General features: G+C 43.3%; 4 protein-coding genes across 11 annotated transcripts in view; 3 read left to right on the top strand and 1 right to left on the bottom strand.

Moving 5' to 3' along the window:
- The first annotated feature begins 40235 nt into the window (after nucleotides 1-40235).
- Nucleotides 40236-104363, top strand: LOC133396599 (RNA-binding Raly-like protein). 6 transcript variants are annotated; one of them, XM_061666616.1, is made up of 10 exons: nucleotides 40238-40323; nucleotides 54728-54837; nucleotides 71409-71682; nucleotides 87460-87532; nucleotides 89136-89183; nucleotides 91661-91851; nucleotides 96526-96642; nucleotides 97938-98104; nucleotides 101017-101050; nucleotides 102218-104362. In XM_061666616.1, the coding sequence occupies exons 3-9, from the start codon at nucleotides 71427-71429 to the stop codon at nucleotides 101047-101049; spliced, it is 885 nt and encodes a 294-aa protein (XP_061522600.1). In that variant the 5' UTR covers nucleotides 40238-40323; nucleotides 54728-54837; nucleotides 71409-71426; the 3' UTR covers nucleotide 101050; nucleotides 102218-104362. The 6 variants fall into 6 exon arrangements, with proteins under 6 accessions (XP_061522603.1, XP_061522604.1, XP_061522599.1 ...); XM_061666619.1 differs by lacking the exon at nucleotides 54728-54837 and having other exon boundaries at nucleotides 40236-40323; nucleotides 103123-104363; XM_061666620.1 differs by lacking the exon at nucleotides 54728-54837 and having other exon boundaries at nucleotides 40236-40323; nucleotides 96529-96642.
- Nucleotides 104364-113268: 8905 nt separating this feature from the next.
- Nucleotides 113269-114940, bottom strand: rbis (ribosomal biogenesis factor). 3 transcript variants are annotated; one of them, XM_061666269.1, is made up of 4 exons: nucleotides 114628-114940; nucleotides 114124-114245; nucleotides 113933-114052; nucleotides 113269-113863 (listed from the first exon to the last, which is right to left on the bottom strand). In XM_061666269.1, the coding sequence occupies exons 2-4, from the start codon at nucleotides 114235-114237 to the stop codon at nucleotides 113795-113797; spliced, it is 303 nt and encodes a 100-aa protein (XP_061522253.1). In that variant the 5' UTR covers nucleotides 114238-114245; nucleotides 114628-114940; the 3' UTR covers nucleotides 113269-113794. The 3 variants fall into 3 exon arrangements, with proteins under 3 accessions (XP_061522253.1, XP_061522252.1, XP_061522251.1); XM_061666268.1 differs by having other exon boundaries at nucleotides 114124-114242; nucleotides 114597-114939; XM_061666267.1 differs by having other exon boundaries at nucleotides 114597-114936.
- Nucleotides 114941-115626: 686 nt separating this feature from the next.
- LOC133396412 (carbonic anhydrase 1-like) lies at nucleotides 115627-121109 on the top strand. Its single transcript, XM_061666265.1, has 7 exons — nucleotides 115627-115776; nucleotides 115871-116068; nucleotides 117123-117241; nucleotides 117676-117768; nucleotides 117837-117899; nucleotides 117997-118152; nucleotides 119726-121109. The coding sequence occupies exons 1-7, from the start codon at nucleotides 115743-115745 to the stop codon at nucleotides 119843-119845; spliced, it is 783 nt and encodes a 260-aa protein (XP_061522249.1). The 5' UTR covers nucleotides 115627-115742; the 3' UTR covers nucleotides 119846-121109.
- Nucleotides 121110-135429: 14320 nt separating this feature from the next.
- Nucleotides 135430-144179, top strand: part of rdh12l (retinol dehydrogenase 12, like) — a 9050-nt gene continuing 300 nt past the window's right edge. The window contains exons 1-6 of the mRNA XM_061666547.1: nucleotides 135430-135605; nucleotides 135855-135970; nucleotides 136762-136917; nucleotides 137019-137123; nucleotides 143269-143478; nucleotides 143944-144136. Coding sequence (XP_061522531.1) covers nucleotides 135592-135605; nucleotides 135855-135970; nucleotides 136762-136917; nucleotides 137019-137123; nucleotides 143269-143478; nucleotides 143944-144136 — 794 coding nt within the window. The 5' untranslated portion in view covers nucleotides 135430-135591. The remainder of the gene's footprint in view (nucleotides 135606-135854; nucleotides 135971-136761; nucleotides 136918-137018; nucleotides 137124-143268; nucleotides 143479-143943; nucleotides 144137-144179) is intronic.

Here is a 144179-nt window from a genome sequence, read left to right as displayed (position 1 = left end):
TAGGCAGAGGCGGTACCCTTCTGATCATTGGTATGTGCCCGCAACTGGCTAGTACAAAAAAGCATTTCTGTTCGATATTAAATTCAATGTAAAAATGTGTTAAACATTTAAACAGCAAAGTCAATCAACTTTAACTTGGCGAAATGTGGCCTTGTTCAATGGTAGTTGCCATTTCTTTTATACCTCCTAATTGTCATTTGCCCTCAATGCCCTTATGCACTTGTTGTATTCCAGTGCAATGTTAACACTAAAAACTACAATACACCCAATAGAGTGTTCCCCCGCATATTTGACTTGTGGATTTTGGGGGGGAAACATCGGTTATTTGCTGAAAAAGCTCTTTGCCATGTTTGTGCTTAGGCCAAACCCCTGTGTAAAGTAAATTTTTAGGGGGGGAATAACCTTTTTTTTTTGTTACTTTTACATTAGGGTTTTGATGTGATCTCATCTTTTCATTTTTTCTATTGCTGACTTATGAAGTTAAGGTTGAAATCACTGCAAGTTGCTGTGATTTGAACATCACTTTAGTAACATTGGCTTCATATTTTCCACAGAAATGCGAGGTGCTAGGTTACCAAACTGTTTGAAAATCCACAAAATTGTCCAATAGTAAAATCTGTCATTTGTGGCTCTTCTTATTCTGTATTTTTCTTGTCTTTCTTTTTAGGAGCGACTTCCAGCAATTTCTGAAACAGCCTATTGTAATTAAAGTAAAAAATGACAGCCATCTAAGTGGTTAGATGATAACAGTTTTAATGATGTCATAAGTTTTTCGAGCCAGTGACGACCAGAAATTGGGCGGAGTTGGCAGGAAAGGGATCACTACCGATTTATTTTTTCCTAGCGTCCTCTCGCCAGACTCCCTTTTTGCTCTGTATCATCAACTGTCGTCGCAAGGCATCCGAGCGCATCGATGTGCACACCAACGCGGTGTCTTGGCTTGGAAATGATAATAGTGCACGCATGGCTGAATCTCATTGTTCATTTGGCGTTGCAGTCACGCCACCAGAGAGGCGCTGGAGGCTCTCACTGACCGGTGATAACTCGAGGGCTACGACGCCGCTCGCACGCCTCAATCGTGCCACACAGCCGGGCGAGAATCTCCCCAAAAATGGGACACTTGGCCCCCGCGGCAATAAGTGCACCAGTTGGTTATTTCGCAGCACAATTTCCACATTTTCCACACCGCCGGTGACTTTTTCTGTCTCCTCCCGAAGGCGCGCAGCAGTCAAACCAGGGGTAGCAAGAAACAGGAAACGCTATCAGAAGCACTGACCTATATTTACAAACTGATATTTGTTCCTTTAAAACAATTCTACTCATTTATTCTTCAGTCATTTGTAGCTTTACTTTTGTCTGCACTGCTTCCTGTGGATATTAAATGTCCAATTTCAGCCTTTGTGTTGCCATTTCAATCTGATCTGCCAGTGTAACTTCAGCTACAATTTAAAAAACCAAAAAAAAACAAAATAAAATTTTTTTTCATTTTCTGCCAATTATTGCTCTAAATAGTAACACTTGTTTGTTATCAGTAGTTTGAATAAAAAAAAATAAAATAAAATAAAATTTGTTTTTACTCAAAAATATCCATCCATCCATTTTCAACACCGCTTATCCTGGTTAGGGTCGCGGGGTGCTGGAGCCTATCCCAGCTGACTTCGGGCGAAAGGCGGACTACACCCTGAACTGGTCGCCAGTCAGTCGCAGGGCACATATAGACACAGACGACCATTCGCACTGACACTGAGTGGGAACTGAACCCACGCTGCCTGCACCAAAGTCAGGCGAGTGGACCACTACACCATCAGTGACACTCAAAAATATGCCTATTGGAAAAATCTAAGACACTATTTGTTCCCCAGAGCTGTATATTAGCAATGGGACTGTTTCTTTAACAGATCAAATTTCAAATTCATTTTCACAGGGCCAGCCTCGATGACATCGCATTTTCTGTCTTCTGACTGGTTGGTCTGAGCAAAACTGTTTCATCCAGGTTCCACAACCGAAACGTGTATAACGAAGTGCTCGTTAATACTTTAAATAATCATATTTCTATGTTATTAGATAAATATTGATTGTGAACAGCTCCCAACTATGTAATTGGCAGAGTTGTGTGCTGTTATATTGCGTTTTTGTATACTATTGATTAATGGTTTCTTTAATTGCAAAGTGCGAGTGGTGGCATTAAGAGGTGGAAAATGTGCTTGCCCGCCTGTGGGTCAAGAAAAGCGACAAGAGCACGGACGACTCTTCCTGTTTGAGCAGCACGTCGCCCACGTCTCGCACTTGACCTTGACGGGCAAATATTGTCAAAATAGATGCGAGTAATGTGTTTGAATGGTCCCGAAAGCAGCCGCTAATGTGTTTTTGCTAATATGAGGGAGCATATGCTAAGAGAGATAAGTCTGTATGGCAGGGTGGTCATTTGGAATCTCTGGTGCAGAGGGCAGAATTAGCCCACTGGGTCGTCCCACAACCATCTGTCTTTAGCGTGCACATGCCCGCACGCACACACACAAGGTTGGCCTGCCTTATTAGGCAGCAAATCTTTCACTGTGAGGCCAAGGAGGAACAAAACTCTTCTTCCTCCTGCTATGATGCACCCAGAGAAGAGATGTCCTGTTTTTAATAGCATAGCTGGTTAGCAGCAGAACTGTGAAAAGTTCTTTGATGGTCATGAAACAAAAACAAAAAACATAACCACCAGAAGGCGTGTGGCATATCAAGCCTTATGAGTGGCGAGCCGTGCATTTTGTAACTCGGCCTTCAGTGCGGATTTACCCTGCAAAATCCACCTCTTAATATCAATCTATCACAATCTATCTCGTCGCAATTACACAGACTATCAATACTATTCAAAAAGGCAATATAACAGCACTCAGCTGTGCCACATATACAGTTGTGCATCATCTGGAGCACTTCACAATCAATATTTGTCTCATTGCATAAAAAAAAAAAAGACCCATTTCAATAAAATACGTCATACTCACCAGAGTTACCGATGATTAAGTGTATTAACGTGTGCAGATTGCCACAGGCGTGTTTTGCTCTGACCAACCAATCAGAGGATGGAAAATGCTGAGTTCGAAACCTGATTGGTTAAAGAAACATTCTCATTGCTAGTATAGTTGAAGTTACATTGGCCGGCTCTACTGATTCTGAAGGCCCTGCATGGGCAGATTAGATTGACATGGCAACAAAATAGGCTGAAATCTGATTGGACAAAAAAAAATCCAACATCCGCATACATGTACTGGAAAGAGTTCAGCCAAGAGACACACTATAAAATGAACACAACAGACTGTTGGAAGTAAAGCAGTTCAGTTTTATTGAACAGCTGCAGTGTTTGAATTTTGGTAGGAGATATAGATCAGATTTAGGCCGGCAGAGAAAATCTTGCCGGGCGTGACCACCCGCCGCTGAGCTTGATCTCCTCCAAAGCATCGTGTTATGTATCTAAAGCGCCATCAAACGCGGTTACAGTGACAGATCGCCCGCGTAATATCATCCGAAGCTAATAATTGTTTTTCGCGGCGGGCCGCCGAGAGAACGGCTTCATTTGCCGAGGGAGGCATGAAAGCGGGATTAGTCGCTCGCCGTCTACGCGGCGGCGACGACAAAACAAATGTGACGCGCCGCTTGGCTTTGGGGATTCTTAAGACGTCCCTCGTGCCGCCTCCATTGTCCACCCACTAAAAGTCATTTGGAAGCCTTATTAGCTCATTTTTGTGACAATTTGGCCGTGGACGTTTTAACCACACAAAGAAGCTTGTGCTTGATTTTGAGTCATCAAAATCTGCTTAACGAAACTTTGTGGCGAGTTTGACAATGAGTTTGAGCATTCGAAGCCCTGAAGACCTTCTTTGCGATCAGAATCATTGACCTACAGTTACACCCTCCCTTTGTTCCATGAAATTTTATTAATTTATTCCCAACGGACTATTCTATTCATTTTGTAGCCTTTGTCTTGACTGCACTGCTTCTGGTACGTGTCTATCTAATTATTTACTTTTTGGTCCAATCAGATGTCAGCCTCTGTGTTGCCATGACAATGTAATCTGCCTAGTGCCTTCATAATCAGGAGTGCTTTTCCATGTCGCTCCAACTATGTTAGCAATGGCACTGTTTCTTTAACTGATCCGATTTTAGATTCCTCCTCACAGGGCCAGAGCACTGGCCCTCGGTGATGTCAGCATTTTTCCATCCTCTGATTGGTTGGACGGAGCAAGGCGTGCTGGAGCCTATCCCAGCTGTCATCAGGCAGGAGGCGGGGTACACCCTGAACTGGTTGCCAGCCAATCGCAGGGCACATACAAACAAACAACCATTCACACTCATATATAATAATATGTATATGTGTGCTAAAGTGCAAAAGTATGAAATTAGTGCAGCATATAAACATAAAACACTACTATGTATAATTAGATCCGATTTGTAAATCTGATGGCCGGGCGAAAGAGAGAACCTTTTAGCCTGCTGGTCGTGGCTCTGAGGCTGCAGTGACACTTGCCGGAAGGTAACAGCTGCCACAGACCATGTTTGGGATGGCCGGGATCCTTATTTATTTGAGATATCCCGTATGCAAGGGAGCTCACAGCCTCTGATCTTAACAACGCTGGATTTTTCTGCGGCTGTGAGCGGTACAGTTCCCATCCCGCGCTGAGATGCACCCTGTTAGGACGCTCTCAGTTGTGCCCCTGTTGAAAGCACGCAGAATACTGGGTCCCATGCCAAACGTCTTCAGTCTTCTCAAGTGGAAGAGACGCTATTGCACCTTCTTCACCACCTGATCAGCATGAGTGTCCCATTTAAGGTCCTCTGTGATGTTGACGCCCAAGAACCTAAACTGACTCAGCCTCTCCACGGCAGCACCACCAATAGTCATGGGGCAAGCGCCGCCCGCTTCACCCTTCTGAAGTCCACTAGCAGCTCTTTGGTTTTGGCCACGTTGAGCAAGAGGTTGTTCTCCTCGTGCCACAGTGCCAGGTTGTCGACCTCCCTCCTGTATGCCGTCTCGTCTCCATCAGTGATCAAGCAATTGTGTCATCAGCGATCTTGACCACTCGACATACAATCGTGGGCGCATAAGGAATATAGTAGTGGGCTCAGGACGCACCCTTGAGGAGCGCCTATGTTCAGGGTCAGGGGAGCAGAGGAGATGGAGCCCATCCTCACCACCTGCCGACGATCAGTCAGGTCACACAGCTTTGAAGTGAAACCTCGGTTGGTGAGTTTAGTGACCACTTTGGAAGGGATTATTGCGTTAAGTGCGGAATTGTAGTCCATGAAAAGCAGTCTGGTATAGGAGTGCTTATTTTCCACGGGTAAGGCTGTTGAGGAGTACAGTAGATATGGAGTTGACGCTCATTTAGTTTAAGTCATTTCTATATTGCCAGTTAAAAGAGGCTGCTTTATTTGTAGATTTCAGTGGGCTGGCCATTCCTGTTGTCGGTTAATTCGTCGGTCCTCACAGCTCACTAGTGTCAACTCGCCGAACGCGCTTCTGTGCAACCACCCCTGCTCCCGTTCGTGTCAACAACACTCGCCCAAGTCTACCTCTGTTTGGCTTACCATCAAAACGGATTACCTCAGCCAGTCATCATCCTTGGTCCCTCATGAAGAAGAACAGTAAAACATTAAAAAGATGTGAAGTAATGATAAAGTGTTTGAAAGGTACAATTGCAAAGTAAATCATCTGATTACGTGCTACTGATGAAAATAACACATTAGTAACACTATTATGACCATCACTGTGTATAGATAATTGGAAAGGTTGACAGAGAGGCTAGAAGCTAACTAGTTAGCCAAGTAATACTCTCATTTGACCCAAGTGTGCGTTTTACCCACACGAAGTTTTGTGTTTGATTTTTAGTGAGCAGAAATCGATTCATAAAGTTTTGTCAAAAGTTTGAACATGTGTCAAGGAAAAAGCCGTTAGATTTTGATCATTTCGGTGTTGTTCTTGCTGTGATTGACTTACGAAAGAAGTAATTGCGTATCACATGGACGTTGTTGAAAAGACGCTTATGGAACTGTACAAGTTTCTCAAGGCTTTCACTCACATGGGCCGAGTCTCGGTGCTTGATGGGTAAATGTCGCCTGCTATTCAGCTTCACTTTCATAACTCTATTGTCGCTCGCCTAAAATACTTGCGACCTTCAGGAAAACGTAAGAGAAGAGCATCTATTCATCGCTCGCTGCCGAGAACATGTTGCACAACACCTTTTGTGAACACTTACTTCAATAATATGGACCTGGAGAACCACATTGGACCTTGGGTCATTGGTTTTGTAATCTCAGTTTCTTCTGGGTTGTGTTGTTGTTTCGGGAATTTGAGACTTGTCCGACGAGGCGTGGGCAGAGTTATAAAAGCGAGGCATTTGTCCTCAATTTTGACACTGTAAGATCTTAAACGGTAAAACCGGCCAATTGTGATGTTCCCAGCCGGAGCAGCTTGTACTTGGCTTTGTGAAAACCTCTTGAAAAGTTGAAGGGAAACAATTAGAAATTAGTTTTCAGGTTACGGTTGTTGTTGTTTTTATTTTGTTTTTGCTTTTTAGGTATGTAATTTATTGCGATCGTGTTGCTTGGCCTTCAGACCCGACTTGTCTGCTGAAGTGTGTTTGAGGACGAAGCACGATCCCTTTTGTCGGGAGCAGAGTCGGCTTTAGGGCTCAGTCAGGTAAAAATATCAAACTTGACAGGTTTCACGTGATGACGGGCCTGAACACAAATTCAGACGAGTCAAGGTCTCCTATCATTTGCGGCAGTGTTTTAAGACTGGAGCACTGACAATTAGGGATCAGCGAAGTGAAGTTATTTACATAATAAGCACAGGAGTGCAGATTTCACACTTGATAGGTGGGCAAGCTCTACAAAGACCCAACAGTTGGGTCGCATTGCGAGCCTTCAAATAGGATGTCTGCAAAGGGAAGTGGCAGTTGCATCAGAGAGACTGGAAAGTCACAGAAAGGCAAAATGGATGTCGTTGCCAATAAAAGGGGGGGGGGGGGGGACACGTGTTGTGAATTTGGCCATTCAGCTCTCTGTTAGAGAAATGAAGTTGTGCAAAAGGTACTGAAACATTCAACAGCGAGACAAAAGTTTAAAGAAGGTTCCATTAAGTTCATCTGTAAAGGTCATAGTGCATTTTGGGTTCATCTCGAAATTGGACCTAAAAGAAGAATATCCATCCATCCATTTTCTGTACCGCTTCTCCTCACTGCGGTTGCGGGTGTGCAGGCGCCCATCCCAGCTATCTTCGGGCGAGAGGCGGGGTACACCCTGAACTGGTCGTCAGCCAATCGCAGGGCACATAGAAACAAACAACCAGTCACACTCACATTCACACCTATGGGCTAATTAGAGTCTTCAATCAACCTACTAAAATCAGAATATAATAATATAAATAGTGTATGTTCCCTTTAAAGATGATTTGTCAAGTTCTCAGAAATTCATTCTTATCACAAAAAGTCATTTTCTTTAATTTCCCCTGCAACACATCATTTGCATTTCCTTTGATTTCCAGAGCTCCAGATCACCCGACCTGCTCGGAAGTGATACATTTATAATCTAAATAAATGTTGAAGGGCCTCCCAATGTGCTGAGGCGTCACTTATCTTCACAAGCCACAAGTGTGCGTCGACATTACGCTAGCAGCGGCGGCGGGGTGTCAAATAGGTGTGGTTTGATTGAGGCGTCCTCGCTTATGCCTGCGCCGAGTTGGTAAAGTGGTCGACTCGAGGCGGCGAAGTGCGAGGCACCTCGGAAAGAATCAAATGTTGACGTCAGAACTTGACAACGAGTGCTACTTGGCCTTTATTTTTTATTTTTTTTGATTGTCTTCTATGTGGAGACCTTGCACACTCATTTCTCTCAGGCTCATTTGGAAAAAAAAAAATTAAAATGAACAAAAGGCAGCAGGAATCAAGGAATCAATTGTTATTCCTTTGAGCGTCTCATCAACGCAATGATTCATGCGCCACTTGACGGCTGATTAAAAAGTCCCACTGTACACATTTAAAAAAAAAAAAAAAAAAACATCGAATTAGGTCACAGTTGTTTTGCATGCACTTTTCATTTTATTTATGGCTGCAGTGTTATCGTGGCAATATTTTCTCGAGCGGCCTCGTGATTACTATCTTACAGTTGTTTACAGATGTTTGCAACAGGGAGCCGGAAAAAAACCCCAAAAAACAAACCTGAACCACATGCTGCTGCACCAAGGAATTCTCATCTGAACACACGTCGCAGACGGTTGTGGTAAATTTCCGTTCCACTCGCGATCTATATTTCCATCCTCCTCACCCACTGAATTCATGAAAAATGGGGGGGGGGGGGGGGGGGGGGGGGGGAAATGTAATGAAAACAAATACAAAATAATGCACCAACTAGCAAGTGGTAAAATCAATTCAAAAATTAAAATTTGAAAATTTTAAATAAAATAATAAAAATTGGAATATAAATACAAATAGATTCACATAGGTTAATTGAAATAAATGGAGAGTGTATACTATTGAAAAAACAATCCATTGCTGCCATTGTTCAACTACAAACTTTAAAATTAGGGAAGATTTAAAATTAATAAATAATTACAACGACCCAAAAATTTACATTTTAGTTAATAATACTATACATAAATGCATTTAAATATTAGAAATAAATGTAAAAGGAAAAATAATAATTAATAAAAGTACTAACATATACGGAAAGTATTCAGACCCCCTTAAATTTTTCACTCTTTGTTATAGTGCAGTCATTTGTTAAAATCAGTTAAGTTCATTTTCCTAACACTTTCCTCATTAATGTAAACACAGCACCCCATATTGACAGAAGAAAACGGAATTGTTGAAATTTTTGCAGATTTATTAAAAAAGAAAAACTGCAATATCACACAGCCATAAGTATTCAGACCCTTTGCTCAGTATTTCGTAGGCGAACCCTTTTGAGCTAATACAGCCATGAGTCTTTTTGGGAATGATGATGCAACAAGTTTTTCACACCTGGATTTGGGGATCCTCTGCCATTCCTCCTTGCAGATCCTCTCCAGTTCTGTCAGGTTGGATGGTGAACGTTGGTGGACAGCCATTTTCAGGTCTTTCCAGAGATGCTCCATTGAGTTTAAGTCAGGGCTCTGGCTGGGTCATTCAAAAACAGTCACGGAGTTGTTCTGAAGCCACTCCTTCGGTATTTTAGCTTGAAGGTGAACCTTCGGCCCAGTCTGAGGTCCTGAGCACTCTCGAGAAGGTTTTCGTCCAGGATATCCCTGTACTCTGCCGCATTCATCTTTCTTTCGATTGCAACCGGTCTCCCTGTCCCTGCAGCTGAAAAACACCCCCACAGCATGATGGTGCCACCACCATGCATCACTGTTGGGACTGTATTGGACAGGTGATGAGCAGTGCCTTGTTTTCTCCACACATACCGCTTAGAATTAAGGCCAACAATTTCTATCTTGGTCTCATCAGACCAGAGAATCTAATTTCTCACCTTCTTGGAGTCCTTCAGGTGTTTTTTAGCAAACTCCATGCGGGCTTTCATGTGTCTTGCACTGAGGAGAGGCTTCCGTCAGGCCACTCTGCCATAAAGCCCCGACTGGTGGAGGGTTGCAGTGATGGTTGACTTTCTAGAACTTTCTCCCATCTCCCGACTGCATCTGTGGAGCTCAGCCACAGTGATCTTTGGGTTCTTCTTTACCTCTCTCCCCAAGGCTCTTCTCCCCCGATTGCCCAGTTTGGCCGGACGGCCATCTCTAGGAAGGGTTCTGGTTGTTCCAAACGTCTTCCATTTAAGGATTATGGAGGCCACTGTGCTCTTAGAAACGTAAAGTGCATCAGACATTTTTTTGCAGCCTTGGCCACTTCTGTGCCTTGCCACAATTCTGTTTCTGAGCTCTTCAGGCAGTTCCTTTGACCTCATGATTCTCATTTGCTCTGACATGCACTGTGAGCTGTAAGGTCTTATATATAGACAAGGGGTGTGGCTTTCCAGTATAATCAAACACAGCTGGACTCCAATGAAGGTGTAGAACCATTTCAAGGATGATCAGAAGAAATGGACAGCAGCCGAGTTCAATATATGTGTCACAGCAAAGGGTCTGAATACATTTTCATCAGACATATCGTCAATATTGGCTCAACGCTTTGGCCTGTTTTATGAGCCAAAAGTCAAATCAGCTTTTAGGACATCTCCCTAATTTGCTGAAAAAAAATCCTTTAAAGCCTCCTAACTCTCTGCTGGTAATTAGCGCTATGCTCATGCACTCACTTATCTTCTCTAGCGCTCCTGTGGGACGGACATCCAGGTCCGGGCTTCCCGTTCAGCGGCTGACGACTCGGCCAATTAGCAGCAACTTCTGCTCGCGGCGATTGACTGGCCTCGTCCTCGCTCGTGCGCGAGAATATTGGGCGTCTGACATTTGACGTCCGTAATTACTTGTCCTTCACCTCAGACAGCTCGACGTCGCCGTGGTCACTGGCCCTTTAGGTTTCCGTGGCAACAGACCGAAGGAGCTATTCTCAGGGTCGAGTCATTCATTTGATTTGCCCGAGATTAATAAAGCGTAATGCCTAGTGGGTGGAAAATGAAGAAGAGGTGATCTGGGAGGTGACGTGTCGTCCTTAGATAACACGACGTCAACGTCTTCGTATTTGTTTGTTTTTGTGTTTCTTGCTTGACTTTTAGTCCTTTATTAAAATATTAGGAACAACTCTCACTAGAAGGTTCTATGACAACCACAATAATAAGCATGAGCCTCTTTCACATGGGGATCCTGTAAAATTTTAAGTACAGGTACAGTAGATCCAATTCTTTCACACACAACCCGTTCAGGGTGGTCCCGTGCTCCAGCATCGCAAAGGTCTGGCCAAGAAGGCTTTCAATCTCATATCTATTAATCTATCCTTCCTGTTGTGGAAATCCACATCTTCCTTTCGCTATTGTTCTTGAGCAGACAGACTGGAGTCACATCTTCTGTATTTGAATTGAACCAACTGTTGTCATTCACTACTGAAGGTACAAGAACGCATTATCGAATAATGACATTTTGCATTACAACTACCAAAACCCAACCCAAATCCCAACTCACCGCACAGCATCATAACCCAACGTATCGCGGCGCAATCCAACTCAATGTACCAAAACTTCAAACCCCCGTCCCGGCTTTCTGCTATTTCCTTTGACACTGCCCCAGTCCAACTACTACCTACAAAGTCGAGAAATCGTTAGGTAGTCTTCGATTACGCAAAACTAAACAATAGGTTTCCATGAAGATTTTGGTGCAAATCTGTATTAAAATCAATTCAGGGTCATTTATTTAATTTCTGCAGTTGTCAGTTCTCCGGTCGCCTCCACCAAGAAAATTTTCTAATCCGTAACGTTTCACATCATTCTCCATTGGGTTCCATCTCCTGCCTCGTTCTCGTCGGAGCGCTTTCTGCCGATTGAACGTCTGACATCATGTCGCCGGACAAACAAATCCAGCGATCTACCGCCGGTGGGGTTCTGTGCTCTATTCTCTGGTTTTGGGATGTACACCAAAGAATCAACCATGATTCTGTATTTTGGGCAGATAAAGGTACACTGAGTTTTTTTGCCCCGCGTTTGCCACAAATTTGTGACTAATACATGAATCTCAGAGACTAAATTCCAGCATTCACGCAGGGAATGGTCATCGCGCTAAAGGTGCTGACTAAATTGGCATTGTTTGTGTGTTGTGGGGATTGTTGATAGGTCCATTTTGTTATATTGAGCGTGTGTGTGCGTATTATGCGTGTATGCCACTGACACAGCGTGCTCTTCAGTTCCACTCCAGTGACGCTTTTCCGTCACTAAAGTGCCCTCAAACAGCACATTGTGGAGGTAATTTCCCTGGCGGATAAAATTCTCCTCTGCACACGCACACACTCACTGTGTACATGTGTGCTTACATGCTTTTGCGCTTTATTTGTCTAGAACAAACGCACCCCTCCCCCCTACCTCGCTCTGCTCCATCTGCATCACCCACCTGCTGTGTCTCGCGACTTTCTCGTGTCACGATGATGAAGGGCACCTGCTGTTCTCAGCTGATACCGCCGTCATCTGCTCTCCGCAACCCCGCCCCTCCCTCCACGTTACGGACATCCTGCCTGCATTATTCACAAGTGCACCGCTAACTCACTCAGTCACTTCACAGTTGAGATTGGGCGACGCCAAGGCGAGTCCCCTTGTGCCACCTTTCAAGGGTTGCGGCAAAAAAAGAGACATTTCTAGTTCAATGCCTGGTCCACATGTAACAACACCTAATGTGTTTGTCACTTAAATTTAATGAGATTCTCAGCAGGCGACAGAAGGATGCTCTTGTCACACACACACACACACACACACACACACACACACACACCTTGTCCTGCACGAGTGGTCATACTGGAATCGGGTACCTAAATTGTCATAATGAAACAAAATGCTACACAATGACGCAACACAAGCAAGCATAACTTCAAGTCACGCGCTCCAAAGTACCGCAACATGAGACAATAAACCGCAATGTACCGTAACGTAATCCTACGCTGTGTTACTAAACGTACCGCAACATAACTCGGCGCAAGGTAACTCAACATAAAGTAACCCAACATAGCACACTACGACGATGCCAAACATACTGCGACATAATGTAACTTGTCGATGCGTATGTTCGATGTAACTTGACGCAACATAGTATATCGGAATGTAACGTAGCGTAACTTACTACTAACTTACTGTAGCTGAGTGCCACATACTACAACAGCCCAACTCTACTCGATGTAACCCAACATAACGCTAGCAAACGCAATGTAACTCAACACAATGCTACTCAATTCAGTGGAACTCAACACATCATAACCCAACATACCCCAACGCAGCGTAACCTGTCATAACGTAACCCAGCGTAACCTAATTCAACGTAACTCAATGCAGCATAACCCAACGCAACACAGCATAACCGGCACAACGTAACCCAACATACCTGAAGGCAACGTAGTTTAATTCGACATGCTCCAAAACAACTTAATCCAACGTAACTCGATGTCATGTAACCCAACATAACGCGATGCAACGTAACTAAATTGAACCTAACCCAACATACATTTATCTGAAGTAATGTAGCTCACCGTAACTCAATGCAACGTAACCCAACGTACTGCAACCAAGCATAACCCGACACAACGAAACCCAACATCCCTCAACACATCAAAAGTCAACAGACTGCAGGGTAATCCAACATCGCAACATACCACATACAACAACAACATACGGCATAGCAAGGCATCGTATCCCACCATAAGGTAATGTACACATCGCAACACATTATATAACATCACCGTACATACTGTGTACCCCTCAACACAACCTATTGCAACGTACCACATCGCAATCTACTGTAACAATCCACAAATTATAAATATCCATAAATGAATACCTCTGACAGTATGAATCAAGTCTATTTCCAATCTGTTAGGCTATGCTGGATGCTCTATTTCCCTGCTTTCTATCTAAGAAGGCAATGATGGCTCCATGAGTTTTCTGTTTCTCGGATTAAGGACACAGTCGCGCTCTACTGACGCTGAAAGTGATAGCGCAATGTTGTCTACTCAGCCAGAGATTTACTCAACTAAACTCACTGTAATGATGAAAACATAACTGGCGGGTTTATTTAGCGACGCAACTTCAGGCATGGTTTCGGTTTCGGATCACCTCTCTCTAAAATAGCGGGCTGGATCACTTCCGACCAGAAGCGTGCCCCTTCCTGTTCTTTTCAAACAATCGGAATTGGTCTATTGAATCTCATTAGTTTGTGTTCCTCGTGAAGTACAAGATTGCATCTGGATGACGTGTGAGCGTAAACAAGCGTCAGTGTGGATTACGCCGTCTCTTGTTTCCTGGGCTTTGCAGCCGTGCATCTCCAGAGCGCCCTCGAGCCGCTCCGGATGTTTCCGGAAGCTTCTCCCTCAAAGTGCTTGTCGCACCCGAGCATACCTCAACCAAACGCAACGTAACTCAATGCAACATAACGTGGGCAGCCGTGGCCCATTGGTTAAGATCATCGCCTGCCACCGTGGGCGACCTAGGTTCAAGACCCCGACTGGACCAACATCCCCCGGACTCACAGCTGTGGTGTCCTTGAGCAAGACACTGATACCAAAAATGCTCCCCGGGCGCTTCAGCTTCCCCCTGCTCCAGTGTGTTCCTCTAACATGTGTATGTGTTCACTGTGATGGGTTAAATGCAGAGAACACGTTTCGTGTGCATGCATTCATGTTCATGACAATTAAAAAAAAAAGATGAGAACCACTGCAACCCATTTTTCGGTTACCCTGTCAATGGCGTTTTGCTTTTTATGGTAGCATTGAGCTAGTTGACTTTCAATAGACAAAATGATACAGTTAGGTGAAACATCAATCCACGCGTCCGTATTCAATACCACTTATCCACGGTAGTGTTGCAGGTGCGCTGGGGTCTACCGCAGTTGACTTTTGGCATAAAACTGTAAAGCTACTGCAGGTTGCTTCCTATTGTTTCTCTTTATGCTCGATGGGTCCGGAACGTATCACCACCCGAAAAACGGGGCTTGACTGTCGCGCCGAATGTTATGTAACCGCCGGAACATTACGGCACAGACTTCAGACTGAGGAGACGCTTCATTTCCTGGAAGAACCTCTTATTTCTTCTCCAAAATGTTCCTCGCTCGCTCGCTTGCGTGGGAAGTGCTCTCGGGGGAGACATGAGGATGTAGTGAGGAAGAGGAAAAGGAAGAGGAGGAGGCGAGTGCACACGTCGCGTCACTTCAACGAGACAAAGTGCATCGCACTTTAAAACGCCTATGCGAGTGTGTGTGTGTGTGTGTGTTTTTTTTTTATTACTCTGCAATTTCCCCTGCACACATTTATCCTGCCTCACTATGCTTTACAGCTGTTGTCACTTCCTAGCAGGACCAAAGAACAGAACAATACAACCCAAAAGTCTTCCATCTCTCACTGAGACGCACACACACACACACACGCATGTACACACACACACACCCACTCGTGATAAGGCCAGATGCGGTTCAATGAGATTGCGTCAAAAGCAATGCCAAGTCATGCGTCATCGTCGCCAAATCCGTTGAAAATGCCCGTCGCGTTTATTCCTAGGAGACGTTGCAGACAGCAGATGCACGCAATGCAGAGCCCGACGGCTTCCGGGAGCTGTCCGGCTCAGCACTGAGCCGCCCCGGTGGTCACAAGCAATACAATTGTTGACAGTGACGCAGAACACAGAAATCACGTCGGGTGGTGAGCCGCATGCTGCTTCACCAAGTCCAGGGATCAATGATGTGATGGTCTGATCGCATGGACCAGCCTTTTCTGTTAAATTTCCAGTGCAGCGACTCAAAAAAAAAAAAAAAGTTTTACAATTTTTGTTATAATTAAAACATTTAAATTCATTAACATTTTTTTTTTTTTTTTTTTACCTCAGCTTAATGGTAACATGCAATGCAAAATGCTGTCAACAGGCTAATGAAAGTAGCATCGATGTCGCAGTAGTTATTCATATTTGAACACAAATGGTGCAGCAACACGTGGACAGACAATATAACAACGCACAGGCGTATTGTCACTGTCGGGCAGAAAACCCTGCAGCTTGCTAAGTGTTGAAGAGACCGTCTTTTTCATGTACTGTATTTATGATGTAAGTATTATACTGCCCTTGGTGGCCAAGGTGCATACACCAGAAGGAGCAGCACAATGTCAATGGACTTTGAAGCATGAAATCGTTATGCACAAACTATTATTGAATTATGTTATTGCTTGTATATTTTTATGAATTACAATACCATAGTGTGCTATTATTCATACTAAAAAACATTACATTATTTTTGGGGGTCTGGAATTAATTAATGGTATTTCCTTTCATTTCAATGCGGAAAGATGACTTGAGATACATGTTTGTCACTCAATCTAATTGTAACTCCTTCACTGTATTTCAAGCAAAGATCTCTGTATTTTGATATCGCTGAGGCATCTGTTTCAGGTGAGCTCAGTGTACGTCATCGCATCTCCCCGCCCGATGTAGACACACAGATGATTTGTACACTCGTTACAAGCCTAACGAGCGGCGCATATGGCACGGGCGTGGTGTTCGACTCTCGCGGTGCCGTCTGCTGTGCGAGCAGCCCCCGGCGGCAAACGTCGCAGGCGGCTGCTCACGTCTAGCCCAAACCTTCGACTCTCGCCGTCGCACTTTGCCGCCCTCTGCAGTGGTGTTTTCGTTTACACTTCATGAAGTCGCTTTTAAACAGCGGTGGACGGGATTATTCTGCTTCTGTGCACCACTGGCATGGAAACAGGAGTTCAGAACAGTCACATCCAGAGCGATCGAATTAAGTTCGCCTCGTATGAGCTGTTTTCTATGTACAACCAATTTGCCTTCATCCTGGGTCGTAAAAATCTCTCTCAAATGACACTGCAACCGCATGAAGCCATTTTAGCCAATCAGAAGCCCGAAGAAAGGCATGTCCAGAAAAGGCTCAATAATACTAGCTATTATTAGTTAAGCGTTACCAGCTCTTAAGTAGTTCCCCAAGTGACGCTTTTCAGGAAATCCTCTCAAAAAGGCTTACTAGCAAGTGACGCGTGTAAATAGAAAGATCCTTTTTACAATTCCACTGTTAAATGTTCAGTGTCGAGGCGCCGCTGTATAAATACGAACTTTCCCGATCCGGAAGAAGTCTTAAACCGACATCTGCGCGAGCGCAGATAAGAGGCGAAGGATTACGGCGCCGACGGCCCCGAGAAGCTGTCAGCGCCATCAAAGGTCATCTTTAGGGAAGATGAGCGCAAGCGGCCCGTCAGAACACGCAAATACCGTTGACATCAGGTGGAACGTGTACAAGAGCTTTGAACCTGCTCTCGCTTTCATCGTACGACTGAAAACGATCAAAACATTTGATCCCCCATCATGTTATAAGCTTGACACAAATGCGCCTGCCTTTGACTCTTATGATCTCGATTATGAACGGCAAAATGAATTTGAAGTCAGTCAGAAGTCATGGAAAATACTTACACCCAAGTATTAATAGGATTTTTCAATTTATGTTGGGAAGGGATTTGTTGAAAAGAATGCTTGCAATATCTGTAAAAGTGAAGAACAATTACAACTTTGGTCCAGATTTTATGCCAAAATGAAAAGAACAAATCTTTTTAGCAAGAAACATGAAGTAGAAAAACTTAATTTGTGTCTTGTGAGATTCAAAACTAGTTGTCCTTTAACGTTTTGCGTCTTTACCCAGAGCCAACCTTTTGGTCCTGCCAGAGACAGGTCCACATTTCAGGACATCACAAAGGCTCCATTCGCCAAAGTGACTCAGCAAAACATCTCGGGGTTACTCAACTCCCTCCTTTCAACTGCACATCAAAAAGATATCATGCATCATCTCATCTATGCAATATTGATAAGATACGGCCCATTCTATCCGTTAGTGTCGCAAAGATGTTCATGTAATTGTTACATCTGGCCTCAACTACTGTAACGTGCTGCTCGCTGGTCTCCAGAATATTAAAAGCCTGCAGTTCGTACAAATTGCCGCAGAAAGTCTTTTGATGTGGACGGGCAAGTTTGATCACATTACTCCCGATACTGGCTGACGTGCACTGGCTTCTGGTCCACCTGAGATGTGATTTGAAGGTTTTGTTACTTACTCATAAAATATTACATGGCTTAGCAGCTTCCTATCTTGCTGACTTAGCGGTATCTTGTGTTCTATCCCAAACGTTACACACACAACAAGCTGGTCTTTTGGCTGATCCGAGAGCTACGAAGAAAAAAGTCAGCAGGCTCTGGAGCCTTCCCTATTCGGGCTCCAGTACTTCGGAATGCTCTACCTGGGACATTTGGAGCAGCTCCCTCTGTAGAAATGTTTCAGTCTCGTTTTAATCGTGATATAGACAAGGGGTGTGGCCCGTCAGAACACGCAAATACCGTTGACATCAGGCGGCGATAAGCAAAGTCAGGCTGTTGCCGCAAAGGATTCCGCATGAACAAACCCCAACAGGACCCGAGGAAGACCACTCCCCCGCAGGCGCCTACCCACCTGTCTACCTCTCATCCTTTTTAGTCTAATGTAATACTTTTGTTATTAAGGGCTACATACCGTAAATAAACTTGAGTTGAATTTTGTGGGCCACAAAAAATGATGTGGCAGGCCTTTGAGTTTGACACGTCATTTACACCATTTGCATGAAAATGTAGCATTACAGCCGCAAAGGAGCAGTGAGAAGTTAGTCCGATGTTAGTCATGGGGACATGTGGCTTGATGCTTTGCCTCCATAATGCATCGCAGTGACAAACGGCCTCTTGCAATTTTATATTAGCTCATGCGTGCGACTTTGCCCACGACCTTGATATTTACGGCTGATGCTCAGTATCGTTCGGACCTCTCGAAATGGAAGCCGTTAACGCACTCGGGCTTCATTTTTTTTGCCAATAATGCTCCTGGGCCAGGACTTAAACGCGTGTGCTCATTAACATTGTTGCAAGTAGAGGTCACCGCGTTCAGGCCGGGATGCCATTAAGTCAAACGACGTCCAGGAAGGAAGTGCAAAACGCCAGGGCATTAATCAAGGACAATTTTGCAGGGGATTGATTTCTTTCATTTGAGCTCGGCAACATTTTGCAGCAAATCGGAAGAGCGCTTTAATCTTATTTCCTGTTCCCTATAATTGGCCTCATTCAACAACGTGATATTTACGCACTTTCCCATTGTTGCGTCACTGATTGTTCACAAGCAAAGAACTGACACAAATAAATGCTTGTGTTTTCTTATGTGCTGCATTTCTTTAATGTAACCCCTTTTAAATTGCACATCCTGTATATCTACGTACTTGAAACTATTTTTTTTTTTGGTTCAGAAAACAAACAAAAACAATCGACCCTCCGACAACAGTTTCACCGATCGACACGAGATTGGATGGACACGTCTGTCAAGATAGGATGCACGAAAAAGTCTCAAAGACCCACGCCTGAAATTAAACAGGAAGTCAGACATTTGGCGTTGAAGTAGACTTTCTGGGCCAATTCCTTCTGGAGCGCCTCTGGAAAGCTGGAAAAAAAATTACCCACACCCCGGTTTCACAGACCAGAGCAAAGTTAGGTGGGCATGTCTATCGTAACACAAGGCATGAAAATGTCTCGAGGACTCACTCTCAAAACAAACAGGAAGTCGGCCATTTAGGCGGATTCTGCGGCTCGTACTTGGATGAGCTCCTCTATGTAAATTCGGCCAAACCGAGGCCCTGTTGGAAGCAGGCGTACTTGACAGATCGGCGATGCTAAACTTTTTTTTTTTTTTTTTTCCCCGACAAAATCTAACGTGAGCTAAACATGGCGCCAACCTTTGATAATCTTGAGACTGCCCTTGATCAAGGGTCTGCGAGGGCCAATTCGTCACTGCTTGCAGCTTAGGTGATCGTACTTGGTGCTTCCCAATCCGCCTTCTCTGGCATAATCCTAAAAGCTTGGCGTTTGCTCCCAACTTGCTCGCACGTGCGAGTTAGCGGCCTCCTATTCTCCCTCGGTAATCCCAGGAGTTCTCAATTCCCCCACGCTTGATCCCACCCCTCGCTTGCCTGTATTCCCACGGTGGCTTCAAATGTGCTTTCTTCAGCGTGGCATCCGGCGGCATTCCCGCTTGTTGGGATCGCTCTTCCCTTTTCTCCCACCGCTGCTGCCTTATTCAAATCCTTTTTTCAGCAGCCATATCTTCTTCTTCTTCTTCTTCTCCTTCTTCTGTTGCTTTATTCATGCGTCATCTGCTCGGTGAAACATTATCCCACTGAGACAATTCTTGTACAAGTCAATAAATAACCGAGCTGCTTCCGCTTAATAGTTGTGCTGCGACGACATTACAGTTACTAGATTTCCATGATGGCAGGTGCCGTCCATCTCTGCAGCCTCACGTGTCACTTTGAGACGAAATAAAAGTTTAAATTATCGGTTCAAACTTATATATATATATATATATATATATATATATATATATATATATATAAAACAACGACCGAACCCGTGGAGGACAAAGTGAGTTTCCATTTGTCAAGCGGCCCGGCTGTGATCCGCTCAGGCATCCCAGCGCGTAAGTGGGCGCGCTGTCGGCTCGCATCAGAACCGACGAGCATTTGTCGCATGTGCTGCACGTTGTCCCAGGGGCTCGGCTTTCCACCCCCAATCCCGAATTGAGGTCAATTTGGGATCCTAAAAGACGTAAAATGCACCATCTTGTGTCCAATCCATCCAGAAAAAGACTAGCTGAGTGACGAACCTGATGAAATGTAAAGGGATGTTACACGGCATGATACTAGCTGCTGCTCCAGTGCAGACTCGAAACTGGGTTTGAAGCAGGGAAACACATCACATGCGAAGAAATGAATGCTGACTACTTCAGCGCCGCCTAGAAAATGGCTAAACAAACTTTAAGGGCTTAAGGAAAATGGTCCAGCTGATTGATTTTCATGAACATGTAAACAGAACTGTACGGTTTTGTGTAATATTCCGAAGCTTCACTCGACTCTATTAACCTTGCGGCGAATGCCAACCGCACATGAGCAGAAATTTAAAAAACTTCACATTTGTATGAAGTGCTTCTTCCCTCTTGCAATCAACTTCTTAAACAGCTAACTTACAATTCCATTGCAACATGCTGCCAATTTCTTTTGTCCGAGTTTGTTGTCACATTTCGGTCGGGCCAATTATATACTACTCGTGCACTCACTGTCGTAGTCTCGCCACGCTGCACTATTTGCATATCTGTTAGTGACCAATACTGGCCACTCATGCCAGAGTAGCGTCTGCCCCATTTGCACACTGATTGAGGAGCATCTGCAACATTTGCACAATCAACATTGTCCCAGATGATCGCGCTACTCGTCACTTTAAACCGCATACACTCCTTGAAGTCTCGGCGCCCTTTGCACTATGGTCATTGCACCGGACTATTGTGAGATTAGTCATTCGAACTGCTCTAAGTGCTAGAGGACTCTGGATCTTTTTACACAATTGTCAAAAAAAAAGTAATAATAATTGTACCGGCATTACCAGATAACTAGCAACCCTTTAATTGCTCAGTGACTGTTTTTTGTCAATGTCTTTATGTCTCAAAATTGTTCTCTGTCAATTGACTGTCTGTTGTCGTACTTGAGCGGCTCCAACTACCGGAGACAAATTCCTTGTGTGTTTTTTGGACATACTTGGCAAATAAAGATGATTCAGATTCTGAAGTGAAGCTTTCTTAAAAACGTGCGATCTGCTGACATTTATGAAACAGCTGATTAATGAAGGCTTCACATTTTTGGGCTCACTGACATTTGGTTGTTCGTTATTGTTATTATAGACCACAACAAAAAGTGTGACTTCCATTTATCATTTCACTGTCATCAGTTTGTTGTCGCGAGGAGATTTGCACATTCAAATATGTTAATGAGGCGAAAGGAGGAAGGAACGTGGCGAGCGTCAGATTAGCGCGGTGACAACAAGTCGATGTTAGATGGCGTTGACGCTTATTGACTCAACCCCTCCAACAAACATTTGCATCTGAATGCAGCTTTTTCTTTTTTTCCTGGCGTCTTGTCACGTGTGTAGGGAAAAATGCGTCCGACGGTGGCATACTTTTAGTCCTAATTTTATCAACTTCCTGTCATTTGGAGACACGCTAAAGAGCTTTATTTCTTTTGTTGCTGTCGGAATTAAGAATTATCCACGCTGATGCCAACGCGAGGCTGTCTTCTCTATTTAAACTCGTCAACAAATCATGCTGAAGCGCAATATTTATAACACAACGCTGCACTGTAGCTGAGAGAAAATAAGGAATGTTATACATATGATGTGCAGTCCATATTATGCATACTAATAAACATCCTATACACTAATGTTATTAATCCATGCCAGTTTGAACTTTGATCAGACGTGACATAGCCCTTTAGCATTTTCATGATTTTACCATCTTCCATTTTCAATGCGAAGTTGAACTATTATGCATAAATATGATGCGTATCAACAGATGGTTGATACACCGTATGTATTGGGTGTACATGTATGTTATTATATATATCACTGTCAATAATATACTGTACTTCTTACTTTTACTGATTGTACAAATATTATTGTAGAATAATTGGACTATTTATTACTTACCATATACCAACATGGAACATCTAGATCCCACTTCTGACACCGGTGAGCTTCGTTAATTTAGGGCATTGGTTCGCAACTTTTGTCACCCCGGGATCCGCATTTTCCAATGTTGCCGAGTCGCGAGCCACTTTAACGGAAGTTTAGAATGAGAAATAAAATGCGTTGTTGAAAAAAAAAAAAAAATCCCTTGAAAACACTTTCTGTATATCATATTTTGAAAACGTAACTACACATGCGTACATGTTCAACGTACCTTTCAGAGCACTTTCCTAAGAAACTGAGGATGAGCATGATAACTGAACGTGCAATGGATATACAGTAGTAAAATATGAAAATTGCACAAAATACGGCTCCAGCATTTCACTAAAATCTTGCCATTGATCTCTTCTTTTTTTGCAAATTGCCTCAACCAAAGTAAAAACGTTTCTCACAGACGCAGCTGTCAAAATCATTTCATTTTCCAAATAAAAGCCAAGTCCGACCTGGGATGCACTTGAAATATTTCACTGGACAGGGACAGTATTTGGAGGCAAGTCGGCTGTGCGCCGTACTTTATCACTAATCTACACTACACCGTAGTAAAATCATAATTACAGTATGTGTGTGTATGAAAAACACAAGAATCTAAAACAGTAAGTGCAGCGCTAACCGAGCTCGCCTTCTTGTGCTGCGTAACCACTTGGTGACGTTTGTAACGTCGAAATGTTGTACCGTCGTGGTCCCGCTGTAATTTTGTACTACCTGTCCGTGACCCTTCCCTTATGGGTCCATGACCCACGTCTGGGTCCTGACCCACCAGTTGAGAATCACTGCACTAGGAGAGCCCAGCGGAGGTGATCCAGGAATCCTGAAAAGGGGTCTGCTGACACCACTTCCTGCCCTTCACTAGGACAGCCCAGTGGAGACGGTGTGGCGTCTGTTTTCTGTGACTTTCTTTGGTTTGTTTACTTCAGATGGTTCAGAATCCTCAGCACTGCTATTCCAAATTCGTAGCGGCAATTCCTGTTAGTGGTGAGCTTGCTAAATGGAGATCTAAGAGGACAGAAGACGAATGGACACAATTTTTTCTTTCCCGTAGAGTGGAAGCAGTCGGAATAAACGCAGCTCGATCATCCGCATCGATTGCAGAGAGAGGCCATCAAATCTCGTTACCTGAAAAAATTTGTCTCCAAAATTTGCTCCGTTCGGGCAGTTATCTCGGATGGCTTCTTATCAACGCAGCTTTCGGAACCAACGTGACACCCGAAGAGAATAATGACGATTAACTGTCGGCTTTTGGCGTAATTAAGCAAAACTGCCGGAGAATCCATAATTATCGGAGGGAGTCTTAGAGCGACTTTGCAGCAGCAGTCTATTAATCAGCTTTGATTGGCGCTGGCCACCGCTGCAAACAAGAAGACCGATATGAACAATATTCAATTAATAGCTCACATTATTACGCGGGTCCTAAAAAATTGAACGCCGCCATTAGACGTCAAAGACACGCCGCCGTTCAAACGTCTTAATGGTGCCACGAAAACACAACTTTGGAGAATATTTGTATTTTTTTTTTTGTATGGTATCAAAAGTATAATTGCAAAATAAATTATAGCCCAAGTATCCTTATACAACACAAGGGATCCCACTTCTGACACCTATCCTGGGCGTTCACGAGGAGATCCCAGTTGAGATCATCGAGCATCCTGAGACTGCGGTTCTTAGCTGAGGCATTCCGTTTTATTGAAGGTGTTCAATCCGGCAGAGGGATCCCACTTCTGACACCAGTTCCTGCCATTCACATGGCGATTCCAGCGGAAATGCTCCAGGATCCTGAGAGGGTGACTCTCAACTTCCACCTTCACAAACATACAAGTTGTTGCCTCGGAGCAGAGTGCACGAGAGTGAACCACATGCTGCTTCACCAAGAAATGATCATTTTAGCAACCTTTTCTGGTCACATTTCATCACGTGGTTGTGTTTAGTGGACATGAGGTGTTCAACTTGACCCAAGTGACTAATTGATAGCACAGGGTGTCCCTAATGAAGTGTCTCGTGCGCGTCAAGATTGCTTTTAATGCGCAACGGGCGCACAAAGGTGGTGACAGAGGTGGCGAGCGGCGTGGCAACGACTAGTCAGACGTGCTTTTGCCTCTTTTACGTTGATTTAGTCTCTATGTTTACTTTTTTCTCGCCGGGCGTGGGCGAGGAGGCCGAAAGCCATCAACGCCACGCCGTTCCCGCTCTCAACGACAGGACAACAAAAACAATATTTTCATGAGATTCAGTAAAAGAAGTGCTGAAAAGGACACAGCAACAACTCTGATGTGAGTTGAGGCGAGACCTCCGTCAAGGCCAAATGCTTTGTCGTCAATCCCACTTTCACCAACCGGGATGGTTTCCAAAATTTCCAATTTTTCTTCATCACACGCTGTCTGGACCAATTGTAGTCACTCGAACGGCAAAATATATATTCAGTGTCCCCCCACATATTCCAGATTAGCTATTAGTGAATTTGCCTATTCACTAATTTCCTGGGGAAATTTGTCCTCTGTTATTTGCTGACAGACGTAGATATTTACTGTTTTTGTGCTCTGGTCAAATATAAAAGTATTGCTCTGACACCATCTTGGTACCTGGGAACTATGTGAAAGTGAGGTGAGTAGCTCCATTTAGTCAGGCCATAGCCTTGTCTAATGGAAAACAAGTACTATGCTTTTTTAGGGTTGGGGTAAATTTTGGCAGCAGGCCTCAGTCGCTTGTTTTTTCATTGAAATTTGGACGGAATGATGTCACCGAGACTTTAGCGTACCGCATGAATTAGAGCGAACACGCGTGCGATCCGTTCCAGAGAGACCATATCAAAAATATTTTTAAATTGTAGTAGCTTAATGCTAACATATAATGTGAAGCACCATAAACTGGCTAACAGAAATTAGCACATATGGTACGGTAATTCCAAATCTTCAAACAACACGGAGCAGCAACGCATACAACAATACTCGTGGGTGTTTTTTTCTCTCGTAAGACGTGGGACCTACTATTACTGTAGCTTAGTAGGAGACCTTCTCCGCCTTTTCTTCCCGCTGCATCTCTTCCACCCCCTCGTTGTATTTTTTTTTTTTCAGGCGGCTATTTTAAAGGCTCGGCGGCGTGGTCTTCGGAGGCTCCGTTTGCCGCGCCGACAGTTGAAGTTGTGCTTATATTTGGTCGTCGTGCCAAGGCAACGCGCATTAGCCCAGAAAAAAAAACAAACAGGAAGTCGGCAGTCACCAACAAACACGTTCCTGCGGGAGGATGACTGCTCAAAGGCCTAAAATGTCTTCGCCTGCGTGTGTATGTGTGTGTGTTTCAAGCGTGTTTGCTTTGTGGTCACTGATGTTGTAGTGGTACATTCGCCTGACTTCAGCGTGGGTTCAGTTCGCACTCAATGACGGTGTGAATCGAGTGCGTGTTTGTCCGTGTTTATACGTGCCCTGCGACTGACTGGCGACCAGTTCAGGGTGTAGTCTGCCTTTCGCCCGAAGTCGGCTGGGATTGGCTCCGGCGACCCTGAACAGGATGAGCGCGAGTGAGATTGGATGGATAGTATTAACAAACGGTGTGTATACTTGTACACTTGTTGAAGGTACCACTTGCAGTTTGTAATTGGTGTGCAAATGCGCTACAGTACGTCATGCTGAAAGCTGTTCCTAATATTTCGGTTGCCTTATCTAGCTAATTCTGAAGGTCAAAATATGAGAATAATAGAAAAGTCACACTCCTTACACATATTATTATATTTAAAAAAAAATCCTTTATTCTACACAACCCCAAGGCACTGAAAAAGTGGCCAAATACTGCCCTAAAATGAACAAATAAATAAGTAATAATGTATATTAAGTCAGTTAATATTTTGGGGTTTTTGTTTTTACTACAATATGTGGTTTTGACATGAAATATGATCATTTTGGCTCAGATATTAATCATCGTTCCTCTATTAATTGATGACTATTTTGCATATTAAAGTATTTAGTCTAGCTTTAGCTTCTTTGATGGATTTTGTCTTTGAATCCATATTTTTCAGTCATGAAAAAAAAATTGACAAGCTTTTTTCATGCAACCCAGAAAATGTGTTCGTTTTCAGTATTAAATACTGATGAAATTATGTAGCATGGTAGTAGTTTGTCTCTGTTGTGGATTTTCACCGATCGTAGGTGGGCCTGGAACGTAATCCCTCAGGATAAATGAGGGTTCACTGTTGTTGGAACAAGGTGCTCCCAAAAATATCTTTGGGTGAAGAACCACGTGCGGCTCCACCACGTTAATCTCCACGGTACTTTCGCCATCGCATCAGTATTCCTAACAGACTGTTTCCAAGTCTTCCTTTGAATCGAACCTCAGCGTTTCCCCGCGGTGCGAGCGGTCGCAATTGTTCACCTGGCCGCCGTCTGGCAAGTTGAGGAAACAGACGGGCGACGACTCAGGATGAATGGAGGTGATGGGAGAGAAAGAAAGAGATAAATCCAGCACTTAAGTTCAATTAAGGTGATGGCCAATGTCAGCGCGGTGACAAATCAAACGGTGGCCTTGGACGAGTCGCCGTGGAAGCGAAAGCGAAAAAAACATGAATATTGGATTTCTTTTTTTTTCTTAATTTGATTCATATATTTGTGGTGGGTAACCAAGCCTGAAAGCCTTATTGGTGGTTTAACCCTGAATTTTTGGGCTTAAAAAAAACATTTTTTTTTTTTCATTGCAATTATAATGGCCGTCAATTATCTCTATGAACTGAAGAATACGATGAACCCGACAAAAATGCAGCTGATTCCATCATACTTGAGGTCCTATTTGGCATGCTTAAGCTTCATTTTATTGCCAGTGATTTTGTTTCCTATCGAGAAAACAAAACAGACAAAAACAAGACGAGAGTTCATTTGCACGACATGCACGTGGAACTTCAAAGAAAAGCTTGTTGTAAAGAAGAGAAAACGCAAAGATCACGGCATCACGGCAATCGATTGTTCATGCCTTTCGCCATTCGCGCTTGGCTGCGCTGTCATAATGCTGCGGCTGGAAGCGGGTTTCCCCACACATACACTTAAATGTGGCGAGCCGCCACAATTACATTTTGGCCGCCGCAAATCGATGTTGCCTTTTGCCGCACGGAGATTCTGCTGCGTTGCGCTCCATTTGTGTGTCTGCTAATGATCCATACCACCGCTTTTCCTTTCTGACACAAAACTGAAAATGCAGCCTCTCAAATGAATGAAGTATCAAAAGTATCGACATTTAATTTTGAGAATCCATCTTCTCCTCCTGCTGCTTTTACCTTAATTTAAGTACAGCATTTGTGGAACCCCCCCCCCCCCCCCCCTCCCCTTCCCCCCAAAACAACTGAATACATAAAATGAAATGGAAACAACTGTATGCCTTTTGTTATACCACCACCCGCAGCCAAAAGCCTTTCGTATAGCCGCCCAATACGCACTACCACAAATAGATTCCGGTCAAGCAGGAAACACTGTGGAAGAATGCAAAGAATGACTTATTTTAATACGTACTTCTAAATTAATGTTGCGTTTGCTGACATGGTCATTTGATACCTAAAAGTCTTTAAAGCCTGAATCATGTTTTAAACACAAATTTGAAAGAGTGACCCTTGTTTGACGCCCAATTTGAAATTTGAAACCCTAACAGTGTCTTCAAATATTCTGAGAATGATGAGAAGGTCAAAGGTTAGCAGCCGGGTGGTGAATGATTGCACTTAGTTGATGTGAGGATCAAACCATTTGAAAGAAAACAACTTTTAAAATTCTGAAACGTCTGTGCGTCTCATGTGTACAAATCACCACAAAAACTCTTGATATTCACCAGGGACTTTATTTGGTTTGAGAGCTTTGGCCTTGCCAATGTGTAAAGGTCAGAGTCCGAAGTCAAGATCACAGCAATGTCAACCACAAAAAAACCTTTTGTTCCGATTTTCTCCCAACTCGGCAGACACATACAAGTTAGGTAGCCGCTTGGTTGCTTCCTTCCTTTTCAGCTTTAAATTGAAGGCGCTTACCTGAGTTCACAATTTGCTCGTAACAATGCAAAAAAATCCAAATTGAAGCAAATCACATCGGGTTACACCTCAAATTAACGGTCTTGCTGGGGGCCAGTCAGAGGACTGCTTAGTTTGTCAATTTTCATTTGTATGATTATGTACTGCCCAAATGTAGTCTTAACAGCAAAAACGGCAAATCTGAGGACATTGAATAGTACAGTATTTATTGTTAAAATAATCGACAACAACATTATTGTCAGTTAGATTTGGATGACAAATGCTGACAAACAAACAAATGCTGACATTTCCGATTGTTGAGAACAGGTCGTCTCAGGATAAGCAGGATTAAAGCGTGCGTGAGTGTGAGACTCAAAAACGTCTGCGCATTCACTGAGCCGCGTCGGCATCCGACGGCGTCATTAAAGGCGCGCCAACAGAAAAGGCGCCGCCTCCGTAATTGCCACTCGGAGTGCTGCTCAGAACAAAAGTGAGCCGATGGCGGGAGCGCATTTCCATTCCCATTACGGCCAGTTTACTTGCAGCAGTCCACTTGCAGAACACATTTCCTTTTTTTTTTTTTTTTTTTTTTTTATACCCTATTCATGCGGCAAAAATAACTGCCTGGTTGTCGCCTGTGACTGGATGGCTAGGAGGAAGAGTCCAAAATGGACTCATTATGCTGCAATTTGCTCATTAAGATTCATGAATGACTTCCTGAAAAATGAAGGAAAAGGAGCCCCAAAAAATGTAACATCCCATGAACACAACAACAAAATTCAAATGTCATTGATTCTACCTGGACCAAATAGCGAGATTGAACTGGCAAATTAATTGACTTCGATAGGCTTCAATGTCATTGATTATTCCTTAAGAAATGGAGGCAAATGACAAAATAAAATCCTGGATTTGCATCTTTATTCTCATCTGCACCGAACAAAATGGCAGCCAGACCTCCGCCAGGCTTGGATTGGCTTCAAACCTTCATAGATAGCCATCCACATTCAGTAATTGTCATAATTTTCACAATTTGAATATTACTAATTCAGCATGCCTGATGTGCCTGCCTTGTGTTGTTTCGATTATGGATACCATTTGAACAGGGGAGTTCCCTTGCAAGCACAAAGCACAATACATATTTAAGTGGGAGGGTGGGTTTGAAAATTCCTCAATTATTTTAAAACGTATAATAAGTATAAAAGAGGAAAAAGAAAGCGAGCAGAACTTTAAAACATTTTTTAAATAAAATGGGTCTAGATTTCAAAACTTTAAAAGGGGTCACTTGATCGAATTTTGTATGAATGCCTGAAAAATGTATGAAATTGTTCAAATGATCCAGATCCGGCCCAAATGCTCCTCGTGTTGGGAATTTCCACACTGTCTTGCCGCATTATTTGACGCAGGCGCAATAAATCTTCATTTAGAGGCAATTCCACTAAAGCAGCTCAGTTCAAGCTTTTGACCTTTGTTACTGGAAGCACAACAGCAATAATTACCTTCATTGGGACTTCATTGAAAGCCAGAATGTTCGCCCGAGCAAGTGGAGACAACCGTGTACTGTGGGTGTGGCCCCCACCCGCCTGGCGTACCCCCTGGCCTCGTCCTCCGCACACTCAGTTGTCAATCACAACGCTGACACAAAAGACGTTTGAAATGTGCACAAACAGCTCACGACTGGATGGCCGCGCTTTATTCATCAGCACAATAATCGAGTTCGCCAGCCGCGCACCTGTTCGCCGCTCGATGCCAAATGGCCCGTCGGCCAATCGCAGCTGAAATCGTACCTCACTCGCCGTTCTCCTCTTCCAAGAATCCCCGCCGCCCTCTTTTCGGACGGGTCGCACTGGCTTCGATCCTTCCAGCTGGATGAGGATGGCACACTGATGTTGGCGTCTGTCGATTGCAGATGTGCTCGGGCCAAAGCGAGCGCCGGTGAAGGGAAAGTGGCGTACGGCGGCCAAGCGTCATTGCCTTTGTCGATCCGCACACTTTGAAACGTGTTGCGGCTTTGTGGCAAATTTCCGGTCACGTTCCAAACAGACGAGACGATGGACGAGCTCTAGGTGTCAGGAACACAACTTGCGTGGTGTACGAGCGCACCTTTCATAGTCCACACACACACACTTGCCCACAGACACTTAATGGTACACACAGAGAGTGTAATAGGTAGCGACTACATCGGTGTACATCAAAGTGACGCATTTCGAGTGTGTGTTGTCATCTGAGTCGTAAAAAGTCTTCCTTCGGCAACACTTCATCTCTCTGTCTCTCTCTCTACTTCTCATCTCTCGCTCTCTTTGTGCGTGTCTCTCGCAGCGCGTTTATTAGAAAAGTGAGAAAACATTTGGCGTGACAAACGTGTCCGGCGGCACTCTTGCAAAAGGTTAATCAAGCCTGATTGGCTCGTTTGCGGGGAGCAAAGGCCGAGCCCGACGGAGCGAGCGCTTCACTTGTTGCCGCACACGAGCAGAAGACGACCGTCGCCGACAATAAAATCACACGGCACGGATAGCAGCTGAAGAAACAAATACGCAGTCGACGCCCGTTTATCCAGTGGAATACTGTACTTTCCAGACCCCGACATCCGCTAGCTCAATGCTAACATATAATGCTAAACGCCATCGACGGATTTACGGAGATTAGCACCGATGTCAAGGTCATTCTTAAACTTCAAACAGCTGCTATTTGAACACACGCGGAGCCAGCAACGCACGCAAGCAAACAGTTCATACAACGCGCAGCAACTCATCGAGACTTCGCCGCTTCCTCGTCTTTGTTTGAGCCTCGCGGCTCCGTGTGCTCTTCATTCAATCAGTGTAATTGCGCGCGACTGATTCACGCCGTCCTCAGCACCATTTGGGCGCCGATCGATGGCCCCCGGCACTCAAGGAGATTAAATATTGCACGATGAGATGGAGCTGATTATTTGAAAGGGTTAAGCACTTTTATGACTGTGTTTGGTTCTCTTTTTTAGTCAGCTCTTTATAGACAACTAGTGACACCGTGAAATGTTTTAATAGCGCTTTAATTGGCTCGATAGTGAGGTAACTTGGTATACAAGTGCGCCAAATAGTACAATGAACTTGAGAATGTCATTTCTGTAGAAATTGCGTGGAAGCTGAAGAGCCAAAGCTGAACTGCTTATTTAAAATGGAAGAAATGTTGCATGTCAAATGAAAGAAACCAGAATTAAATGGTAGTACAGTTGTAAAATGCCTCCATGAGTTTTTTTGGAATGTGAAAAATACAAGCCAGAATGTCCTGAATTTCATGAATTTTGAACGTTTTGAGAAATGTGGAAGGACAAAAAATATATATAGTATATTGAAAATATATTTTATTTCCAAAATATTGGTGCAGATGACAAAAAAACGCAATTATGACAGCGAGCCGCGCATCTTTTTCGTTGAATGTAAAACGGAAAAGGATGTGCTGGGTTGATGCTGTGCTATTTCTTCGAGGTGGTGGTTTGCCAATCCTCTTTTAATGAAGCCCGCCAGTGACTGGACGACGGGCTCCCACGTCAGCCTCCTCCCCAATCGCGGCTTATGTTTAGCATCCGGCCGGACGCTTGATGCTAATGAGCTGCGATATTTTCACGGGCGATCTTATTCAACTTGTGGTGCTGGCGGTACCACCGACAAACTTCCACAAGATAGATTCAATAGCCAGAAAGCAAAAATTCATATCCAGTGGACCCTCGCTATATCACAGATTTTGAATAGTTTGTTTATGGGCTCTTACAGTATGCAAGCAAGTCCAAATTTAGAGATTTACCTCTTCAGTGTCTTACCACGTTGTGCCACAACATGCCGTTGCAGCACGGAGCTTGTTTTTGACTTCTCAATTTGTATGTGTTGCTGCTCCATGTGTGGAAAGTAGCAGTGGTTTGAAGGTATAGAATTACCCATAACATCGATGCAAACTTTCGTTAGCCCACCTGGGACATTTCACTTCATATGTTAGCATCGAGCTAGCGGTCTTTTGTTAGACAAAAATAAATTACTTGGTTGAACATTTTGGTGGTTACAAATACAATGTTTGATTGTCTTTTGCTGTATGCTGTTTATATGTGTCGTTATACTTTTGAGTGTGCATTTCAGTACTTTTCGCACAACTATTATTCAACAAGCAGCTGAACGGCAAAATCCACAACAGGTTTCCTATCCCAAAAGGCTCGGCGCTGTAGAGTCCATTTCTGTTCCTTTCCGGTAAGTTACTCCTAAATAATTGCCGTCAAATCGGATGCAACCTTCTCCCGCACTGTCACGTAACGATAATGGCGGAGCGAGACGGCGGTCGGCGAGGCGTGTCGTCCCGCTCGGCCGCCGGCTAGCGTAGAGCTGGCTGCGGGCCGCTGTTACTACGCTAACCTTTAGCCCAGGGGTCTGGCTTAGAAAAGGCGTCCGTCGGAGCGGGCAGGAAGATTCCACCAGCTCATTATGTTGGATTGGTGCACACACACACACACACACACACACACACACACGGACACACACGGACACACACGTGGCCCTCTAAAGATGCAGCTCCATGCGTTGCGAGGCGAGCAAGTGTTAGGACCATTAAAACTGCTTTTGGTGTCGTTGAATATGGCGGGGAACGCTCCATAAAAGTTGCGAGCAGATTTCCTCCCCCGGGCCGGAGGAGCTTTTTAGAAGGCGAACAGGTGCGCTGTCAGATTCGGGATGTTAATTAGGTTTGTCGGCGTAAAGAGCTGCTAATTTTGTTTGGCGGCACCGCCGGCGTTCCCAGCATGCTTTGCCCGCCGCAGCTGTGAAAAAGAAAGAAAGCGAGCGCCTCGCTTTAAGGAAGGCGGAGTTTGAGCCACAATGGAGCTTTAATAAGCGGCAACTGAAGATGCTCGCCAGAGAATACTTCCGATTGCTACTAACGCGCAATCATCAGTCGTGATATAGTCGGCATATGCGGCGAACCCCCGGTTAGCGCGTATCCCACAAAAGAACGATAAGATAAAATTATGCGATAATCAGTATATTGGAAAAAAAAATCCATGCAATTGAAAAAGGGAAAGACATCAGAAAAATCTAATTAATGAAAAAATTCTGTCATTTGAAAACACATTTTCACGTCGACCATTCAGATCAATGTTGGTATTGTGTAACCTGTTGTTGTTTGTAAAAGTTTATTTTGTTGTTGGACTCACAATTTGGGCATTTTCACTTAGGGGTGTACTCACTTTTGTTGCCAGTGGTTTGGACATTAATGGCTGTGTGTTGAGCAATTTTGCGGGTGCATTAAATTTACACTGTAATACAAGCTGTACATGGACGACTTTACATTGAAGCAAAGTATCATTTCTTGCGTGTTCTCCCATGAAAATATATGAGAAAATATTTACAAAAATGTGCAGGGTGTGCTGACTTTGGTGTGTGTGTGTGAGTGTTGAAGTATGAAAATTGATGCTTCCGTCAAGCTGGTCTGTTTCGACTCCATTTCGCTTTAGTTCACCTGATGGGATTTGACTTTTTTGCCGTGCACTGGAAAGTTGTTCGCGGCGGTCGTACCCCGAGCGACCTTCATTTCTCCCGAACAACGAGGCACGGCGGAGGGCGGCGAGATAATGAAGCAACGTTGTGATTGATAGCGAGATGTCCTTAATGGCAAACTAAGAAAGGGACAATGTGTCACCAGGCGGCAAAAGATTAATTCATTGCGCATCTCCACGTTGGCTTTGCTTGCTCATGCTAATTGTTTCATCGTCGTCCTTGGGAAAAGTTTTCTAAAGAAGTGTTTTTCTTTTTTTTTTTTCTCTCTTCTGTTTCAATTCTCTTCTAGGACAATTCACCATGACATGTCATGTGAAGCAGTGCATAATGAGAGCCACAACGTAGCAAAGTCTCATATTAATAGAAAATCTTAAAGAGGTGTCTTTTTTTTTTTTTTTAATCCAAGAGATTAACGTTAAATTAGACTCCTCTCTCCGCATATATAGAAAGTATGGAAACGTGCTTACGCCTACATGTCTTCCTTGGTGGCTAAATACGGCGCGTGTTCCAAATTAAGGCAGGCAAAGTATTAGAAACAGCTGCCAGTGTGATGCTGTGCAATTCTACATGAGTACGATCATACTGAATTTAGTTGTTATTTTATGACATTTGAAAAATGACCTTTATGATTGTGAATTTTTTGTCTCCAAAATACACAAAAAGGAACTGCAATGATGGGGAAGAGGCAAACATCATGGATTAAAAAACAAAAGAAAACTTAACATGGTCTTGGAAAAATATGTAGTTTTGCTACTAAAACAACAACTAATTAGATTGATCTATTATTAAGTAAATTATAATGAATGAACTCATGTTTGATGAATAAATTACAGGAAACAAATTCACAGTTGTTGTTTTTTTAAATTCTATTTCATGAGATCAATTAATTGAATTAAATCCATCACAATTATAAATGACAAATGAAGAATGACATCCGAGCAATCTGATTACGTGATTCGTCAGCGCCGTGAGGCCCGTACGGCCTAAAGTGCACGTAAAGAGTAGCTAAAATAATATTCGTGATAATAATTCAGTGCCTGTAGAAGAAATAAAGATGATTCTGATTCTGATTCTACATCTAGAGTTGTTTGTAATGTTTGAGTGTTTGAGGGGTTCTCGTCAGTTCCTAATGAGTGTACGGCGAGTGTCAATCACTAACGAATACAATGTGCTGATTTTAGTCTCACTTGTTCTGTCGAGGTCAGATGTTGGTCGGGTCTGCGCCGCCGTCCGTTGCAGACGCGTATAATTAGTTTTTCACAAATGACGAAGAAGAAAAAAACATCATCATGACATTGTTGGAGGCGCGTAGCAACGGAATTGCTGGACTAACTGAAGCCAGACACGTGCCAGTCAACTTCATTTCTGCCTCCCCCCAAAATATCGAGTATCAAATAATAATTGCTATCTATGCAGATGGGAATGTGAACAACAGCAAGAATAGTCAATCCTGTGTATGTGTAATGTAGCAAAATAAATTGAAAAATCTATAAAATTACGATACTGCTTATGCCGATGTGTATGGAAAACTGTACAATAATTGAATAAATAGACCCTAGTAATGCAGACGTGAATGTGAACAAAAGCGGCGAAAATGGTGGGCAGCATTGTATGTAGTAAAATCTATACACGGTATATACGTATAATGCTGTAGAAGCAGATATGAATGGAAAACGTACATGAATAGAAAGATATACTACAGTACATACCTGTATACAAGAAGGGCTTATGAAAAGCGGCAAGAATAGTCAGCAGGTTTCTCTGCGGCAAAAAAAGTGCATCATGTACGTGTATGAATATATACATAATCAGTAGAAAGTTATATAAAACAATGCAGCAATAAAGAGCAGATTAGGAACAAAAAGCAGCAAGAATAGTCAGTAGCACTGTATGTGATGACTGTACCTAGCTCAGCTGTATGTAAGAATGAAACCAGCATTTTATCATTAAGATTCATGTATTAATCACAGAAAAATGTACATATAAATGCTCAATGGGGAAAAAAAGCCTAGCTCGATACGCACCTTTATCATCAGAATTTCATGGGTTCTTCTTTGTTACATAAACAAGATCATTTTCACAAAGTAAACATGGTTCACTAACTGAACATAGCCTACCATTGCTAGTTAGAAACGAATTGTAATCCATAACAGGTGGTTTGAATAGAGGGAGGATGGAAACTGCCGCTGGTGCTCTTTCAATTGGTTTGTTAAACAAATGGTAACAAAATACAGTCATCAAAAGCACATACCTGCTAATATTTTATTTTACCTGCTTTATTTTATTATTTCTAGCAGTAGCTTCAACATTTCTTTGGGTGTGGGAATGTGGCCAAGGTATCAGCTGCTCAGACTTGATTTCATTTTGGCCTGGTAAGCATATCAATTTCCAAATTCCCCTTGTTCAGCAAACGCAGCTCACAACATCTGTCGCTTTTATGCTTTAGCTCCTCTAATTAGCGTGGTCTCGTCATCTGGAAATGTTTTTGTAATTAAACCCATCGCTGATTAATCGAAGAAAATGTTGAACAATTTTTTGGGAGGTTCTATGTTTGTCTCGTTGATTTTTTGCCTTTTGGCTGGCTGATGGTGATTACATGCGTGTGTGTGTCTGTGTGCATGCGTGCGTGTGCACGTGAGTGTCGGCGTGCGCTCGTTAAGGCCGCTTGTGCGTGATGATTAGTAATAAATGAGCCGCTCTTAATTAGTCACTACATGCATAAGTGGAGTTTGCTTAAGAATAACTTTGCTTTCATTTGGACTTTTTTTTTTTTTTTTTTGGCCGTCGCCCGAGGCGACGTTAGCGCTTTTAATTACGTTTATGCAGAAAAGTGGCAGGAGTAAATCATTGTTGACTTTTGAATCACGGCCGGTGAACAACATAATGAAAGACTGCTGACAAACAAACAGCTTGAAGCTAACGTTGTTGTGCGTTAATTCACCGCATAGTCACGCTTGCGACTTGTTAGCATTTTTTGTGAATTTAGTTTTCACTGTGAACAGCCCTGTAGCCTCCTGCTCTTTTGTACACAACGTTTGCGATTCACTGACGTGAATAGCCAAAATTCACAAGTAATGAAAAAGGGTTTACAGTCAAATTCCCAATGTTAATAGTTTAAACCCTAAATATACCCAACACTTTTAATATCATTTCAAACTCATCTTACATTACCCTTAAATGATAAATGGCTTTCAGATCAATGCATTTCAGGCTCAAGATAAATCAAATGTGCTTTTTACATCATTAAAAGTAAAAACATTTAAAATCAAGAGCTAAAGTCATTTAAATAACGAAAAGAATATACACTGCAAGTGAAAGATTTAAAAAAAAAAGATTTTTAAAAGAGCTCAATTGAAATTTTGAGGACAAAAAAACATTTTTAACCTTTGAATTCAAAACACTGGCAACTTATTCCATTTGTGTGCAGCATAACAGCTAAATGTTTGCTTTGGACTCTGTGCTCCACTATCTGATCTGAGTCTGCAGATCTGGATTTATATTCCAAAAGCATTTCTTGAATGTATTCAGGACCTAAACCATTCAGTGATTTATAGACCAGTAGCAGAACTTTAAAGTCAATTCTATAGCTGACTGGGAGCCAGTGTACAGACTTTAGAATTGGAGTAATATGTTCTGCTCTCTTTACAATACCAATTACTACCTTCCGATTAGCCATTTTATTACATTTTTGTCCTTGTAAAACGTCATTCATTCGTTCATTTTCCCTACTGCTTCTCCTCACACGGGTCGCGGGTGTGCTGGCGCCTATCCCAGCCGACTCTGGACGAGAGACGGGGTACACCCTGAACTTGGTCGCCAGCCAATCGCAGGGCACAAACAACAACAAACAACCAATCACACTCACATTCACAACTACGGGCAATTAAAGTCTTCAATTAACCTACCATGCATGTTTTTGGGATGTGGGAGGAAACCGAAGTGCCCGGAGAAAAGCCACCCAGGCACTGGGAGAAGATGCCAACTCCACACTGGTGGGTCGCCCAGTTCGACTCAGTCAAAAAAAAAAATAATATTAAAAATTGTACTGTAAAGTATTGTACTGTATAAAAACACGATAGACCAGAATGTAAAGAAATGTTTTTCCTTAATAATAAAAAAAATAATAATTAAAAGTCCGAAATGACAGCAAGGGGCTTCGGGTTGATGTGGCCACCTTAGGTGGGCTTGGGTTCTGCCCGTAATTACGCAACATCTCTTCCCGTAGAGTTCAGTGCTGCCCGGTATGTTGTTGTGGCATAACGCGGTACTACACAGAAGGCCCACAACTCTAAATTGAGACTTGCTTGTATACTTTTAAAAACCCATAAAACAATCTTATAGCGAGGCCACAAAATGTGGACCACAGTACGTGTATTTATCCAAGTTTATATCATACTGAAGGATTATCCTCATGTCATGGTTTTTAAATGTCCTTTTGAATTTGAAACAGCTCAGCGGTTTCATGCAAACGTCTGGCTCATTTATTAAACAAACTCACCTTGGGACGTTGATGTTGTCGCGTTTGTATGCTCGCATGCAGCAGAGGTAGTGGAGGTAATCATGTGTTATTGACGCTTTGGCCTCTGACTGCACTTGTCGCACACGGAACCCCCCCGACGCATGTGTGTCGCCCTTAATCCATCATCAGAGTGAGCGCCGTCTCATTTGTTGCGACGCTGCCTCGCCGTTGTCCGAGAACCTCGGAGAGAGATCGTAACGGTTTGGTGGGACGCGCTGCGTCGTAAGAAGTAAGGGGGGGAAAAATGACGAGGGGCTGTGTAATTCATGACACCTGCGGGTGGACGTGATCGCAGGAGGCAGCATATGTCAGCGGATGAACAGGAAGGCAGACATCCCATAATAATAATCATAAGGATATTTCACTTAAACAACCAAAATGATACTTTTGCTTTGCTTTTGCTTTGCTTTTCCCTAGCTTTATCCATGTATTATTTTTTTTATAGCGCTCATCTATGTGTATATATATATATATATATTTATCTACAATATATATTTATATATATATATATATTGTAGATAAATATAAGAAATAGCAAAATATAGCAGCAATGTTGTCGTTTTTAGCATCCATATGGGGCAAATGTGTGTAAATATTAAACGGAGAATGAGGCAAACAAACGGGGACCAAGCTGCGTGCCTTGTGGTACTCCATGTGATTGAATGATCGATCAGCCACAAGGGAAATTTTCCACCGTGAATTTTCAATTGCCAATTGAAAATGAAAGTAAATGAATGCTACACAGATTTGGTACCTTAACTGACAAGTTTAATTTAGTTTGTAACTGTACCCCGCATACTTTCGGCACATGCTGATCCACCTATTCGCGGATGTTTTCCATGTATTTTCTTTTAAAAAACTGTTGGGTTTTTTTTTCTTTTTAAAATTGTTTTCATTTTTTCTTTTCATTGGTTTATGTGAAAACGCTTATTGGCACCTTATCCCCGCTTACTCAAGAATTTTGAGGGTTGAAAAAAAAAAATTCTCTACCTGTTTTGTTGTTTGATTCAAATAAAAGAAAATTGCAAGTTACATTTGCGATTGCCCACTGAAAAACAGAAAGAACAAATGATAACACAGATTCCGTACCTCTGACTTCTTCCGTGACCAGTCTCTTTAATCAATTTACTTCATTTCGGGGAGGCGTGGCACAGATGGTACATGTATGCCGCCGGTGGGTCGCCGGTTTTTATCCTTGTCTGAGCGCACGTAGTCTTCGTGTGGGCAAGACACTTAGCCCACATTGCCTGCCAGTGAATGTGATTGGATGGCTTTGGATGCTTTGTGGTGGCCGGAGGGGCTCTGTAGGCACAGAAAGGCAGCCACACTTCTGTCAGACTGCCCCCTGCAGTAGCTTACACCTGCTAGGGTGTGACTTAGTGAATGAATAATGCATGCAGTTGTAAAGCGTCTTTGAGTGCCTAGAAAAAGCGCTATGTTAGTCAAATGCATTATTATTGTTCTTATTATTTTATTAATTGAACTCAATCTTCCCCTACCAATTGCCACTAATTCCTTCTCTCCCCAGTTTTTTTTTTTTTTTGTGTGTTAGATTAAAAAACAAAATACCAAAATAATGGGTCACTTTTCATTTTTCGATTCCCAAATGAAAATTACAGGCAATATCTTGATGTCGGATCAAATTAAAACTCATCAAAAGTCAAAGTGCCGCAAGCACATTGAGGCGTAGTATCAACTTCCCGACCAGGGACCAGGACCAGGGCCAGGACCAGGACTAGGACCAGGGACAGCTCCTCGGTGGCGCGCCAACGTCTGCATGCTGGTACCTCATCTTTCCACCCAGTCTTCCTTAAATGGAACCCCCCCCCCCATCACTCCCATCCCCCTCCTCGCCTGCGAGCCAATCACGTGTCGCGAGAGCATCCGGAGCGACGGCTCACGTCGATGGGAGAGAGCGAGGCGGGCAGCATCATCCGTAACGCGCGCAGCGAGCAGGCGGGCGTCCGTCCACACCCACGCAGGCGTCGCGGTGCGGCGATATGGCGCCATAAGGACTAGCCGCTTCCACTCGGGTCACGTGACAGCAGATCGCCGCCGAACGCGTTCTCTTTTCAGGTGCTTTTTCCGCTGCCAGCTTTTACTCCCGACGCTCGGTGAGTACGTTTTTTTCCTTGTCTTTTTTTTTTTTTTTTTTTCATCCTTCTGCTGCTGTGTGAATGGAGCGTTGACATTCTAGTGGTGGTGCTTTTTTCTTTTCTTTTTTTTCAAGTTTCCAGCATGCACTTGTTCTGCTGCCTCGTGCACGCCGCACTTTGCTTTCCAGGCTTGACAGCCTGCAGACGTTTTTAGTGTCTAGTGTTGTTTTCTTTTTTTTGTTTTTTGTATTTTTTTGGGGGAAAGGGAGGACGTTTTTCCTTTCCTGTTTTTGTATTTTTCTGTCTTTGTTTTGATTTCTTTGTCTCTCTTTTGCTTCTGTTGTGCAGTGGAGTGCTTTGACTTCTTTGGAGTCTTTTTTTTTTTTTTTTTTTTTTTTCGGGGGACGTTTGGTGAATTTTCTTGCAACCGAGCTCGCAGGTTTGTTGTTTCTCTTTTGTCTTGTTTTGTATTTTTATTTTTATTTTTACTAAGCTATTTTTGGATTATTTGATGCTGGGCATGATGTTTTTCTTTTCCGCGTCAACACGGATGAACAGACCCCCCCTCTCCCCCTGCAGGTATCTGACATTAATATTTGGCCAAATAAGAGAAGGAGGTGGCGCAAATACAAGAAAAAGCACCGTTGGCTTTTATTTTGAAGTGCAAAGTGCGGGTCGGCTTTTATTTTGGAAATGTGACGGGAAGTTCACCTGACAGAAACCCTTGACGGCTTCAAGCGTGTCAACGTCGGGATCAGCACAAATGGACACGTCATTTGGTACACCTGATGACACGCAGTACAAACATCGTGACTTAACAAAGATAATTATGCCCTTTTTTGTTTTAATATCGTTGCCGTTGTGGTTGTACTTTATAATATTTGCCCCTTCATAAGAGGACCAAAATATTAGGAAATAGGTTGGCCTTGTGGACCAGATGCCAAAGTATTTTGTGTTGTTGGCATTTTTTGGGATATAATCTGAATATTGGACAGCAGCACAGTGTTCGGTATTTATCACATTTGCCTCACATTCAAGAGATTGTCGGTTCGATCTCGGCCCAGCTGGAGTTTGCGTGTCCTCCCCCGCGCTTGCGTGGGTTTTCTTTCTGGACGTCCCGATCGCTTTTATTTCCACCCGAGGCCGAGCCCAAGTCACAAAGAAAGCGCATCCAAATTGTCAATTATTTGAATAAAGGAATCCCAACATGATCCACTTTTTCATGTGAGTACAACTCAGCAGTGGTTCAAATCAAGTGAACAAATAACATTTTAGTCTTGACTTCAGAAATAAGAGAAAATTAAAAAATGGCATCTTTTTCAGCCCTTTTTCGATTCGCTGCAAAATCACTTGATCGACGCCGTTTTCTGATCACGTGACGGGGTCGGGCAACGCTCGTTTTCCCTTCGCCCACATCCCCAAAACAGGCGTGTCAGCTTCGATCAGTCCAGGGCGTACCCGGCTTCTCTCGCCAAACGTCAGCCGGGGCCGGCTTCGTAACGTACCCGCGAAAGTATTGACGGGACGAATCGAAATTTCCAACAGTTGTGAGTGCGGATCCTTGTTTGTACGTTGTTTGCGATTGGCTGGTGACCATTTCAGGGTGTTTCCCGCGAAACAACGGCAAGGATAGACCCCGCTTCGCATGTGACATGCAGTGCGCCCTACTTCTGTCACCAACATTGAGAGCTGTTCTCCACTTCACGCATGATCCAAATGAAGAAGAAAACAAATGCCAAAATATAGAAAATGGATGTCTATTCTTTGATCGACTGGCAACCAGTCGAGGGTGCGCCCCGCTTCTCTCGCCATAAGTCTTCCGGTAATGTTCTATCTGAAGCGCAACTTAAAAAATATAAAGCAAATACGAAAACCTGAGTTGCTACAGATGAATCTCGTCTTGCTTCAGTTTGGCTCCGTGAGCCATGACGGGAATGTTTCTCCTTTTTCTTCTTTTTTGGCGGGGGGGGGGGGGGGTGCGTCTGGGGTGACGCCAGCCTTGTTTAATCAGCTGCAGCGCCAACCTGCTGCTGAAGTCTGATTCTGTTTGAACGGCAGATGTTCTGGATCGTACGTCTTCGTTTTTTTGTTGTGGTTTGGCAAGATGGATGACCAGCAGGTGTCGCGACTCGGTTGTGAGTCATCGACTGGACTCTCTCTGTATTTAGAAAAAAACTCACTTAGTGTCATATGATTTTTATTTCACTGTATCGCCTAGAACAGTGTTTTTTATTTATTTTTTTATTGAGCCAAGGAACATATTTTATTATGCCTAGATCAGACTACAGGATTTTAGCCCCGATATTGGGCCGATTCGCTATCGCGGGTGATTTCCCAGGTCGGGGCCGACATATTTTGTCGGGAACGACAACATTTCTTGCAGTGTGACATAATCCACGACCAACGAATTGGCCCTACGATAGTCCTACGACGCCAAAATGAAAAGTCTGGCATGTTTAGATTTTTTGGGATATCTTCCTGTAGTGTGACATATCAGTGACAACTCTCCGACTGCGCACCTTGACGTCGGCCAATAGGATTGCGTATCGTGACCGACACTCTGCCTCCCGTGCTTGCCGTTGTCAACATTGATTCATGCACACAAACCAATGTTTCGCAAAGATTTAGAGCAGGGTTCGCCAGCACGCCGGCATGTTTACGTATGTACAACTGTTAGTGCTAGCGCTAGCTTGCAAGGCTACATAACGTTTTGTTGCCTGCTTGCGAGCCATATCCTATTAAAAGTACGTGAGCATACCTCAAGCAGTCCTTGAATGAACGTCCTCTCCCGAGCAACGGTGACGAACACCACACGTTTTTCCTCATTTCGTTTTTTTTTTTTTACCCACACAATACATGGGTGCGATCCATTGTTGTTGTTGTCGCCTTGGTAACGGGTTCATCCGGTCACCTTGACCGGTGACCCATTTTCTGGTCCCGCCTCTCCGACAGTATTTGATTTGACAAGATAAAGCCCATTGATCGTAAAAGACGGGATGCGGCGGTATCGGAATACACGTCGTGTAGTATTGCCACTGTTTGACCGAGATACGGCAAGATTTCACGGCAGTCGTTTTATATAGAGCAATCAGGAAAGACAAAATTTGTCTTGTAGCCTGATCCAGGCATTAGAAGAATGTCAGAGCACACCATCCAGCAAAAATGGGACACAAAATGTCAACATTTACTCAAAATCTGCAATGTAGAGACCATGTAAATAAAATATTTGGTCATCGTTTTACTCCTCTAACATGCTTTCAACACGTTTTAAACTTTAAAACTCATTTTTAGCGCCTGGTCTCACGCTATCAATAAATGGTATAGCAAACAAAAAGACGACTCACTCAAACCAAATAAGAGACCGAGCGTGCTTGCTTGAAGCTGTTGATTTGTCACTCCCTGTTGAAAGTTTACTGTAAAAGTGACACTTAAAACAAACAACAATTAAACATATATTTAATCACCAACATGTTTAACCAAACCATAGCAGCACATAGAACAAAGTAGACAATACGAGCATATCGCTGGCGTCGGGTGAAAACCCCTCAAATTTCGTCGTTTCTGGACACCTCTCCCACCCCCCGCACTCCCTCGAAGTGTGGTGATCGCTTGTCCCACTCCCCCCAACCCCCAGCCCACTTCTGCTCCTTTCGGGCCGCTTCCTCGTTATCTGGGCCGAGCCCGGCGCCGGTCGGGAGGAATAAGAGATAGTGGTGCTTTCCCCGCGTGCATGAATAAAACATGCGGAGAGAGTAGCTTGTTGCGCTAGTTGCGCCTTGACTCTGCGCTGCTGCCGTCCGCCGACAATGCTCTGCTGCAACCAGGACGCTTGGCGTTACAACAACATCGTGACTCACACAATTCATTTTTTTTTACACACAATTTACTCATTCCCTGACAGTGGGATTTTCTATTCGTCAACTGGAATCCAACTGTTTACAGCCACTTATGTCAGATACATTCTTCTGTGAACTGAAGGTTTGTAAACCACCGTAATGACTAACAGATCCCTGTAGGTGGCGCCGATTTCATGTAATAGTCTTCATTTCCAAAGATGGTGTTTAATGCCTTCCTGCTCTCCAATGGAGCAAATAAATGACACAGTTTAGATTTTAAGAAGAGGAAATAACCACTGATGACCATGGAATCTACTATCAGCAATATAAAAAAAAAAAAAACGTTATTGGTGAGAGTACGTAGGAGTCTATTTTGAGGTTGTTTTCCAACCTGCGCATTGTGCAAACAAACTGGAAAGTGAAGGGTTAAAAGACGAATGGGTATTTCATACTGAAGACAAGAAGTGATGTTAGTTCAAAGGAGCAGTTGAGAACGTTTACAAAGTTCCTGCGACACGAGCTGCGAGCATTTCGCCTCAGTCGAAAAAACGGCCGTCGTACAAATCTTGTGGCCGATCCCCTTCGTCAAATACGTGGCAGCTATTTGAAGCCCAAACATCAGCTCAGATGTCTTCGGGAATCTGTTGCCGACGTTTAAAGAGCCGTCAGGGAAGGAATGTTCTTTGAAAATGGACTCCGGACGAGCTGTGACCAGGAAATAACCAGTTGTTGGGCGGTCAAGGACAGCAAAGCCTAACCTGTATTTACTTGTCAAAGACCTCAAGGATGAACTCGAAAGCGGGTGTGGTCACGGCTGTCCCAAAACCTTTACCCATTTGCCGGATTCCTACGCCGCGCCGGCCGGGTTCAGCGGGTCCGCGCGTATAGCCAATGGCGCCGAGCTGACAGCTCGCTGCAACGGGGCCACGAAAGTGGTGTTAATGTCTTCATTGCGTGCGTCTAATTGCGACGTTCATCACATTATGTCGAGTAGCGCCGTGAAACAAAACGCAGCAAATGAGTTTTCCACGCCACCTATTGATCCCTCCCTCTCCGTTTCCATTGTGTCCGTCTTGTCACGCTTGAACCGGAATCATTCACGTTCGAGGCTTTTTCTTTTCCACGCTCGTCTGCGTCTGCGTGCGTGAGTGAGCTGAGTGGCATCGTTAAAGTTGAACTGCCGGACGAAAATCAGCAAAACACAACAGTTGACTGTTTTCTTCGACAATGTATTGAATCACGGCAAGTCATTTCATTTTTACACCAAATTGGATCGGGTGTGTGATATTATCTTAGACTTATTACGCCCAAAGAACCTCATTTGTGCTCACTGCTCAATTAAATGCTAATACAGAGGCATTATTAAAGCAAATACAGTGAGCTGCCGTTTGTTGTGTTTCACCTGCGATAGGTGAAAATCTGCAATATGGATTGACGACATAAAAAAAGCATTTTTTTTCCTAGTTTTCTAGACTTTCATATCACATCACTTTGAGGAAATGAAAAGAAGACTTGCTTGCCCAGTCCTCCAACTAAGAGGTAGAGTGTGCTTGCTGCAAGCTATTTATTTGTCACTCCCACTTGAACTTTACTGTAAAACGGAGACAATTAAAACAAGAGAGAACTAAACACTGGATATTTAAACACACAAACGTTGAAATAAACCATATAATTTCTCTAGCTTAATGCTAACAGACGGGCTAATGGAAATTAGCCTCGATATTACGATAAATCTAAACCTTCAAACAACTTCTACTTTTTCACATACGGCCCAGCAACAAATACAAACAGCATACAACATAAGAATATGAAACATATATTTAAACACCAAACGGTATCATTTCGTCGAACAATAGTCCGCTAGCTAAATGCTAACAGTTAATGGGAAAAGCCATTGTCGGGCTAACAAGAATTTGGGTAGCTCTCACAATAATTCTAAACCAAACTGCTAATTGAACACACTCGGAGCACCAACGCATACAAAGCAGATGACAATAGTCACAAGCATTTCTTCAAACTGCTCCATGCGGACGACCATTACGGGAGATTAGTTGGGGATCTTCTCTGCCTCTTCTTCTCTTCCTCTTAATTATGCTGCCTGTCTTCCAGTGGAGCTTATTGCTGCCCTGAATGTTGTGGCACAAAGTGGTACGACACTGAAGGCAGTGCCAGCGTCCTGCAAACTGGTCCTTCTGAAGCTGCATGGACAAATGTATTGGTACACATTCGCGTGACTGTTTTGATGTTTTGTGAAGGAAGACTCAGGTGCAACTGGCGAGCCGTGGCTAGCCGGCGAGCCAGCCGCGGCCGCGCGCACCTCCCCGAGGCAAAAACATGTTCCCCTTCAAAAACATTTGGCAAGGACGATGATGTCTGGAACAAATTTGCAGTCCCACAGTGAGCGAGCGGAACACTTTCCCGACTCGTTCTCCTGTCCATCCCGTGACGCTTTGGTGTGTGCGTGATTGCGTGTCTGCGTGTTGATGTTTAGCGGGCCTCTCAGCTTAATCCGAGTTTAAGGACAAAAAATAAATAAATCTGCCTCACTAAAGTGGAAGCCCGCTAATGTTTTACGGCGACAATTAGACGCAGTTTGGACCCGCGACATCCAATAAGCTTGTTGACGTCTCGCGGCCAGAAAAAAATAATTCACTCGTTGCTTCATCCTCACTATTGATATTTTTTCTCTCCCTTTTTTCCTTCCAGTTTTGACATCTGAGGACGAATCTTGTTTTTAACATTCAATTCAATTGTTTCAAACTCAAGTGTCAAAAAAGATTCATAGAATAAAGAAAATAAATTAGATCTAGTTATGGAGTGTACATTTATGTATCTATGTATGTATTTATTTATTTAAAAGGGACAGTTCAGACACTTATGAACCCCACTACAATACTTGTACTGTAAATGTGCCCGAGTTAGCATACCGCTGATTGACATTGTTCGTCCCTTGGCAGGTGGCTTAAAACGTAGACAAGAAGCCATATCTCAACAAGGACATCAAATCATTCCAGAAATCACACTTTTCACATGAAAACAGGCTGGAATGGATGAATTGCTTTTCAATTCGTTACTGTATAATGGTGAAAATTCCTTTGAGTAAATTGAGCCTCCAGCTTGGTCACGGAACGAATAAAATACTTTTCTATCAGTTCAAACTCATCTTACAATGTTTACCCTTAAAAATAAAAGGCTTGCAAAAGATTTGATTTTGAAAAAATTGCCCTGCCCGGAAGTGCGCATTTCATGCAAATGCGGCAAAGACCAACTCCCACTAACAACCCGGGCTAAACTAGACCCTCCCCAACATACAAAGCGTTGACATACTTCCTTGGTACCAATTACTATTTAGACAAGGTATCTTGTGGTATCTTTGAGCATTTCAGAAAAAACTAATTTGTGATGAGTGAACTGTGAATATGCAGGGGGGTTACCGTGTTAATAAATTAAGCTCTACCAATGTATACATCATTTCAAACTCATCTTACTGAAAAACATTATGCTTGAAAATCAAAAAAAAATTGGCAATGTTGTCATCCAGCAGTAAGTCGGAATCGTTCCCGGTGAGGGTTGGACTCCGCCAAGGCTGCCGTTTGTCACCGATTCTATTCATAACTTTTATGGACACAATTTCTAGGCGCAGCCGAGGCGTAGAGGGGGTCCGGTTTAGTGGCTTCAGTATTGCATCTCTGCTTTTTGCAGATGATGTGGTTCTGTTGGCTTCATCAAGCCGTGACCTCCAACTCTCACTGGAGCGGTTCGCAGCCGAGTGTGAAGCGGCTGGGATGAGAATCGGCACCTCCCAATCTGAGACCGTGGTCCTCAATCGGAAAAGGCTGGCAAGCCCTCTCCAGGTCGGGGATGTGATCCTGCCCCAAGTGGAGGAGTTCAAGTATCTTGGGGTCTTGTTCACGAGTGAGGGAAGAATGGAACGGGAGATCGACAGACGGATCGGTGCAGCGTCTGCAGTGATGCGGACTTTGTATCGGTCCGTTGTGGTAAAGAAGGAGCTAAGCCGAAAGGCGAAGCTCTCGATTTACCGATCGATATACGTTCCTACCCTCACCTATGGTCACGAGCTGTGGGTCGTGACCGAAAGAACAAGATGCAGGATACAAGCGGCCGAAATGAGTTTCCTCCGCAGCTCGGTCATCCGGGAGGATCTCAGAGTAGAGTCGCTGCTCCTCCACATCGAGAGGAGCCAGATGAGGTGGCTGGGGCATCTGATTCGGATGCCTCTCGGGATCCCCCCAGAAGAGCTGGATGAAGTGGCTGGGGAGAGGGAAGTCTGGGCGTCCCTGCTAAAGCTACTGCCCCCGCGACCCGACCCGGATAAGCGGTAGAAAATGGATGGATGGATGGATGGATGGATGGCAATGTTTTCATTGAAGATGTGGAATATTGACACGTTTACATTTTGTGTCTTTTTTGTGTTTTGAAAACGTGTTCTTTTGGGGAATAAGGGAAATCAATCGTAATATGGCCTGAATTTTGTTTATCTTATGTCCAAAAAGTAAGCAGAATAAGGATCATTTAAAAAATGGGGTGTACAATACACACAAATTGTAAGAATTGTTTCTTGGTTCAACAAATCTTACTAAATTGAAACCAAATTTTTTGTGCAACTAGTATCTTATTTACAGATGGTGTTTCTTTTTAAGAAACACAAAATGATTTTATGAATGTAAAATTTGACTTTAACATGTTTGACTTGATGATTAAAATTACGACGAACCAGTTGGCCACCGTGCCGATGATTAAAGTTACAAAAACAAAATACAATGCAATGCGGCAATAATCCTAAATGAAAAAAAAGTGTCGCTCCTTTTGTGTTTCCGCGTGTGGTGTCGGGGAATCCAAAAGTAAGTTACGCACGCAAATTGCGGACACGCTTCCGAAATATTCTGTCAAATTAGCGCTTCCCCTTTGGCCGGGCGGATCTGGTCCTAGCGAGCGTAACCGCGCCGCTAATGAGCTCCGCCGCCACCGCGCGTTCAAAGAATTTCCGAAGCAATTTGAATTCCCCTTTCATTGGCCGCTGAGAGGAGGAAAGGAATTGGGCGAGGACAAGGCCTGAAAGAGCAAATCCTCCATGAAACCAGAGACGTGATTCATTTGGAATATTTCGACGGCGTGCCTGCGTGTGTTTGTGAGCGGCGTTTGCTATTGGGAGGATTACAAGAACACCTGTACGCAAAGCACTTTGCACAAGCAGGAAAGCAAATGGAGAAGCCACTGTATATACGTTCCTAACACTTCACTTTCACTCCATTTTCCTTCGTCTGGAGATGTTTTTTTTATTTGGATGTTTTCAATGTGTTTGAGCAATCAAATGTGAACAAAAAGGCTTTATTCTCCCACTAAGGTAATACCGAAAAAAAAACAACGTTTCGTAATGTTCAAGAAAAGTAGCATTTTCAAATATGGAAGCACACCTTAAAAACACCCTCAAAGGGAAGAAATTCAACACATTATTTTGGGGCCAAATTGCATCATTTGTAAGAAAACATTTTTAAAAACCTACATTTCATGATTTCTAAAATATAAAGTTTTGTGCCATCTCCAAAATGTGTAAACTCTTAATATATGAATCCCCATATTCACTCCTTCACCTGAACCCTCACAAAATTCCCCCCGAAATTGAATGGGTTCTTTTTGGGGCAAAATTCCATAAAGTCTAATAAAAAGCAAAATGTTATAATGTATATGAAATAAAAACTTTAAATATATGAATTCCTTTAATCGCACCTTTACTTTACTCACAAAGTCAAAATTATTTTTTCCACTTGGCCAGAATGTTCTAATTATAGTAAGAATTTTAGCAGGATTCTCAGGAAATGGAATGGCTTCTTGAAATTTGATCATGTCCCATCAAAGCAAAATGTCATAATAGCCGAAAGGATAAAAAAAAGATTGTGACGTTGTAATATATGACTTCCCATATTTGCACCTTCACTTAAACCCTGACGCTGGTAATCGATTTGTTCGGGCAAATTTTCATAATGTCAAAAAAGGGGAAATTATAAGACACAATTGCGCCGAGACGTCAATCTGCCGACACTCTAGTTTTCGACGTCTTTTGACTTTCCTCCTCCCACTACATTTTTTTATTTCTGTCTCATCTCAATTCCAATCAATCGCAAAACTCGAACAAGATGATTGTTCCATCAGCGTTAATTTTACCGTAAAAATGTCCCACGGCGAGTAGATTAATTCCATATTTCCTTTTCATTACTCACCCAGGCTATTATTTCCTGCCGGCTGGTGAAATCAAGAGCCCTTTGAAAGTGGAGACATTATGGCTGTCATTTGCGGTCTAAGATGACATCATGCCTTTCACTCTGCGCTTCTTGTTGGCAGAGGTGGCAAAAGTACTCACACATACACACTCGCACTTAAGTACAAGTACAGATAATATAAACGCTGGTAAAAACAGAAGTACTGAAAAAATAAAGACTCTGAAATGGACTTCAGTTGAATTTGATACATTTCCAATTTTGGAAAATTATGTAAAATGGAAACTATAGTGTCTTGTTTATGTTTTCAAGATGATTCTAGTTTGTGAAACATAAAATTAAAACGTCGGTGGAACGTCCCGGAAAACAGGTGAGCAGACCTCCTGTGTACGGCGTGCTATGCTCACCAGCGTGACTGCAATTTGGTGACGTACGTGATGGTTTGAAGCCCAACTTAACTCCAATTTTGCTTTTTTTTTTCGGACAAACGTGAAATACATGTATGTCATTTATGTCCACCAAATATGATATGATATATGATGTACTGTATGTAAACGGGAAGGAAGCTTTAACACTGCCTGTTGTCATCTTTGGTGGCTCTGTGGTGACAACAAAGGACATTGTAGACGTTTTGAGGTCCGACGTGTGCTTTGTCGCGGTCTCCCGCTGTTCTGAGCCGGAAGGAAGTGCTTTCACCCGTTTCCTGTGCGCATATATTGGACACGACCTCATGTTGTTTGATGGGTGATCTGTTTTTTGGTTTTAGCCCAACACGTTAAAAAAATACACTTTACCTTTGCTCTCAATCCGTCAATGTCAGACAGGCTTTCATACATTTGGAAAAGATCAGTAGTTCATAATTTGATTTCAGCAATGAATATGAGAATATTCTTGTCCCGGAAGATATCGCGTGTGCATAGCAAACCAACAGTAGGTAAGCATCAAGTGCAGTAACAAAGTATTTTGTATGTGGTTACTTCCTTCCACTGCTCATAGGGAGTAATTAGGAATGTCGCAGTCTTGTAACTCAGCATTGAAGGGATTTTCTTTCTTTTTTATGGGTGCTCCACATAAAAAGTTTCTTCGTTGTCTTATATAAGTCCCCCAAACGGAGCGAGCGGTGCTTGTCTGTGCGCTGAAGCGTGTTCATTGCAGCAGCCCTCTTGTGATTAGAGATGGCAATTGTACGCAGTCCTCGTTTGTTTCGCCGGCGATAGCTCATTTCCCCGACAAAGCGCCTCTTAAAGGGCCCCGAATGCAAAGAGTGCCACTGAGTCACGTCAGCCGCGTCATCGGGGAAATCAAAACGTGTAAACACTCCGCATCGCCACACTCTTTGCTTCCTTTCATTCGCGAGCCTCGCAGTCACACAAGCTGGTTATTTTGAGACCTGTCGTGATAGGCCGGCGCGCGCCCCGACCCTTTTTTTTTGGACCACAGGCCGCGTTCACGTAAAATAATATTTTGACGGACCGGCACACAAACACATCAAAAGAAAAGATTGAAAATACAGCTCAGCGTTACGGTAAACCCCGTTTATCGTGGCGAGCTTTTTGAAAGGGAGCGCTAATTCTTGGCTACCAATGAATGCGACGGGCCAGCACTTTGATACACACGTCTCAAACAACAAATTTCTAATTATCTAGGGCAACAGTAATCCCTCGTCTATTGCGGGCGTCACATTCCTGACCACCACTGCGATCGATGGAATCTCTGAAGTAGCAAACATTTATTTATTTACTATTTGCATTTTGAAGCCTTCTGCATAGCAATGCAAAATATGCATTTGAAGTGCTGGTATTCTTTTAGTCCACTTGGGTTTTCCATCCACGCATTCGACACCATGGTGACTATGACGGTGAATGTGTGTATACCTTTTAAAGGCAGGTCTACTCTGTTGAGTGCCGAGCAAGTAAACATATGTGGACGTACTATTTCCTGGCAGTCCCACTGTGGTGCACAGTGACGGCGTCAGTTGAGGCATTCGGCAGGTCGGCCAAGAATATGCTTGTATTTATTGTATTTTGTTGCCGTTTGTTCAATAAAGCAATTGAAAGAAAGCCAACCGCTGTTTCTGTCCTCCCTCGATCCAAACCACCTGTTATGGATTACAAATCGTTCTAACTAGCAGTGGTAGACTATATTCACTGACGTTTACTTTACTGGAGACGTGCAGTTTAGTAACTATACTGTACTGTACCTACCGTACGATGAAAAAAATGTGCTATGCACTGAACCACCGATAAGTGAACTGCGATATAGTGAGGCACAACTGTATACTTTTTTTATACATATGTATGTCGTCATTTCCAAAATTACACCAATGCAAGTGTAATCCATCCATCCATTTTCTGAGCCGCTTCTCCTCACTAGGGTCACGGGCGTGCTGGAGCCTATCCCAGCTGTCATCGGGCAGGAGGCGGGGTACACCCTGAACTGGTTGCCAGCCAATCGCAGGGCACATACAAACAAACAACCATTCGCACTCACATTCACACCTACGGGCAATTTAGAGTCTTCAATTCATGCATGTTTTTGGGATGTGGGAGGAAACCGGAGTGCCCGGAGAAAACCCACACAGGCACGGGGAGAACATGCGAACTCCACACAGGCGGGGCCGGGGATTGAACCCGGGTCCTCAGAACTGTGAGGCTGACGCTCTAACCAGTCGTCCACCGTGCCGCCTGCAAGCGTAATTTAAAAACAAATAGCAGCAAAAAGTTAGAAGCAGCTAACTGGTAAGTGGCACGATTCATTTTTTTTTAAGTAAATCAATAAAAAAATATATATTTTGTTTTGACAATTGCCTCATATTTTTCAGGTTCAATTAAAAACAAGAATCATCTGTAGTATCATGTATTGTATGCGGATCCTCAAAACCCGATAAAGGGTCGGAGTTTTCCGTTGCAGCGTGCCAGTAGATGTGCGGCGCTCAATCGCTTGATGTTCGGCGAAGAGTCGCCGACGGTAATTTCTTTCGCGATGGTCCACTTCAATCTCGTTCGGCCGGTGTGCGCCGGGCGGGCCTTGGAGAACAATAAGTTGTACAAAAAGTTGTTCAATATTATACAGCTGGACATGTGCACTCCAAGGTTTTGGGAAAGTCAAATTAAGTTGGCCTGTAAATGTTGTTGTGCATGTTAGGTTCATCTTGAAATTGAAACTGAAAGTTGTGAGTCGTGTTTTTAAACTCGTTAAAACGCACTTTTTAAACACGAAGTACAGGAAATGTATTCGAAATACAAAGAAAAAGTGTCCGTGCATGTGCCTTTAAAAGGCGTGGCCTGGTCCGCTGTCATGTGACATCAGAAAGTCTGTGTGTGAGTGTCTAGCTGTGAACGGTGGGCAACAGCAGCTCCTGCATGAGCGTGCCTATAATGTATGTGTGTTTTACTTTTCTCCCGACGTTCAATAAATGGCAGAAAAGCGCCCCAGTGACTATGGCTATCCTTTCCCACCTGCGAGGGCATTACAGTAAGTATACTGTACAAAACCAGAATAAAAAAGGTTGCTGCCTCAATTCAGGACCAAATTGGTTATCTTATTTTGAGATTTTGGTGAGGCTTCCAGGCTGGAATTAGCGGCATAGGACCTTTTGGCGATGGGCGGACTCACAGACGCCGAGACACCAGGAGCTTGATTGCGTACGCTGCCATTTGATGATAATTACATGTCCTGTTGTTTGCCCGCCGACATCAATATTTCATGAGCGCCCGACGGATTCTTCTTTTCACACTTCGACAAAAATGGTCAAAATATTAGGACCGGCTCCCAGTATAACATCATGCTGACAGTGTCAATCAAGACAACGCAACGTTGTCTTTTTCTTTGCTTAGAAGGCAGACTTTATTTTTTATCAGCTCTGTCTTATTACAAATCGCAAAAAAAAAAAAAAGAGTACAGCCATTTGGGAAACATTTTATTTATAGTTTCATGGAAAAACACTGAAGTAGTGAAACTTTGCCTGTCATGTGTAAAATCGTCAGTGTACACCTTATCGAACAATGTCAATTTATTGTTCAATCAAAATAACACTCAGCCATTCATATCTAAACCGCTGGCAACAAAAGTGAGTACACCCCAAGTGAAAATGTCCTATGTCTTCATTTCTTCAGTCTTGCCCCATAAATAGATGTAATGAAATATTAACCAAAAAATGTGCACTTTTGTGAGATGTTTTCGGTGGAAGTGTTCCTAATGAAGTGTCCCGCAAAAGGTTCATTTTGTCTCACTCGAAAGCAGCCGTTATTCTCCTTGTTCTCGGCAGCCTTTTGAAAAACCTGCAGCGGCAGGTTGGTGTGGCGAAACATCAAAATGCTTTTAAAATTCATATGGCGGACGTTTTCGCAGGCGGGCCATTTCTCCCCGCAAAGGCCGCACGTTCCCAGGAGGTTACAAACTCACCGTGCGCCACCATCCTCATCATCACAGAATACTGACCGGTTTTTCACCCAAAATTGGTGAGTTCAAATGTATTTATTCCTTTTTTTGTATTCGTTTATCTCATTAAATGATTAGTTAGTAACCAATAAGCGCCACCCCCCGTCCCGTCCCGTCCCCCCCACGACCGCTGGCGGAGGACGGAAAGGCTTGTGATGAAATGCCGCGTCGTCTTTCTTCCCGTGTGCCGCCCGGAGTGGAAAGCGAGCGTGGCACTCTTCATCACGCTGACGAGACATGTTTGTCACACTGGAAGTTTTCCCAGGTGATGCCTCATCGTGTTAGGCAAATCATGTGTGATTACAGTAAAAAAAAAAAAACTAAAAAAAACATGAATGAACTACTTTTTATGCTGCCGCTGGCTTCCAAAGGGATGCTTAATATAGACCGGCTGGGCCAAAGGTTGCCATACACTTCTTAATTCAATTATATAGGAAGGGAAGGAAATACACTCACACTGGCCTTGGAAACCTCATTTGAAACCTTCACCCTTGTTTAATAGTTTACCGCTGACTACAAAGCCAAACCCAGGCTAGAAACCCTAACTTGAAAGCCTGAACCAAATTAGCATGCAGTCACACAGAGTGGCACTTGAAGTATATAGATAATAAATAGTAGTACCATTTCAAGAAAATAATATTGGCCTCTTTTTTGAGCCTTAGCATGTGCAAAAAGTGAAACGGCAGAAATCCACCGTTGACCTTTATTTATTCTGACAATGTTCATGTAGCAGCAGTGTTTTGTCGCCATCGTCGGTCAGACAATGGCCTGTCATGCCAGCTAAGTGCTAAAAAGCTAACAAAGTGAGCAAGCAGCCACACAGGAGTGAAACAACAGACACCTACTAGTGCGAACAAAACTAATCGTGTAATTTAGTTCAGATTATGACATGAAGTATTTACATAATAAATAGTTCAGTACAACTAAAGAAACTCAAGTGGTTGTCCTCTTGTGAGACACAAACGATTGCTAACTTCTTAGCATGTGCTGAAAAATAATTTATGCTTCAATCTTTGACCGTTATATTTATTTTTCCTCTTTTTTTTTTTTTTTTTAAACCACATACTCAGACTGCTAAGGCTATGCTAATTTAGGAAAGGGGTTCCATGTCAAGGAAAGGCCTTTAATGCCTGCTAAATGCTAAACATCTAAATTCACAAAAATTAGCTTACAGGAGCGAAGAAACAGACACCCAGTAGTAGCGAATTATGACATTAAAGCCGATCAGCCGATCAGCATAAAATGCTAACTATCAGCCGATCCCGATCAGCCCGATAAAATCGGTGTAAAGTCGACTACATACGAAATAATACCATTGTACAAGTAAGGAAAATAACATTGGCCAAACGTTAAATGTTGATTTATGCTTCAATGCATGACCTTCAAATGTATTTGTTATCGCGTCCACACTGAGACTCCTGAGACAACGCTAATTTAGTGGCAGTGTTGTAAGTCACTGAACAGCCTTCCGTGAACTCGCGCAGTGGTCGTCTGTGCAGGGCTGATGATAACTAATGCGGACGGCGGCTTGATGGATGCGCCTACGGTAAAGGTGCTGGATGTTGGATGACGGATGTCACCGTGGCAAATGACGTCCATGATGGATGGTGCGCAAAGGTGAGGGAGGGGAAACACGGGCGAGCGAGCCCAAGGCGCTGAGGTTATCCCGTGAAGGGAGCCCGGCTTTAATCCCATCCGGCCCCGCCGGGCAAAAGCGAAAGGGGCTTCGATTATGGCACGGCGGCGCTCGTAATTGTATTAAAGTGAAGGCCCGACTTTCAAATAAGCAGGGTTTTAGTTTCAGGTGATCACACTTCACGAGAGGGAAAGCTTATGATTAATACTTTGCAAATGAGCAGGAAAAGCTGTTTATGCGCCGATTAGAAGGGCTGACGTCGCCTCGTCTGTCAGCGCTTCGAAGCCGAGGCTTTGATCTCCTGGCAACCCTTTTGCCTTTCCCGCATCGTGTCGCTCAGATGTGCCATCAAAAAGATGGAAAACTGCTTCACCCCACACCCCGGTTAGCATTTGACGGATCTTTTTCAAATCACTGATGGCACTATTTTTACTTTTTGTTACCGCTGCCAAGGAGGTCACGTTGTCAACGGCGTAGATTGAGTTTTGTTATTTGTTTGTTAAAAACGTCCTAGCTGCAGTTTTTGATATGTCAAGGAGCTTTTTTTTATGATCTATTTTTACAAAAATGTGCCCTTTATGCTTTATTGAGAAGCCACAAATTAAGGTAAGAAAAATAATAAAAAATTAAATGTCTCCCTAAATTGTTTTTTTTCATATATAAATCAAGTACAAAAACAAATACTGCTCTGATTTTTAAAATAAATAAATAAATAAATAAATTGAGACCACGCGACTGTAAACTGTCAATCAAATACCAATACTACAACCTGGATAATGGATGCTATTTCATCTATCATCTTTCCTATACTTATACATAAATTAAGTACGTATTTGAGCCGGGAAGTCGTGGCGTGGCTTTCCCACTCCGCAACAACAAGGCGCTCTAAAGTGGCCACACCAGCCGGACGCATCAGTCCACACGTTGGCTGTCAAATCTGACTTTTTATTTTTCCCCCCTCCTTGCTCTCCCGCCTGTTTCTGCGTGACATGCGCACACTCATGGCTGACAACAAGGCGCTCTAAAGTGGCCACACCAGCCGCATGCATCGGTCCACACGTTGGCTGTCAAATCTGACTTTTAATTTTTTTTCCCCCTCCTTGCTCTCCCACCTGTTTCTGCGTGACATGCGCACACTCATGGCTGACAACGAGGAGCTCTAAAGCGGCCACGCCAGCGGACTATCCGCAGGGGAGATGCATTTTCGGGATGTTGGCTGAGCTACAATTACAACCTGCTGACGGAGAGGGAAACAAACATATGCTCCTTTTTTTTCTCATTTGAGTCCGATTGTTCATCTGCAGTCACTGATGGTGTAGTGATACACTCGCCTGACTTTGGTGCAGGCAGCGTGGGTTCAGCTCCCACTCAGTGACGGTGTGAATGTGAGTGCGGATGGTTGTCCGTGTCTATAAGTGCCCTGCGACTGACAGGCGACCAGTTCAGGGTGGAGTCCGCCTTTCGCCCGAAGTCAGCTGGGATAGGCTCCATCGTCCCGCGACCCTAACCAGGATAAGAAAATGGATGGATGGATGGATGTTCATCTGCAGCTCTTGTAAATGATTTCGATTTCAAGCAAATATTGAGACTCTTTTAATTCTGCTTTAATATCGCATCGCTCCGTGCAATTGAAGACGAATGAAATGTGACATTGCGCTTTGGCAGTAAAGCCTCCTGCCATTAAAAGGCCAAATAGGAGTTAGTAATCGCAATAAAAGACGATCTCTCCTCATTTACCTTGGTGCTAATATTTGACTTCTCTTAGAAATTCAGTAGGCGAATATGAAAAAGGCTCATGAGTATAACGCGCGTCCCCTTAAACGCGCACCCTGCAGATGATAAGGAGCCTTCTTAAATTCAAAAGTTCAATAAAAGTCTTACTCAAGCAAAACAGCGTATTCTTCCTCGACACGTGGAAACAATAACCCCTCACCTCAGTTAAACACATCTTGTATGCATATGGAAGAATGAAACATTCTTCATATATTATCTATTATACCAATTCATCATGTTTTTTTTTAAATTAAGTTTGTAGTTGTTTTTTTTTTTAAAAAGGATTGGGGGTTTCAATACATCATCTTGCCTTATTAATTTGAAGTGCGTAAGATTTAAATACTAATGTGCGTCACTGTCAATTACTCAGTCAATACCACAAGAAACAACATCTGCAGCCCAGACGTGGCATCTGTAAAGCTGATGTTAATAATGGAGTTTAAAGAGAAAGTAAGGTAAAGTGCAAAAATATCAACATTGGCCAAACAAGAAATTATCAATTTAAAAAAAATATTTCAATACATAATATAATTATGTATTTTATTTGTATTATTATTATCATTATTATTATATTGTGTGTTGTTGTATTGCATGTATTATCTATTTAATGTGGATTTTTTAAAAATACATTATTGTTAAATATTTTTATTTACCAAGAAAATATAGGCCTTTCTAGTAAACACCTCTGTCTGCATTTTGTGGAAATATTTTACCTTTGCCACTAGTAGGATCATATGTCACTGCACTGTAAATATATGTAATAAGAATAATGTATGTATTAATATGTAATATGTAATATACTGTATGTCTTTTTAAGAGTGAATGTTTCTTTTCCACCTGCACTGAAAAAGAACAAGTTTTGCCAAATATTCCCGCGCGGCTATTTTCCGCCCACGCACTTGGTCACATTTTGCGGCGCAAAGCGTGGTGACTCGGTTGCCGTGGTTACCATAAAAACAGGAGCTTTCAAAGGGCAGCAACATCCGCCACAAAGCAAAACAAACAAAAAATAAAGCAGAAAGCTGCCTGTGATTTCTGCCAGTGACTGCGGCAACACGGGGGGACGTTTAGCCGAGGGCCTGTTGCGGATTTTGGAATGAAACGGGAACCTCACGGAAGGCCGGTGGCCTTGTAAACGAGTCGCAGCCAACATTTTCTTGGCTGCTGGGTCAAATCAAAATCAAATCAAGGCTTTTGACCAACTTTCACTTCAACCAACACACTGTACCGCCTACACCTTCACCTAGCAACTACCTGCCAACCAACTGACATACCTTACCTGCCTATCAACCAACCAACTGACCGATCTACCATCCTACCGACTGACCAAGCCACCAACCGACAACCCTACTGAGCGACTAACCTACTTACTGTACCGACCGACCAGCCTTCGGACCGACCAACTTGTCTACTGATCTACGTCCCTATCCATTGACCAAGCGATCCACCTACCTACCGACCGACTTACCTACCAACCCACCGACCTAATTACCTATCTGCCAACCTTTCTTTCTGCCTACTGACCTAGTTATCCAATTGCTTACCTCTCGACCAACAAACGTGATCTCGTCCAGGCGCGATGGCCTCGCGCTGGCGGCCAGGCTTTGAAGAAGCGTTCTGTTTTGGCGACACGACGCCAGTAATGTCCCCGCTGCTTCGCCGCTCGGCACAAGGATTCCGTTAAACAAGGTCGTGAGTTCCGCCTTTAAATTCCCGCCGAGCCACTCGCCAAGCTTTTGAAGCCGCAAAAATTGTCTGTCATTCTCCGACAATGGAGCGAGGCGCGCACATAAATTAAAAAAGGAGACCCGTCGGCGGCCTACTAAACTGCTAATTGCGGCCGGCTTGGAACGAGATGAAATTAAATGTCTCCTGACAGAACACTTTGGTGCTTCCCGGGATAACGTGGCCACCTGAGTATTCCCTGACATCATTTTTGGAAAATTGGTATTTTGTAATAGTTTAAGCCTCCATTTGGATGCTAACCGTCGTGTGGTGGCCATTTTTTCAGACTTGCCGTACAACCAAACAAACAAAACGCATTTTAGTCTCTTCTCTCTAGTTAAAAGAAGCACAAGGTTCAGAGAATTTCATAGTGGCAAAAACATGATACAGCATTACAGAACAGTTAGTTTGGACCAAGCAATTTGATTGGACAAGAGTCATTTCATGAGTGACGATAAACAGTTCAACAGCACTGAGACTTTAAACTTTACATCAACGGTCAATGGTTACCGAATATTTCTGTGGGTTGTTAAAGACCTAGCATCGCAAACATAGACCTATTTCCAGAAATTAAATATGATTCAATGTATGAGTGGCTGCCAGAGGCGGAAGAAGGTAAGTGGACGTTAGCGCCATTAGCAAGTGCACTCTTGTGATTTAGGGACACGTTAAGTCAACAAACAGGAGCGGCCACTCGGCCAAGCGTCAATTGGCTTCATTTTGCTTCATTTGCCTTTTCGGATTAGTTTGTGTAACTTTTGCCTGTCATGAAGCGACGTCATCGACGTCGTCAAGACGTCATCGCGTGTCGCGCTCGCCGTCAAAGTGAAACAGCATCACAAGCTTCGTTTGTTTCTGTCATGATCCATTTTTATTGTTGACTTTGTTGGGAGTAGATTTAGTTTTGTTACATCTTCTGCCATGTTTTTCTGTCTCTTGTGCATGTCTGGTCCACTAGTTTTCTTTTCCACCTGTTCTCGTCTGCCCTGTTCCTGGAGTTAACCAGTCAGCTCCGCAGCCACTCGTGTCTTGTCCAGGTGTGCCTTGTTGTCTCATGAATTTGTTTGTATTTAGTTCCCTGTCTTCTTTCAGTTGCTGTTGGTTCGTTCTCGTTGCTCTCGTCTTTCATCACTTCAAGTGCCGGTTACTGGATCGGGCACCGTTTTAGCCACATGCCCAAAAATCTGGAAAACTGAAATGGTGAAAAGCAGTATAACGCTCCAGTGTATCTCCACAATTGAATGCTGCATAGTTCTAAGCCTTTGCACGTTTTTGGCAATTATCTTTAATCATGTACAATGAATTTAGAAACAAATCTCTGAATTCACAATCCATCAAAATGTGAGTCATCGCTATAGTAACCAGCATGTGAAGTATTCCCCGCAACCCTGGAGTGTTTTTTTCATCCGGCGCCACTTGGGACGCAGGTGAGGCGTGAGGCGCCGTCTCGACATTATTTGTTTCCTCCTCGTGCGGCGTGTGCGGCGAGAGCTTTTTAAGTGGAGCGGGGATTCAACGGCGGAGAGGACGACGCTTTCACGACAATCACGCGGAGCCGGCCGACGTCAGCACACACCTGCCGCTATCCTCGCTGATCAAATTGGATTAAGAGCCGCGAGGGATTGATGTATTCTGCGCTGTTTGACCAGATGAGTTCGGTCTTCTCCGTGCAGCTGCATGAAGAATTGATGAAATCCTGTCAGCGCCGCTGAAGCGCAGAATTCCTGCCGTAGAAGTGCCAACGTCGCCACTGCACGCAAGCCGCCGCTTTTCGGTGACCTCCTTTACATTTCAGCTAATGGCCGAGCTGCTGACCAAAGCAAAAAGCAACTAAAGTGACCTTTTCGTAACGTTTTAAACAATAGGTAAGGGGTGCGGGGGGAGTACTTGTACTTGTCCTCACCTGAAACCCGGACAAAAACGTTTGGGGTTGTGCCCGCCGGATATACCCCAAAAGGTTTTGGATTTTTTTTTCCATTTCCTTCAAAGTATCGAAATGAATCCAGCCGAGCCTGTGGGTGATGACGATAAATTGAGTGGATGTCATAAATAGTTGTACAGAGAAGATTGCGAGATGGACCGCTTGGCGTGCGAAACTGTAAGATTTGTTTTCGATCTGATACCAAGTAAATATATATACAGATACTTTTTAATACTTAAGGTTGAGTGTGGAGCTGCAACAATTAATGGAATATCAAATTAAAGTGAAACTGGCTCGGTGCATCATGGGATATTTTTCATTTTCAAGCGAGCAAAACTAAACTTGAAGGTCTCAACAGTTAACACAAGGCAGCTGGATAGTGTGAGGAGCAGCTGTGGCGAAGGATGCCTCCTGAAGTCCACGATCATCTCTATAGTCAGCGTGTTCAGCTCCAGGTCGTGTCGGGCGCACCACAGCTCTAGCCGCTCCTCCTCCTGTCGATATGCAGACTCGTCACCGTCCTTGATGAGCCCGATGACAGTGGTGTCATCTGCAAACTTCAGGAGTTTGACAGTCTGGTGGGCTGAGGTGCAGTTGTTCGTGTAGAGAGAGAAGAGCAGCGGAGAGAGGACACAACCTTGGGGCACCCCAGTGCTGATGCTGCGTGTGGATGAAGTGGCCTCCCCCAGCCTGACCTGCTGTGTCCTGCCCGTCTGAAACCTGTGAATCCACTGGTAGAGGGCAGGTGAGACGCTGAGCTGGAGAAGCTTGGATGAAATTAGTTCAGTGATGATGGTGTTGAACGCTGAGCTGAAGTCCACTAAAAAGATCCTCGTGTAGGTCCCTGCACTGTCGAGGTGTTCTAGGATGAAGTGCAGTTCCATGTTGACTGCATCATCCGCAGACCTGTTCGCTCGGTAGGCAAACTGCAGGGGGTCCAGCAGGGGACCTGTGACGCTCTTGAGGTGGTCCAGCACGAAACATTCAAAGGACTTCATGATCACAGATGTCAAGGCGACAGGCCTGTAGTCATTTAGACCCGAGATTGCAGGTTTCTTGGGGACTGGAATGATGGTGGAGCGTTTGAAACAGGATGGTACTTCGCACAGTTCCAGAGATCTATTGAAGATCTGAGTGAAGACTGGCGCGAGCTGGTCCGCGCAGACTTTGAGGCAGGATGGGGACACATGGTCTGGGCCTGTCGCTTTGTTAATCTTTTGTTGTTTGAAGATGCGTCTCACATCCTGTTCGTGGATGGTAAACGCAGAGGTCAGAGGTGTGATTGTGGGCGGGGGTGCGGCCGGATGGGTGTGGGGTGTGAAAGTGTCCTTTTCAAATCTGCAGTAGAAGGTATTCAAGTCGTTGGCTAGTGTGCTATTGTTCTCAGCTTGGGCAGGATCGTCGCTTGTAATTAGTCAGCGATTAGAATGCATGCCAGACTGATTTAGAGTCGTTAGCGCTAAACTGTTTTTCCAATTTTGCTGCATAGTTCTTCTTTGCAATGTTAATTTCTTTAGTCAGCTGGTTTCTAGCGCAATTATGCAGGGCCCTGTCCCCGCTTCGATATGCGTCCTCCTTGGCTTGGCGAAGCTGCTTAAGTTTGGCAGTGAACCACGGCTTGTTGTTGTTGAATGATGCGAAATGACTTTGTTGGTACACACACATCTTCACAGAAACTGATATTGGATGTGACCTTATATTCTTCCAGGCTGCCAGCTGACCTTTCAAAGACACTCCAGTCTGTGCAGTCTAAACAGCTTTGAAGTTCCATCTTTGCTTCATTGGTCCACTTTTTGACTGTTTTCACTGTAGGCTTCGCGCATTTAAGTTCTTGCCTGTACGTCGGTATTAAGTGAATTAAGCAGTGATCAAGACGTGCCCAGGGCGCCACGAGGTATAGCACGGTATGCGTTTTTTAGCGTAGTATAGCTGTGGTCTAAAATGTTATTTTCCCTGGTAGGACAGTCGATGTGCTGCTTGTATTTAGGGAGCTTGTGGTTGAGTTTAGCTTTGTTAAAGTCCCAGAGAATAATGAGAGGTGAGTCCGGGTGTTTTTTTTTTCAATTTCGTTGACTTGTTCGGCAAGCCTTAGCAGTGCAGCGTTCGTGTTAGCTTGATGTAGTGCCAGCGAGAATGAATGATGCGAACTCACGCGGCAAGTAGAATGGCTTACAGTTCAAAAACAGCGACTCCAAATGCGGGCTGCAGTGTGTGCTGAGCTCCGTGACGTCCGTATACCATTTTTCGTTGATATAGAAGCATATCCCGCCGCCTTTTGTTTTCCCCGATGATTACATGTCGCGGTCTGCTCGGTGAATATGGAAGCCGGGAAGCATGACGGTGCCATCGGGTACAGCGTCGCAAAGCCAGGTCTCCGTAAAGCACATGGCGGCGAAACATCCGAAGTCTTTACTGGTCTTTAACAGAAGATGAAGCTCGTCCATTTTGTTGGGGAGGGAGCGTACATTCGCGAGGTGGATCGACGGGAACGCCAATCTGTGTCCTCTCTTGCGAAGTTTCACCTGGATGCCGGCTCGCTTCCCTCTATGGCGTCGCCTCCGCCTCCATGCGGCGAAAACCGCGGAACCCGCTCCGGTAAGTAACTCTGTGTCATGTGTGTGTGTGTATGTGTGTGTGTGTGTGTGTGTCTGTTCCGGGTTTTGTCTTCCCCTCCCTGTTTCACACACACCTGCTCCTGTGAGCATCTTCACCACCTGTGCCTCGTTCACCCTAATTACCCCTTGTATTTAACCTCGTGTCTCATTCCCTCTCGTTCCCAGTTCGTTGTACCTTGTCGTCACGTTCCAGCATTCCTTGTCACAGACTCAAAGTAAGACTTGACCCTGTTCCGATTATCAACCTTGCCTCTTTGCCTCATGTTTTTGGATACTGTTGCCTTTCTTGGATTGCCTGCCTGTGTACCGACCTATGCCCGTCTATTAAACCTCTCTTTTTGGAAACTGTCCATTTGTTTTGGAGTCGTGCATTTTTGGGTCCTATCCTCTGTTCCGTTCATGACAGAACGAACTGGCCATAACATGGACCCAGCAGACTCAGATCTGGTGCGCAAAGCCCTTCAAGCGCAGGGTCAACGCCTCTCGAAGCAGGATGAGCAGATTGCTGCCCTCCACCTTCATCTAGAGGGACTGTCAAGGCATCAGGACAATATGATGAGACAGGTGGCCTCACAGTTTGAACTTCTTATGAAAATTATTCAAGAGAAGGAACCAGTTGGCACCACACCCAATACGCCACGGTATTTCCATGTGAAACAGTCAACATGCAGCCACCTGCCACCTCCGCTGCTGTCTGCTCACAGCTCTCTCGACCGGAGAGGTTCTCTGGAAATTCTGGGAACATTAAGCCGTTCATCACGCAGTGCGAACTCCACTTTGAGCTGCAGGCAGCTGCCTTCCCCACCAAGCGGGCAAAGATCGCTTTCGTCATTTCCCACCTGACTGGTTGTGCGGAGGCGTGGGCTACTGCTGAATGGAGCCGCAATTCCGCCGCGTGTCATTCATGGGCTTTTTTCGTAAAGACTATGGAGCAAATTTCTCAATTTTCCACTCATGATCGTGAGGCAGCTCGCTCCCTTGTCACCTTACAACAAGGCAAGCGCAGGCTGTCAGATTACGCGATTGAGTTTCACATTCTAGCAGCTGAGAGTCATTGGAATAATCGGGCGCTACTCGATGCCTTTTTTCAAGGACTATCCCCCGCCGTCAAGGATCATTTAGTCCCGCTAGACCTGCCGACCGACTTGGACACTCTCATCGCTCTCGCCGTAAAAATCGACAAGAGGCTTTTGGATCGCGAGCTGGATGGACATCGGCGGAAGGCTGCGTCACCGCGCACTTTGAGGACGAGCCTCGGTGACCAGCCAAACCAAGGCAGATCCCCTGGTTCCGGTCTCAACCCACTGGCTAACGTCCCCACGGAGGAACCCATGCAAGGAACGTCAACGCCGGCTGAGGGAACGGCGGTGCTTCTACTGCGGTCAGTTGGGTCATTCCGTGAGCAACTGTCACGTCAAAGTTGCCGGTAGCAAGGGCACGGGAGAGGTGAGTCTGAATTTCATGAATGAAGACCCTACACGAGTTCTTCCTAAAGTGACACTATGCTCTCCTGATCAAGAAATTCATACACCTGTATTAATTTACTCTGGTTCTGACGCAAACTTACTCAACTCCATCCTCGTTAGACGTATACACCTTAGAACCTTTGAAATAAAACGCCACCGCAACACCTATGCTGCAGACGGCAGTTTTATGGGCAAGATCACTCACCGCACCCAAACACTCACATTGACATTTCCCGATTCTCACTCGGAACGCATTAGTTTTCATGTTTTTGACGCCATGAATCATGACCTTATCTTAGGGAACCCTTGGTTGAAATTACATAACCTCCACATTGACTGGTCCTCTGGGCAGGTTATGTCATGGGGCAGCAATTGGGCCCGGAACTGTTTCAAGCCGCCATGTGATGTTCAGGGTCATGTTTCTAAGGACAATCCACAGACCCCATCTGGGGATCCTGATTTATCTCAAGTGCCCACCTGTTACCAGGATATTAAAGATGTTTTTTCCAAGTCCAAGGCCAAATCCCTTCCACCCCACAGACCTTATGACTGTGCTGTTGACTTGCTGCCTGGAACCACACCCCCACGAAGGAGGTTGTTCTCTCTTTCAGGGCCGGAACACAAGGCCATGAAGGAGTACGTGGAGGAATCACTGGCAGCCGGGATCATTCGCCCATCTTCATCCGCTGCGGGAGCAGGATTTTTCTTTGTGGACAAGAAAGACAAGACCCTGCGACCCTGTATCGATTACCCAGGTCTCAACGAGATCACGGTAAAAAACAGGTACGCTCTTCCTCTCATCTCCACCGCTTTTGAGTTCCTGGAGGGAGCATGGTTTTCACCAAACTGGACTTAAGAAATGCATATCATCTTGTCAGGATAAGGGAGGGGGATGCATGGAAAACAGCATTCAACACACCAACAGGACATTATGAATATTTGGTAATGCCTTTTGGGCTTACTAACGCTCCAGCTGTTTTCCAGAACCTTGTCAATGATGTCCTGCGTGACATGCTGAATGTTTATGTTTTTGTTTATTTGGATGACATTTTGATTTTCTCTCCGGATGAGGAGACTCACATTATTCATGTCCGCTCTGTTTTGCAGCAGTTACTGCAGAATCAACTCTATGTTAAGGCTGAGAAATGTGAGTTCCACAAGTGGCTCAAGGTGAAGTCAAAATGGACCCTTGCAAAGTCGATGCAGTAATTAATTGGCCTACTCCCACGTCACGCAAAGATGTACAAAGGTTCTTAGGGTTCGCAAACTTCTACAGAAAATTCATCAGAAATTTCAGTTCTGTAGCCTCTCCTTTGCATGATCTTACCTCGCCACACAAACCTTTTGCATGGAACCCGCTTTGTCAGGCAGCGTTTCAAAAACTTAAGTCGAGCTTTACCTCCGCTCCCATCCTTACTTTGCCAGATCTCCAACAGCAGTTTGTGGTAGAAGTCGATGCGTCTGATGTCGGAATAGGAGCAGTGCTCTCCCATAAATCTCTCAAGGATGATAAATTACATCCTTGTGCTTTTCTCTCCAAAAAACTGACCCCAGCTGAGAAACATTATGACATTGGTGACCGTGAACTGCTGGCAGTCAAGGTGGCTTTGATGGAGTGGAGGCACTGGCTAGAGGGGGCACAGACTCCGTTTTTAGTATGGACAGATCACAAGAATCTTGAGTATATTAAGACTGCTAAAAGATTAAATGCGAGGCAGGCTAGATGGGCTCTGTTCTTTACTCGATTTAATTTCATGTTATCCTACCGACCTGGTTCTAAAAATGGTAAGCCAGATGCTTTGTCACACATTTTCTCCGAAGAGAATTCTTTGTCCGACCCTAAGACTATTTTGCCCAAGTCATGTTTTATTTCCGCTTTTGTTTGGGACATTGAAACGGCGGTTAAAGGGGCTCTGAAAAACACTCCTAGCCCTGAAGATTGCCCTGAAAACAGGCTTTATGTGGTTCCGACCTTAAAGGGAAGAGTCATCCACTGGGCTCACACGAACCGCACTGTATGTCACCCAGGCATTGCCAAGACTCAATCAGTGGTCGAACAGTGCTTTTGGTGGCCTAATGTTAGGAGGGATGTTATCGATTATGTCAATGCTTGCCAGGTATGTGCTGCCAACAAGCCCTCTCATCAACGTCCTTCTGGGGAGTTGCGACCCCTGCCAAAACCACAACGTCCTTGGTCAGACATTTCCGTAGACTTTGTGACAGGATTACCGGCCTCTAAAGGCAATACCACCATTCTTACAGTTGTTGACAGGTTCTCTAAGATGGCACACTTCATTGCACTTCCAAAACTCCCCTTAGCTAAAGACACTGCCGAGCTGATGATTAATCAAGTTTTCAAGTTCCATGGTTTCCCCAAGAATGTGGTGTCTGATAGGGGTCCCCAATTTATTTCGCAATTTTGGAAGGAGTTTTGCAATCTCATAGGTGCTACCGTCAGTCTGTCATCTGGGTTTCATCCTGAAACCAACGGCCAAACCGAGAGGCTGAACCAGGACCTGGAGACTGGGCTCCGATGTCTCGCTTCACAGGATCCGCAATCCTGGTCTCAGAAATTGGTTTGGGTCGAATTTTCCCACAATTCCCTCCCCTCTGCATCCGCTGGTCTATCGCCTTTTCACGTTGCGCATGGTTACCAACCATCTCTGTTTCCTGCCATAGCCCCTGAGTCCACAGTTCCAGCGGCATTAACCTTGGTGAGACGCTGCAGGAGGACCTGGGAGCGAGCCCGACAGATGCTGGTGCGCCAGGGACGGTCCTACAAAGCCGCTGCTGACCGTCGGAGGACACCGGCCCCGAACTACAAAGTGGGTCAGCGAGTTTGGCTCTCGACCAAACATATTCCACTCCGGGTGGAGTCCAAGAAGCTCGCTCCCAGGTTCGTTGGGCCCTTCCCCAACACAAAGATCATCAACCCTGTCACCGTGAAGCTGAGGCTCCCAAGGTCGATGCGGGTCCACCCTCCTTTTCACGTCAGCCTACTCAAGCCAGGCCGGGAGTCCCCTCTGGTCCCGCCTTCCAGGCCCCCTCCTCCCCTCCGGTTTGTGGATGGGGGCCCTGTCTTCGCTGTGAAGCGGCTGTTGTCGTCTCGTTGGAGGGGGAGGGGGTTTCAATATCTGGTGGACTGGGAGGGCTATGGGCCTGAGGAACGTTCGTGGGTACCGTCTGCGTTTATCATGGATGATTCGCTCATTCGGGACTTCCACGTTGCGCATCCAAGGGCCCCAGGGCCGTCTGGGGCCGGCCGTTAAGGGGGGGGGGGGGTACTGTCATGTGTGTGTGTGTGTGTTCCGGGTTTTGTCTTCCCCTCCCTGTTTCACACACACCTGCTCCTGTGAGCATCTTCACCACCTGTGCCTCGTTCACCCTAATTACCTCTTGTATTTAACCTCGTGTCTCATTCCCTCTCGTTGCCAGTTCGTTGTACCTTGTCGTCACGTTCCAGCATTCCTTGTCACAGACTCACAGTAAGACTTGACCCTGTTCCGATTATCAACCTTGCCTCTTTGCCTCATGTTTTTGGATACTGTTGCCTTTCTTGGATTGCCTGCCTGTGTACCGACCTATGCCCGTCTATTAAACCTCTCTTTTTGGAAACTGTCCATTTGTTTTGGAGTCGTGCATTTTTGGGTCCTATCCTCTGTTCCGTTCATGACACTCGGGGGGGGGGGGAACTGAGCGGATTTGCGAAAGTTGGTGAAAGAAAGTCCGGAGTAGCCTCCTTGATGGTTAACAAGTCTCCCCTTGTGTAAGTGAGTCGTGTAATGTCTCCAAAGACGAACGAAAAACACAAAAACAAAAACAATACGAGAGAGCGCGTAACCGAGGCGACAACACTGGTAGGCGCCATCTTGGTAGTGAATCAACCGGTTGTTTTTAAATGTGCTCAGGAAATCCATTTACCTTCCACTCAGCTTTTGATGGTTTCGCCTCACAATCATCCATCCATCCATCCATTTTCTGAGCCGCTTCTCCTCACTTGGGTCGCAGGCATGCTGGAGCCTATCCCAGCTGTCATCGGGCAGGAGGCGGGGTACACCCTGAACTGGTTGCCAGCCAATCGCAGGGCACATACAAACAAACAACCATTCGCACTCACATTCACACCTACGGGGAATTTAGAGTCACCAATAAATGCATGTTTTTGGGATGTGGGAGGAAACCGGAGTGCCCGGAGAAAACCCACGCAGGCACGGGGAGAACATGCAAACTCCACACAGGCGGGGCCGGGGATTGGACCCCGGTCCTCAGAACTGTGAGGCTGACGCTCTAACCAGTCGTCCACCGTGCCGCCCCCTCGCAACCAACAAGTTTTTTTTTTTTGTAGGTTATGCAAATGTTAGCGTATGGGAGTGTGTGCATGTGTGGCGTGCGACGACTTAATAGCAGGCATAAAGTCTGAATAAAAAGCAGCGAGCAAATGAGACGGGCCGGCGGGCCCCGGGGGCCATTAGGCACGCGACGACGCGGCTAAGCGAGACAACAAAGTGCTCCCGCTGACAGTTAGTGCGGTCGCTAAGCTCCGGCAAAACTCTCGTGACACGCGCCCCACAATCTCCCACGCACCCGCCCGTCTGCTATTAGCATTCGAGCAGCCGCGCTGGAACGTGCCTGAGGTGAAACCTCAAGCGGGAGTGCAAGCTTTTGAAAACAAAGTCTGTTGTGCTGAATTTAGGAAAAGCTGCTATGTCCCGTTACTGCAAATTGTGTTGTAAACACACACTACAAATGCATTGTAAATGGTGTATGAAGTGCACATACATTCATATGCAGTGTGGATGGTAGATCATGCTACATGCATTGTTTCCAAAATGGTAGAGAGTGCACATACTCGACATGTTTTTCATGTGACTGTTTTGTCTGTGTTTACGTTTCTCTTCAGAGAGTGTGGACAATACAAAATGGTACATAACGTGTACATGCTGTACATGATTTTCATCAGAGTCATGTTTTGATACATGTTTTGATAAATGGTAGCAAAGGTTTACATAATTTTTTTTCATGCAACTGTGTTGCATGTGTGTACATACTTTTCTTTGGAGAGTGTGAATAGCACAAAATGGCACATAAAGAGTCCATACATGGTTGACAAAAATGGTAGCTAAAGTGTCCAAACGTGTTTTTTGTTTTTTTTTATGATAGCTAGAGTTGACGGTACAAAATAGTACATATGTGATGAAATGTACAAATGTGGTTGTCATCAGAGAGTGTTGATGGTTAGATCAGAAAAAATGTACATCAAGTGTACATTCATAGTTTTTCTTTTGATTGTGGATGGTACAATATGGTACATAAAGTGTACAATAGTGGTTGTTTATGTGAGAGTTATGATATCTAGTGTTAATGGTACTTCAAGTGTACATACACGTTTTGTAAAATGGTAGCGAACGCGTACATCCGTGTCTTTCATGTGACTGTGTTGTTGTGTGTGTGTCAGGAGCGCGCGTGGTGGAGGATGACTGGCAAAACGCAGACTAGCAACGTGACCAACAAGAATGACCCTCGCTCGCTCAACTCGCGCGTCTTCATCGGCAACCTCAACACGGCCATCGTCAAGAAGACGGACATCGAGGTGATCTTTGCCAAGTACGGCAAGATCGTGGGCTGCTCCGTGCACAAGGGCTACGCCTTCGTGCAGTACGTCAACGAGCGCAATGCCCGGGCGGCCGTGGCGGGCGAGTACGCCCGGGTCATCGCCGGGCAGCCTCTCGGTGAGTCCGCTGCTTTTCGTCGCTTTTTACGCCAAACGTGCCGTGCCGCCGCGTGTGTGCGCTGTGTTGCTAAGCTAACTGATGCTGTGGGATGCGTGGACAAAAATAATGGGACGCTCCTCCGTTCTTTTTCACTATGTGGACAAAAGTTGTCAATAATGGCGTTGTAGCGTTGATTGGTGGCGTGTGACACTGAAGGATTCTAGGTAGTGAAGTCTTGATATTATTATGTCTAGGCAGTACAGCGGACCCCCCTGTTTGCGGAGAAGACCGACCGGGCCGGACCGCGAATCGCCAAAATCTGCGGATAATTGACGCCCATTTTAAGTGCATTGAAATTTAAAAAACACTTTTTTTCACCCCAAAAAAAGTCTTGAAAAAGTGGGAATAAAAATCGGCGGATAGGTAAATCCGCAGCAAGCGTGGGGGTTCACTGGAGTATCTCATATTAAGTCTACCTTTCATTTTTAGGATTTGTACTTGTATGGATGCACACAATATGGACAAAAGTATTGGGACACACTTTTGAATTGATCAATAAATCAATTAAGGGGTGAATTAAAGCCCATATTTGCTCCTGAACCCCAAGTACGAGTATTCATCATGCGTACTTGATTCATAATCCTCCAAAGCAACATGAGCGCGTGTGCAGATGTGACAGTTGAGATAATAACGCCGCTTTAATAAAACGTTTCGGGAGAGCGAGTCGCGACCCGCGGCAGAGGTCGGCTCTTCAAGTCCGAATCGTCCCGCGGCTCGTTCGTCTTCGTCTACGCGCTAATTGGAAAAGCATCAGCTCAGGATCGCCGGGACCTGGCGGCGCTTAATTGTCAATTAAGGACGCGGCTCGCGTCACGTTACGCAATAACGAGACCTCCTGTGGTCATAAGTCATTAGACACACAGCAGTTTTCATTATGTGGACAAATATTGTGGGACATGTGACCAAAAGAAATGGGTCAAAGGTCAATTTTCACGTTGGAGACTAAAATTATTTTACCATTCTTTTAAACACACTTAATGATGCTTCATTGCACGCCAAAGATCTCAACTTTTTAAAATGTGTCAAGCAATAGCGCTCACACTTCCTGACTGAAAGGTTGTTTGAATGATTTTATAATGCCATTTGAAAGCCAGGGCCAAATGTTCTGGAGATAAAAGCTGGAATTTCCCCACACTTGAAAAACAGATCAAAAGAGTTTGAAATGTTGAGAAGACGGATAGACAATTGTGAGTTTGGTGTGTGACTTTGTTCATTTGCTTAATGCAAAGTTTCACATCGTTTCTGGTCTGATTATTGACTCCCACCACGAGCGTATCAATAATGGACGACAGCGCACACGGCCACTTTCTTATGTGGTCAACAGTAATGAGACATGTCCATTTTCCTGGCCAACAAACGTAATATGACTTTTTCACCATGTGAACAGAGACAATGGGACACCTGTCTATTTCACATTGTGGCCAAAAGTAATGCTGCATTGTTTATGCTACTCATGACATTTCCTTTTATGCTTCCTGCGCTCAGATTTTTGCCCTTTTCTACATGCTTTGCGTTGTATGCTCTTCTTCTTTTTTTTTTTTCTTTTTTTATTGGAGCGCGCCATACGCTCGACGCTCCAGCTTTGCCAGTTGTTCCGCTCGTGATTGACAATGTTGACTCCACATTTGCTGCGTACAAATTGCAGCCATTTAAAATCCAAACCGCTGCTTTTAGGGGCTTTTCTGTGGGGGGGGGTTACATAAGATGATGTAGTTGCCCTGACAGCTTGGGAGCATGTCATTCTTGCCCCCCCCCCCCCCCCGCCCTCCCCTCTTTTTCTTCTTTTTTTACTCCTCATCTCCGGTGAGAGCAAGCGCTTTGAGCGGCGGCGTCCTGACGTGGCACGGCGAGGCGAGCGTGTTTTTCGCTTCTGGAGGCAGCAGATGTGCGCCATTGGCAGCCGCTGTTGGGAAGGACAGTCAAAGTTGGGCTTTTTTCAAAAACAATTCCTACAAGCTGTTTGCGTAGGGGGGTCAAGTGAACGCACAACACGGCCGTCCTGCTCGTGTTGACTCGTGCTTGGCGTTTCACGTGCACGCCTCCCTGGGGCCCTGAGCAAAATTCCATTGTGTGGCCCCACAATGGACCTTCTTCTGCTCTTAATTACCGATCATTCATATTTTCTACTATAAACTCGTACTAGGGTTGATTTACACACTGATACTGAATATTATCTAATAACAAAAAGTATGTAACGCTACCTTGACTTACAAAATCCCCAAGGAGTGCCGCGATTTATACTTTTTTGTGGCCTAATACAATACCAAATTACTGTAAATAAATATTTAAAAAAGCTTGACAATTTTTGAAAAGCATATCTAAACTTACCTCCTCCATCTGAGGTTTCAAGTCCTTTTTTTTAAGAGAGCAGCAAGCCAGAGAACGAGCACATGGCTAATTTGTGTGTGTGTATATGTATGTATGTATGTGTGTGTGTGTGTATATATATTCTAATCAATTGTAAGAAGCATCAATTATCCACAGATTATCGCTATTCGTGGTCCTGAATAGTGGAGATCCACTCCAGTCCATAATTAGATGCAGGCAATTATTATGAGGATATTCTTGGCTCATGTGTGCATGTAAAATGAACAATATGTAAAGGTTAAAGCTAAAAAGGACATCAGGGAACCCCCCAAAGCCCCCAATCCTTCTGCTGCCAGGGTCTCTTTGGGTCTTTCTCCCTCCCCCTCGCCCCCGGTGAGTGCCTCAGCGGGCACGAGGCACGATGCGGACAAAGTAAGACGGACGACAGCGCACATGGGCAGCGGGCATGTTGGCAGCATACAAGTGCGGCTAATTCTCGGATTAGAAAGCCGCAGTTCAGACGCCGAGAAACGCCGAGGCGTGAATCGGCCGGCGCGCCTCCATGCTCAGCGGGCGTCCGCCGAGCTCCCGGTGTGTGTGTGCGCGTGTGTACGTGGGGCCATTCACATATGCCCGCGTCTGCCTCCAGCCAGCAGTTGGCGCCGCAGTCCGACCGGCATCGTTCCACCTCGCGGGGAATTTGGAATCGACGCCGCCGAGCGGGATTTTACATACAATGCCCTGAGATAACTGGCGATGCCGGTAACGCGTTACTCCAAAGTGGCCGCCATTTTGACTAACGAGTAATGTAGCGCGTTACTGTATCCTGGAAGTTACTTCACCAAAGCGGTTAGTTGCTATTGAGTCGACGATAAGTCTTAGCGTACAATCATTTATGACCTGAAAAAATGGAAGCCCGTCTGGCCAATAGCATTTGACCAAATAGGCAGGCCGCTTCCTTTCTAATGTTTTGCGGCAAATGACGTGGATGTCATTGTTTATCGTACAATGATAACCATCCGTAGTCCAAATAAAACAAGCCGATGGTCCGTCTAACATATATGTGTACTGCAATGGAGCCAGAATCTTTCAGCATTTTGTGAAGTGTTCGCAAAATGTAATGAGGTGGGCAGGGGGAACGATCAAGGTTTTTGCCCCTTCAAAACTGATCGAGAGTACATTCCATGAAAAGTTATCCAACATGCTAGGAATCAAACTTCGTTTGGAAGTGACGCGACCGCTCGCGTGAGCCCCCGAAGGCAAACACCGGCATGACGGAATGCCAGGCGGCAAAAGTACTGGTTCGCTGGGCTGAAGGAGAAAGACAGATACTTGTAAAAGTCAAAGCACTGATTCAAATTCTGTACTGAAGCCAAAGTACAAAAAGTACACACGCCTTGAGGTAGAAGTGACCCGACTGCTTTGACTTGTGAGCAACAAAAGGAAAAAGCAGCACAATGCTTCGATTCGTGCTGATTCGCAACGCGGCGCGAATGGCTCGCGCCCTCGGATGCTCTTCCGCGACCCCGCCGCTGTCTCTCCTGCTTAGTGCGCAAATTTGAAATGCGTGCGACACGGCACTTGAGTGAAGCTGGACGGAATGAATTAATCAAAGAGTGTTAAAAAGAGCCCGGCAGCTGGCCGCCTTCCGTCTCGTCCGTCCCGCGTGGCCAATTACGCCGCCTCGCTCCAGGCGCCCGTGCCGCCTCGGCCCCAGAAGGTCGGCGTCACGTCGCCTCGAACGGCCTTTTTTTCCGCCGTCCGCACTGCTCGGGACGTATGGACCGTCTACCCGCTTCCTGAAAGGTGAAAGGTGACGGCCATGGCCTTTGGGGACCTCGCGCTTGACCTAGTTTGTGTTTTTCGGGATCGATTTGATGAGGACACCACATTTCTCCGCTCACTGAAGCGCAGCAATCGTGTTTGCTATTGCTCAAAAGTGCCAAATTGGTCAAGCTAAACTGGTCCCTGTTACTTATACACTAAAAAACGGGGAAATTGGACATTTCTGAGCTCCAATGAGAAAAGCTAGGAGAAAATGTTGTTTCCCACAGAAAAGAATCTGCTCTTCTTGTGTCTAGTGGTAAATACAAGAAACAGGCAATTAAAGCAATCCGTAGTAAGATGGCCACTTTTAAAGCAGTTACTTGCGGATCTTAAATGTGATCTGTTCACAAATCGTACGTTGACACAGAGCAGAGCGTGGGCCAAACCGCTTTTGCCTCAGAAACCTCTGAATGGTCTTTATTAAACATTATGAAGAGAAATTGTGTAACTGTTTTAAATGTAAATAGTTTATTAGCATATCTAGAAAGGCTTGATATCGAACCAATTCGTGATTATTATAAGTACAAGACCATTGTTGTTTTTTTGGCGTCACACCCATGGGGGACACGGGTATCGCAATTTCCCCGCTTCTTCGACACACACACATTTCTGTTGCATTTTTTATTTTTTATTTTGAATAGTTTTGCGGGCCGTGTGAAAGTTCATTCTTAGTGTATGTTGTGGGCCGCTTAAAAATGAAGGTCGCGCTGCAAACGGGCCCCGGGGCCTCACTTTGGATATCGGGCATCGCCAGCTGGGAGATGGGACATTTCGGACCTCCATTCTTGTCTCAAAACTACAAGAAAGCTTTTGAAAAACAACAAGGACTTCTTGGCCTGAATCATAGACGGCAATCCATCTTCATGTCCATGTACTAGTACACTCTTTGTCCGCACTAGTAAAGCAATTGAGTGCACGAGTACAGTAGAATGTCATACTAGTAACATTTCTATTATGCCACCACTGTATGACATTTCTGCACACGAGTACGATAACTTTGGCATACTAGTAGGAAAATTTACACTACTCAGTCAGGTAAAACTACTAGTGGGCTTTTAGTTCTACTAGTAATGTTCAGGGGGCTACTAGTGCGTGAAACATGGCTGCTCGTTGGGCTGAGTAGTGTTAGTAGTGTAACACATAGTTTGCTAGTAAGGTTTAGTCGTGTACTAGTAAGCAAAAAGTGGCACGAGTAGTGGAAAAACGTAATGTGCTGAATTGTTTTGTGGGTGAAGACGAAAAGCGTACTGGACCTTAAGCTGCATGTGGACTTTCCGTCGCACTCAAGATGGATGGGGAGGACAATGAAGAATAAATCTGGCAAGCCTTCATTGGGATGCGAATGACGTCACGCTCGCCTCTCTCACATCTTCATGCGGATGTGCCGGAAATGGGAGTTGAACGTGGCGACTCTGTGATCATCGGCCGCCACCTAGTGGATGTGGGGCAAGGCAAGGGACATTTCATTAGGTACACTTCTCATGCGCTCCAATCAGAAAATTCTGCTTTAAGGTTCTAAAGCTCGATGATACTGTGCTGTGAATTCAACAGCACGTTTATTGTGATTGTAGTTTGTCCACTGCATCGTGTGTGCAAGATTTGCGTACTACCTTACGACAGTAACAATAGCATGTTGACACTAAGCATTACAATGATTCAACCCCAAAAATCTTTTAAAAATATTCAGAAAAAAATCATTTAGCCAACACGACTGTGCTGAGATTTATATACAGTATACGGGAAACTACATGAACTTCCTTTGGAGCCTTCCCGTGGAGGACGCTGCATGACGCAACTTCCTGTAGGAGGAGCTAACAGGACTGAGTTTGAAATGCGGCAACCAAAATGTGCAGTTGAGATGAGGACTAACACAAATAAGTCAACAACAAACAATTTAAAGGAATATAGTTCATTGAAAAGTCTCATTTTAGGAAGCAGGGGCAGGCAACAAATGTTATTTTCACACGGCCAAAGGGATTTAATAAATTGTATTTATTAAATATGCAATCATATCAATGTGCAGGACAATTTGCTTGATTAAAACAAATGTACACTTCATTTTATCGTGCATTTTCCCGGCAGGCCTCCGCCGCCGCCGTCCCAGTCCCCAAGAAACCCGCGATCTCGGCCCTACATGACGACAGGCCTGTCGCTCCGACATCTGTGCTCATTTCCTCGGGGCCGCACGCAAATAGTACAAATCCGGTCGGCGGCCCGCGTAGATTGCAGATTCTCGTTTTATAATGAGACTTTACAGTTTACGGGAAAACACGTCTGAAATGAGAGTTGCGCACCTTCGCTGGAGTACCAGGTTTTGCCACAACGTGCTTGGCAGCACTGAGCTCTACTGGAAGACATGCAACGTCGTTAACAGCAAGAACAACAGGCAGAGAAGGTCCCCGACAATAGTCGTTAGTTCCTGCAGGGCGGGGAGCGTATATGAGTATCGCTGTACGCTCTTTTTGTAGGTGCTGCTGCTCCATGTCTATTTAAGTAGCACCTGTTTCACGGTTTATACTTCGCGCAACATCTATGCTACTTTCCTTCAGCTTGTATATGGAGGTTCACATCATAGGTTAGTATTAAGCGAGTATACTTTTGGTCGACTAAACTATATGGTTTGGTTGAACATTTCAGTGTTTAAATGTACAATATTTCCTTTTCTTTGGTTTTATGTGTCAATGTTAAGAGTAAACTGCAACTGGGAGTGGCAAAAAAAAACTGCTTGAAGCAAGCACACTGTGCCTCTTATTTGGAGAACAGTACGAGCAAGAGTGAAAACAGGTGCAAAGGAATACTAGAAAAAGTGTGTTTTCATCAGCTGAAATGTGTTTGAAGCAGATTTTCACCTCGTGGGTCGGTCGGGAACGTATCCCGGCCATGAACAGCTTTTCTATACTTTGTTTTATGCTGCATAAATTCTCCATTCATGTCACAAATAGCGGCATGCGCCTGTAAAACAGTTTGTAGCGTTGCTTTAATATTTCTATTATATTCAAATGCTGTTGTTCGGCCTTTTTATGTCGCACAGAGCGACTCTTTTGCAACAGCTATCCATCCCGGCCGCCTCTGCTTGAATTCCATTTCCGGGTGCCGTTTGTGGCTCCACGACTTCCCGCAGACATTAGCGTCAATCGATTGGATGTCTCAAACCTTGGCCTTTCCATTTTCTGGGGAATAGCCATCATAGTTCATGCACGCCGATATGTCCTGATGAGATTAAAGTCAAAAGAAAAATTATCCATTTATTTTTGTATTTATTTACAGCTATTTATGCATCCTGTCAACATTAACATTCTTTTTTTAAGTTGAAGCATCCATTCTTGTACTGCTTTACTTGCTGCGCTTAGAGGTCAGAATTTTACAAATTTCCACTCTATGCTTTTATTTATAATACTGTACTTACTATTAGTGTTTAACTTTTACAAAAATAAAAAAATTCCCTTATGCTTTAATTTGCATGTATACCAAATCACGAGATGACGTAAATTACAATGAATGGATTAACATCAGGGGGCACGGTGGACGACTGGTTAGACCGTCAGCCTCACATTTCTGAGGACCCGGGATCAATCCCCGGCCCCGCCTGTGTGGAGTTTGCATGTTCTCCCCGTGCCTGCGTGGGTTTTCTCCGGGCACATCGGTTTCCTCCCACATACCAAAAACATGCGTTAATTGGAGACTCTAAATTGCCCGTAGGCATGACTGTGACTGTGACTGTGAGTGCGAATGGTTGTTTGTTTCTATGTGCCCTGCGATTGGCTGGCAACCAGTTCAGGATGTACCCCGCCTCCTGCCCAATGACAGCTGGGATAGGCTCCAGCACGCCCGCGACCCTAGTGAGGAAAAGCGGCTCAGAAAATGGATGGATTTACATCAACCGATTTGCCTTTTTCTTTTCCTTTTTTGACGGTCATGCGCCAATCTGGAGTGTTGCGTTTTGTTGTGTTACTCCACCGCGGACTGCAGAGGGCGCTCTTATACGCTAAACGCGGGCCACACGAAATGAAGGCAACAGCGTGCATGCAATACAGTAGTGCAGTACACTTCATACTGCAATGATTTCAAATCAAACACCTGAACGTGCATTTTTCAAAAATCATTCCAATCCTCCAAATAGAAAAAAAAAATCTAAAATATTCAACAATGATTGAAAAAAACTTTTGTTTTTTTCAGTTTTGGTGAGCGGCCGTCAATCACTTTTCCAGGTGCCTATTGTTCACAGACATTGCAAAATGTTCTATAAGCAATTCGTTGTTGCCCAAAATTAAGCAAAGCAAATTTATTTATTTCGCGCATTTCATACACAAGGTAACTCAATGTGCTTTACATGATTAAAAGCATTTAAAAACAAAGAAAAAACAGCTTACAAACATTTAAAACAAAGAGAAAAAAAATAAAATACAATAAAATAAAAAATAAATAAAATACAATAACCTGAGTCTGTCGATCTCAGAGCCCTACTGGATTTAGATTCCATTTCATTCATGTACTCAGGACTTAAACCATTTAGTGATTTATAGACCAGTAGCAGAAATGTATTCTAAAGATGACTGGAAGCCAGTGTAAAGACTTTAGAATTGGAGTAAAACGCTTTGACCTCTTTGTGGTAAGTGTTGTTCGGAAGCTCACACAACGGTCTTTGCAATTCAGGAGCGTGAGGGTACTTGTCAATTTAGCAACTGTAATCCGCTTGCCCGCTTTTTAATATACAACCCCAATGAGAGATAATAATCAGACAATATGTTGGGAGGACAGATTACCATCCGGTAACTCAAGTTGTCGGTGGCTCAGCAATTAGCCACAGCTAACTTTCTGCAGACAGAAAAGAATTTGGGTGTTCCATAACTAGACTATCCACAAATGTATAAATAATAAACATTTCAGAAGACTATAATAGAAATGCAATCCAGGCAAAAAAAATATATAAGAATGGATCATTTACAGTCTTAACAACGGCTATGCTAGCATGTATGTTGCTAGCATGTTAGCATAAGCCGGACAGACGGTCACGTTCTGTGAGCATTAAATCCAATATTATCACCGACAGTTATTTTATTTTTGTACAGCTCATTTTCCTAGATGTAAAAAGGCGTGGCAATGTTAAACATCGTCTCTGCTTTATTGGTTTATTTAGAGGTGTTGTTTTCTTTTGGGCGGTTGAAAAGCCGAGGAGGAAGCTTGCAGTTGCCTCTGTGGTGGTAGATTCCACTCTGCTTGAAATGCATCCTTTGACTGGCTTTAACATCGTTCCAGGCATAAAACTCATTGAATAGATGTTCCGTTTCCCTCATAATGCAGTATTTGCCCTCTAAGTGGCATATGTTGAGACAAGGGCGCTCCTCGCCCCACCCCCTTCGCCTCCCGGCGCTTGGTATGCTCCAAAAAGAAGCGGCTCCACTTCTTCGTGCGAGAGGAGCCAGACTAGTCTGCACAATTTCTCTTCTTCGCTTTTCTGGCTTTCCTCTCTTCCTCCGTCCGAACGGGCAGTAATTCGACTTACCGAGCGGAGCCGAGGCACGCCGGACTGCTACAAAATGACCATGTACAAGTGCAAGCGTCGCAACCATCGCTGTGAGTGAGATTGATTGATTTTGATTTCGATTTTTTTTGTTTTTGAGGCGTTTGCGCGAGATAATGAACGCGTGCCAGCGTGGAGCTGTCAATCACCTGGGATGTGCGGTGACGTCAGTTTTAATCATAACTGTAACTGTCATATAAGTGGGAAAACGATAACACCATTGTTAATATTGAAATGTGAAACGTAGCTTGTTATTTTGATAACGGTCATGTAAGTGTAAAAATAAGTGAATGTCGAAATGGAAATTGCATTTGGGTCGGGTGTACAATTGTGAAAATAAGTAAACTGCTATACTGTTCATATTCAAACATTAAGTGAAATTTTTTTAAACATTAAACACATCTCATGTTTTAACTGTCATGAAAGTGTATAATTAAGTGCACCACTGTTAATGTCAAACTGGTAATTGCATCTGTTTTTAAATATTAACTGTCGTACAAATATAAAAAATAAAGTGAACCACTGTTATCAAAACAAAAAAAACATATTTTGTCCTTGTATATTAGCTGTCATACAAATATAAAAATAAGTGAACCATTTTAAATATCCATCCATCCATTTTCTGAGTAGCTTATCCTCACAAGGGTCGCGGGAGTGCTGGAGCCTATCCCAGCAATCATCGGGTAGGCGGCGGGGTACACCCTGAACTGGTTGCCAGCCAATCGCAGGGCACATAGAAACACACAACCAATTGCATCTTGTTTTTATAATTTTGAGGGTGGGGTCGGGTGAATAGATTGAATCCATTTCGGAGTAAAGCTGTAAGATCGTGATTCTCAAAGTGTTACGCAGGCGCCCTCTAATGGAATGCAAAAGAACTCACTTCTTAAATGCAGTTCAGTTGTGTTCAACTTTCAAATGTAATGCATTTGCATTTAATGTTTAACTGTTTGTTTGAAACATTTTTGTTGATCGTATGGTCAAGATACTTTTGTATTTTAATTAAATCAATTAATAGTGTGTGTGTGTGTGTGTGTGTGTGTGTGTGTGTGTGTGTGTGTGTGTCTCTGTCCCTATCTTTAAGCACAATGTTAATGTTCAAACTGTCCATGATGTTACAGAGGCTTATAGTAGCATTGAAAAAAGTTTTGAGAACTGCTGTAGTGATATAATCAAATGTAGATTAAAAATGGAAGCGCTGTGAATGCTTTCCGGATGCCCTGTAGTTGTTGCTAGGTTACCGTAGCAAACAATGTGATACTATTAGCATAACAAGACAAGTAATTGTTTTCCTCCCAAATCTGGCCACATTTTATCCGTCAGAGAAGAACTTGAATAAATGGATGAGCGAGATGTTTCCCATCTTGAAAGTGGACTTAATCCTTCTTGATTCTGAAGAGTTCTCATGTCAGACATGAACTTCAATCACTTTGAGGAAATGAAACGTGCTTCGCGCTTTGTTTGTCACGCCCAGTTGAAGCTGGCTGTAAAACTGGCACTTAAAGCAAAAGACAATTTGTCATTGCGCTGTCAAATCTTGCTTTTCATGATTAGTCCATTCCATAAAGTCTGACTAAAACCAGCCATCCGTCTAAAGCAATATTTACCTTAGGAAACTATTTAAATCCAATTTATCCATTAACAACACCCAAAAATATTAACAAAAGAAATTTTTTTTCAGAGAGATTTACTATAGTTTAGAATCCGGAAAACTGTAAAATAAGTATAAATGACCAGTGAATTGGCTCACTGAGCATTAAACTCATTTTGAACCTTTTTTGGCTGTGGAATGCAAGTCATGGTCCCTGTGACCATGTTACAGCTAGCTCAATGCTAACATATATTGCACAATTCCAAAAATAGACTCAGGGAAATTAGCATTGAGGTTGAAGAAAATTGTAAACCTTCAAACAATTGCTGCATTACACACATGGGGCAGCAACACAGACAACCAAAGCGTACAACAGTACTCACAGGCAATAATTCTCTCTGCTTTGTGGGAACAATAATTATTACTGGAGCTTAGTAGGGGACCATCTCTGCCTCTCTTCCAGTAGAGCTCAGTGCTGCCCAGCATTTTGTGGCACAAATTGGTACTGCACTGAAGGTGCAAAAAAAACAAAAAAAAAACGAGATGAGATGAAAGCGAGTTCGCTATTTTGTGCGCTGCCGGCCTTGCCATTAACATTATCTGTCACCGTTCCGGAGAAAATCCAACGTATTTTACAACCTTCGGACAGTTGCAATATTGAGCTGATCGATCTCATTTTATTATTATTAAAAAGCTTTTAATTGAGACATATTATGTATTTATTTTCAAGTGACTCTTAAAAATGACAGGAAGCTTGACACCCATTCCCCCCACGGTTGTTGTTTTTTTTACGTGCGCTGCGATAAACACAAAAGAAATTGGATGGATGAAAAAATACATCTATATTGAACGATCGTCTTAATCAATACAACAAATATTACAGAATTCTCCGTATGTGGCCCCCAGGCCGTACGTTGCCCACTCGTGCGTTGGCATCTCAAATTAATTTCAGCTCTAACGCCGGCGAAACTCGACGGCCGAGGAGGCTTTGAATAAATCCAGTCTGGAAGCCGACATATTGCAGGCGATTCGAGGGCAGCGCTGTCACAGCGCTCTGGTGGAAATCAACAAAAAGGACAAGGGGAATGGGGGGGGTCGGGATGTTTCTTGTGAGAAGGATTCCAAACACGCTGCGTCTCGCTCAGGGCGGACGGCACAGCAATCGATGAGCCGACAGCCCGATCAAAGATCAGGGAGGCAGAGACACCGTTTTTATTCAGTCGACGTCGGAAGACGGGTCCCGATGCCCACGATGGATCGGGTCCCGCGCGAGGTGCGGTGGAATAATGTCGACACAGTCTCGCCGGAGTGCAAACAGTCGCCAAGCTTCCGATAAGTCGCTCACCGGGTAGCCACCGCGAGTTGTTTTTCCTTGGTAATTAATGGGAGAATTCGCTATGACAGCTGGCCTGCTTGAGTGTTTCTCTCGCAAACTGAGAGTCAACCTGCGGCAGACGCACAGCAGGACAGCGAACCTTGCTACATCGAGGTCCCCAGATAGATCAGAATTATCTTTATTTGCCAAGTATGTCCAAAAAACACACAAGGAATTTGTCTCCGGTCGTTGGAGTCGCTCTAGTACGACAACAGGCAGTCAATTGACAGAGAACACATTTGAGACATAAAGACATTGACCAAAAAAAAAAAAAAAAAAAAAAACAGTCACTGAGCATTGTGCAAAGGGCGCCAAGACTTCAAGGAGTGTATGCGGTTTAAAGTGACGAGTAGTGGGATAATCTGGGACAATGTTGGATATGCGAATGTTGCAGATACTCCTCAACCAGTGTGCAAATGGAGCAGATGCTACTCTGGCATGAGTGGCCAGTATTGGTCAACAACAGATATGCATTTCAATGTTTAAAGGTCTCATATTTTACCATATTTTCTAGTATTTGAGGTGTTACATTGTCTCTATGGTGCCGCAGTACACATGAGAAATCTGAATTCAAATGGTCCCCGCGGTCCTGAGTTGCAGATGTTTTTGTGCCAAGAGACCTGAAATCAGCTCATCGGAATTTCTCAAACTTATCGACCCTAGTTTGCGAAGATCTCCGCCTACCTCTCTGCTCCCAAGCTACCGCTGTCGGTGTAACAAACACGTGTGCTCTCACAACCAATCATGGAAAGGGGGCGGTCTTAGCCAAATATGGACAAAGCTGATACAAAACTGGGTCAAACAGAAGTCACTGTCATAGGGGCCGTTTCTGGATGCTCGGGTGACAAAACCACGGTGTTGTTTGAAATGATACCAAATGATACCTTTTATACCAAGTCCATGTTAGAGAGACGGGACCTTTAAGCGATTGTTTTTTTTTTTTGTTTTGTTTTTTGTTTTTTTATACAGTATACAGGCAAGTCCAAATTTAGAGTAATGCAGCTTTAGTGCAGTGCCACGATGTGCCACAGCATGCCGGGCATCACTGAGCTCTACTAGAAGACATGCAGCATAATTAACAGCAAGACTGAGAGACAGGGAAGGTCCCCTACTAAGCTCCAGTAATAGTCATTGTTCCCACAGAGCAGAGAGAAAAAATGCCTGAGAACATGTTTGTATGAGTTACTGCTCTGTGTGTGGCATTTTGCATTCAAGTTTAGCATTATGCAAGCTGACTTTTTAAATTTTATTCTCTCTTGTTTTCTGTGTCACTTTCACAGTAAACGTTTGAGCGAAATGTTCATTTTTGTTGCGACACAAGCTAGGCCAGTATGTTTAAAAGGGCGGCAACAGGCTGGACGGGAAAACACACAGGCAACAAAATGAACACACTTTTTCAGTATATAATGTGGCAGAACAGTGGAATTGGACACTTAGTAAGTGCTTTGATCAGATGATTGAAAAAAGAACTAATATTTCCGGGAACAAAAATACTCAATTTTTCCACATTGTTGTTTTGTTCCAGATTTCAACTGGGAGTGTCAAATGAACAACTTGCAGCAAGCACGCTTTGCCTTTTATTCATTTGGAGAAGGGTCTTTGTTTCCTCTTATGCAATCCTCCTTTTTAGACAACAAGAGAGTGAGAACAGGTGCTAAGGAATTCATAATTTTTTAATATTTTCTGTATCTGGTAGATTTTTACATATCGCGGGTGAGGTCCATCATGATTGACCGCAAAAATGTGAATTCCAGGACGAGGAAGTCTCCCAAAGTGGAAGCAGCTATCGTAGACACACAGGCAATGCGATGGTTGCTTTAGGTCCTGAATACATGAAAGGAGGGCGAATGGCATATAAGCCCAGTCAGATCGTGGCTGTTATGCTGCACACAAATGGAAGAAGAAATGAAATGTTTTGAAATGTTTGAATCACATAAAGCACATTGAGTTACCTCGTGTATGAAATGCGCTACATGAATAAATTTACCTTGGCTTTTTTGGTGTATGCCGTGTAATATGGGTGCCAAAAAGTTTGACCAAGGGCTTAAAGTTTGAGTGAGTCGATTTGGCCCACCCGCCCGCATCCCAGGAGCCTCAAAAAGGGAGGACCTTGCGACGACCTTTGCCGGAAGCAATTCCGCATCACCGGGTGGTCGCGCGACGTTTTGCGGTGAAAAGGCTTCAGAGAGCGTCAGATGTTTTGCTCTTTTTATGCTTGCCGCTTTGAGCCCCGATGGCGTCCCGTCGCCGCATCGCCAAGCGCCGCTCCGTCGGAGCGTTATTAGCATTGTTTCCGATACAAAGTTACTTTCTTGTTGCACTTCAGTGTCAGGAATATTTGTTTTTCACAACTGAATTATTCATGGGCCTCATCAAGTCGTGGGAGTTTTTGGAGTGCGTCTTCTTCATGACTTGATGACTCAAATATGTTTCAATACATTACGAACCGAACGCGCGCGCAAAATACAATTTGTGGATTTGATATCATTCTGATGAACAACTTGGACATCTGGCTAAGCAAATGGAGTACACCTGGGCTTGAAACTGCAATTCGGGTTGATAACGGATGACTATACGCGCTTGGTTTGCTTACCTACGTGTCCAGGAATGATACGAATAGAATAGAATACTTTGTGCTCAAATTGTACCTACTTTGTGGCCACAAATTAAATGAAAGACAAACTGCCTGCATTAATTACCAGATTCTCAAATAAACCAAATCATGTCCACAATCAAATCATTTTCTCTGCAAGTGCGACATCAATAGTTTGTCTTGTTTTTAGGAAATGAAGGATGGAGACGAGCGCAACAGTAACAGTTGCCGTTTTGAATGAGTCAAGAGGCTGAGCTGCTCTGTGTTTGTTTACGGAGCATACATCCGGTTCAAACGTAAGCCAGTGACACCTACTGGTAATGAAGGGATTAGTTTTTTCAAAATTGAGTTTTGTTTCAAACTAAAATAGGAGGGAGAAAAAAGCTTCCAGCTTTTCGTTGACCCAGGAATAACCCTCGTGAGTTGAGACGCGCCGAAGTCGAGGAGAACCGTCGATCAGCTGACACGATGAATGGATCGATGTCAAATATGTGATGTGATTGTTGATTGTGTGTTTCCAGACATAAACATGGCCGGTGAGCCGAAACCATACAGGCCCAAAGTCTCCAAGAGGCCTCTTTCAGCGGTCTACAGGTATCCAGATTCATTCATCTTTTGTATATTCATGCATCCATCCATCCATCCATCCATTTTCTGAGCCGCTCCTCTATCCCAGCTATCATCGGGCAGGAGGCGGGGTACACCCTGAATTGGTTGCCAGCCAATCGCAGGGCACATACAAACAAACAACCATTCGCACTCACAGTCACACCTACGGGCAATTTTAGAGTCTCCAATTCATGCATGTTTTTGGGATGTGGGAGGAAACCGGAGTGCCCGGAGAAAACCCACGCAACATGCAAACTCCACACAGGCGGGGCCGGGGATTGAACCCCGGGTCCTCTGTGAGGCTGACGCTCTAACCAGTCGGCCACCCCTTTTGTATATTCATTACCATTAATGCGCACTATGTTTGTCATTATTCTCTCATTATGTCCTACATATCGTGTATTATGTAAATTTTGGCCCACCTTGTTCTTTAATCCGGCCCACCGAGCATTGACATTGTCAAGATGGCTGCAATATTTATTTAGCATACATTGGTTGTTTAAAATTTGTTAAATCAAACTATTTTTTAAAATTAATTTTCTATCACTTTAATCATTAAATAATGTGTTAATGGATTTGATGTAAACAATTCAATACAAAATACTAATACATTTGTTTTTGTCTATTATAAATAAATTAATTATTAATGATAAAATAATGACAAATTAAATTACAAATAAAATAATGTTTTTTACATTTGATCTCATGGCCATTTTTGGCATAATTGTATTATAAAACATGTACCTCATTAAATAATGAGGTAATTAATTTATTTGAATCATCAAATAAGCAAATATATATATGCATTGAACATTTCATAATAAGAAAATAAAAAATAAATAATACTTGTCAAATATGTTATTAAATAATGAGCTGGTTAATTATCATTTAATAATAAAATCAAACCATGATTTAGATAAATAAATCATTTTACATATTTTACATTTGACCTTTTTTTTCATTTTTACCTCATACACAAAGAACCTGGCCCATCTTGTCTGTTTTAAAAATCAAATGTGACCCTTGAGCATAAATGTTTGCCCATTTCTGGTGTAGATGATAAAACCATTTTTATTTTTTTATTTTTTAAGTGATATGATTTTTTTAAAGACGCACTCTGGGCATGCAAGCGAAGATCCCAGTCCGGCTAAATCTTTGCAAAGCTCTTACTTACCTCATTTATTCATTTCTAGGTTGTTTTCATTACAAAGTCTCATTTGCATTTTATTGCCGCGGGGAGAGCATGTGGGATATGTCATGAGAATTCCGCACAACTCTAAATTGAAATTGTTAATGAGAATTCTTGTGAGGGTCGCAAACATGGGCTCCTTCCAAAGCTTTCTATTTTAGTCCGCGCATTTTAAAGCAGCTTGTGCTCAGCATTGATTTAGATTTCCCAACCCCCCCCCCCCGATGTCTCCCCTCCGCTCCGGTTGACTTTATGTCTTGACGCGCTATCATGTGAGCGACTCGCTGCATAACCTCCTCTAGGCCGCTCCGGAATGGAATCCTCGCAATAAAGAGCCATCTTATTTCTCTCTCTCTCTCTCTGTCTCTCTCTCTCTCTCTCTCTCTCTCTCTCTCACAGTGGTTACGAGTTTGACTACGAGTACTACAGAGATGACTTCTACACCAGGTACGTTTCAGCTCGCTGTTAGCTTTGATGCTATCGCATCTCAATATAGCTGCTGTCCAGTGACCCACCCGCGATCGGTGAAGAATAAAGAACTTTTTTTGTTTGTTTATTTATCATTTTGTTTTATATAGTTTCTCCCCCTCCCACAAGCGTTCAACACGTTTAAACTTATTGAAACACACTTTTTCCAAGTATTCCTTAGCGCCTGTCCTCACTGTGTCACTGGAACAGCTGTCCAAATAAGAAGCAAAGAGTGCCTGCTTCAAAACAAAAGAGAATTAAACTTTCCATATTTGAAGACCAAACTTGAATAAAACCATGAAGCCACAAGGTATTCTTTATCCTCTGCAAAGAACAACTGATCTTGTTATATACTGTATCTTGTGGACGAACGATGCCCCCCCCCCGTTCCAATACAGAGAGGGTTTGCGGTATCTTAAAGCAAGTGCGTCCAATTTGGAAAACATTGGTTTGAATGCAAATGTTGACTGTTGCTAAGCGACCACTGGAAATCTTCACTCGAGGTGCCTTAAAGGAGACATATTATGCTGCTTCTTTGTTCACAATTTAAAGCAGTTCCCGTGTGTCTTTGTAAAAGCTTCCTTATGTTCTGCAGTGAAAATACACAAAGGATAAAGAATTACCGCCCACTGAGTAGGCACTTGTTACACCCGCGTATGGAGCCACGGCGCACCCCGCCACCCTCTACTGCTGGGCCAACGCCGAGTGCGGCTTTCCACTTGCACGGTAGTGTAGCGACACGTCGGCAAACACAAAAGTGACGCATCCCTTGCTCCCACGTAGACAGCTTTTCCGGTCCGTGCCGCTTATCAGAAGCTAAACACACTTTTGGCTTTGACATTGTCGTGCTTCCGTGTAGCCGGCTTGAAAATGGCGGATCTTCACCCAGCCTAGCCACCAAGTCATAGGCGGAGAAAGTCTGTGTGGGGGTGGGATTCATGTGCTGTAAAGTATCTGCACTGTTATGTCACAATCAGGCAAAATCCATAATTACAGCATACTTTTCACCTTATTTCTTGTCTTGCTGAAATTAGCCACTGCTCACCGTGCCCTCATATACTGTACTGATGGGCCAATGGCGAGTACAGATTTCGTTACCATGGCCACTAGAGATGCGTAAGTGCCAACTGCGAAGCGCACGCAAACCCCCTGCAAAGGCAACATGGATTGTGTTTTCACTCTTGGAGGCAGCACTTCATCACCGAACTGCCGCTGAGTCGCACTTGACAATTAGCGTGCAGATCTGTGTGTGTGGCGCAGGCGGCGTAAACATTGCTAAATGCAAATACCGCGCCCCTGCCATGTCCACAATGAAATCAAGCAGTCAAGTATGTGCGGCTTATCAGACGCTAATGCTGATTTGTATAGCAGTGTCGTCCGGCAGTGGCTCAAAAATGGCTCTGGATTTTCACCTAACCTCACATGGGCCACTGTGGGGTCAGTTATCTTGTAAATTAGCCGAATCCATCCATCCATTTTCTGTATCACTTATCCTCACGCGGGTGGCGGGCGTGCTGGATCATGACCATGATCATGAAAATTCGCACAGAGCAGCCCGTTCCAGAAACGGGCTGCTCACAAAATATTGACTTGCTTGTTTCATTTGAGACTCGATGGGTGGGCAGGAACGCCAGAGACAACTTTTTTTTAAGGCCGGCCCATTTAATCGTGCCAATATTAGCCCTTTTCAAATAATCAAAAATCACATTAGAACAAAAGACAAAGATCATGACATTCAAACAAACTGTTGTAAATTTAAAGAAAAAAACATTATTCTGAAAAAGTTAAATGTTCTGCCTGTAATTCATATCTTGAAAAACCAAATCCATATTTGTCGTGCCCTACACGAGACATGAAGAAGTCGATATTCCATAAAACATTTATAAGTAACAAGACAAAACTTTCTTCGTCACTTTGGTGCTCCAAGCGGAAGATGATGCCTCCGTTTGACATTTACTTATTTACTTTCTTCTTACCGCGCTGTTAACCCGAGCGTGAGCACCCTTTTTTTTTTTTTGCTTGCATCGCCCTGCATCGCATCACACTGCCCCCAAGAGGCCAAGGCGCGATACAGCAGATCCCGTCATGGCTTTGTAGCAAAAGACACAAAAGCTTTTTTCCCGTTTTTTTTTTTTTCTATTAGGATTGCCAACATTATTTCTATTTGCTAAATGCCAGAGAAGGATTTTATTTTTTTACAAATATATATGATTGACAATATAGTCAGGCATGCCAATATTTTGAGTCATTGCTGTATTTATTTGTTTTTCTTTCTTTCTTTTTAAAATATTTTATTGTTGTACTTATTACTAATTTATTTTCTGGTTTTATTAAGTTATTATTAAAGTTGAGTTGTGGTAGTTAAATACATACTAAGTTTGATTTCAATATCAGTCATGACTTTTCCGATAATCTCCCATGCCTAATTGAACAGTTTTGTATCTTTTCATTTTGAGGCTTTTCGACTACCACGGCCGAGCGGCGGCGGCTGTGCCGCCGCGAGCCGCGGTCCCCCCGAAGCGCTCCAGGGTGGCGGCGGCCTCGTCCCGCCGCCTCAAGACCTCCTTGCCCGCCAAGACGTCCTCGTCCTCGTCGTCCTCGTCCTCCAGACCGCCCGCCTCCTCCTCCTGCTCACCCGCCGTCAAACGTACGTACGGCCTGACGCTTTCTTGCTTTATTCTGCCCGCCGCAAATGGAATTTTTGTGCTTTTGAAAAGCTGAAGGCTGAATGCAAATCTCCAAAACTTGGCTTGTCGGAGAGGGCGAGCGGGAGAAAGAAAAGCCTTGTAACCATTCCGTACTTTTAATTTTCAATGCATTTGTAGTGTGTTCCTGTCCGATTTTGAACACCCTCATAATAATTGCTGAGATCTAATTATGAAGTACAGATCATTTCAAAATGTATGAATAGCCTAAATGATGAGGATAAGCGGTACGGAAAATGGATGGCTGGACGATTAATCCTTCATGTTTCAGAGGAAAGGAAGAAGTGTATTTTTTGTTTTACAACGCTGGTTTTTGGATAATAAGATCGAGGATCAGTAGTTTTTAGTGTTTAGTATGTGTGATCATTCTTATGTAGTTGTACTCTTTTATTGTTTGGAGATTCCGCCAGACCAACAAGCACGTGAACCTGTGCAAGCAAATGTGGTGGAAAATGCAGACAGTTCTCAAGACTACCTCTTGAACACTGTTAACACATAACCCATCCAAAATACGTGCAGACTCACAGATTTCTTCCATTTACACACGAGAGGTTAACCACTTCAGAGTTGTCCACCGATTGTCGACTCACGGACGATGGCATTAATATTTTCTTTTGCGGTCATCAGCTCGCCGTGCACTGTCCAATCAGATTCAGACACGCGCTCATCCAATCGCATGCAGATCCCTTCAAGACCTCGCAAAACATGGAACACAACTGCAGGGTCGCTGTTGGCTACAGTATAGAAAATAATAGTATATAAGTACTATGAAAACATTTCAGGAGGAAGGAATGATTTGTAAAAAAGTACGATAGCAAATGTGCAGTAATGTTACAGGGATAGTGAGAGTTTTATGAGATCTGGTTGTCTGTGAGCCTGCGAAGATGTCCGATTTGTGATTGGATGAATGACTCGGTGGGGGGGGGGGGGGGGGGGGGGGGGGGGGGGGGGGGGGCATTGGACGAAGGAAGAGGATTCCGAGCAAGGATGAAGGTGGAGAGAAACACGAGCTGGATGTTTTCTTTGGCGACAACCCTTCATTTTTACAATAAAAAGGTTATTTATTTATCACTACAGTATATTATTATTATTATTATTATTATTATTATATTTTAACTGTTACAGAAGGGAATTTGGTAAATTTTCATTTTTGTGTATTTTGGCCCATTTTGAGAAATGTCATCAAATTTCAGAAGTGAACGAATGACATTTCTGTTATTTTCTTGTTGTCTGCAATGGGTCAAATTTGATACAAAAAGTCCAAAAGCGTTAATGCGCTCCAGCGGCTCCGACTAGGAAATCTACAGGAAATCTAAGTCTAATCCTCGTCAAGCGAGCAGCAGGATCCATCTGGCGGTGATTAAGTGCCACAGCATCAGTAAGTCATTCACGCGCCATCGGGTCCGTGTCCGCCGCGCGCACATGGCTTCTTTTGCCGTCTCGCTGCCGTAATTGGTCACAACGTTCGTCTCGGCCCCGCCTTATCTCCGCTCGGGCGAGCGGAAAGACAAACAAAGTAATAATAAAACGCTTTTTGGAGGCGGGCTTCCAGACGGTGAATCGTGTGCTGCATTTGTTTGGTATGTTTGACAAATCACTTGGGCCCAAATAGAAAAGCCATTCCAAAGAGCGGGAACCACGTGAGCTAAAACAGCGAAAATTAATATTGCGTGACATCAATCTTTGTGATAGCATCATTTGTACCGTGGACTTTTTGGTCACCTGTCAAAGTCAACTCTCCAACTCTACACACGGTCCCAAGTGTACCAGACGGACAGTGAATTGTGCACGGATAGCAGAAAAGCGCAAAATGTTTGGAATTGCCGATATCAGTGGCTCCAAAAATAATTCAAGTATCGGCGTCATGACCAACATTAAAATAATGCTCGTCAAATACAAAACAGAGCTTTTATTCCTGGAAGCATAGTTCATATTTTTGTAAGCCGCTGTGACATAAAACATTTTAAAAATGTACTGTAGATATAAGTTCAATACAAATTATATTTCAGTAAATGTTTCAGTACAAACAGTTCTTAATATTTCAAACTCCTCTTAAAAATAGGTTGGCAGTGATGCACCCTCCCTGCGCATGTAGTTTCGCGTGCGACAAAGACTCCACTAACAACCCAGGCTAAACTTAGCTCCTCCCCAACAGGCACGGCTCATCTGTCAGTCGTGTAGTTGTAGTCGATTACTTCCCACGATTTAAAAACTATTTCGGATGAAACGGCAGCTCGTCGCCTTTTTGTCCCGATAAACGCTTTCTTCTTATCACCGTGGTAAGTGTCCCTCGGCGAGTGCTGATAACGTGGAAACAACAAAGTGTCAATTAGCGCTTTCCCGCCCCGAGCGGCAGGTGAATCATCCGGCTGCCCATTTTTCGCCGCTTCCTGCCTGTGCGGCTGAGGTTGTTTTTTACCTCCAATAAGCTCTGGTGAGGGATTAAAAAGTCCTCGCCAGAGAGCGTGTAATATGTTTTATTCATCGCACACACGCTCGCGAGGTGTGAATAACGGCGAAAAAGGACGTTTGGATTCCGAGCACATCTCCTTGGCCTGGAAAACCCTTTGGTTTTGTTTACCGAGCGCTCAAGCGTCTTCTCCGCAGCACTGTCACAATCCGACGGCTGTCAAGGAGCGTAGCGTCTTTTGGGCTCAGCCGCGCATCTGCGAGACGATGCTGGGTCGCGTGAGGAGAAGAAAAAGACTGTGTTATTTATGTATAGTCCATAAGTGTGTGATTTGCTGAGGGGGTCCGACATCTCCCGCTTCTTCTTGGGGGTTTTGTTTTTTCACCCCCTAAAACTTAAATTCGGTGTCATGAAAAAGAAGAGCGAGAAGCGGTAAACAGACGCATCGAGGAAGGCCCAAATCTGAACGAGGGGAAATGTGCCGCGAGACGAACGCTTTCATCAAGCAAACGTCGCCGGATAGACACAAAATGCCAGAAGAGGCTTTTATTTATAACACGTGACAAAAATGTATGCAGTCAACCCCATTTGTCGCAGGAAATATGTTGCAGACCCTTCCGCGATGGGTGAAAATGCGCAAAATACGCCGTACAGTCGAAAAAACACATCACTGGCGTCACGCCCAAAACACGTACAGTCTGTCCAAATCTGCTTCATTTCGTATTATTTTCCACAAATCCATTGTATTGGTCAATGCCCACGTGGGTGTGTTCTTTTCTAAATGCTCGAGCAATATCAAGCGTTGAAAATGGCTTTCTCTGTTTAACGTGGCAATGTGAACGGCCCGACGTTTTCGGGGTTCCTGAAAAGTGGCGCTTTTGGAGATGCAAGGTTTCCTTCCGACGCCAGACATATTTTTATTATTTTTCCCCTAACAGACTTTAAGCACAATTTAAACACATTTAATCTTATTCAAACACACTTGCAACAATTAATCAAACTAATCATATATCAAATTAATCGACAACTACTGATTATCGCTTCAGAGAAATTATTATTATTAAGATTATCATTGAGAGACATTTTTAAATTTAAAATTGTGCAAATCCTCTGAATTTTCTTTACACTTGGAATGAATCATAATCAATTTATGTTTGTGCGTTTTCAATTTCAATTTGAAATGTCTTGTTTTTTAATAAAGGGATGGAAATGAATATATTTTTTTTTAATCATCGGGAAAAAAAGGCAGCACGATGGCCGACTGCTTAGCACGTCTGCCTCACAGTTGTGAGGTTGTGGGTTCAAATCTGTCTCCGCCCGTGTGGAGTTTGCATGTTCCCCCCGTGCCTGCGTGGGTTTTATCCGGGCACTCCGCTTTCCTCCCACATCCCAAAAACATGCACAGTAGGTTCATAGACGACTTGAAATTGCCCGTAGGTGGGAATGGTTGTTTGTTTCTATGTGCCCTGCGATTGGCTGGCGTACCCCACCTCTCGGCCGAAGCTAGTTGGGATAGGCTCCAGCACGCCCGCGACCCGAGTGACGATAAGCGCTACGGAAAATGAATGAATGAATGAATCATCGAAAAAAAATAGGCAGTTTAATTGATTATTAATTATTACTTTATTGCTTGAAAGTTTTGCTTAGCGCCTGGTCTCACTCTCTCAAGAACTCAGTTGAGGTTTGGAACCACACTTGTCAAGCAAAAAATGCAGACAAATTAAGTATTCTTCGGAAATGCTAAGTGTTCCGTCCTATTGTTGTGGAACTTTACATCCTGAAAATGCTCAAAATGTGTGTTTTCACATGTTAGCTTCAGCCAGAGCTAGCTAGCTGCCTTTTTAAACATACTGGCCAAGTTTGTCTTGTGCCAAGTATCACTTTTATGCCTTATCAGTAAGATACTAAAAGAATAATTACTCAGAATCCAACAATAAATTGATCATTAATGAAAGAGAGTCCACCTCTCGTGCAAATGCCAACTAGCCGCTAGCCAACTAGCCGCTATTTTAAATGCACTGGCCTTGCTTAGGTTGCTCTAAGTATAATTGTATGGTTTATCCATAAGATAGTAAGATGCTAATTACCAACAATCCAATGATAAATTGATCGTGAAGGAAATAGAGTCCAGCTTAGCATGTAGCCTAGCTTCCGGCAATTGCGCTACTACTTGTACGTGACGTCTCGTCACGGTTGCGCCCCTCAGCAGTGAAGACGGAGCAGCTGCAGACCATCAAGAGGGAGCTGACGCAAATCAAGACCAAGATCGACTCCCTGCTGGGACGCCTGGACAAGATTGAGATGCAGCAGCGAGCCGAGTCCGGTGAGGGAACGCCGTCGGGAAGGGGACGCGCACGCATGCACCTGCGATGGGTGAAAATCTGCAGTATACACAGAACAGATAAAAACATTTTCAAAATTGTTTTACCCATTCCACTGGCTTTTTACAGTTACACTGATTTGAAGACACTTTTTAAAGTATTCCTTAACGCCTGTTCTCATTTTCTCCTTGACTGCCAAGAAATGGGAGACTATCGTATAACATCACTTGAAACGAAAATGAGAAAACGCTCACAGTTCTCCAAATAAGAGGCAAAATTGGCCACATAAAACAAAAAATATATATATTTTTTTTTATACACCAAAATGTTTAACCAAACCATATCATTTCGCCTGACAAATGTCTGCTAGCTTAATGCTAACATATAATGACAAACATTATACATTATATAGCGGTTACAATAATGTAAACACTTCAAACAACTGCTACTTGAACACACACGCAACACATGCAAACTGATCAAACTAACATACTCACTGCTAGAGCTTTGTGGTATGGACCACATTTTAAATCCCTATAATGATATATATCCTGACATAATATTTGTCCTTAAAATTACACAAAATGGCAATTTTTCTGTAATCTTTCCTCCATGTATTTATAAAATACACATTTTGTACAGACCAAACCATTAAATGAAGACACGATTAATAAAATAAAACACAACTATCCAATGGCCAAATAAATAACATTGAAAATATCTGGTGCTACAACCGCTTTTCAAAGTGCAAATTACTGCTTCAAGTAACATTTAAGTATGGCCAACATTTATCCAGTGAACGGATTACAAAGCGGAGGAAAATAAATTGCAGGATTCCCTCAGTAGTGTCAAGGTAAATCTAACGATATAAACAAGAGAGGATTATATCGTATGATAGACGGTTTTATATGGTACTACGATATAAATATATCGTTATATGGCACAGCTTTACTCACCGGCACATATATTCTCTCTGCTCTGTGAGATTGATGACTACTACTGTTGCTTGCAATTCCTCAACAATTAGCGTGATTCTCTAGTATTTTGGAAACATTCGTACTTTTTTTTTTTTTTTTTTTTTTTTTTTTTTTTTGCCAAAGACAAAATGGTGGCTAGAAAAGCGATGTCCTGGCATGGCTGCATGATCACAACTTCTGGACTTAGCTCCAGTGAGCTCATCTATTTATTTGCTTTGATTGCTATGATATGCCCAAATGTTTGATATCCTAAAATGACTATTATTTTGTCGTGTATTCAATTAGCTTTTCTTTTCTTTTTTTGCGCTTCGCGTGCTCAGAGGCTCAGAGGAAGTACGAGGACAACAGCGACTCGCTGCACAACGAGTCCGCGGCGGACAACTCCGGCGAGGAGGACGGCGACGGTGTGCTGATGGCCGGCGAGGCCGGTGAGATGAGCGACGGCGGTGAGGGCGAGTACGAGGAGGAAGAGGGTGCCCATCATCTGGTAAAAACAAAAAAAAATGAGGAGCTCTTTGTCTCCTCCTCAAGTTAAAGGTAGCGGAATCACGGCCGCACATCTGAGAGCGAGGGCGCCCGGACTGACGCTCGCATCAAACGGAGCCGCACGCGCAATTGGAGGCTGCGATTGAAGCGCAGGGTCCAAAAAAACGGCGGGGCAGAGGGGTGATTCCGATGGAAGTCGAAGAGGCTCAAGTTTGACTTTTGATAAACTTTCGTCAAGAAGACCCACAACACACAAATATTCCCAAACGTTCCATTGAAGCTAGCTCTAACTGTCATCAATTTCCGCTGTTCCGCAAATTTAATGCGCTGGTCCCAGCGACTCACGCGCCACTCAAAAAACTTTGTGACTTTGAATGCTTAATGGATGAATGAATCCAGCTCGTAATGAGTCGGCTATTGCGTAAATTAACTTTAATCCGGCCCACCAAACATCTATATTATCCTGTCCTTTATTTGTGTTTAGCTATTTTTCTTAAAATTGGTTAATTACGTGATTTTTTAAATTCATTTATGGTAATAGTAATAATCAGGCGTCAAAAGATAGATCATTAAACTGTTATGGTCTGTTTGTATGTGTTGCTGCTCCACGTGTGTTCAAGTAGCATTTGTTTGACGGTTTCGAATGACTCTAAAATCTATGCTAATAACTGTCATTGACGGGCTCAATGGCATTTATATGTTAGCATTGTCGTCAGCGTAATAGTGTACAACCCCAATTTCAATTAAGTTGGGACGTTGTGTTAAACATAAATAAAAACAGAATACATCCATCCATTTTCTGAACCGCTTCTCCTCACGCGGGTCGCGGGCGTGCTGGAGCCCATCCCAGCGATCATCGGGCAAGAGGCGGGGTACACCCAGAACTGGTTGCCAGCCAATCGCAGGGCACATACAAACAACCATTCGCACTCACATTCACACCTACGGCCAATTTAGAGTTGTCAATTAACCTACCATGCACCCAATGATTTGCAAATCATGTTCAACCTATATTTAATTGAATACACTACAAAGACAAGATCTTTAATGTTCAAACTGATCAACTTTATTGTTTTTAGCAAATAATCATGAACTTAGAATTTTATGGCTGCAACACGTTCCAAAAAAGCTGGGACAGGTGGAAAAAAAGACTGAGAAAGTCTGAGGAATGCTCATCAAACACCTGTTTGGAACATCCCACAGGTGAACAGGCTAATCGGGAACAGGTGGGTGCCATGATTGGGTAGAAAAGGAGCTTCCCTGAATTGCTCAGTCCTTCACAAGCAAAGATGGGGCGAGGTTCACCTCTTTGTGAAGAAGTGCGTGAGAAAATAGGTTAAGGACAAAGTTCCTCAACGTACAATTGCAAGGAATTTAGGGATTTCATCATCAAAAGGTTCAGAGAATCTGGAGAAATCACTCCATGTAAGCGGGAAGGCCGAAAAACCAACATTACATGCACGTGACCTTCGATCCCTCAGGCGGCACTGCATCAAAAACCGACATCAATGTGTAAAGGATATCCCCGCATGGGCTCAGGAACACTTCAGAAACCCAATGTCAGTAAATACAGTTCAGCGCTACATCCGTAAGTGCAACTTGAAACTCTACTATGCAAAGCAAAACCCATTTATCAACAACACCCAGAAATTCCGCCGGCTTATCTGGGCCCGAGCTCATCTAAGATGGACTGATGAAAAGTGGAAAAGTGTTCTGCGGTCCGACGAGTCCACATTTCAAATTATTTTTGGAAATTGTGGACGTCGTGTCCTCCGGGCCAAAGAGGACAAGAACCATCCGGACTGTTATGGACGCAAAGTTCAAACCCCAGCATCTGTGATGGTATGGGGCTGTGTTAGTGCCAATGGCATGTGCAACTTACACATCTGTGAAGGCACCATTAATGCTGAAAGGTACATACAGGTTTTGGAGAAAAATATGCTGCCATCCAAGCGATGTCTTTTTCATGGACGCACCTGCTTATTTCAGCAAGACAATGCCAAACCACATTCTGCACGTGTTCCAAAACCTTAGGTTCATAGTAAAAGACTGCAGGTACTACACTGGCCTGCCTGCAGTCCAGACCTGTCACCCATTGAAAATGTGTGGCGCATTATGAAGCGTAAAATACGACAGCGGAGACCCCGTGTTGAACAGCTGAAGCTGTACATCAAAGCAAGAATGGGAAATAATTCCATCTACAAAGCTTCAACAATTAGTGTCCTCAGTTCCCAAATGTTTATTGAATGTTTTTAAAAGAAAAGGTGATGTAACACTGTGGTAAACAACCTGTCCCAGCTTTTTTGGAACATGTTGCAGCCATAAAATTCTAAGTTAATGATTACTTGCTAAAAACAATCAAGTTGATCAGTTTGAACATGAAATAGCTTTGTAGTGTATTCAATTAAATATAGGTTGAACATGATTTGCTAATCATTGTATTCTGTATTTATTTATGTTTAACAAAACGTCCCAACTTCAGTGGAATTGGGGTTGTAAGTTCAGACTGTGTTGGTGGAGAGGTGAAAAGGAGAGGGCCCAGCGTAAAACCCTGGTGGACACCATGGGAAAGAGGTGCGGCACAGAGGAAGTGCATTTTTTGATGTGGATTAATTTCCGTCTATTATTGAGGTAGGATTTAGACCAGGAGAGGGCTGTGCCAGTGTTTTCCCTGGTTGTAATCCTCTGTGGTTTTTGTGTTTTACAGTTTTTTTTCGGTTTTAGTCTGTTTATCAAAAGAAGACATCACAGTGCCACCCTAACGCAATATTTATTTGCCATGAACCGCTCACCGACGCTAATGAGGGACATACTTTACACACATTTGTTTATTTATACCCTGAAGGTGGTTTTGATGGATTGTTTTTGTGTGAAACAACTTCCTGCTTTTAACCGGTCGCCTCTGCATTGCAGATGGAGAACCACGTTTCCGACATCGACAACTGAGGTGAGTGCTTTTCATCTCTTCTTTTCTATCAATTGTGGCATCGCTTCCAGTGGTGCTCAGTGCTGCCACCCGGCACGCTTTGGCACTACATTGAAGGCGCATGACTCCAAATGCAAACTTGCCTGTGCAGTGCTGCCTTGAGATACGAGTTTAATTCATTCTGAGACCGCACTTGTAACTCAAAACACTCACATCTCAGATCATCTCTCTCCATTGAAGCTAATGGAAATGCCATTAATCCATTCCAGCCTCCTGAAAAAAGACAGCAAAATGTTTGTAATTTTATATTAATATATAATATTGTGCTTTGTGAAACATATAGTGATGATATAATTAAATAGAATGAAAATAAATAAGCACTTTTTGCATCATGATTAATTTCATTGCGATTCCTTCTGGTGTGTGAGACTTGACCACCGGGGAAGTATAATGCAGTCATGTAGACACAAACGAAGAACAGTTTCACAACTACTGTAATTGACTCTAAGCTGCTGTAATATTCGTCATTTTTTGCAAAGGATAAAGAAAATATGTGTGAGAGTCCAGTTATATTGTCTGTCGACATGTGTTGCACCTTTTGTGTTCAAATATCAGTTGTTTAAAGCGGTTATAACACCTTGACCATCGATGCTACTTGTTAGCCCTGTTAGCAATTGTTCATGTCTGTTAGCATTAAGCAAGATTCCTTTTTTTTTTAAGAGATTCATCTTGTGAGGGAAATTAGCAATATTCACAATTACACCAAAAAAAGAGAAAACAACAAAGTCAATAGAAAAGGAATAAAATAATAAATAAATAATAGGAATCATAATAATAACAAATACAAAAGCAGCATTTGAAGGGGACCCAAGGAAAAATACAGGTAAATCTGTAAAATAAAAATAAAAATTTCCTGGCACAAAAATTATGTTTCGATTGGCAGTCAACTCAAGCGGGAGTGGCATGACACAGTTTGAAGCCTCGTTTTTCAAGAATAAAACATCGAAAAGGTCTTGAAACCGAACCCTTGAGAGACACTCAGTCTCTCGAGGGTTAGACACTGAGAAAAGGATGGCTTGAAAATCCGGAACATAGCGGGGGGACTTGAGGTTAGGTGCTGTCCGTTAGCCACAATTCCGCACCACTTATTGTCATCTAGCTAAACGAGCTCGCTCTTGACGACTGCAGGACGAGGACGCCGAGGGATTCTTCGGCAGGCGGGAACTGACGACGAGTCGGGACTGGATCAAAACGTGATGTACAGTATGTAAACAAAACTAACAACAACAAAAAACAAGGGGGCGATTTGCCGCCCCCCAAGCAAGAGGCCAACGGTCCTGCGCACTTGCAAAGTTTCTGTTGTGCATTTGACTGTACGCCGATCCACTTTGGATTTGGACGTCTTTAGTCGTCCATTTTGCACCCAAAATGGAATCTCCTCATGCTTTTTGGGGGGAGGGGTGGAGGGACGACAATTCATGGTCTGCTAGGATCATAACAACAACAAAATATGCTGCATTGGATATAAATTTCACTTTTAATCAATATTTTCCAACATGAAAGGTGAAAAACGGTCTGTATGGTTGTAGATGGCACCATGTGACCTGGATTTGTCAGCCTAATAGTTAAAATGTTCTATTTTACAAGAATACTTATTGATTCATAATCCTTCTATTTCTTTATATTTTGTGTATTGATTACAAAAAATAGTTGCGCTCTCAGGGTGCCCAAAAAGTGCTGATGAAGCTGTAATTCAGCATGCTGATAATATTCAGTTTATGCCAAACGGTCAAAATAAACAAATGTCAACGTGTCATTATTACTTTTTTTACATTTACATTTTAATTTGGGTGCCACAAGTGAGGAATCCCAGATCTAATCTAATCAAATTCCACTTTCAAATGCTGACGTGTCTTTTTGTTGGCCAAAATGGACAAGAAGAAACATCGTGGTCTGCTTCTCATTCGAGACATAAACTGAAGTCCGTCTGATCAGACGGACTTCGGCCGACTCATTCCAGCACTCGTCGGAGACCTAATCCTCATCATCATCACCTTGGCTTTATGGCTCTTCGCTCTCCATTTGCATTGCAGGCCTTGCTGGATTTTGAAGTGAGCGCTGCTCTTTCAAGGGTCACGGCACTCACATTCGCCCCCCCAACAAGTCCACAAAAGTACAATGAATCACGGTGGCGATACATTCTACACTGTTTTTTTCATTTTTTTATTTTTTTACCCCTCCCACATGCTTTACAAAACATGAAAACATTCAACTTAGCTTTATTGATCACTTTAACAACCAGCATTTTAAAACACACCAACATTTCAAAAGACACATTTTACAAAGTATTCCTGAGCAACTCTTCTCACTCTCTCGCTGTCACAAAAAGGAGAGACTCATTTGGACAACATCACTTGAAGGAAGCAAAGAAAGAAAGAGACTCGCTGCCAGTTCTCCAAATAAGAGACCGAGTGTGCTTGCTTCAAGTTGTTGTTGTTGTTTTTTTTTTAGTTTTAAGTTTCCTGCAGAATTGACACGTACAACATGCGTGTTTCTGGTGCATTTCGTCAAAATTAAATTATCTGTAAGCAGTTTATTTTCAGGGTCATGTGGTAAGATAAGTTTGAAATAATATCATAGTTTGTGGTGTATTTCTGGTTTCAACCATTACTATTGGCAATTATAACGTTTTGGGGTTGTCAACGATGCTTGTTTTTTTTTGCTATTCATGTCAGGACTCAGTCTCTAATTTTGGTCATTAAACTTCATTTCAAAAATGCTGAAAAATATTTATTTTATCCAGATCAGCATCAAAGTGTAACATTTCCTTCCTTTCCCCAAAAAAACTAACAAAGGAATTGTCCTTGGTGGAGGTAAATAACTCCAAAGTGGCGCCCTGTTGTTGATTTGCGTGCACTGGCCCTTTAAATCACAGAGCAGCAACTCAAATCCAATCAAGAATAAGACAAAAAAAAAAGGCTTTTAACAATTGCTTCTTACATTAGTCCATTTTTTGATTGCCTGGGAGTAGTAGTTACCATGGCAACAGTAGTTCAATGACCGTTTGTTGTCGATAGGCCTCAACTGTTGTACAGAAAAAAAATTCTTTTTTTTTTGGGAGAAATATTTTTATCAAAAGGCATGATTACTGTACTTTGCATTTTCTTTTTATCTATGAAAAGGCGAGGGAAAAAATAATGGTACAGTATATATAGGAAAATTGCTGTACGGAAATGAGGTTTATTGTTGTTTATTGTGTATATATATCAAACTCATTGTGTTCATATGAGGTCAATAAAGTTTGTGTCACGTTTAATTAAAACGCCTTCTTTGTTATTTACTCGGTCCAAACATCTCAATTATATATTTTTTTATTTTTTGTGTTCATTTGAATTACAAATGCAAAGTCAAATTGTCATGTTTTGTGTTTTTCTTTGTTGGATTGCACTCCCTTAACGCCAAAAATGTGTAAAAAATCTACATAAAAAAATAATACAAAATATTTAGAAAATAAAGTCTAATAATAAACATGGTTTATAAAATAAATTGACAAATAATTAAAACAAATTATACTCAAATTAATCAAATAAAATGGGATGATAAAGATTTAATTTCAATTTACCTTTACAAATACAAAGCATTTTGAAGTCTTCATTAACAAAATCACATTTCCTGATTGTTTACATATGAAAAACCATGGGGTTTTTTTTTTTTTTTTTTTTTTTAACAAATATCAGAAAGTCCAGTGATCCAATTGTATGCAAAAAAAAAATCATATATGTGTGTACATGTACAGTATACAGCGATACCTCCTACTTGATGCTGGTTGCGTGCCAGAACCACCCGCGAAATAGGAATTTCTGTGAAATTTTTTCTGGGTATAAGGTCTAATTTTAACACTAAAAACGCTTTGATCATTGTAGGGCTTTCATAAGTCTTAAGTTCATCAAAAACACTAAAGTAATCACAAATTAGTCAGCGATGGAACAGTGTCAAGTGGGCACTCCATGAAGATTTGTCTGATGACTAGCCAGTGCGTGTTTGTCATCAGCTCATAAATCTGCTTCACTTCCGTAAGTTTACGACAATTAAATATTGATGCGTGCCTGAAAGATGGGACTTGACCGCACCTTGACTGGCTTGCATCAAAGAGATCTGAGGTTCCTTCAAGTGAATGGGACGGAGATTACATTTTGGACATGTATGTACAACAATGACAACTTGCCAGCCACAGACAAACTTAATTAGGGTCTGTGAAATATTATCCATAACTCTTTTACCATGTCAATCTCAAATTTCCTCTTCCTGGAGATGCGGAAGATTGGTCGCAGAGATCCGCTGGCCATCTGGGCGCCTTCGTTGGTATCATGCGCAAATCCGCAACCGTAACTGCAAAGATTCATTTCAAACATTTACAAAACATGCTGCCCCATCGTCCTAATAGATCTTCAATGTTTAAGAGACCAGCACCCTTCAATCTCCAGGTTCTCCAATAAGATTGTGCACTACCACCAACGCAGATGTGGCCAAAGTCAGACAAGTGGACCGCTACACCATTGGTGACGGCCATACTTACACCTGTCAAATCAAATGGAACCCCCCGTGACAGTATACCAGGAGTACTGCGAAATGTGCAAATACATCAAAACCTGATTTTCTTTCTATGCATGACATCACAAAGCTGATGAGTCTTATGCCAGTGAAGGAAAGGTATAGCTGCATGTTTGGAATATAAATCACTGTTGGACATTTTTTTTGCCCTCGAGTCAAGCTTTCACTTACCATTAACATGAATATACCACAGTCATTACTGCCATAATTTTGTACAGGAAGGTCCTGTAAAAATATGCAGATGCTGACTCGACGGACTTGCGTGAATTTCTCAAGAGTGAGCCTCATCCTGACACGCAGGCACGCTCGGAAGTCTCGGTCACTCACGTTCTTCTCACGTCGAAGGATGGAGTTCGCGGACGACGGCCGTGCGAGAGAACGACGACTCCGGCCTCATCGAGCTACGTGTGAACTTCAAGGGCGTCCAGGTCACCTCGCACAAATGCAAACATTCAGCGTATAGAAGGTGTACGTGTTGCTTTACACCTGTCCACTGGGGGCAGTCATTCCCCTCAAGTGTCTTAAGCACGCCACATGAAATCCGACTGCCAGGAGCAGTGCGGTGCACACACGTTCCCCCCCGTCTCGCCCACCACGGAACATTTTGATGGCATTAATTTCTGAAGTTCATGCTGGTAACGCTGTTGGCCAATGCTAATCTGTGCTAACAACGCAGCCGTCCTTACCTGTTGGTTGCGACATCACATGCATCACCTGTCGCTACGTCCAATTGGCCGCTTGGCTGTGGAATTTGGTCCAGCCCAGCTGCCAAGTCATAGTGTGACAAACTGTGTTTGGTCAAACAACCGAAGGGCTCGCTCGCATACACATTTTTATGAATACGGTGACCGACCGCGATTGGCAGGCGATTACGACTGAGACGACGAACAACACACGACCTCTTCAACGATGATTTCACACATTATGATTTTCATTTTCAGATTTGTGTGAAGGGTGATGCTGTCCTTCGCCAGGCACCATAGGACCGCCCCGGGAGATCTGCCTGGCTTAGGTCTTTTTCAGGTAAAAACACATTCAGCTTCTTCTGGAATGATCTATGGCAGTGATGCGCAGGCTCCCCCTTGTGGTATGCACAAGAATCACTGCCTAAGTACAGTTCCGTTGCGTTGACCTTTTTAGTACAATACATCAGAATCAGAATCATCTTTATTTGCCAAGTATGTCCAAAACACACAAGGAATTTGGTGACGAGTAGTGCGATCATCTGGGACAATGTTGGTTGTGCAAATGTTACAGATACTCCTCAATCAGTGTGCAAATGGAGCAGATGCTACTCTGGCATGAGTGGCCAGTATATGCAAATAGTGCAGCGTGGCGAGACAACTACAGTGAGTGCACGAGTCATACATAATTGGCCCCACAGAAATGTGACAACGAACTCAAGTCAAAAAATAAATAAATAAATAAAAATTCCAGCTTGTTGTAATGGAATTATAGGTTAGGTGTTTAAGAAGTTGATCGCAAGAGGGAAGAAGCTGTTGGAATGTCTACTAGTTCTAGTTTGCGTTGATCGGTAGCGCCTACCTGAGGGAAGGAGCCGGAAGAGCTGGTGACCGGGGTGCAGACGGTCCGAGAGGATTTTGCACGCCCTTGTCTTAGTTCTGGCAGCGTGCAAGTCCTCAATGGTGGGTAGGGGGGTACCGACAATCCTTTCAGCAGTTTTGATTGTCCGTTGCAGACGGAGTTTGTCCTTTTTTGTAGCAGCACCAAACCAGACTGTGATGGAAGAACACAGGACCGATTCGATGACCGCTGTGTAGAACCGTCTCAGCAGCTCCGGTGGCAGGCCGTGCTTTCTCAGAAGCCGCAGGAAGTACATCCTCTGCTGGGCCTTTTTGAGGACGGAGTTGATGTTGGTCGCCCACTTCAGGTCCTGAGAGATTGTAATTCCCAGGAACTTGAAGGTCTCGACGGTTGACACAAGGCAGCTGGACAACGTGAGGGGCAGCTGTGGCGAAGGATGCCTCCTGAAGTCCACGATCATCTCTACCGTCTTGAGCGTGTTCAGCTCCAGGTTGCGTCGGCCGCACCACAGCTCCAGCCGCTCCGCTTCCTGTCGATATGCAGGCTCGTCACCGTCCTTGATGAGGCCGATGACAGTGGTGTCATCTGCAAACTTCAGGAGCTTGACAGACATTTGCAATCAGTCCTGCTGAAAGGGACACTGTGTAGGTATTCCTCCCATCTAGCGTTGACATTGTGTATTGCATCCAAACGAGAGGCCACACAGCGCCACCCAAGCTCCAACAACAGTACTGCAGAGCAGCTGTCATGAGCTTTGTCTGTTTTGTCTGTCTGTCATTGTCCCGATAAGAACTTATTTTTTTAACTTTTAGTTAGGTACAAGTGCTACTGAAATTTTATGTGCCATACATTTCTATTATTTAAGCGCAGCGTTAATTTTCAAACTGCATAATGTTACAGAGGCTTCCAATCCTACCCAAAGTACTTTTTAGGAGCTAAACTTGTCTGATTTTTGAGGAACACTTACACTGTGTATTTTGATGGAAGGATGATGCCATTTATCTCATGTCATGTGACCCTCAACAGTGTCAGCGCCACCTGGATCTAGGTCCCTTTTTGAGCTGGCACTCCCGAGGCGAGGCCCAAGTCGTCCAGATTCCCAAATCCTGTACGTTTTCTGGGCAATGCGACACGGCTGCCTGTTTTTCAGGACACTGGCCGCACACTTGTTAAGGATGAGGTGAAAAAAAATAATAATAAATACAACTATTTGGGTGGATATTTCAATTCAGCCAAATAACCGGTTACACCGTGAACTGGTCGCCAGCCAATCGCAGGGCATATAGAAACAACCATGCGCACTCACAGTCACACCTACGGGCAATTTAGAGTTGTCAATTAACCTACCATGCATGTTTTTTGGGATTTAGAGTCTTCAATTGACCTTGCACACACATTTTTGGGGACTGTGGGAGGAAAGCGGAGTACCCGGAGAAAAGCCACGCAGGCACGGGGAGAACATGCAAACTCCACACGGGCGGGGCCGGGATTTGAACCGCAGTCCCCACAACCGTGAGGCAGAGGTGCTAACTCCCTCAACGAAAATGGAGACTACCTAAATACATTTTTTCACAAACTTTGCTACCCGCAATTTTTTTTCCCTCACCTGCAGTACTTCGACTGAAAATGTAGCCACTTGCAGATAAAATGTAAATACACTTGACTACAATATACAACAACAGTGTGCGCGACTATAACGTGTGATAACGTGTTCAGGGTGCTTGTCTCAGCTTGACAATTAACTCTTTCCTGCCATTAACAGGCAGCTACTCTATATGCCAATGGTATTGTCATGCCCGCAGAAGTGGTCAAGGAGGGAGTCGCCATTACACGTTCAGGCGCGCTATTTGACTTCAGCTATGAGTTGTTTTTTAATAAGCATGGCCCATCCAAATTTGCCCACGTACCTCGTTTTGACTCATCCACATGTAAAAAATGCCTGTACGAACACGGAGTCTGGATACACGGCCTCGAACACGTCCTCTATTCCCTCATTTGATCTGCAACGATTGACGGCTCGTCACCGGCCTCAGCACCCAGATCACTTCTGCTCCAACCGTTGCCGGAGCGTCACAAGCTGTTCGAATGTCAGATGACGACAATGGATTTCCCAGCAAACTCCTTGCGTCACACGATCTAAATGGCAGCACGGGATGGGATTTGATGAGAATAGTTTATTCTGTTTACCAGATATTCTCACGGTGACTAAAGCACGTTTAAAACCCATCTGATCTGAATTTACTACTTTTAAAGGCCTTTTATGTAAAAAAAAAAATAAATATGTCAGACTTTTTAAGGACCCTCGGTCACCGTCTGTGTGTCGGCGGCAGAGAACGTGTCAGGATTCAGGTTGCAAGTTGGACCCAGATGCAGAGAGGACACGGAGGCGAGTTTGTGAACAAAAGTTGATTGCAGCTCGGAAGCGAACAAAGAAACTCTTGAGAACTAAATCCGGGATTGGCAGGGTTGAACGAGGACGGAGTCCGGGTTGTCGGTGGGCCGCAAGAGGTGAGCACCGGCATGCAGGGACCGAGGGCAGATGGCAGACTGGGGACGAAGAACGAGAATGAGGTAGAGATAAACTCACGAGGTCCTCGGGAAGCAAAAAGTTAGGCAAGGTGGTTAGGCTACGAATTCGACGTGGAGCGTTGATAGTCCGGCGACGAGTTGGAGTCCCACAGCTTCTTAAAAGCAATCAGGCGTAATTAGGAGGACAAGGTGCGGCACGTCAACCCTGCAAAGCACTCATGACACACACACACACGGGCTGGACTCAGGGTGCTGAAGCAGCAGCCCGACAATACGCTTGGATTCCAGTTGACGAACAAGAAACGTCCACGGCGGTCAAGGAGTTCATCGGAGATACCTTTCCTTTGATCTCGAGCTCTTCTTATCTCTTCGCTCCAAGCGTTGTGATTGCAGTCTATCCTGCGATTTCTCAGATCCTGAATGTGTCCGCTGTGTTCTGATCCCGACCTCGTGGTTTCTGCCCTTTTCAGATTGCCATGTTCATAACGCTGAGCTCGGACGATGATCACCCTGAGCTACACGCTCGTGGGAATGAGAGATGCGTCATACTTTTTCTAAAGGAGAGCTCTTCAGTAGAGGTGCAACAATGCACAGCATTTATGATTTGGTTCAATGCTTCTTCTTTTTTCAATCCAAAAAAAAGAGAAAAGTCATGTTTTTTTTGTTTTTTTTTTAACTTGGAAGTAGTGATGGGCAAATGATACCAATGATTTGGAGCTTGTGTCTCAGTCTTCCTCAAGCGGAGTGATTGGAAACGGTGTCACGTGACCGATGGCGTTCGACGCTTCAATGCCGTCACTGTTTCGCTTCGCACTTCATTTCTTCAAAATGTTTCCAAGCTTTTCATTGGTTCGCAGTCTTTCAGCGTGTGTCATTGGCTCAGGGCGTTTCAACGCATTGTGAGCCAATGACAGCTTGACAGGTTTGACGCCATACTAGCGATATAAAATGCATCATGATGCTTCAAAATTGGGTTGTGAGGAGATAAGAGATTCGGAGAGTCAGAGAATTTTGGCAAGTTTCATGGCGAGTACCACCAATAAGCGACGTACTAAAGTTTGGGATCGTTTTGATCTCATACCACCAAATGCAGTTTATGTCATACATGGTTTAATGCAGTTTATGGCATACATTTTATGTTTCCATAACTGAATAATCATTCCAAGTCAACCATACAAGTCCCCAAATGACAAACCATTATATTTAAAGATTTTCCTTGAGAAAACCGTTTCTGAATTCCCAACACCATGGTCATTTGCAAAGTAGGAAGGATCTCTAATCCTGTTAGGGGCTTTTAGTGCATTTTTTAAATAAAGCTCAAAGCTCAAAATAAACCCTTAGCCAACATTTAACCCTTAATATAATTTGCATTTATTCTTTGGATTCATCTGGATTGTGTTTTAGAGCAGTGTTCCCCAACCTTTTTGGCACCGCGGACCGGTTTAGAGTAGGCATTTTTTCCTCTCACGGACTGGCTGTGGCTAAATCTAGTTACTGGGTAAATACCCAGTTATTACTGCAGCGTAAAAGAATGGGCTACCGCTCATTTGTTCCCTGCAGCCCGGTAACAAATGGCTCGCGGCCCGGACCGGTCCACGGACCGGGGATTGGGGACCACTGTGTTAGAGTATGGGGGAGAGCGTCTGCATATTTTATTGGAATGGCGATATCATCATTATGTGGGATGAATGAACAAAACACTTGAATGACCATACAGACTTTTCTGAACTTTTATTGCTGTCATGGGAAAGAAACGGTGCCAGTGCGTCAGTCGTGCTCTTTAGCGGTTGCTATGGCTTCAGTTGTCCACCAGATGTCACCGTCACTGACGTCTTGAAGCTTTTTCGGGACAATTGCTTCATGAGGCTTCACTTGCCCACCACTACTTGGAAGTTTATTGACATTACCAACGTTTGTTTTACAATTTTTTAATTAACTGCATCTGGTGCAAATATACCCTGCCGTGTTTTTTGCTGTGCATACTTATGTGAGATCCATGCAGTGGGGCAAAAACGTATTTCACCAATTGTGCAAGTTCTCCCATTTAAATGAGAGATCATCCAGAAAATCACATTGATTTTTAAAAAACTTATTAGCAAATTATGGTGGAAAATAAGCATTCGGTCACCTACAAACAAGCAGGATTTCTAGCTCTGGCAGACCTGTAACGTCTTCTTTAAGAGGCTCCTCTGTCCTCCACTCGTTACCTGTATTAATGGCACCTGTTTGAACTCGTTATCAGTATAAAAGACACCTGTCCACAACCTCAAACAATCCCATTCCAAACTCCACTATGGCCAAAACCAAAGAGCTGTCAAAAGACATCAGAACCAAAATTGTAGACCTGCACCAGGCTGGGAAGACTGAATCTGCAATAGGTAAGCAGGTGAACAAGTGAATGACCTGCAGAGAGCTGGGACCAAAGTAACAAAGGCTGCCTTCAGTAACACACTATGTTGCCATGCAGGGACTCAAATCCTGTATTGGCAGATGTGTCCCCCTGCTTAAGCCAGTACATGTCCAGGCCCGTCTGAAGTTTGCTCGAGCGCATTTGGATGATCCAGAAGAGGATGGCGAGAATGTCATATGGTCAGTGAAACCAAAATAGAACTTTTTGCTAAAACCTCAACTTGTTGTGTTTGGAGGAGAAAGAATGCTGAGTTCCATCCAAAGAACACAATCCCTACTGTGAAGCACAGGGGTGGAAACATCATGCTTTGGGGCTGTTTTTCTGCAAAGGGACCAGGACGACTGATTCGTGGAAAGGAAACAATGAATGGGGCCATGTATGGTGAGATTTTGTGTGAAAACCTCCTCCCATCAGCAAGGGCCTTGAAGATGAAACGTGGCTGGGTCTTTCAGCATGACAATGATCCCAAACACACCGCCCGGGCAAGGGAGGAGTGGCTTTGTAAGAAGCATTTCAAGGTCCTGGCGTGGCCTAGTTGGCCTCCAGATCTCAAGCCCATTGAAAATCTTTGTAGAGAGTTGAAAGTCTGCGTTGCCCAACGACAGCCCCAAAACATCACTGCTCTCGACGCATCACACAGCATCTCGATCTCACACTTGCAGAGTGGGCGTGAGTTCCCCTTCATGCCCTCAGGATTCGCTCCATAATTGAATTTCGATTTTAAAAATAAAGTTGTGTTGCATACAAGATCCATTGTGAATCCCATGAAAAGGGATACATTTCTTGAAAAATGCAGCCCCTGCTGCCACTTGGACTTAGGACCGTGATATTCGGAAAACATGTTGATCATAACAGAATATCGCGGGTGAGTCCTGGACCGTATCATATCCCGCCACGAGAAACGTGGCTTGACTGCATTTATTTTTCCATTTGATATGAATACGCCATCATCACCGTTATCTGCGGGGTGAATAAATAACATCCTCGGCCACCATTTTTTCTTTGATGCTAATTGTCAAGCTTTTTCTGCACCTTGCATCTGTTTGACTAATTTCACCAGAAATCTAACTGCTCAGAAAGCTGAATTTTGTTCTATAACTTTAACCACTTCAGTCAAAATTCAAGCTCTTTTGAAATCAATTGGTGTGTTGCATATAAGGTAGATCTTTATTTCGATGAAAACAGCAGCATTGTTGGTTCACATTTCAAGCTTTCGCGTCACCTAAACTGTAAACAAACTGAAGATTTTGACAGAGCAGAAAAAAATTATTAAAAATGCCCCCAAACAATTGTTTATTCGCAGAATGAGGTGAGATAATTGGAAATCACAATTTATACAACCCAGATTTGAGCATATAATATTTCATCAGAAATGGTTCAGCAATTGCATGCTATTTTCGAAGCATACAACACACACAAAAAAACATTTTACAGAATTTAAGCACCCGGGAAGCTCTGCTTTTGCTTGAATTGCGGTCCTTACATTTATTGGTTTGAACATGATTGAAAGCGGCTAGGTTTGGCATTGCAGCTTTTATGAAAGCAAGAAACAACCGCTCTTATATAATATTCTAGCAACAACTGTTATGGTTATTTACAGTCTAGTGAATGTTTTATTATGTTCAAGATGTTATTGCTCACATGATGATGATGATGATGATGAAAATCCATCAGAGTTGAGAGAAGAGCTGAGCAGCATTGTCAACATTTACCGCCTCCTTTGGCGGCTCTTTGACAATCTAAAGAGGGCAAAAGGTGATGACATTTATGAATGTGATGTGTTTAACTCAATGGGCGCTGGATTTCACCTGCTGCGGCGGTTTCTCTGCTTGCGAGGCGACACGTTTGGAAACGCCGCTCACGTCCCCCTGCACTTCCCAGAAGATCTGGTTCAGTTTCTCCACCTTCTCGTTCTTCATGGCGTTGATCTGTCAAAGAGGATAAGAAGAAGAGTAGATTTAGTATAGTGATTTTTAAAAGGAGGCAAAATGGACCTTACGTGCTTAAGCGTAGTCCGGATGGGTTTGGCTTTGTTTTTGGCCTTCAAGTGCTTGTTTGCTGCCACTTGGAAGACATTTGGCTGTTTTTTGCCTTTTTGTTTGTTTTTACCCATGTGACCTACTAAGAAACACAAAAAGAAAACCAATTATCATTCATGATTAATAACATACAAAAAGCAGTCAGATAACAACGGCATTGTAATTCATACAATTGCTGGGGTCTTGTGTTACGCATTGTAAGGGTTATTCAATGATTTTGTTTTGTAATATTGATGATATATTATGACAGTATGACTTGTGTTCTCCCGGGGGGCTAATGCTACATGCTCAAAGTGCACGTATTCTACATGTTATCCATGGTTTTATCGAACGAAGCTGACGCTGAAAAGAAAGAGTGCCGCGATCTACTTCGCGTGTTCCTTTTGAATTAATTAATCATTAAACAAAGAAAAAGAAAGAAAATAGGACGCACCGTGTGGGTACACGTTGTTTGGTGTTTTTACCGAGCGCTTGGAGTCCATTCTTGATGACGCCATCAACACGAGACGCGCCGACGCCTGGCTTTCTAGTCTCTACATCTGAAAATTAACTAAGGTCGTCAGCTGGCTTTTGTTTCACTTTCAGCAGACACAAGGAATGACATGTGACGTCACTGCATTATAAAAACACGAGGCAAATACGGCTTCTCGTCTTTTATTCAGATTTTAAATGATCTGCTTCGTTTAATCTTCGCTTTGTATTTTCTGAAGCAATGGTAAATGATTGACAATTTAGAAGAAAAAAACGTGTGTGTCGTCCCTTGAATGTGCAAAACGTTGGAAGAGCTACTTCGCTCGGGAAGAGGAACTAGGATTTCCGGTTGTTTTGAAAAAAAAAAATCAAAAAAAAAATGTTCGGCCTTCTGTCATTCACGTGACAATCCACCTACTCGTATGTGTTTATGCGTTGGCGTTCCTCTAAGACTGCGTTTTCATCGTCTGCCTGCAGGGGGTGCTGTTGCAGCGCAGCGACGCCTCGTAACGGGTTAACGGCACACTCGGCATTGCTTTGCACGAACCCTGCAATTTGTCAGTCTATGCTGAAGGTCAGGCCTTGGCAGCGCCTCGTTATTCCGAGTTTGGACTTTTGACTTCTCCTCCTCTCGGCTCGGTTCTGAAATTTTTTATTATAATTGTCATCATTCTTCTTCTCCTGATTATCGCGGCCCCGCTTTGACGTATACGTGGATGGAGGCGAGGCGTCATAAAGAGGGCGTTGAAATGAAAGACACTTTTCTTTTTGTGTTTCGGAATGGAGCGCACGAGGACGTGCATGGAATTACCGAAACCCGGACCGACCCACGCGTCGGCCTCGGCTCGGGTAGCCCCGTTGGGTTAGATCACGTGCACCGCGGGAGAGGAGAGAGAGAGAGAGAGAGAGAGAGAGAAGACGCGGACGCTGTCGGACTGCAGCACGTCTGGAAAGCCGGTGCAGGAGGAGGAGGAGGAGGAGGAGTGGGTGGGGTGTCCGCGTGCATCTATATATAAGGCGACTTGCAGCTGTCAGGTGGCGGCGGGCATCATCAGCAGCGCTCAATCTGCAGAAAAGAAAGAAAGAAAGAAGGAAAGAAGGTGACCAAATGTCTCACGCGTGGGGTTACGCTGCCAAGAACGGTGAGCGTCACTTTCATCCTAATCCGTCATCATCATCATCATCCGGCATCATCAATTGCACGCGCAGATGTTGCATTTGTGTTTGCAATTGTAGGTCCGGACAAGTGGTCCGCCAGTTTTCCCATCGCCGACGGTCCTCGGCAGTCGCCCATCGACATCGAGCCGGGCCTGGCGTCGTTCGACGGCTCGCTCAAGCCGCTGAGCCTCAAGTACGACCCCGGCACCTGCTTGGAGATCCTCAACAACGGACACTCCTTCCAGGTCACCTTCCTGGACGACCAGGACAGCTCCGGTACGCCTGCACACATTTTAGCTGTTATTTTAGGCCATATGACGTCATCAACCCCCCATATATTTTTTTGGGGGGGGACGTGCGGAGAAATTCGGTGTACAATGAGATTTCCTTCCTGCTGCATGGACCGTTAAATACGCGGACTTTATGCTTTTATTTGCTGAAAATGACAACTCGTAAAATTCCAAAGAAATTCAGACATTATTAGGACTTATTTTTCTCACTACGTTTTACAAGTAATATATATATATATATATATATATATATATATATATATATATATACTTTATATTCAAAGAAATTGTACATTGTGAAAAATTTTACAAAAATAAGATGTGTTATTGCAAGAATAAAGTTGTTTTACAAAAACAAAGTAATAACTATGTTTTTTTTATTATGACCAAAAAAAAAACAGCCTAAAGAAACATTTCTGGGTATCAACTTGTAGTTTTTACAGAAAACGTTTTTATAACTAATAAAGTTGTAATGTTATGAGTCATAATATTGCCAGTAAAAGGCTGTAATGCGAGAGTCATCATTTTACCAGAAAAAAAAAGATAATAATAAGTAATATATTGAGGATAAAGCTACAATTGTCAACTTTATTTTTGTAAAGTGACAACTTTGTCACATAAAGTGTAGTGAATTCGATTTTTTAAAATGACAAAGTTGCAAATTTACAGTCCAAAATTCAGACTATCACAAGAATATTTGTTGTTTTCAGTGCAGCTCCAAATCGATGATTTGAGTTGTTCTTTTTTAGCTCTTTTCATCCAGATTACACGTGTGTTTTCCAATTGAGATTAGGGTTACGTAATCTGCCGCAGCCAGCTGCTGTGGCGCCAATATAAACGCTCTCATTTTCAATCTTTCATTGTGCCTTTTTCCACCTTTGGGTTTGCTTTGCGGCCTTTAGTCATGCATCCCGTGGGCCAAATTTAAATAGAAGTATGACACATCGCAAAAGAGGAGCTGCCATTATTACATGTTATACTAACATCTCTCTCTCTCTCTCTCTCTCTCTCTCTCTCTCTCTCTGTCTTTCCGTGCGCAGTTCTGAGCGGCGGGCCGGTGTCAGGGGTGTACCGGCTCAAGCAGTTCCACTTCCACTGGGGGGCTTCCGACGACAGGGGCTCGGAGCACACGGTGGCCGGGAACAAGTACCCCGCCGAGGTGAGGAGCGTGGCAGTCGCGCCCCGCTTAGCGGGGCCCCAGCTTCCGGGTTTTTCCAGTTACGAGCCATCACTCGTTCAATTTGTTTGTTTGTTTTGCCTTGTGTTGCGAGCCAAAATTTGAGTTCCGAGCCAGATTCAGCTACGCCGCCGTGCAAATGAAGTGAAAAAGAAGGAGAGCGAAAATCGACTCACAGATGCACTGGCAGCCATTTATTGAACGATATAACACATAAATTACAAAATACACACACTTGGAACGAGCGACACCTGGCAAAACGTGTCTATTCATGCATGTTATACGGCGAGCAAAATTCCTTTAGTATTTTTTATACCTGCTCGTCCACCTGGTTGTTTATTGAATTTGTCAAAGTTTTGTCTTTCTGGTGTGAGCTGATAATAATCGCTGATTTTCATTTCTTTGGCCGTTTGCAGCTGCATCTGGTTCACTGGAACACCAAATACGCCAACTTCGGCGAGGCCGCCAGCAAACCCAACGGACTGGCCGTGGTGGGCGTTTTCCTGCAGGTTGGTAAGAAAAATGACAACGCAGCTTCCAAAATCACATCATGAGGAGTTGTTGCGTTTTCTCTTAGATTGGAAATGAAAACGCCAGCCTCCAGAAGGTTCTGGACACCTTTGGTGCCATCAAGACCAAAGTATGTTCCCCAGGCGACCGCGTTTTCCGCACATGGGTCGGCGTCAAGCAGTGTTAATGGCTTGCTTTTATTTTATTTTATTTTATTATTTAATTAGGGCAAGCAGACGACGTTCACGGGCTTCGACCCAAGCAGCCTGCTGCCCGCCCGCCTGGACTACTGGACGTACGAGGGCTCCCTGACCACGCCCCCTCTGCTGGAGAGCGTCACCTGGATCGTGTGCAAGGACCCCATCGGAGTCAGCTCGGCTCAGGTGCGACGCACTAACGTCTCGTTGTTGAGTTCAGTTGCGCACAGAAAAAAGAGCGGCCATTCGCTAAACACAGAAGCCAGACGTTTTGGGAAATACTATAAATAATGCGATTGATTTTGCTAGCTTTCCTGTGTGTAAGGGTTATAAAAATGTCAGTTTTACCCCTCACACAGGCGATGAAAACAGACTTTGAAAAAGACAAATTTTCTCAGTATTCTCTAGCACCTGTTCTCGCTCTCTTGCTGTCAAGAAATGGGAGACTATCATATAGCATCACTTTGAGAAAGCCAAAAGAAGACTCGCTCAGTCATCCAAACAAAAGACAAAGTGTGCTTGCTTCAAGCTTCAAGTTTACTGTAAAACTGAAACCAAACACAAGAGAATTCAACATTCTAATATGTTCCATCCATCCATCCATTTTCTGAGCCGCTTCTCCTCACCAGGGTCACAGGCGTGCTGAGGCCTATACCAGCTATCTTCGGGCAGGAGAAGACCCTGAACTGGTTGCCAGCCAATCGCAGGGCACATACAAACAAACAACCATTCACACTCACAGTCACACCTACGGGCAATTTAGAGTTGTCAATTAACCTACCATGCATGTTTTTTGGGATGTGGGAGGAAACCAGAGAAAACCAGAGAAAACCCACGCAGGCACGGGGAGAACATCCAAACTCCACACAGGCGGGGCCGGGGCTTGAACCCCGCTCCTCAGAACTGTGAGCCAGACGCTCCAACCAAATGCCATAAACAGGCTCACGGAAACTAGCATAAATGTTACAGTCATTGTAAACCTTGAAACCACTGCTCCTTTAACGCACGTGGCGCAGCAACACATACAAACAGAGCAGACAACAGTACTCGCAAGCGGCCAGAATGTTCTCTCTGCTCTGCGGAAACAACAACTATTACTTTCGAGGAGACCTTCCCTGCCTTTTTATGTTGCTCTTTACTCTGCTGCATCTCATCTCTTTTGGTAGAGCTCAGTGCTGCCCGGCATGTTGCGGCACAACGTGGTACTACACTGAAGCACTCAACTCAACTCAACAGCGCTTATATCATGTAAAATCCCATTTTAAAAAAATGCCAGTATTCCCAAAATGCCTCCCCCGTCTGCAGTTGAGCACGGGTACATCTCACTAAATTAGAATATGCTACGAAAAGTTCATTTATTTCAGTACTCATGCATGATATAGATTCATTAAATACTTGGGAAAATACTTTTCAGAGGGCAAATTTCTGCCTAATTTCTCCCTTAAAAAACATTTTCATAGTTTCTTGATTGTTTGTTACGTAATATTGTAGTTTCTAGAGATGGTCATTTGTTTTTGTTTGTTTTCTGTCAGTATTTAAAAAATGAACTGTTTCACTACACTCTGTAGTGCATCTCTATAGATTTGAGTTTCACTTTTTCAGTTGCACTACCTAACTAAATGAAGCTTTTGACACGATTTTAATGTATTGACACGTACCTGTAAATGCCAGCATTTGTGCAAAAACAACAGTATATGATGCGTGTTGGACCACACTCGTCGTTGCCGTCGTCATCTTCTCGTCTTTCTTCTCTCCGCAGATGGACAAATTCCGCGGCCTGCTGTTCTCGGCCGAGGGCGAGCCTGAATGCTGCATGGTGGACAACTACCGGCCCCCACAGCCGCTCAAAGGCCGCCAAGTGCGATCTTGCTTCAAGTGAACAAACGCCACGGCCCCACCTGATGACGCAAGTACGGCACATCTGAGTTGGAATTTGGAAAGTTGACATTTTTCAGCACCAAAATCAAACTTTGAATTTCATCCAAAATCTCGTTTAAAAAAGCAACAACATTGGACAGCTAGAAAAACTGGGTATAAATTTGCATCAAGTACAGAATTTCAAATTGGAATTTTATTAGGTTTAATTTATGTCCATTTTTTAAATTCCTTTTCATTTTTTTTATGCTTTTTAAGATTAAAAGTTTGATTTTGGTGCTAAAAAAAATTAGAAATTCAAACTGGATTTCGATAGCAGAATTTTTGACATGTATCTCTATATCGAATTGTTTGTTGCTGAATTGATGGTGATGTGGAATATTTTGTAGATGTCAAATTTTAAAAAATTTTGATGTTAGAGATAGAAATCCTAACTTTAAAAACAAAAGAATCTACGTCGTTTTTTTTCAAGCCGAAAAATATTCAGTTTGAAAAAAAAACTGACGCGTATACTCACGTGATGGGTTTCTTTTTTTCATTAAGTGTGATGATGCAAAAAAAAAAAAAAACGAGTGTTGCAAATTCAAATTCCAGCTCAGACAACACAGACACCCTGGCATCGCTGCTTCCCTCCCCCACTCTTCCGCACACCCCAGTTGCCCTTTTTCTACCCCCACTGGCCTCCCGTTCCCTTTTTGGCACGGAACGACACCGATCTCCGCCGCTCACGTGTCTCTCCTCCGTCCAACATTCATTCCTTCGTGGAATTGTGTCATTGCCCCAGGAGCACTTAGTGGGCGTCTGCCATCACTGTGCCATCCACTCTGCAAATGTGCACTGTGGCTTCTTACGGATTTAGGTCCGGCGCCATGACTGCACGACACCAGGCTAGCTTCCAAAGCCTTTTTATGTGTCATCCTTTTTGTGTGTGTTTATAAAACATATGCAAACTGAGTAAGTCTTACTCTGGAAAGTAATTTGACTGAAATTGAATGTGTCAAGAAGAGTGTGCCATTTAGATTTTTAAAAAAGATGCCAAGAAGGAGAAGAATGCAAAAGCTCATCTTTTCCTCTTTATTTCTCAACCAATGTACTAAAGAGAGATTGTGATTCATATTTTTCAAGGACAAATTAGATGCCTTATTACAATTATTTAAAAATTATGCCAGTGGTTGTCAAGCCCCGTCCAGAAATTGTTTGTCATTTTGTTGTTCTATATTTAGCAAGTGGACATTTGACCAGTTTAATAAATCGGTTTTAAAAGGAAATCTGTGTCGAGTGGTTTGTAACATAAAGGTTATGTTAGCTTGTCTGATTATCATTATTTTTGGGTTGTATATTTTGTTAAAAAGCTCTTAAGTGTAAATTCTGCTCATATAATTGTATTATTTAATTATAGAAGCCAAGGAGGTTGTTTAGATAAGCCTGTTTGGTGACTTAGCATAAAGGCTAACATTAGGCTATCTATAAGCTAGCAAGAGCCAATCAACACATTATGTAATTCGTTATAAAGCTTGATATTTTAGCATAGAAACTAAACACATAAGAAGAGCTAATCAACCATTTATTTACGTATTAAAGCTAATTAGCCTCTCTTCTCTTTGTATTAGCTGTTAAAAAGATTAGATACATAGCATAAAAGCTGACCTAGCCTTGCTATATGCGCAACAAGAGCTTTGTGTTATCCTTGAAAACATTTGTGATCCTAGCATTTAGCAGTTTAGCTTACTTCTCCACAAGTGAGCTAATTAGCAGGTTTTGTAGTGTATATGAAAGCTAAGTTATCTTGTCCGCTCTTAGAAATCTAGCAATGTCTAATCCTTGAAAAAGCTTGACATTTTGTCATTAGAGCTAAAATAATCTCTCCAAGTGCAAGAAAACCCTGATGAATGCATTTTTCTTGTTATTAGCCATTTAACTGCTTGGCAATGTGGTATACAAGCTAATCTAGCCTTGCTAGTGTTAACAAGAGCTAGTTAACACTTTCATTTCATGTAATCCTTGAAAAAGCGTTGCATATTAGCATTAGCAGCTAAGCTAACTCTCTCCAAGCGCAAGAAAATGGCAAAATAACATTTTGCTTGTTAGCAGCTATTAAATAGCCTGCTTGACGTAGCATGAAAGCTAACCTAACCTTGCTACAAGCACAGTAGCATCAGATTTGCTCTTACTCTTTGTAGAATTCTTAAACGGTTTGAAATGTTAGCATTAATGCGAAGCTAACCTCTGTCTAAGCGCATGGAAGCTAATTAATGTATTTTTCTTGTTATTGGCTGTCAAATAGCTGAACAAATTTGTGTAAAAACTCAGCTAGCCTGAGTGCCAATGTGCTGTGTAGTTGATGCGAATGTACGCGGACCCCTTTAAGTCGTACCGGTTGTTTTTATTAAAAGAGCTGGAACAACGCTTGACCTTTGACCTTGCTGATCCACTCCTGTGAGGACGCCCGTGAGACGTGACATCTGTAGCTTGCGTGTCAAGTCGTCTTCTCACTCCGCTGTGACGACAAGGTGCACACCTCCAACTTGAAATCCCAATTTTGCCATAATTTTTTTTTTTTCAAATGTGAGCTACCTGCAATGTTTTGCTTTGGTTCTAAGAAAACAAATTTAAGAAAAATAGCCTTTCATAAAATATCTATAAACAACAAATAACAAATATGTACATTTCAGTATTATTTGTTACAAATAAATAAAGAATAAATAACATCAAATATAAATAACACGGATTGATTCTGTGTAATATATACATATACAAATTATTATCTGAAGTATTTATTTTGTAAATAATTAACCAATGATCAGTATTATTTGTAACAGTAATAACAATATTAAAAAATAACTAAAAATAATAGAACATTATTTTATTAACATTATTATTTACATCTAAAATACATATAGGAGACTATTACATTTATTATTCAAATTAAATTTAAACATGTTTTTAATTGATTTCTGTTGAGTTTGGCATAATAAATCCAGGAGCAAATTTTTTTCCATAGACTTGTTATCATAGTGACGCTGCATTTTGTCTTTTGTTTTTAATCTGTTGTGACAGCTGGATGACCTCGCCGGGGGGGTTGTCATGTGACACACGCACACATGCCATCTTTATTTTTATCTGATTTTATTTTTTTTTTGCGTTACAATCTGATGCCAAAGGTCATTTTTAAGGTCAAAGTTAAATCAATGTCACAACAGCGACGCTGGGCTGACACACACATTAACTAAAGCTGTTTGCATGCATTTTATTGAGTATTCACACATACATACACACACGCACACACGCAAACACGCACATGCACCCTGTGGCCTTTCCCTCCATCGTGTTGCATAATCTGGGCTCGACATACAGTGAAGAGGACAGTAGCCTTGCAAGCACACATGGACTATTTTTGTTTGTGTGTGTGTGTGTGTAGTGTAATGTTACACGTGTGTAATGATCAAAGGAAAAGCCCACTGGAGGCTCAGTGCGAGCAAAAACAAGACTGAAAAATCTTAAATAATAAGGATAAATGTTTCCTAATTCGATTTCATGAATTGAACTGACACATAAAACAAAAAATAATTAAATAGTGTACATTAAAAACCAAAATGTTCAACCAAACAAAAGTGCGCTAGCTGAATGTTAACGTGCAATGCAAAAAGCCATAGACGGGCTAACTGCAATTCGCATAGATGTTAGGCTAATTCTCAACTTTCAAACAACTGCTACTTTAACACCTACACACCTACTAACGAAGCGTACAACGATACTCGCTGCATCTCTTCTAGTAGAGCTCAGTGCTGCCACCCGTCATGTTGTGGAACAACACGGTACGACACCGAAGGTGCGCAACTCTCATTTAGGACTTGGTCATATACTGTAAACCCATACAAATTTTACGTTTCTGTCGTCGACTTTTGTACCTGATGCTTTCTCAGCTTTTATGTGTTTTTTGGGGCATAAATACTATTGTTTTTGCATTGTGTATTGTTTTAAAAGGACAATTGTTTTAGCAGCAACATTTCTATTCTTCCACGCGGATGCTATCTCAGCACGCTTCCTTCCATTCCCAGCATTGCGATAAACTATGGAGCGCATGTTTGTTTCCGCATCTCCTCGCCATAGATGCGTCTGCGCCCAATCTGAGTGGAAAGTTCACCAGTGTTGCCGCGTCGAAGCGCAGGCGACACTCATGTAAACATTTGACGTTTGCTGCTGTGTCAAGACTGGCTGCCGTCAAGGATTTTCACCGGTTGCTTTGGTCCAATGTTTGTCAAATAATCCAGACAAAATCCAGAATTTCTTTCCTGAGGTATCTCCATAGCCTGACCATCACGTGTCCCACATGTGTTGTCGAATTCATAGTGAGCGCATAGCGTCAAGTATGTCATATTGACTGGTGTCGGGTCAGGTGGTTGGTGCACCCTGTGACCTCCCCGAGGCAAAGCACCCACATTGCGATGCACGCCCGCAACCGTACCAACCTTCTTTTCCAAGTCAAAAGTTGCAACAATATTTGGTGACCGTGTCTCCCTCTTCTTCTTGTTTTGAATTAAGCTGCATTTTTCCCAGTAATGCTCAGTGCTGCCCAGCATATTGTGGCACAACGTGGCACACAAATCTAAATTGAGACTTGAAAATGTTTTCACTAAAACGGACGTGTTTGTATGCCCAAAATGTTTGGAAGGTGAATATTCAACTTTGTTGTTTGTAAGCAGGTGCTAGCAATACGCTAACATGTTAGCATGAAGGGGCCGGCAGGCTCTGACCCCCGTCAAAGTCGTCCTGCTTTCGCTCCCGCCGTAAGAAGGAGTCCATTCATCTGCACCACCCATTGTTACCGTTTTTTCTTTTTTTTTATGTAGTGGAGCCATTTAAAAGCCGGCGAACAACGGCACTCATTGACTGATCCTCGATTAGCTCCGACTCAGCACATCTGCGAGAGGGTCAGAATTGCCCACCGTGCTCGCCGGTTGCCACGCAGGACATATTGCGTTACTCACCCGAGTCGAGTTTCCTGTTCACACGCACGCGCACGCACGGGGTCACTATACTCTCACGTTGCCGCCTCGCAACGCTGCAGACACATTGACCCCCCCCCCCCCCCCCCCTTCCCGCTCGGGCAAAAGTAATGGTACACATACAGAATGGCAAATCTGTATTCTGCCAATCAGGAAGTGAAGAAATTGTCAACAGCAGCGCTTTTATTTTGGGAAGCTATCGGTTGTCTACCGACGTAATATGGACAAAGGTATTGGGACCCCTACAGGAAGTGACAAAAGTGTTTCCTGTCAACAGAGTCACTTTTATTTTGAAAAACGACCATCTGCCACATGTACAATATGAACAAAAGTATTGGGACATCTGCAGATCGTGAGGAGAAAGTGAAAAGATATTATTATTATAATTATTATGACATCAACAGGAAGTGAAAAAATATTGTGTCAACGGTTATGCTTTTATTTTGTAAAACGATAATCTACCCACCTGTGTGATATGGACAAATAGATTGCAACACCTACAAGAAGTTTCAATGTACAGTATACCGTCAATAGTGATCCTTTATTTTGTAAAAAAAAAAAAAAAAAAAAAAAAAAATTAAAAAAGGCCTTCGACCTGCCTGTGGGATAGAGAGAGAAAAATGGCACACATACAGGATGTGAAATATACTGTCAAAATAATTTTATTTTGTAAAAGTGTCATCTACCTTCCAAAATATTTGGACACCTACAGGAAGTGAGAAATGCATACCCTGTCAAGCATCATGCTTTTCTTTTGTAAAGCCAATGTTTGATGTGGGCAAAACGTTTGGGGATGTCTTCCTGCTCAAATGTACAAACAAAGTGTCAATTGTGCAGCAGCTCCACATTCCTCCGCTATCTGTCATCTACGTTGCTGGCGTTCGGTGCGTCGTGTCCATGGGGGCGACACAGACTTGATCCCATCATCGCCGACATCCTATTTTGGCTTCGTTTGCCAATCGCCGACGCCATCTTGTCTTTACGTCGAGGCGTGCAAATGAGGAATTTCCTGGCCTCCGTCGGGGCGCCGCGCACCGCTCAGTCCGAAGGGAATTTGAGCTTGATTTGGTCTCATGACACAAGCGGGGGGAATGGTGAATTTAGCTCCATGCATGTCCTGAATAAGCTGAACCGTGAGAAGTTAGAAGGGTTTGAATGGGTCAATAAATGTGGAAGAACAAAGGAGATATGTCAAGTAGTTCACAATGCACAAAAGGAGAAAATCAAGGACTAGCCAAGTTAGGTTCCTATTGATTATGAAACTTCAACATATCGTCAACAATAATTATTTTTAAAATGCCTAAATTGACATTGTGATATGATAAAAACATTTTAAAACATCGAGATGCAAAAGAAATGCAAAACTCCACACAGGACTTTGCAACTGGTTTAAGCGGCTTTTGTGTGGAGATGAAAGGGCAAAATATGTAGCAAAAAGCATTTCTAAAATAATGTGTAAGTTTAAAAAGGAGACAAAAAGATATCGTTTCAACTAACACCAGATTCGAGTTGTCAAATTGTATGCATTTAGTTGCCAACTACAAACTGCTTTCATTTTTTAGCAATTACAGAAAAGCAACATGCGAGAGGGCAACCCTGAAAATCTGCATTGCACCTTCGTAAGCATCAGCTCAGCCTCAATTCACCTTTTTTTTGGACTGGCGGCCTGCTTACATAACGTGTTACATCACCATCTTCAACGTCGCATCGCATGCCGCCATCTTGCAGCCCTCCCGCTGGTGTCACGTGATCTTTGACGCTAACACGCAACATTCTTCCACGTGAGACCTTCACCAAAGATAAAAGATATAAGCAGTATATTACCGATCTATTTAAAGAGATGAACTTGAAAACTCTAACTGTCATTACATTTGCATTCACGCAGCTAAAATGATTTTATTTTATTTTTTAAAGGACACAAATGTCCAGCAAAGAGCCCACATGGTTAACTTAGCAAAGTGTTAACAAATGAATGATGGTGCCAATAAACGATATTTGCAGATTTGCAGTGATAATCTCTCATCCATATCTCGCTTGATGACATTTTTAACCTCGTCAGGAGGAAGTCAGTCGCTCGCAGCGACTTTCTGCTGAAATAAATCATCATCTGACACACGCCCAACAGGTTTCATCATCATCATCCTCCTTGGGCAATTTCGTAGAAATGGACGTTTCATCATCATAATGTCCACTGACCTTCGGCTGCTCGGATTTGGATAGGCAGCAACTCCCCAACCCTGTCGACAAATGGATGAAGTTGGAGAAATAGTACAAATCTCCCATTTCTTGACGGCGAGATCCTAACGAATACTTTATAAGGTCTTTCCATATGTTGAAATGGGTTTAAAGCATATTAGAAAAGACAAAACAAATTTGGAAAGTACACTGAACTGTCTGTGTTGCCACCACATCTGCACCTGTTGGTCCATTTGGAAGCAGTAAAACAGCGTGACAACAGCAACAAAACCAAATAGCAAAAATTACTGATGATAAATAAATTTTTTGCCCAAAATAAGTGGTGAAAAACAAAATATACATTTTCCCATTCATGTCAGACAGGCTATGAAAACATTTTGAACCAATCTGTGGGTCGTAATTCGATGTAGACAATTATGATGTGGATATTGTTGGCCCGCAATTTAAAATGCGTGCATGGAAAAAAAGACAAAGAATGTAAGCGTAAAAAAAAAATTAAAAAAAAAAAAGCCCATTTACAGCAAATGGGCAATATCGTACGGACGGTGTGTCATCTTAAACTGGAAGTAGCTTATCATTAAGTCAGCTCGTAGAATTAGGGGCAGTAAAAAACAGCAGATTTATGGCATAAACGACAATAAATCAAATTCAAAAAGAAAAGCGGAAGCAATGTGAGAAGATTGCCTGAGAAAACAACATTTGATTTCACTTGACATTCAGCAGGAATGACTTCATTTAACTATTTCATGCTTTTTCAACAAGAGAAGATGCTTCAAATTGAAGACATTTGAATTATGTAACAAAATGTGTGTCTGTGTGTGTGTGTGTTTCTCCTTTAATGAGCTGCTGTTTGGAGATAAGGATGATTGCGGCTCACTAAGTGCATCGGAAAGCAGTTACATGTTCCTCCTTGTCCCTCTACCCTTTATGTGTGTGTGTGTGTGTGTGTGTGTGTGTGTGTACTCAGGCCTCAGACACACACACACACGCACGCACGCTCACATGCCTTAGAAGAATCATGAATAAGAAATCTCAGTCTTTTGGGTTTGAACTCCCATCTTCTACAATGAGACTGTGTTTGTTTGTGTGTGTGTGTGTCAATGTTGGCAAAGCAAACACAAGCGTCCATCATTTGTAGTCTAAACACATGAACACACTAATGAAAGTGTCGATTGAGATGGAGTGGACCCATGCAAAGGGCTGAACTGCACTTATGCAAGTCTACAATATGCGTGTGTGTGTGTGCGAGTGTGTGTACAGGCGGCCATGAGAGTTGACAGGTTCAAAGGTAACTCAGACATCTGTGACATCCTGCTAACTGACGTTTGCGTTACTCGACGTGTCAGGCCTGCGGGCTGGCGGAGTAGCCGCAAATTGTACTCAAGTACTGTTAAGTCAAGTCCAAAGTTAAAAGCAGTCCTCCAAATACTCGAGTACTAACCGGTGAGGACCTTCTGACATACTTTTTTAGTCAAAGCATGAAAAAATATTAAATAGGAATGTGCAAATTCAGATTAAGAGCGTCTCGCCGGGCAGAAATGAATTCGCCATTCTTTTCTCAATCGTTTTCAGCAGCTTTCACGAAAATGTGTCACTTTGAAAACTTGGTCATGTGACCGCCTGGCTCCATTTGACCAATCAAATGGCTAGTTGTTCCGCTGGATTGGTCAAAGGAGTCACGTGACGCCGCCCAAGGCGCAAATCTCGCTGACAACCCGAAACGAAACAGTTAATCGATTGCGCAAGCAATCATAGATGAATACAAAATAAAAAGAGCGAGCGCAATGCAGCTCGGTGTAACGGGGTAAAAGTATGGTTTCTTCTTAACAAAAATACTCAAGTAAAAGTAAAAAGTATGTTTCATGGCAAGTAGAAAATGATCCCAAAAATCAAAGTAAATGTCATGTTGTTAACCCAAATGAAGAAATTGGACCTCAAATGCTTTTTTTTTTTTTTTTTTTTTAGAAATTTCTTGTTATTTCATCAATACTTCTGGGGCTTTTATTTGTATTTGACTTTTTTTTTTTTTTTAATGTAATGGGCGCGTTTCTGTAGACAGCCCGTTGCAATTTTGTCTAACGCGAGTTGCCCCAAATGAGGGCGAGCGGCTCCTATTTGGAGTCACAACAAGACGTGTTTGCGGCTCCGTGCGGATTACGGGCGCTTGCCTGCTTCCTGCTAACCAACAAAGGTCCCAGCGTTTTTATTGGCTTGTGTGCGCTTATGTCGAGCGGCTTACGGCTCACAGCGCTTGTGGCGTCTCGCTCTCGTGGGCTCGTGAAGGTCACCGGTGGGGGAAGTTCAGCAGATCTCATTATCGCCGTCCGTAAAGTGCCCGTAATCCTGGACCGGCTTGATCGGCCTGCCGCTCAGTTAGTTAGTTACTTTAGTTGTACAGTGAATCCGCCTTTAAAAAACTTTTTTTTTTTAATTGTTGCTTGCTTCATGCTAACATATAACAGAAAAACATTATGGATGGGGCTTCCAAAAATTAGCCTAAAAGTTACACCTTGCCTTTATACTGTAAAACCCCCATTTCAAAAAAAAAGCCCGATTGCTTAAAAATCTGCAACACAGTTGTGGACGAGCAGAAGAGGCAAATAGTTTCCCGGCGTCCTCGGCGACGTGAAGCGTCCGAGGCGCCGTCGGAATATCAATTGCGCTCATCCCGCTGGGATCTCGGCCTGGATCCGTCATTGGCATGCGGGGTCTCCCGTCGGGTCTTTTCTTTCTTGCGACAGGCTCATACCCCAACGCCTCTTTTTTTTCCCCCCTTCCAGCCAGCAGCTAAGTGTATGCGGGACCTCCGTCTCCCATTTTGAGCTGAGTGTCGCCAGGCAACGCTGAGCGGGAATCTGGGTCTATTCATAGCGCTAGCTCATTATCACGCTGCTGTATGCTACGAACGCCTCCGGGAGTACAGCGAGGTGAAAAAAAAAATACACTAGTGGCCACACATTAGGGACACCTGCATTTTTCTATTACGGAATAACAAGCAAGTCCACATTTTGGAGTTGCCAGCCTTCAGTGTAATACCACGTTGTGCCACCACATGCCAGGCAGCACTGAGCTCTACTGGAAGACGTGCAGGAGCACGAGGAAGAGGCAGAAAAGCAGAGAGTGAAAAAGTGTTGCCCCACTCTAATTAGTATTATTTATTTATTTTTTTGCATTCTTGAATGTTTACACTGTAGTTGTACCTAATGAAGCGTCCTCTGGCAGGCTCACTATATATATATATATATATATATATATATATATACTTTAGAAAACAGCAAAAAATAGCTATGTATATATTATATATGCATATTTCCCCCCCCTTTTTTTCATTTCAACTAGGATTATGAGCTGACATATTTCAAGTGCTAACATGAAAATATGAAATAGTGCGATGGTCGCGCGGCCGATGGGAAGTTTGTTCCTTTGACTTATTTGGAATGAGAGTGCGATAGATCACCTCTCAGAACTAAAGTGGATTTAAGTGAAAGGCGATCCAGTCGTGATGCTATGTAAGCTCTATTTTTTTTCTTTCTCATCGGTTTAGCCCATGCATGCTTCAAACACATTGCAACCGATTAAAGCAGACTTAAATTTAGTAAAAATGCCATTTTAAAAGTACTCCTTAGGTCCTGCTCTCACTTTCAAGAAATGGGTGACTGTCGTACAACACCACTTTGAGGAAAGGAAAAGAAGACTCTCGCCCGCACACTTAGAGGCAAATAAGATGCACAGAGCTTGCTTCAAGCTGTTTAAATGTTCAAACAAACCATATCCACTTGCTTAATGCTAACACATAATGTGAAACGCCAGGCGAATGGAAATGAGCATAAATGTCACATGAACCCCTTCAAACAACTGCTACCTTAATACACGCAGAGGAGCAACACTTTCAAACAGAACAAACAACAACATGCTCCAACTTGCCTATTTACTGCAAAAAAACAAACAATTGCTTAAAAAACAGCCAGTGTCCAGTTCTCAGGCACTCGTACTCCTTTGGGTGCACGTACAGAATAAATATTTTTTTTCATAAATGTGTTTCTATTTCTATTTCAATTTGTATTTTGAGTCATAACGCTGCCGCCGGCGAACGGCGCTTTGAAAATGGCCGCCCGGCGGCACGAGCACATTTTCCAGCCAATCCGGGACGGACGTGGCTCACCGAGGAACTTTCGTGTCCTCAAGTCACCAAAATGACCGAGTGCAGACCCTGCACGCGCCGGTCTATAAATAGCACCGAGCGCCTGTTTCCTGTCCAGATGGAAATTCAAAATACATTGATTTTATTATTTGTTATTATACAAATGATAAAACAATGTGAGTGCAATGTGAGTGATAAAACAATGTGAGTGCATTCAGTGAATACAACATAAAAGGCATGGTCGCAATACGTATCGCGAGGCGCCGCCATCGTCTCATCTCATCAAAATATAAGATGATAAAAATTGGATTTATGTGGAAAGTGAATCTTCAAGGAAAGCACACTAGAGACTGATTTTTATAATATAAGCGCACATAAATAATGTGGAAACTCATCCAGGGAGGAAAGATTCCACAGAAAGTCACTTTGAACTTTTAACTTTGAATGTTCATGTTCCCTGGGAAACTTAAACGCTAAAATGTGTGTTTGCATGCAGATGGGAGATAATGACGCGCGTGTGTGTGTACGTGGTGATGATTGTTATCAGGTCATTTGTGTGTGTGTGCGTGTGTGTGTGCGTGTGTACTGTGTGTAGTACTGTATGAGGAATAACAGCAGCTCCATGAGGGCATGCACACACACACACACACACACACACTCACACACACACAGGAGGCGCCAAGAAGTAAGTGCACCATGCAAGGTGGCAACGGATGATGATAATGACGACGATGTTTATCATTTGGCCCAAGAAGGTCGTGACCTTGAGAGGACTTGTAATGTAAACATTATTTCCTGTTCTTCTGCAAGAGTCACAGTTGACCTCTGTTGACCTCTGCGACAAGACACTCTCACAAGCTTTTGCTTCCCCTCCAATTGTCTCTTTTTGATTCTGAGTTGATTGACTTGCTTTTACTAACCAGTGTCAGCATAAATTGTACTTTTCCCTTTCAATTTTTTATTAGTGTTATTATGATTGTGAATTTATTTTCAATGTATTTTAAAACATCTGTTTTTTTAAATATAATAATAATAATTATTATCCATCCATCCATCCATTTTCTGAGCCGCTTCTCCTATAATAATTATTATTATTATGTAATTAATTGTTTATCATTTCACCTCTTTCGATTTGAATTGATTGCAGATTTTATGTTATTATTTATTTTGTATTATTATTTCACATAACACGACAAAACATAATTGAACTTTTTGGATATTTATTCTAGATATTATTTATAAGATTATTATACTTGATTTATTTTTACGACGTCGCCGATGGTGTAGTGGTGCACTCGCCTGACTTTTGTGCGGGCAGCGTGGGTTCAGTTCCCACTCAGTGACGATGTGAATGTGAGTGTTAACGGTTGTTCGTGTCTCTATGTGCCCTGCGACTGACTGGCGACCAGTTCAGGGTGTCGTCCGCCTTTCGCCCAAAGTCAGCTGGGATAGGCCCGCGACCCTAACCAGGATAAACGCTGTTGAAAATGGATGGATTTATTTTTACATTTTTATTTTTCACTTTTTAAAAAACAGTACTAATTTGACTTTACAATCGACATAGTGATAATTGAATTTGATTTGTTATTTATTTTTTTATTCTTGAATTTATTCATTTATTCATATGTTATTTTCTATAGTTCTTTTCTTGAAACATTATTTTGGTGTGAGATTCCTAACTAACTTGAACAACAGTGGAGAATTTAATTTAATCACATTTAATTTCATGTAATTAAAAAAACACCATTTTGATTTTTTGTTGTAAATATAATTTATATTTTTATTATTATAAATATATATATAAATTCTAAATGTATTTTATATTTTTCTGTCTCCATTTTTTCTCTTGGCTTTTCCCGACTAAATGGTCGTCACACACAGTTTTAGGTTAGAGCGCCACCTAGTGGCGTGGCATGCCCTCGACAACCTTCAATGACTATGTCATGTGATTTCATAGCCTTCGCGTCGGTGCAGACGCGTAGAAACCTTCCACTTGCACTCATGCAGACATTTGCGACTCAGTCGTATCGAAGATGTTCGTTCCAGTCGCATCCGCGCAGGACGTCACCCGCCATTGTTTGTTTGTTTGTTTCTGTTTACTTCCTGACTGTGCCAAAATAGGAGAGCGTGCGTCCGACGCGACGCAGCGACGGCAGTGCAAGCGGATTGTTCTCATGGTTTATTCAGCGCCTCCTCCCGCTGCTCCATTGTCTCGGGGTCCGTGGGAAGTCGTTTATGCGGCGCCAGTGCCGGACGTTAAATCGAGTCTGATGACTTCTACAGGTGACTCAAACATCCTTCCAAAAGAATCATCATCGTAGATTATCTACAACGGGCAGGTAATGATTGGATTCCATGTCCAGTCTCTGTGTGTCGCCATGTTGATGTCACTACCCCTGCAGGGCCTTCGCAATTCGTGCTGGCCTTTGGAACTTTTCGAACTACGTGAGCAATGGCAATGTTTCTTTAAGCAATCAAATTTCAAATGCATCCTCACAGGCCTCAGTTATGGGTAAATGAGTAGATTACACATTCCCCAGACCTCAACCCAATAGAGAACCAGTGAAGAGAGCTTAAGCTCCAAACAGCATCCAACAAACTTAAACTGGAGTCCTTAGTTGCACCTGAATGGTCATTTTTAGACATTTTTATTGTTTCCTACAAGCTTCCTAGGAGACATGGTAGGTTGAGTTCGCTGTGGAAGATTATGGGTGACCTCTGACCTCACCAACGGACAAAAAAATTCCCACAAACATAATGCAAAAGTCTGGAAGATGGAACTTTTGTCCATGTAATGCATTTCATATTGGTGTGTTTACCTGCTAACACACACGTTGAAGTAATCATCCGAAAGGCCCAAGTTTATTTCACAATGCCAGACTTTACTCTCACAGACTTTACTCTCCCACGCATGCACCCACACACACACGGACACACACTCACACACTCCTTTTCTGACTGATTAAGCAAAAAAAAGGGAAGCCAGTGTTTGCTGACGTGCAATCAGCTGAGTTTCCCCTTCTAGTGGCCAAAATCCGCCAGGTCACTGAAACCGTGCCCCAAATACAACAAAACAACCCAAAATAAATGCATGATATGAATTAAAACGTGTGAATGAAGCGCACAGTTGATTTTGACTTCTACTCTTCTCCTGATTTGCCAGCAGAAAGACATCAACTAAGGACAAGAGTATGGAAAAAAAAGTCATCTTTACATAGACACAACATGCAGTTTGTTTTATTTATTTATATTTTATTGACTCACGCGGTTGATCAGTTAGCATTTGCTGCCCCCTGTTGGACATCTCTGTGCGCATCACGAGAGGCGTTTCGCTGGATGCTCGAGTGTCACTCGTTATTTTTTATCATGTTCATCAAATATCGCCTGTAAATTATAACGTCATTTTTTAAAAATTATATCTCACTCGGTAAACGCCTCATAACGTTCATCATTTTTAAACATTCCCAGCGAATAAATTTTATCGGCATGACTTGTATCCCAAATCGAACGCACCAATGAGCAAGGCGGGCCGAGTGGTCCGTTATAACGTCCAGTCACGTTCCTCCAGACGTGTGAAATCCGCCACCGATTGGCTAAACTGAGAGTTAAATCAATTTCGGCACAAATCTTTCGCATAACTTTATAGCGAAAGCCTAATCATTAACCCCTTACCTAAACAAAAATGTATAACAATTTAAACAAAAAAAATCTCTCTGCTATTCTACTTGCTAAAGGACTCCTAACATTCGATATATTTAAAACATTTTCAATTAAGAAATCGTCTCAGTACGACATAATGTCCCAAATCGAGTGCACCTTTAAAAGCAAGGGCGGACCGACGTGGTCAATTCTAACCAATCAGCTTCGTCCGAGGGCGTTACCCCGGTCGCCCATTGGTTAAAATGTGAGTCGGTCATTTTCAGCAAGCCATGGCAGTTTTAACGTTTGTTATTGAATGACTTTTTTTTTCTAATTAGGGTTTTGTTAGTTAACGATTGTTTAGCTCACCCAAGCCGTAACCCCGAAACGGATACACCTTTAACATACACTACAAAGTTCCTCTTTTCTATTCGTTGAACGACTCATAACGTTTGGTGTTTTCAGATTATATCGCTTTCAAGGAAGACAAATTGCGTCGGCACGGCGTGTCTCCAATCGGGCGTATCCTCGGCAAGGGTGGCCCCATGTGATCCGTTCTAACCAATCACCTTTGAGCAAGGCCCTTCAACTGTCGCTAATTGGCTGTAACGCGAGTTGGTCAATTTCAGGTTGCCAGTTGTGCGTCGCAGGTTTTGATGTTGAAAGTGAGAGAAGGCGTTTTTGTGAGTTTTGCTGAAGTTTGCTGAAACAAACAATTCGACGTGATTCGAATTGTTTGTTTTCCCGTTGACGTGGGGAAAAAAAGACATGCAGGGTATAAGGTGAGCAAGTTCATGTCAGCTCAAGTGGGCAAACCGTGGTGTAACGTGTTATTTTGTGTCTAAATAGCAAGCTACAAAGTGATGTCAACTTGAGAGTTTCGCTTTCGACTCTTATTGGGTTTTCTGTGCATCTTGCACAAGTTTAGACGCGATTTTGAGTGAAGTCTAAGTGACGCCAAAGCCACTTGGCCGGTTGAGTCACTTTGCAGAGGAGATTGCTCAACATGTCGCTGTGTTGTGGCTGCTCAGGAATCTCTTCCGCGCTCCGTGGGCCAGCGCCGAGAAGCTGGAGGGCAAGACTGTGCTCATCACCGGAGCCAACACCGGCATCGGCTTGGAGGCGGCGGCCGACCTGGCCACGAGAGGTCGGTGTGCCAAAAAAGCAAACTCAACAGAGATGCATCCGGATTCTTTTCTTTTTGTGTGTGTGCCGTGTCACGCTTTTGTCAAGATTAGGCGCACCTGGAAATAAACTTTTGACAGCCACACCTCAAAACAATATTTACCTCTATCATAACTTTTTGTTTTTTATGTAAGATATATATATATATATATATATATATATATATATTTAATAGTTTTTATTTGTGAACATTTTAATCATTTAAAAAAAAAAATTCTCTACATATATATATAAAAAAAAAATTCTCTACATATAATTTTGGTTGTAGTATTTTTGTGGTTTCTTATTTTAGGATCAACGGTATTATTTTATTCAACATTATTTGTGTTGTAATTTCATGTTTTTGCGCTTGTAGTTTTAGGTGTTTTCTACGGAGGTGTTTTTTTTTTTTTTTTTTTAAATAGGTGTTTTCTAAATATTAGGAGCAGCTCTCATGATGACGCAACAAACTCAACCTCAATTATGAAATGGTCAACAAATTTAATTTCGTCACCAGAGGGCGGACTTCACCTTTGCATTTTTCATGCTGGCGAAAACCATGATACAGTACCGTACTGCACTAGTTCCACTTGATTCTCGTTATTTCATCAAAATATTTCATCACTGATCCCACTTAAAAATATTTTTTTGCGTTTCCTGCACAGTTTATTTTTTTCCATCGATCCCTTGCACAATTCCCAATTATTTCATTGGAACGTTTGCTGCATGTGTGTGTGTACGTATGTGTGTCCCCGTTTGTGTGTCGTCTGGCAGGTGCCCGGGTGATCATGGCGTGCCGTGACATGGAGAAGGCTCAGGCGGCCATCAAAGAGGTGAAGGAGCGCTCGCTGAACGAAAACGTGGTGTGCGTGAAACTGGACCTGTCCGACACTAAATCCATCCGAGAGTTTGCGCAGGCCATCAATGAAGGTAGAAGAAGCCTTCGAACGGCGTCCCTCACGGATGCGCGCCGGCTGCCCTTGAATTCACCCAACCTCTGCAAAGCATGTTTGACTTTTTTCTTTTTTTAGGGGAGACCAAACTGAACATCCTGATCAACAACGCGGGCGTGATGGCGTGCCCGTACGCCAAAACGGCCGACGGCTTCGAGTTGCAGATAGGTGTCAATCACTTCGGTAAACAAGAGAATGCGCTTTTTGCCAAACGCTCTGGAATGGACTGAAAGTTGTAACAGTCTCGTCTGCATTCACACGACAAAAAGGGTTTCGACACATTTCAGATTTCAACATTCCATACTTTTTTCAGACCCTAATTTCTGGACTTCTCTGTAAAGAATTCAAGTAATTTCTGGCATTTGAGTTAAAACCTACTTTGAAACCCTAACCCTGTTTTGAAATCCTACTTTGAAGTGCCAACCCTGTTTTGAAACCCTACTTTGAAACCCTAAACCTGTTTTAAAACCCTACTGTGAAACCCTAACCCTGTTTTGAAACACTATTCCTGTTTTGAAACACTATTCCTATTTTGAAACTCTAACCCTGTTCGAAACCCTACTTTGAAACACTTACCCTGTTTTGAAAACCTACTTTGAAAGCGTAACCCTGTTTTCAAACCCTAACTCTATTTTGAAACACAACTTTGAAGTGAACTGCTCCAGTGAGCCGAGTGTGAAGCGGCTGGGATGAGAATCAGCACCTCCCAATCTGAGACCATGGTCCCTCAGTCGGAAAAGGGTGGCATGCCCTCTCCGGGTCGGGGATGAGATCCTGCCCCAAGTGGAGGAGTTCAAGTATCTTGGGGTCTTGTTCACGAGTGAGGGAAGAATGGAACGGGAGATCGACAGACGGATCGGTGCAGCGTCTGCAGTGATGCGGACTTTGTATCGGTCCGTTGTGGTAAAGAAGGAGCTAAGCCGAAAGGCGAAGCTCTCGATTTACCGGTCGATCTTCGTTCCTACCCTCACCTATGGTCACGAGCTGTGGGTCGTGACCGAAAGAACGAGATCCCGGATACAAGCGGCCGAAATGAGTTTCCTCCGCAGGGTGTCCGGGCTCTCCCTTAGAGGTAGGGTGAGAAGCTCGGTCATCCGGAGGATCTCCGAGTAAGCCGCTGCTCCTCCGCATTGAGAGGAGCCAGATGAGGTGGCTGGGGCATCTGATTCGGATGCCTCCCGGACGCCTCCCTGGTGAAGTGTTCCGGGCACGTCCCACCGGGAGGAGACCCCAGGGACGACCCAGGACACGCTGGAGGGACTACGTCCTTCGGCTGGCCTGGGAACGCCTCGGGATCCCTCCGGAAGAGCTGGATGAAGTGGCTGGGGAGAGGGAAGTCTGGCCGTCCCTGCTAAAACTACTGCCCCCGCGACCCGGTGGAAAATGGATGGATGGATGGAACTTTGAAGTGCTAACCCTGTTTTGAAATCCTACTTTGAAACCCTAACCCTGTTTTGAAATCCTACTTTGAAACCCTAACCCTGTTTTGAAACCCTACTTTGAAACCCTAAACCTATTTTAAAACCCTACTGTGAAACACTAACCCTGTTTTGAAATCCTATTCATATTTTGAAACTCTAACCCTGTTCGAAAGCCTACTTTGAAACACTTACCCTGTTTTGAAACCATACTTTGAAACCTAACCCTGTTTTGAAAACCTACTTTGAAACCCTTACCCTGTTTGGAAACCCTACTTTGAAACCCTTACCCTGTTTTGAAACCCTACTTTGAAACCCTAAACCTGTTTTGAAACCCTATTCCTATTTTGAAACTCGAACCCTGTTTGAAACCCTACTGTGAAACACTTACACTGTTTTGAAACCCTACTTTGAAACCCTAACCCTGTTTTGAAACCCTATTCCTATTTTGAAACTGTAACCCTGTTCGAAAGCCTACTTTGAAACCTAACCCTGTTTTGAAAACCTACTTTGAAACCCTAACCCTGTTTGGAAACCCTACTTTGAAACCTAACCCTGTTTTGAAAAACCTACTTTGAAACCCTTACCCTGTTTGGAAACCCTACTTTGAAACACTAACCCTTTTTTGAAATGCTACTTTGAAACCCTAACCCTGTTTTGAAACCCTAAACCTGTTTTAAAACCCTACTGTGAAACCCTAACCCTGTTTTGAAACCCTATTCCTATTTTGAAACTCTAACCCTGTTCGAAACCCTACTGTGAAACACTTACCCTGTTTTGAAACCCTACTTTGAAACCTAACCCTGTTTTAAAACCCTACTGTGAAACCGTAACCCTGTTTTGAAACCCTATTCCTATTTTGAAACTCTAACCCTGTTCGAAATCCTACTTTGAAACCCTTACCCTGTTTGGAAACCGTACTTTGAAACACTAACCCTATTTTGAAATGCTACTTTGAAACCCTAACCCTGTTTTGAAACCCTAAACCTGTTTTAAAACCCTACTGTGAAACCCTAACCCTGTTTTGAAACCCTATTCCTATTTTGAAACTCTAACCCTGTTCGAAGCCCTACTGTGAAACACTTACCCTGTTTTGAAATCCTACTTTGAAACCTAACCCTGTTTTAAAACCCTACTGTGAAACCGTAACCCTGTTTTGAAACCCTATTCCTAGTTTGAAACTCTAACCCTGTTCGAAAGCCTACTTTGAAACACTTACCCTGTTTTGAAACCCTACTTTGAAACCTAACCCTGTTTTGAAACCCTACTTTGAAACCTATCCCTGTTTTAAAACCATACTTTGAAACCCTAACCCTGTTTTGAAACCCTACTTTGAAACACTGACCCTGTTTTCAAACCCTACTTTGAAACACTAACCCTACTTTGAAACCCTTACCTTGTTTTGAAACCCCACTATGAAACCCTAACCGTTTTGAAACGCTTACCCTGTTTTGAAACCCTACTTTGAAACCCTAACCCTGTTTTCAAACCCTAACCTTGTTTTTAAACCCTACTTTGAAATCCAAAACCTGTTTTGAAACCCTACTTTGAAACACTAAACCTACTTTGTAACACTAACCCTGTTTTGAAACCCTACTTTGAAACCTAACCCTGTTTTAAAACCCTACTTTGAAACCTAACGCTGTTTTGAAAACCTACTTTGAAACCCTAACCCTGTTTTCAAACCCTACTTTGAATCCTATCCCTGTTTTCAAACCCTAACCCTGTTTTGAAACCCTAGTTTGAAACACTAACTCTACTTTGAAACCCTTACCTTGTTTTGAAACCCCACTATGAAACCCTAACCGTTTTGAAACCCTAACCCTGTTTTCAAACCCTAACCTTGTTTTGAAACCCTACTTTGAAACACTAACCCTGTTTTGAAACCCTACTTTGAAACCTAACCCTGTTTTGAAAACCTACTTTGAAACCCTTACCCTGTTTGGAAACCCTACTTTGAAACCCTAACCCTGTTTTGAAACCCTACTTTGAAACCTATCCCTGTTTTAAAACCATACTTTGAAACCCTAACCCTGTTTTGAAACCCTACTTTGAAACACTGACCCTGTTTTCAAACCCTACTTTGAAACACTAACCCTACTTTGAAACCCTTACCTTGTTTTGAAACCCCACTATGAAACCCTAACCGTTTTGAAACCCTTACCCTGTTTTGAAACCCTACTTTGAAACCCTAACCCTGTTTTCAAACCCTAACCTTGTTTTTAAACCCTACTTTGAAATCCTAAACCTGTTTTGAAACCCTACTTTGAAACACTAAACCTACTTTGTAACACTAACCCTGTTTTGAAACCCTACTTTGAAACCTAACCCTGTTTTAAAACCCTACTTTGAAACCTAACGCTGTTTTGAAAACCTACTTTGAAACCCTACTTTGAAACCCTAACCCTGTTTTCAAACCCTACTTTGAATCCTATCCCTGTTTTCAAACCCTAACCCTGGTTTGAAACCCTAGTTTGAAACACTAACTCTACTTTGAAACCCTTACCTTGTTTTGAAACCCCACTATGAAACCCTAACCGTTTTGAAACCCTAACCCTGTTTTCAAACCCTAACCTTGTTTTGAAACCCTACTTTGAAACACTAACCCTGTTTTGAAACCCTACTTTGAAACCTAACCCTGTTTTGAAAACCTATTTTGAAACCCTTACCCTGTTTGGAAACCCTACTTTGAAACCCTAACCCTGTTTTGAAACCCTACTTTGAAACCTATCCCTGTTTTAAAACCATACTTTGAAACCCTAACCCTGTTTTGAAACCCTACTTTGAAACACTGACCCTGTTTTCAAACCCTACTTTGAAACACTAACCCTACTTTGAAACCCTTACCTTGTTTTGAAACCCCACTATGAAACCCTAACCGTTTTGAAACCCTTACCCTGTTTTGAAACCCTACTTTGAAACCCTAACCCTGTTTTCAAACCCTAACCTTGTTTTTAAACCCTACTTTGAAATCCTAAACCTGTTTTGAAACCCTACTTTGAAACACTAAACCTACTTTGTGACACTAACCCTGTTTTGAAACCCTACTTTGAAACCTAACCCTGTTTTAAAACCCTAATTTGAAACCTAACCCTGTTTTGAAAACCTACTTTGAAACCCTAACCCTGTTTTCAAACCCTACTTTGAATCCTATCCCTGTTTTTAAACCCTAACCCTGTTTTGAAACCCTACTTTGAAACCCTAACCCTGTTTTCAAACCCTACTTTGAATCCTATCCCTGTTTTTAAACCCTAACCCTGTTTTGAAACCCTACTTTGAAACACTAACTCTACTTTGAAACCCTTACCTTGTTTTGAAACCCCACTATGAAACCCTAACCGTTTTGAAACCCTAACCCTGTTTTCAAACCCTAACCTTGTTTTTAAACCCTACTTTGAAACCCTAAACCTGTTTTGAAACCCTACTTTGAAACACTAACCCTGTTGGAAACCCTACTTTTAAACCCTAACCCTGTTTTCAAACCCTAACATTGTTTTTAAACCCTACTTTGAAATCCTAAACCTGTTTTGAAACCCTACTTTGAAACACTAAACCTACTTTGTAACACTAACCCTGTTTTGAAACCCTACTTTGAAACCTAACCCTGTTTTAAAACCCTACTTTGAAACCTAACCCTGTTATGAAAACCTACTTTGAAACCCTACTTTGAAACCCTAACCCTGTTTTGAAACCCTACTTTGAAACACTAACTCTACTTTGAAACCCTTACCTTGTTTTGAAACCCCACTATGAAACCCTAACCGTTTTGAAACCCTAACCCTGTTTTCAAACCCTAACCTTGTTTTTAAACCCTACTTTGAAACCCTAAACCTGTTTTGAAACCCTACTTTGAAACACTAACCCTGTTTTGAAACCCTACTTTGAAACACTAACCCTGTTTTGAAACCCTACTTTGAAACACTAACCCTGTTTTGAAACCCTACTTTGAAACACTAACCCTGTTTTGAAACCCTACTTTGAAACACTAACCCTGTTTTGAAACCCTACTTTGAAACCCCTCCCCTGTTTTGAAACCCTACTTTGAAACCCTAAACCTGTTTTGAAACCTAACCCGACTTTGAAACCCTTACCTTGTTTTGAAATCCTACTTTGAAACTCTCACCCTGTTTGGAAGCCCTACTGTGAAACCCTATTCCTGTTTTGAAACCCTAACCCTGTTTTGAAACCCTACTTTGAAACGCTTACCTTGTTTTGAAACCCTTACCTTGTTTCGAAACCCTAATTTGAAACTCTCACCCTGTTCTGAAACCCTACTTTGAAACCCTTGTTTTATATAGTCGTAATTTTTTGTTTTAGAAAATAGAGCTTCTTGGTAACGTGGAACGTTTTTTTCCATACAATTTTGCATACTTTTCCAGACCTGGAAATGTATGAAATGAAATTCCTTACTTTTCCATTCTTGCGTCAGAACTCCGGTCAAGTGACTCACTGTTAGCATTGTTAGCATCAGGCTAGCTCGCGTGTCTTCAGGTTGCGCAACGAGATTACGCCAAGGTCAACTTTTAGATGCCATTTGCTTGCACGCCCACTTTTATGATGCTTACTTGCGTTATGTCACACTTTATTTGTACGATATCACTGTTGATTATTATTCAGCCAGATAAGACGCACGGTTCAGTTCAGTTTAGGAGGGTGGCAACAGGAAATGCTTTGTTTTTAAAAATGCTTAAAAAAAAAAAAAAAGCTTTGTTCATTAATCTTTACTTTCTTATGTTTCAAACCTTAAAAGTCGAAACCCTAACTCAGGCTTTAATCCTGTTTCAGAACTCTAATTTAAAACTCAAAACTGTGGCTTAAAACCCTACTTTGAAAGCTTCACCCTTGTTTGAAACTGTAATTTGAAACCCCAACCGTGGCTTGAACCCCGAAGTTGTCATTTTCTTTGGCAGGCCACTTCCTGTTGACGTTCCTCCTGCTGGACCTGCTGAAACGCTCCAGTCCGGCGCGTGTCGTGACTGTGTCCTCCATGGCTCACTCTTGGGGATCTATCAACTTGGACGACATCAACAGCGAGCGCGCCTACGACAAGAACAAAGCGTACGCGCAGAGCAAGCTAGCTAATGTGCTGTTCACGCGCGCGCTCGCCAAACGGACGCAAGGTGGGCGCCCGCTTTTGTTTGTAAACCCACAATGGGACTTTCACGCGTTCAACCCTAACTTTGAAACCATAATTTCTAAGCCTCAGACTTTTTGGGAATCTTAACCCAGGCTTAAAACCCTAACCCTGCCTGGAAACCTAATTTGAAACCCTAAACATTGTTAAACTTGAAACGCGAACCTAGGCTGAAACCCTCAATTTTAAAAACCCTTAAAGTCCTAACCCATGTTTGAAACCCGAATTTGACACCCAAGCCCTTGTTTGAAACCTTAACCCAGGCTTGAAAACCTACCTAACTTTTGTTTGAAAGCTTAACTTGAATCCCTAAGCCTCATTTAAAACCCTAGCCCTTGTCTCAAACCCTCCGGAAATCAAATGAAGACCTCACCCTTTTCTAAGTGACTCCAGTCTGTTTGCTGAGGAGCTGGCTGCGTTTCCTATTTGCCACTTGTGATGTCTACGGCAGGCACGGGCGTGACGGCGTACTCTCTGCACCCGGGCGTGGTCCAGACGGACTTGTGGCGCCACCTGAATGGGCCTCAGCGCTTCTTCTTGAAGATGGCCAGCCCCTTCACCAAGACGTCGGCGCAGGGCGCGCGCACCACCGTCTACTGCGCCGTCGAGCCGTCGCTCAACGACCGGAGCGGCGGATATTACAGGTGTGCTATCGCCGAACGTCGGGGGTCGTCTGAGGCGCTCACG

The sequence above is a fragment of the Phycodurus eques genome, chromosome 21 (assembly GCF_024500275.1).
Source record: "Phycodurus eques isolate BA_2022a chromosome 21, UOR_Pequ_1.1, whole genome shotgun sequence".
Lineage (NCBI taxonomy): Eukaryota > Metazoa > Chordata > Actinopteri > Syngnathiformes > Syngnathidae > Phycodurus > Phycodurus eques.
Note: the sequence above shows the minus strand (reverse complement) of the source record. Positions and strands in the feature narration are given on the sequence as shown.

Bases quoted from the DNA above. Each gene is read 5' to 3' on its own strand.
- LOC133396599 (XM_061666619.1), top strand. From the start codon at position 71,427: ATGACTGGCAAAACGCAGACTAGCAACGTGACCAACAAGAATGACCCT. The intron at 91,852-96,525 runs GTACGTACGGCC...TGCGCCCCTCAG, and splicing joins CTGCTCACCCGCCGTCAAAC to CAGTGAAGACGGAGCAGCTG. The intron at 96,643-97,937 runs GTGAGGGAACGC...TCGCGTGCTCAG, and splicing joins GCAGCAGCGAGCCGAGTCCG to AGGCTCAGAGGAAGTACGAG.
- rbis (XM_061666267.1), bottom strand. From the start codon at position 114,660: ATGGCGTCATCAAGAATGGACTCCAAGCGCTCGGTAAAAACACCAAAC. The intron at 114,246-114,596 runs GTGCGTCCTATT...TGTGTTTCTTAG, and splicing joins AAACAACGTGTACCCACACG to TAGGTCACATGGGTAAAAAC. The intron at 114,053-114,123 runs GTAAGGTCCATT...CCTCTTTGACAG, and splicing joins TCCGGACTACGCTTAAGCAC to ATCAACGCCATGAAGAACGA.
- LOC133396412 (XM_061666265.1), top strand. From the start codon at position 115,743: ATGTCTCACGCGTGGGGTTACGCTGCCAAGAACG. The intron at 116,069-117,122 runs GTACGCCTGCAC...TTCCGTGCGCAG, and splicing joins GGACGACCAGGACAGCTCCG to TTCTGAGCGGCGGGCCGGTG. The intron at 117,900-117,996 runs GTATGTTCCCCA...TTATTTAATTAG, and splicing joins TTGGTGCCATCAAGACCAAA to GGCAAGCAGACGACGTTCAC.